This window comes from Manihot esculenta, chromosome 4 (genome assembly GCF_001659605.2).
Source record: "Manihot esculenta cultivar AM560-2 chromosome 4, M.esculenta_v8, whole genome shotgun sequence".
NCBI lineage: Eukaryota > Viridiplantae > Streptophyta > Magnoliopsida > Malpighiales > Euphorbiaceae > Manihot > Manihot esculenta.
The window spans coordinates 31,273,611-31,414,587 of record NC_035164.2 but is presented as its reverse complement, the minus strand read 5'-3'; the positions used below and the strand labels follow the sequence as shown (position 1 = coordinate 31,414,587).

The 140,977-nt window shown below is 33.9% G+C and overlaps 17 protein-coding genes and 1 non-coding gene across 30 annotated transcripts in view; 10 read left to right on the top strand and 8 right to left on the bottom strand.

The window, feature by feature from the left end:
* Positions 1–883, bottom strand: part of LOC110607819 (receptor-like protein 9b) — a 12,909-nt gene extending 12,026 nt beyond the window's left edge. Inside the window, 1 exon segment of the mRNA XM_043955632.1 lies at positions 505–883. Coding sequence (XP_043811567.1) covers positions 505–883 — 379 coding nt within the window.
* A 9,840-nt stretch (positions 884–10,723) lies between these two features.
* Positions 10,724–14,159, top strand: LOC110607816 (probable LRR receptor-like serine/threonine-protein kinase At3g47570). The gene is made up of 2 exons (XM_043955631.1): positions 10,724–13,373; positions 13,574–14,159. Exons 1-2 carry the CDS (start codon positions 10,724–10,726, stop codon positions 13,975–13,977), a joined length of 3,054 nt encoding a protein of 1,017 aa, XP_043811566.1. The 3' UTR covers positions 13,978–14,159.
* A 2,688-nt stretch (positions 14,160–16,847) lies between these two features.
* Positions 16,848–17,716, bottom strand: LOC122723546 (VQ motif-containing protein 11-like). Its single transcript, XM_043956047.1, has one exon. It carries the CDS (start codon positions 17,622–17,624, stop codon positions 17,013–17,015), a length of 612 nt encoding a protein of 203 aa, XP_043811982.1. The 5' UTR covers positions 17,625–17,716; the 3' UTR covers positions 16,848–17,012.
* Positions 17,717–21,872: 4,156 nt separating this feature from the next.
* Positions 21,873–26,673, bottom strand: LOC110612657 (receptor-like protein 56). The gene is given in 5 exon segments (XM_043956048.1): positions 21,873–24,075; positions 24,645–24,716; positions 25,340–25,495; positions 26,293–26,415; positions 26,418–26,673. Coding segments are annotated over 5 exon segments (2,676 nt in total). The 3' UTR covers positions 21,873–22,006.
* A 5,006-nt stretch (positions 26,674–31,679) lies between these two features.
* LOC110612982 (receptor-like protein 13) lies at positions 31,680–35,611 on the top strand. Of its 2 annotated transcripts, XM_021753867.2 has the most exons (7): positions 31,680–32,051; positions 32,145–32,291; positions 32,441–32,581; positions 32,657–32,731; positions 32,828–32,983; positions 33,094–33,168; positions 33,315–35,611. In XM_021753867.2, the coding sequence occupies exons 1-7, from the start codon at positions 31,976–31,978 to the stop codon at positions 35,507–35,509; spliced, it is 2,865 nt and encodes a 954-aa protein (XP_021609559.2). In that variant the 5' UTR covers positions 31,680–31,975; the 3' UTR covers positions 35,510–35,611. The 2 variants fall into 2 exon arrangements, with proteins under 2 accessions (XP_021609559.2, XP_021609557.2); XM_021753865.2 differs by having other exon boundaries at positions 32,657–32,983.
* A 6,526-nt stretch (positions 35,612–42,137) lies between these two features.
* Positions 42,138–45,993, top strand: LOC110612655 (receptor-like protein 15). 3 transcript variants are annotated; one of them, XM_043956044.1, is made up of 7 exons: positions 42,138–42,425; positions 42,542–42,599; positions 42,703–42,861; positions 43,044–43,118; positions 43,206–43,361; positions 43,480–43,554; positions 43,679–45,993. In XM_043956044.1, exons 1-7 carry the CDS (start codon positions 42,330–42,332, stop codon positions 45,586–45,588), a joined length of 2,529 nt encoding a protein of 842 aa, XP_043811979.1. In that variant the 5' UTR covers positions 42,138–42,329; the 3' UTR covers positions 45,589–45,993. The 3 variants fall into 3 exon arrangements, with proteins under 3 accessions (XP_043811979.1, XP_043811980.1, XP_043811981.1); XM_043956045.1 differs by having other exon boundaries at positions 42,140–42,599; positions 42,703–42,731; positions 42,833–42,861; positions 43,679–45,992; XM_043956046.1 differs by lacking the exon at positions 42,138–42,425 and having other exon boundaries at positions 42,532–42,599; positions 42,703–42,731; positions 43,679–45,992.
* A 5,658-nt stretch (positions 45,994–51,651) lies between these two features.
* Positions 51,652–57,961, top strand: LOC110613840 (pyrophosphate-energized vacuolar membrane proton pump). The gene is made up of 8 exons (XM_021755189.2): positions 51,652–52,013; positions 54,084–54,658; positions 54,745–55,124; positions 55,864–55,950; positions 56,052–56,382; positions 56,702–57,112; positions 57,232–57,291; positions 57,408–57,961. Exons 1-8 carry the CDS (start codon positions 51,767–51,769, stop codon positions 57,612–57,614), a joined length of 2,298 nt encoding a protein of 765 aa, XP_021610881.1. The 5' UTR covers positions 51,652–51,766; the 3' UTR covers positions 57,615–57,961.
* A 7,153-nt stretch (positions 57,962–65,114) lies between these two features.
* On the top strand, positions 65,115–68,330 carry LOC110613841 (arogenate dehydrogenase 2, chloroplastic). The gene has a single exon (XM_021755190.2). The coding sequence runs from the start codon at positions 65,284–65,286 to the stop codon at positions 66,397–66,399; it is 1,116 nt and encodes a 371-aa protein (XP_021610882.1). The 5' UTR covers positions 65,115–65,283; the 3' UTR covers positions 66,400–68,330.
* A 144-nt stretch (positions 68,331–68,474) lies between these two features.
* LOC110613787 (protein SRG1) lies at positions 68,475–70,492 on the bottom strand. Of its 2 annotated transcripts, none has more exons than XM_021755093.2 (4): positions 70,021–70,474; positions 69,664–69,911; positions 69,004–69,328; positions 68,475–68,854 (listed from the first exon to the last, which is right to left on the bottom strand). In XM_021755093.2, exons 1-4 carry the CDS (start codon positions 70,267–70,269, stop codon positions 68,618–68,620), a joined length of 1,059 nt encoding a protein of 352 aa, XP_021610785.1. In that variant the 5' UTR covers positions 70,270–70,474; the 3' UTR covers positions 68,475–68,617. The 2 variants fall into 2 exon arrangements, with proteins under 2 accessions (XP_021610785.1, XP_021610786.1); XM_021755094.2 differs by having other exon boundaries at positions 68,715–68,854; positions 68,938–69,328; positions 70,021–70,492.
* Positions 70,493–72,916: 2,424 nt separating this feature from the next.
* LOC110614155 (calcineurin subunit B) lies at positions 72,917–76,951 on the top strand. The gene is made up of 7 exons (XM_021755647.2): positions 72,917–73,200; positions 73,640–73,726; positions 74,026–74,150; positions 74,248–74,344; positions 75,204–75,313; positions 75,767–75,841; positions 76,630–76,951. The coding sequence occupies exons 2-7, from the start codon at positions 73,657–73,659 to the stop codon at positions 76,678–76,680; spliced, it is 528 nt and encodes a 175-aa protein (XP_021611339.1). The 5' UTR covers positions 72,917–73,200; positions 73,640–73,656; the 3' UTR covers positions 76,681–76,951.
* Positions 76,952–77,102: 151 nt separating this feature from the next.
* On the top strand, positions 77,103–78,307 carry LOC110614153. Of its 2 annotated transcripts, XM_021755646.2 has the most exons (3): positions 77,103–77,525; positions 77,683–77,912; positions 78,045–78,307. In XM_021755646.2, exons 1-3 carry the CDS (start codon positions 77,489–77,491, stop codon positions 78,195–78,197), a joined length of 420 nt encoding a protein of 139 aa, XP_021611338.1. In that variant the 5' UTR covers positions 77,103–77,488; the 3' UTR covers positions 78,198–78,307. The 2 variants fall into 2 exon arrangements, with proteins under 2 accessions (XP_021611338.1, XP_021611337.1); XM_021755645.2 differs by having other exon boundaries at positions 77,683–78,307.
* A 24,602-nt stretch (positions 78,308–102,909) lies between these two features.
* On the bottom strand, positions 102,910–104,321 carry LOC110612503 (probable 2-oxoglutarate-dependent dioxygenase AOP1). Its single transcript, XM_021753265.2, has 3 exons — positions 103,827–104,321; positions 103,299–103,620; positions 102,910–103,226 (listed from the first exon to the last, which is right to left on the bottom strand). Exons 1-3 carry the CDS (start codon positions 104,198–104,200, stop codon positions 102,999–103,001), a joined length of 924 nt encoding a protein of 307 aa, XP_021608957.1. The 5' UTR covers positions 104,201–104,321; the 3' UTR covers positions 102,910–102,998.
* Positions 104,322–106,798: 2,477 nt separating this feature from the next.
* On the bottom strand, positions 106,799–110,411 carry LOC110613587 (DEAD-box ATP-dependent RNA helicase 35). Of its 2 annotated transcripts, none has more exons than XM_021754799.2 (3): positions 110,170–110,411; positions 109,124–110,052; positions 106,799–107,808 (listed from the first exon to the last, which is right to left on the bottom strand). In XM_021754799.2, the coding sequence occupies exons 2-3, from the start codon at positions 110,038–110,040 to the stop codon at positions 106,944–106,946; spliced, it is 1,782 nt and encodes a 593-aa protein (XP_021610491.1). In that variant the 5' UTR covers positions 110,041–110,052; positions 110,170–110,411; the 3' UTR covers positions 106,799–106,943. The 2 variants fall into 2 exon arrangements, with proteins under 2 accessions (XP_021610491.1, XP_021610492.1); XM_021754800.2 differs by having other exon boundaries at positions 110,175–110,399.
* Positions 110,412–110,968: 557 nt separating this feature from the next.
* On the top strand, positions 110,969–112,139 carry LOC110613132 (triphosphate tunnel metalloenzyme 3). Its single transcript, XM_021754097.2, has one exon. The coding sequence runs from the start codon at positions 111,433–111,435 to the stop codon at positions 112,042–112,044; it is 612 nt and encodes a 203-aa protein (XP_021609789.1). The 5' UTR covers positions 110,969–111,432; the 3' UTR covers positions 112,045–112,139.
* Positions 112,140–112,882: 743 nt separating this feature from the next.
* On the top strand, positions 112,883–112,954 carry TRNAP-UGG. Its single transcript has one exon. It is a non-coding gene; the product is annotated as a tRNA-Pro (tRNA).
* Positions 112,955–114,397: 1,443 nt separating this feature from the next.
* LOC110613458 (prostatic spermine-binding protein) lies at positions 114,398–118,268 on the bottom strand. 2 transcript variants are annotated; one of them, XM_043956010.1, is made up of 3 exons: positions 117,649–118,268; positions 115,089–115,147; positions 114,398–114,994 (listed from the first exon to the last, which is right to left on the bottom strand). In XM_043956010.1, the coding sequence occupies exons 2-3, from the start codon at positions 115,145–115,147 to the stop codon at positions 114,679–114,681; spliced, it is 375 nt and encodes a 124-aa protein (XP_043811945.1). In that variant the 5' UTR covers positions 117,649–118,268; the 3' UTR covers positions 114,398–114,678. The 2 variants fall into 2 exon arrangements, with proteins under 2 accessions (XP_043811945.1, XP_021610293.1); XM_021754601.2 differs by lacking the exon at positions 117,649–118,268 and adding an exon at positions 116,619–117,007.
* Positions 118,269–118,288: 20 nt separating this feature from the next.
* On the bottom strand, positions 118,289–123,360 carry LOC110613457 (COBW domain-containing protein 1). The gene is made up of 10 exons (XM_021754600.2): positions 122,853–123,360; positions 122,484–122,549; positions 122,090–122,270; positions 121,702–121,898; positions 120,920–120,970; positions 120,732–120,823; positions 120,277–120,386; positions 119,673–119,767; positions 119,364–119,468; positions 118,289–118,559 (listed from the first exon to the last, which is right to left on the bottom strand). Exons 1-10 carry the CDS (start codon positions 123,183–123,185, stop codon positions 118,422–118,424), a joined length of 1,368 nt encoding a protein of 455 aa, XP_021610292.1. The 5' UTR covers positions 123,186–123,360; the 3' UTR covers positions 118,289–118,421.
* Positions 123,361–126,470: 3,110 nt separating this feature from the next.
* On the top strand, positions 126,471–140,173 carry LOC110614185 (F-box/LRR-repeat protein 14). 6 transcript variants are annotated; one of them, XM_021755681.2, is made up of 16 exons: positions 126,476–126,664; positions 128,219–128,469; positions 128,556–128,684; positions 128,780–128,987; positions 132,080–132,226; positions 132,678–132,752; positions 132,952–133,023; positions 133,368–133,439; positions 133,800–133,871; positions 133,987–134,058; positions 134,756–134,827; positions 135,465–135,536; positions 136,339–136,482; positions 137,479–137,550; positions 138,486–138,632; positions 139,543–140,173. In XM_021755681.2, the coding sequence occupies exons 2-16, from the start codon at positions 128,275–128,277 to the stop codon at positions 139,725–139,727; spliced, it is 1,734 nt and encodes a 577-aa protein (XP_021611373.1). In that variant the 5' UTR covers positions 126,476–126,664; positions 128,219–128,274; the 3' UTR covers positions 139,728–140,173. The 6 variants fall into 6 exon arrangements, with proteins under 6 accessions (XP_043811773.1, XP_021611376.1, XP_043811772.1 ...); XM_021755680.2 differs by having other exon boundaries at positions 128,170–128,469; XM_021755679.2 differs by having other exon boundaries at positions 126,477–126,664; positions 128,173–128,469.
* Positions 140,174–140,977: the final 804 nt, after the last annotated feature.

The window sequence follows — 140,977 nt, the reverse complement described above, 5'->3', positions numbered from 1 at the left end:
CGAGTTCGAAATGAGTAAAACTCGAATTCGGCTCGAGTTCGAAAAAATTTTAACGAATCAAGCTTGAGCTCTTCAAAGCTCGGCTCGGCTCGGTTCGTTTACACCCTTACCTATTTAGTTGCTACAGCAGTTGTTATTATTTTTTATTTAAAGCAGTGTATTATAGCTCATTGTATTATCTGAGCTACATTCAATAATATATTATTCACTTCATAATTTCTTGTAGAATGCCAACAAATGATAAGATACTATTGTTGAAGGAATTGTCACTCAGATCTAAGATCTGTAACTTCTTCAAGCGTAATGCTGCTCTTTCGGAACCTGCATAAACATGTATTTTTTAAAATCGAAATATTAATATATGATAAATTTTCATAATGAACTAAATAGTAATTTTTTAAAAATAATAATAATAATAACAGATTATATTAGGTTAAGTGGAATTATAAAAACAAAAACAAAAATTAAAGATAAATTAAAATAATAAAGATAGCGTGTAAGTACCTGCTTTGTCAATCCAACCATTAAACCAATTATTAGAAAAATCAAGACTGAGCAGTTCTTCAAAAGGATAAAACATGGAGAGATTTAAACTGCAAGTAATTCCAAGAGATGAATGCTTTGCGACCCAATAGAGAGAGAGATCAACGACACGACGAGATATGGAGCTGCACGTGACTCTCTCCCAATCACAACAGTCACTGGTTCCATCTTCAACCCATGAATCAAGATTGTCATCAACCTCACAGTTTGATTTCATGAAAGCCTTAAACTCCAGCAAACCTATCCTCTCTTTTTCCAGGCAAGCTCTGGATCCATTCATTTGCAGGAAAATTATAACGAGAAATGCCCATAATGAAAACTTCAAATAGAGCCTTTTCATTTGAAAATCAAGTCACTTAATTATTGCTGAGTTACAGATCATTAAATTTCTCAGCTCCTTCTTGTGTACAAACGCCCAGAATGGACAAAAACAAAAGCTTAGTTGAGAAGCTGGCCGGCCGGTTTGATCAGCATAATGGTCTTTATTAACTTTTTTGATTGCCTAATTAGAATATATCATAAATTAAGCAGTCGGCTAGTTTCGACATCGTCAGTTTATGATAGTGTTTACGATAAATTACACTTTCGACCTTGAAATATTATATTTTCAAAAAAAAAAACTTTATTTTAATGATTTATTTTTAAAATTAAAATTCGACTAAATTGAGTTGATTGACACTGATAATTTTTGAATTAAATCATATGAAATATTAAATTATTTTTAATTACTTTCAACATTTTAAAACAATTTACTTTAAATTTAAAGTATTTAATTGTTATATATATTAAAATAATTTACAAAATTTACTTTGCATGAGGGTCTTCTTAGAGTTGCTGTGAAGGTGAGAAAATGAAGTTTTTATAGTGTGTAGATATTAAACCTAGAGTTTAGAGTCAAAATAAGAGGAAAATCAGATTTTGATATCTCTCATGGCTAGGTCTTGTATAAGGGTCTTCTTCACGGAGGAGTCACCCCTTTTGATATGTTGATGGAAAAGGGTATGAAGTTGATGGGATGTCTTTTTCTCAAGCTTCTCAACATCCTTTTATCATGTTCTTTTTTAGAGTCATCACTGTTATTTTATGTCAATCTTTATTGGCGACCAAATTATGCAATCATCATATGGAAGAATTTTGTATGATATTTTATTTTAAGTGATGCACTCTTTTGTTTCATTAATGGTGATTAATCTTACTTTTCTCTTGAGATGATGATATTTGTACAATAATTATAAAATTATTATTTTAATATTATTAAGATAATAATATAAATTATTATAGATAAAATTTATTTTTTTATTATATATAATAATATATTTTAATAAAAAAATTATTTTATATTAAATACGAAAATTAACGCACTATAAAAAAATTTTTAAATTATCAATAGATTTTAATCCGTTAATAAATTTTTAAAAAATTTGTTAATAATTTTTAATATAAAAAATTATAGGTAAAAATTTATTAATAAATTTTTAAAGTTCGTTAAGAATTTATAAATATAAAAAATAATTGATATTAAATTTTATTAACGAATTTAAAATTTATTAATAAATTTATTGATAAATCACTAACAAATTAAATTTTATTATTAAATTAATAAATAAAAAAATATTAAATTCATCAAGATGCCATTCATTACTAAATTTGTTGATAAATTTAAAATAAATTTAGCCTAAAATTTTACATTTTCTTTTTAAAAATTCATATTTTTTGATTATTAACGATTTTAATTAATAATTTTTATAGAAAAAGATCACTCTTCTGTTTTCAAAATTTAAGTAACGGATTCCGAATCCCTTATTAAATCTGTTAATAATTTAATTTTTATAAATATAATACCACCTTATTTTCTTTAATCATTCACTCATTTTATTATTTTTATTTTTTTAATTTTTTTCTCTTTCTTTTATTTTCTTTCCTTATCATAATTTTCTTTCATTTCATTTGTCACGTAATTTTTTCTATTATTTTCTTTTCATCTCTTATCTTTTTTTCTCTCTTCTTTTATTTTTTTATTTTTTTCCATAATTTTCTTTTTACTTTTTCCATTTTTCCCATTAATTTTTTCCTTTTCTCTCCTTTTCTTCCATTTCCTCCATAATTTTCATTCATATTATTTTCTCTTATATTCTATCATTTTCTTTCTATATATCTACATTTTCTTTTATTATTTCTCTTCCTTTATTTTCTTCTCTAATCATTTTTCTTTTTCTCATTTCTCTAACACCTTTTTACTCTACTCTCATTCTTTCTTCTCATTTATAATTTTTATTTTTCTATTATTTTCTTTCTTTTTCTCTTTTTTCTTTCTTTTTTATTATTTTCTCTGCATTTCTCTTATTTGCACTTCTATATATTTCTAAATGATTAAATGAAGGAGATGGCTCCGGTGTATAGAGAAGATCTCACCGTTTAAAAAGTAACCATATAAACGATGGAGACTTGCCACATGGTATTATTTTCACTCAATTTCTGCAGAAGTCTTTGCTAATGATTTTCGGGTCATCTTGTGGCTGTTCAAGGATATTTTCATGCATTATGTTAGATATCAAGAAAAATCAATTCTGATTTCAAAAGATTGGCCTTTTCTGATGAAAAACCTCTGCATAATTTCCTTCGGATTGAGCAGATATTCAGTGACGATATTAATGCTAGCGAGGATATTGATGTGATTTAGGACGATATTGACCGTAACTAGGGCAATCTATTTGAAAAGGAATGTCAAAGCATTGTGGATTCTTCCTTCAAACCTTCAACGCAGCAAAAGAATTTCATTTCCTTGATCTGGTAAGTGATAAGGCACTATCGTAAAGACCTATTCTTTAGGCATAGCTATTCCGTTTATATTTCTATAAACTGTATCTCTTTGTATCTGATTGTATCTCCTTTAGTTTAGGGATTTAGTTTCACTTACCTGTATAAATTCAGTCTCTGTTTACAGTAATATATTCATTGAAATTTCCTTTATACCTTGGGTCCTTTTTGGTATCAGAGCCCTATATTTTTTTTTTTTCTCGACTCTTTTCTGCTTTTCCCAATGGCTTCTTCTTCTACAATTCCTTCTTCCATCCCTTCGATCCACAATCATGTCACTGTCAAATTAACTTCGACCAATTACTTACTCTGGAAAACACAGATTCTTCCCCTTCTTCATAGTCAGCAGCTCGTTCATCACATTGATGGGTCTGCTGTTGCTCCACCTAAGGAGATCAATGATGCTCCTAATCCTGCTTATTCTACTTGGTTTTTTAAAGACCAGACTGTTCTTGGTTGGATTCTAAGTTCCTTATCCGAATCTGTTCTTTCTCAGGTTGTTGGTGTTGCTACGGCTCATGATGCCTAGTCTCGATTAAAAATCCAGTATGCTTCTGGCTCAAAAGCTCAAATTCGCACACTTAAGTCCTCCCTCTATGTCCTTTCTAAAGGTACGGACTCCATTCCAGTCTATATGAGTCGTGCCAAACAGATTTATGATCAGTTACTTTCTCTTGATGCTGCGATTTCTGAGGATGATCTTGTCGATCATATTCTTCGTGGGTTAGGACCTGATTACCGTCCATTTACCCGTAATATTGAGGCACGTTTGGCATCCGTTTCATATGATGACTTATTGGGTTTATTGCTTTCTGAAGAATTGCAATTGCAATCGGCTGAACCAATTGTGCCTGCACTTGCTCACCTCAATACTTCTGGTTATCGTGGTGGCCCTTCTCGTGGTCGAGGGCGTGGTGGACGTGGTAGTTACTCCAGTTCTGTTGGTCGAGTTTCTGGCTCTAACACAAATTCTACATCATCTCCAGTTTGTTATAACTGTGGCGGCCAAGGTCATTTGGCTAATGTGTGTCCAAGTCCAAGGTATAATAGACATAATCCCAGACCTGTCAGTCATCACACATCTTCTCCAACTGCTACCCCTCAACCCTGGATTGTGGATAGTGGAGCGACCCATCACCTGACATCTGAACTGGATAATCTTGCTCTTCATTCTGAATATTCTGGCACTGACGAAGTTACTCTCACAAATGGTAAAACTCTTCCAATCTCTCATACTGGTTCTGCCTCTTTATCTCTTGATTCTAATCGTTTTTCACTCCGTAATATTTTACATGTTCCTAATGCTAATTCTAATCTAATTTCTGTTCGTCAGTTTGCTCTTTCTAATGGTGTTTCACTCGAATTTTTTCCTCATTGTTTTGTTATTAAGGACCTTCAGTCGAAACAGATACTTCACAGGGGGCATGTTAAAGATGGACTCTATGTGTTGGCTTCTGCGTCTATATCTCCTTCTTGCAATTTAGTTTCTTTGTCTACTTGGCATGCTAGGCTTGGTCATGCCTGCTCTAAAACTGTTTCCAGAGTTTTGTCATCCAATAATTTGTCTTGTTTCAATAAAATAAATAAATCATTGTGTGAAACCTGTTGTGTTAGCAAAACACATAAATTGCCATTTCTTGATTCCACATTTGTTGCAAAAAAACCATTGGAACTTGTTTGTTCGGACTTATGGGGTCCTGCACCCATTGCTACTTTAGATGGCTGCCGTTATTATGTTCTTTTTTATGACCATTATACCAAATACTCTTGGATTTATTTTTTGCGGCACAAATCAGATGTTCGTTCTTGTTTTGATCAATTCCGCAAAATAGTTGAAAATTACTTTAATACTTCTATTAAAATGTTCCAATCTGATTGGGGAGGGGAGTTCCAAGCACTAAAACCTTACCTTGCTCAACATGGAATAATTCAACGAAGCTCTTGTCCCCATACACCTGAACAAAATGGGTGTGCCGAGAGAAAACACAGACACATCACTGAAACTGGTCGAGCCAATTTGTTTCATGCTTCTGTTCCCTCTAAATATTGGGATCATGCTTTTGCTACTGCCGTTTACACCATTAACCGCTTACCTACTCCCAATCTTAATCACATGTCTCCTTATCAAAAAATATTTGGTCGGCAGCCTGATTATAATTTTCTCAAAATTTTTGGTTGTTCTTGCTTTCCCTGGCTTAAACCATACACTTCTAATAAATTAGAACCTCGATCTACAAAATGTGTTTTCCTTGGTTACAGTCTTCTGCATAAAGGATATAAATGTCTTTCTTTATCTACTCATAAACTTTTTTATTCCCGTCATGTTTTGTTTGATGAACAGGATTTTCCGTTCAAGCAAAGTGATGGTAGCTCCTCAGTCCTCGGTTCTCCACCAGAATTTCCTTTATTTGCTCCTCTTCAACAACGTGTTCCACCTTCTACCTTATCTCCACAACCCGTTCCACCACCTGCACCTCCTTCACCTCTGCCACCTCTTCTACCTTCTCCTTCTACTCAAATTGACCGGTCGTCACCACTAGCAGCTGCTCCCATGCCACCACAATCTCCTACATCTGCTGCTCCAATACCCTTACTGCCTCCACCTGTTCCGCTTGCTGTTTTGGCTTCCCAACCATCAAACAATAACAGTTCTCATCCCATGATCACTCGGTCGAAAACTGGCAGTTTAAAACCTCGATTATATCAGACTGTTACTTCTTCAAGTGCACCCTCATCTTATTCCGAAGCAGCAAAACATTCCGTATGGAGGGAGGCTATGTCTGCTGAAATTGATGCTTTATTATCAAATGGCACTTGGGACTTAGTTCCTCGCTTTAAAGCCACCAATATAATAGGGTGCAAATGGGTCTTCCGCATTAAAACCAAGGTTGATGGTTCGGTTGACCGTTATAAGGCACGCCTGGTAGCGAAGGGCTTTCATCAACGTCCCGGCCTTGATTTTGTTGAGACGTTTAGTCCAGTAATTAAGCCTGCCACTGTTCGTTTGGTCTTATCTATTGCACTTCATAATCACTGGGATATTCGTCAACTTGATGTTTCCAACGCCTTTCTTCATGGTGTGCTTGACGAACCTGTTTTCATGGAACAACCGCAGGGGTTTGTTGATTCAACCAAATCTGACTATGTCTGTGCCTTAAAGAAGTCCTTATATGGCCTCAAACAAGCCCCTCGTGCTTGGTATTTTTGTCTCTCTAAGGCTTTGCAGGATATTGGATTCTGTGGTTCAAAGGCAGATTCTTCTTTGTTTGTGTATTCTCATCACACTGATCTTGCTTTTTGCTTGGTTTACGTTGATGATTTGATACTAACAGGTTCTAGTTCATCCCTCCTTCAACGTTTAATCCAAGCACTTGGGTCCAAAGTTGCCCTCAAAGACCTTGGTGTTCTTCACTATTTTTTGGGCGTCGAAGTCACTTTTACAGATGCGGGCCTTCATCTCTCTCAATCAAAATATATACAAGAGCTTCTGCGCAGAGCCAATATGCATGATGCGACTTCTGTTCCTACGCCTGCCACACCGCAACTGTCCCTAACTCAACATTGTGGCAATACTTTTGAGGATCCTAAACTGTATCGACAAGTTATGGGCATGTTGCAGTATCTTGCTTTAACACGGCCCGATATTACAATGGTTGTTAATAGGATGTCCCAGTTTATGCACTCACCGTCGGTTTCTCAGTGGCAAGGTGTAAAACGCATTCTGCGATATTTGTGTGGCACAATTTCTCATGGTTTACTGCTTCGGCCATCATCCAATACTCATTTAGTGGCTTATAGCGATGCTGATTGGGGAGGTGATCAAATTGATCGCAAGAGTACAAGTGCTTATGTCGTTTTTCATGGCAACAATTTGATTTCTTGGTGTTCAAAAAAACAAAATACTGTTGCTCGTTCCAGCACTGATTCTGAGTATCGTGCCCTTGCTACTACTGCCTCTGAGTTGTATTGGCTGAAAGGTCTTCTCACTGAGTTAAAGCAGCATATATCCGTCACTCCTAAAATTTGGTGTGATAATATTTCCGCAACATATTTGGCAGCAAATCCCGTTTTTCACTCCAAATCCAAACATCTTGAGCTTGATTTTCATTTTGTCCGCGATCTTGTTCGCAAAAAGCTTCTCCAGGTATCTTATATTGCTACTACTGATCAGATTGCGGATTTGCTTACGAAACCTTTGTCTAAAACTCGGTTTCTTGAGCTGAAATTCAAACTAAAGGTGGTTCCCTCCATTAGTTTGCGGGGAGGTGATAAGGCACTATCGTAAAGACCTATTCTTTAGGCATAGCTATTCCGTTTATATTTCTATAAACTGTATCTCTTTGTATCTGATTGTATCTCCTTTAGTTTAGGGATTTAGTTTCACTTACCTGTATAAATTCAGTCTCTGTTTACAGTAATATATTCATTGAAATTTCCTTTATACCTTGGGTCCTTTTGTAAGCACTCTTCTGAGACTAGAGACTGATTATCTATTGGATTGTTTGCCAATAGAGCATTTCTTCTTTTTACTATCTGCGAAATATTTTTTGATGATTTTAATTTTTTATTCTGTTTATTCTGGTGTGGATAGCAAACGAGCGTGTTCATTGTGTGTGTGTGTTTTTTTAAGGCTTATCCGGGCTCTGGGTGACAGATATGCTAACCAGATTGCGCTACACTTTATCTTACCCACTCACTAGCTCTTCATCATCGCTGCGCCCTTAGTACTAACGAATGGGAGTGATGGCATAGAGTTTGTGCTGTTAAAGTAGTCGCGTATCCTATGATTACGATTCTACCATATATGTCTTTTTCATCCCGTGGAAAATCGATAGGCCTTCAATGAAAAAGGAATGAAAGACTTATAGTAGGTATGCGGAAGCTAAGTTATCGTAGGAGAGACGCAAAAAGTAGGGATTAGTTGGAACATCTCTAGCCCCAAAGTCTACTAAGGGTAGCAAACCGGAGAAGAAGCCCTCTGGAAGTCAATTATTCAGATAGCAGGGTTTTCGGAGTATATCAATCGACAATACCAACTGAGGCTTCCAAGTCCACTTGATGAGCTTGTGAAAGGATGAATGAGACCAAGGATAAAAACATAGGGATAAGAGACATAGGGTTAAAGAGAGAGCCAAAAAAGCCAGCTATGCTTCCGAGAGTAATCACTAAATCGATCTCATATGGAGTATCTTGAAAACTTTCGAGTTGAAATATAGCTTTCAAATTAAGTTTCGAATTAGTGGATGCCACTAAAAGGAGTGGTGATGCCATACGCAAAAAGAAAGAGACTCGTAGAATGGCAGAGATAAATGGAGATGTAATTTTAATTATAAAATTAATTTAAAATAAAATTAATAAGTCTATAGTTATTTTTTAAAAAATTTATTAAATACTGTTAAGCATAATAGTACGGGGAAGAAGTCCTCTGGAGGACTTCTCTTATTAGTCTTTGCAAATTGATGAAGTTGCAGTGAACTTATTAGTCTTTGCAAATAAGGAAACACGTTTTTCTTTCGGTGTGATAGTTTTAAATTCTGGAGGCCTTTTCTTCCAGTATTTAAGGGATGTTTACTTTAGACCTTAAAAAAAAAAAAACAAAGTAAATATATTTATGTTCATTGATTACCACCATCACCCAACAGAAATTTCAATCAAATTTCTGCTTTTAATGCACATGTGGTCTTTAGAGGAGACTCTGACGTTTATATGTAGAAAATTTTTGGAAAATTAATCAATTCTTCTTTAAAAAATGAGACGTAAAATTATTCTCTTTTGGGAAATTTTAAAAGGTAACAAGATTTGTATTTCTAAAAAATATGTTTTACTCTTCGAAACATCATTAATATTTCATATATTAAATGAGAAAAATTGATAAGAAAACCAAAATTTATTTTTATTATTATTTTTATTTTTATTTTTATTTATTTTTCTGAATTTTTCAAAAATTATAAAGTAAAATGTTTAAAAATTGACCAAATATTCAAAAGTCTTGGTATTAAATGATAAGACTGTACAGGCACAGAGAAAATTAATGCATATGTCGTCTTCAAAGGAGATTGACATTAACAACTTTATATTTAGAAAATTCTTGGAAGTGAGTTATACGTTAGAGTCTTTTTTTATTGAAAAATTAATCAGTTCATCTTTAAAAATGCGACGTAAAATCCTTTAAAAAAAAGTTTTACTCTTCAAAACATCAATTTCATATATTAAATGAGAAAAATTATAAAAAACGTGAATTTGTTATTATTATTATTATTTAAATTTTTTATTTCTCAGGACCACCGGACTTCATCGTCTCTGGCAAGACCGGACTCAAAAACATAGCGCTGACTCAAAATTCATGAAGCCTTTTTCGGTTTATCGGTCCAGCATTTTAAGTCTTGATCCAAACGCGCGGAGGCAAGCTGGGTCATCCGTGAGCCCAGATCCTATGAGAACAAACTCAGTCCAGTGATGTGACATGATGAAGGATAGCAGTCATTTCGCAGTCCTGCCCGTACGTACAGACTTGCATGACAAAGACAGGTAGTACTATAATAGAAAAGCCGTTAGACGTCACTAGCAAACAAAAGTAAATCAATAAAAGGAATGGGACACCTTCCTCTCCGGCTAAACTCACACACTGTGATGAAACTTATTTTTTGGATCTTAAAACATTAATTTTTATTTATTTTATAGAAATTTTTAGTGATATTATAATTTTAATAATATATTTTATATAGTTGTAATATTATATTACTAAAATTATAAGATTTTATTTAAAGAATTTAAATTTAAATTTTGTAAATTATTAAATAATATATAATAAAAAATTATGAATAAATAAAAATTTAAATAAAATAATTATATGAAAGTTATTATAAACATAATAAAAATTTATCTTATAATAAAATTATAAATTCTATATATATTATTAAAAAATATAAATTCCATTGACGAGAAAGGTATTTATGTTGTGCTTTTTTACTAATTATTTTTTTATTTTTATTTTAATTTGTAGTCTAAAATAAGATATTATGATTTGTTATCTATTAATTAATGATTTCAAGTGATTAAAAATCTATATAGAATAAAAAATATTTTGATCTTCTTATAACCGAAATAAACTCGTATAAAAAATATTATTATTTAAAATAGTTTTATATTGTTTTATATAATAATATTATAAAAAAATTTAAATGCTCTCGCAAATGACTAATTTGAAATAAACCATTTCAAAATATTACAAAATTTTAAAAACTTTGAAAAAAAAAAGAAATTAAAAAAACAATCTTTTATGATTTGGATGTGATGGCAGATTATCAGCTGTGAATATAAATACGGGGAGCAGTAGTGAATGAGAGCATCACATTTTTCCAAAATGGAGCTGGCTAACTTAGCAAAGTGGTTATTGTTGGGTCTTTTCATTCTGTGTGTTCAAATCCATGGAAATGAGACTGATAAACTTGCTTTGCTCAAGTTCAAAGAAGCAATAAGTGCTGGTGATCCAAATCAACTCTTGGATTCATGGAATGACTCTCTCCCATTTTGCAATTGGTTTGGAATCACATGCAGTCGCCGTCATCAGAGAGTCAAATCCTTGGATTTGGAAGGGCAGAATTTATTTGGAACAATCTCACCTTATATTGGCAACCTGAGTTTTCTTCGAGTCATCAACCTCCAAAACAACAGTTTCCATGGTGAAATTCCACAAGAAGTTGGCAGCTTGTTTCGCCTGGAAGAATTGTTTCTCAACAACAATACTTTAGCAGGCGAAATTCCAATCAACTTAACTCGATGTTCCAAGCTCATGTTTCTTGATTTGGGTTGGAATTATCATGTATCAGGAAAAATCCCAGCTGAACTTGGTTCTTTAACTAAGCTTCAGACTCTTAATCTTTTTGCAAACAACCTGACAGGAGAAATCCCAGCTTCCTTGGGCAACCTTTCATCGCTCACTTTCTTTTGTGTATCGTGTAACAGATTGTTGGGAAATATTCCTGACGATTTGGGCAAATTAACAAGCTTAACAGTTCTTTATGTTGGAGCAAATCAACTATCTGGCACAATTCCTCTGCCCCTCTTCAATATCTCCTCCATCAGAAAGTTTTCTGTCATACAAAATCAACTCCATGGGAATCTGCCAGAAAACTTAGGCATCACTCTCCCAAATCTCATATTTTTCTCAGTTGGGAACAATAATTTCTCTGGGACAATTCCAAATTCTCTATTCAATGCTTCTCATCTGGAAATAGTTAATCTTGGTTGGAGTAACTTTGTTGGACAAGTTCCAATGAATTTAGGAAATCTTAAAAACCTCTGGCGGCTAAGACTTCATGGAAATGCTCTGGGAAGTAATTCAACCAATGACTTAGCTTTTCTAGACTCTTTGACAAACTGTACCAAGATGAAAATCTTGGATTTGGGTAGAAACAATTTTGGAGGTGTTTTACCAAATTCTGTAGCAAATTTGTCAACCGAATTTGATCTGTTCTATATTGGGGAGAATCAAATCACAGGCACCATTCCTGCAGGGTTAGAGAATCTCATCAAGTTAACTGGAATAGCCCTGCATAATAATCTTCTTTCAGGCGTCTTCCCCAATTACTTTGGGAAGTTTCAGAAACTACAATCGTTGAGTTTAGGTGGAAATAGGTTGTCCGGAGAGATTCCATCCTCCATCGGAAACCTTACACATTTGCTTGAACTCTACTTACCAGACAACAATTTTCAGGGAAGCATTCCTTCAAGCATTGGAAATTGCCAAAATTTGTATTTCTTAGACATTTCACAGAACCATCTGAATGGAGTTATACCCCCTGAGATTTTACTTGTTCGTTCCTTCACAAGATTACTGAGTTTATCTCAAAACTCTTTAACTGGAGTCCTGCCTTTTGAAGTAGGGAAGCTATCAAATATAGGAGCACTAGATTTCTCAGAAAACAATCTTTCAGGCCAAATTCCTGCAACAATTGGAGATTGCTTGAGCTTGGAATTCCTTTATCTGCAAGGGAATTCATTTCAAGGGACCATCCCTCCATCTTTAGCTTCCCTGAGAGGCCTTCAATATTTAGATCTTTCACGAAACAAGTTGACAGGGCGAATTCCGAAAGATCTACAGGACATTCCATATTTACTTTTCCTGAATCTTTCTTTCAATGATCTTGAGGGTGAAGTACCAACTGGAGGAGTTTTCAGAAATGCAAGTGCTGTATCATTAATTGGTAATGATAAGCTTTGCGGCGGTGTCTCAGAACTCAATCTACCAAAATGCCCGAACAAGAGAGGAGGGTTGTTTTTTCATAAGCTGGAAATTATACTAACTGTAATGCCTGTGTGTATCTTATTGACATTAGCCTTTCTTTTTGTTTATTGGAAAAGAAATCCAAAGCAGAAGTCATCTTCTTCATCCTCAATGATGAAGCAATTTCTGAAGGTATCTTATGGAGATATTTGTCGTGCAACGAATGGATTCTCTCCGGAAAATTTGATCGGATCTGGCAGCTTCGGCTCTGTGTATAAAGGATTTCTAGATCAAGTTGAAAGACCAGTAGCGGTTAAAGTTCTCAAGCTTGAACATAAGGGTGCTTCCAAGAGCTTTATTTCTGAATGCATTGTGTTGAGGAATATCAGACACCGAAATCTTGTGAAGATGTTGACATGTTGCTCAAGCATGGATTACAAACTTAATGATTTCAAAGCTCTAATCCTTGAATTCATGGGAAATGGGAGCTTGGAGAAGTGGTTGCATCCTGAAATAGAAGGCAAAAATCAATCATGGAATTTAAACTTGCTTCAGAGATTAAATGTTGCCGTCGATGTGGCCTCGGCCTTGCAATATCTTCATGAGCAATGTGAAAATCCAATTATTCATTGTGACCTGAAACCCAGCAATGTTCTTTTCGACGACGACATGGTTGCTCATGTATCTGATTTTGGTCTTGCAAGACTCGTTTCAACAAGCAAATCTTCATCTCAAAGCTTGTCTACCACAACTGGAATAAAAGGAACAATCGGTTATGCTCCTCCAGGTACTAACCTGATCCGACTTCTTTCTTTTTGTAGTATCCATCCCACGTCAGTGGAATAAAAAAAATGTAAAGAAAGTGGATTCAAAAGTTATTTGCATTAATTTGAGCCGGGCAATTGATATCAAAGCCACTATGGTTAGAATTTTTTTGCCGGAATGTCTTTTAACAGATTAATAAAATGATGATTCTATGAATTGCAGAATATGGAATGGGTTGTCCAGCATCTAGAGAGGGGGATGTGTATAGCTTTGGAATCCTTGTATTAGAGATGTTCTCAGGAAGAAGACCAACTGATGAAATATTCAAAGATGGCTTAAATCTTCATAGCTTTGTCAAGACAGCATTGCCAGAAAGCCTTATGCAGATTGTTGACCCTAACCTCATCACAGCAGAAACACAAGAAACAAATTCTGGAAGAACAGCAACAGAAGAAGAAAGAGAATTGTCTAACCTGAGCAAGATGAGTGCAAAAGCGCGAAGTTGTGTAGTTTCAGTGCTTGAAATTGGCATTGGCTGTTCAGCAGAATCACCCAAAGGACGAATGAGTATGGAGGATGTTAGCAGACAACTTCATTTGATCAGAAAAACTTTTCTTGGAATCTAATTCCACAATGATACAACAGGTGAACAATTTTTCCTTGTTATCTAGATCCATGAAAACATTTCGTTTTGATAGTTCAAGGACTTTTCATGGCTGATTCTGTCTCTTTCCTTTTGGGTTTTCAGTGCATCCTTGTACTCTTTCATTTGTTAAATCTTTTATTCCAAATAAAGAATTAGTGTTGATCATCATGCAAGTTTTATGAATGTATAGCCAAAGAGCTTTATAACTTAGTTTCTATGAATGTATAGCCAAAATCAAGATCAGCATGGAGAGTTCGGTTGCCCTTTTATTCTTGTCATAAAAATATAATATTTTTGTATTTAAATATAAAAAATAAATTTAAAATTAAAGAATAATAATAATATGAAAAATAATTATTAGAAATGACGACAGGAATTCAAGACGAGAAAAGAAAGGCAGCCATTGATCCAATCCAAGTACGTGATGTAACCGAAATAGGATGAGAACAAATTGTGATCCTAAAATTATATGCCTTAAAATTATTAACTAAATTAAATGATAATTTAATAAATAATATATAAAAGTAAAATTTTTATGAGTAATTTTTTTAAAAATTATTATTTTTTAAATAAAAATTAAAAATTTAAAAATTTACTAAGATATATTCACCATCCAATTAAATTTATTAGTGCAATTATTATTAAATTATTATTTTATTTTTTATTAATTAATTATTTTATATATTATAGTTTCTAGAATATGATTCAAATTTCACACTTGCCTTGTAAATTAAAAAAAAAAATCTAAAGAAATAACTATGACATTTATTAATTTTTAATTTATTTATCTCCAATAAAAAAATTTAAATAATAAAAAAATATTTATAATGTAAAATCGTTCTTGTAAGAAGCTAAAATTCTAAAATATATATATTGATAATTTAATTAATAATTTATTAAATTTATTTTCGTATACACTCGAGTCGTTGCTTATTATTATATGCTCTTCCAATAATAATAAACAAGGACGAATCCTAGCCGTTGCTGCGTTAGAAAAAGACCCGCTTGCTTCCTGCATCTTACTGTCCTCATTAAAATCAAAGGGTACCACTGTTTGACAGTCCACCACTTACTTTGATTTCCCGTGTAAAACAGAACCGATATAATTTGTAAAGCAAAATTAAAAAAAAAAGTCTTTCTAATGTAAATAATTTTTTTTAAAGCAAAACTATTTATTATATTAATAAAATTTTATAAAAAAAATATCATCACAAATGAACAGAAATAATTAAACCTAATAAATTTTTTAACCACTAAAAATTTTTATTTTTATTAAAAATAAAATGAATTGGATTGTACGTGAAAAACCTCTCCACCATATAAAAATTATGAGTGACGGTTGAAATATCTCTAAATATTTTAATAGGAATAACAGTATCTTTTTTTTCATCGATAATCAATTGTCATGAAAAAAAAATAAATTTAAATAAAAAGAAAAGTTGAAAGTATCAAGTTATAAAAAAATTATAAAAAGAAATTTAGGTCGAAAGTATATTGCATCGGGTATGTAAATAAATTTTTAAAATATTTTTTCTCATGTATAAATATTTATAGTTGTTTATTGTTAATTTAATAATAATTCTAATTTTGGAGATGCTTTTATCATCCTCTATTCATTTTTATTTAATTTAAATATATTTTTATTAAATTTTAATATATTAAATAGAAATGAAATATAAATTCAAAGATTTTTTTTTTTAAAAAACGAAACAACAAGAACTATTGCGAATGAACTACAATTAGTTCATTTCACTGATGTAAAATAAAATAGAATTAAATCTAGTTAATTTTTTTATATTTTTTGATCGGAGTTAAATAAATTTAATTAATTTTTTTAAATGAGTCTCTAAATTTTATCTTTAAAGCTAAATAAGTTTAAATTTAGTAAAATATTATTTTTAATAATAAATTATTATTTAATAAAAAGAAAATCTATTTTTATAATTTTAAAATTATTTGCTATTTTCATGTATTTTTTAATTTTTATATTAATTAAAATATTAAATTTTTTTATATAAAAATTATAAAAATAATATTTTATTAATATTATATTGCATCATCTTTTATTTACCTTATATAAAATTAAAACATTGATTTAAAAAATAAATAAATTACACTTCAATCTTTATATTTTAATATAAATAACAGATTAATCTCTATATTTCTAAAATTAAACACTTAAATCCCTATATAATCAATATGTTTAAATTGAATATCATTCCATCCATAATTTCATTATTTAACACAGGCATGAATACTCTCATGAATACTTAAAATCCTTTTTAATGTAGGTGAAGAATCTTATATTATATAAACTATACTTTAATCTCTAAATTTTAATGTAATTAATAAATTAATTTTTATATTTTTAAAATTAAATTTTCAAATCTCGATATTTAATCAATTTAAAATTATAATTTTTCATCTGGTTAAATTTGTAAGTATTTTTAAAGTTTTTAAAATTATAAATATTGAAATATTTGTACGAATGGAAATTAAAAAATAAAAAATATTAAAAATTAATTAAATGAGATATATATAAAAATTAATGGAAATTTAAGTGCTATTTTAAATTAAAAAAAGTAAAATATTTAAATTATAATATACGAAGATAAATTAATCATAGCGAAATATAAATATACATTTTAAAAAATATAAAAATTAATTTATTAATTATATTAAAATTTAAGATTTTCAGTTTATTTATTTTAAAAAGATGATAAATATATTTTATTTTTTTAATAGTAAAAATAGATAAAAAAAAAATTTAATTTAAATGAAAGAGAGATTGAAGTATTCAGGAATTAATCTATTAAAAGTTTAATTGAATTTACTTTCAGAATAAAATTACGAAAAAAAATCTATTATTAATTTTTGAAGCACCTCATTAATTAACATTTCCATCAAAATTAAGGGATCGTTTTACAAATAATAATATTAAATAATTAACTAGCGTCCTAGATTAATTAGTAGTAGAGTCCTAATTTCTTTTTTCTCGAATAGTAGAGTCCTAATTCAAGAACAAGAGTTACGATCATCATCTTGATCCCCGTTGTCGTCTCTAGGAGAACGCAAAGGGAACAGAGGCAACAACTCCGGAGGCTCAGCTCCTCTGGGAGTGCTCAAAGGGCTCGGATGCAGATAAAATCCTTTTTCAGCAATGGCTCTCTCTTCCTCCTCTCTGGGACTACTCCCACGGGAACAAAACTCCTCGCAGGGTGACCTAGGGCTCGTGCGCGCACCAAAGAAGTCCAAAGTCGAAACCGGCGACACCATGAAACCCGCTCGCTGTCTGAACTGCAAGAGATCATGAGGATGCTCGAAGCCGCTGTTAATAGTGGAGCTGCTGTTAAGGTTGATTTGTAAGTTCTTGGCGTTCTGTCTCCTTTCATGAAGCTTGACTGCAGGTCTTTTAGGGCCTGGAATTGCAGATGGTCGACTTGGGTGGTCGGTGAGAGGGAGCTTTTGGGTTGATAGGTCATCGGGCGCTCCGGTGAGTTTTTGAACAATGGTGCGGAAGGTGGATGGGTCGGCTAGTACGAAGGTGGTGTTCGGCGACGACGGGTCAGATCCATAGGAGGGTGAACTGTGGCGCATGGCGGCGGTGTTATTTGAAGTGGAAGCCATGAGAGAGATAATGGGTTGATACTTTGGTCTGGAAGAAATAAAAGAGAGACTTTTTTGGCTATTTGTAGAGTTTCTTCGTTAAACGGTGTCTCATGTTTATTTTAAGATTAATAATAATTCTTGCGGCAAAATCCAAGATTTTTCTGTTATAATATTTTGAGTACAAGGAATGGTTGGTGGTCCCACCTTGACATAAAATTAATTAATACTAATTAAGAATATGCTTAATTAATGAATTGTTCTTAATTATTCTTCAACTCATTAAAAGAAAGGCTAAATCCAAAAGGGTTTTCTCATATGACAACCAAGAAATTCATGTCTTTCAAAGTCCAAATCTCCCACTAATCAAGTGGTAGTAAAAAACAGATAGAAGTTGACTGATGGTGGCAGTGCAGTAATAATGGCCAGAACCAAGCCATCAAAAGCTTGAAAAACTAAAAAGAAATAAATTATTTTTGTAGAGTAGAGATCAAATTTGAAATTGAAGAGTACTGAAGTGATGACATAAATGGAGAATGAGCTGGCATTGAATAATGAGTCATGCGAGGTCAGCGGGAGAGGGTGGCATTGAAACAATAAACGAGGGAGACTGCAGCTGCAAGCAGCCACCAGCAGCAGGACTCCCCTGCAGCTGGTGGTCAGACATTTCAAGGAGTTGTGCGTGTGCGTGTTTCTCTCCTTCTCGATCTCCACCTCAATGGTAATTTTCTTTTTCCCTTTTCTTGCTCTGGCTTTTTTTTCTTCTTCTACTTTTGCGTGAAGAATTGCAGTTTGACATTAGGGAAAGCAAAAGACTTTCCTGAGGACAGGCGTTGTTTCAGGTGCTTTTGGCTGTGCTATTGTTCGTAGTTTGTTTGCTTTACTCATTTATTTTCTTTCTTTGATTGCTTTATTAGGACTCTTCAGTCTTCGTTCCTATTCTCTCTTTCCTCTTCAATGTTGCGCTTGCATCACATAATCTTACTTAATCGATCCTATTAATCATGTAAATCTTTAATAATTAATGTATTCTTCATGTCTCCAACTCCAAGCCTTTCAATCAAACTACCAATTCCTAACCCAAGTTTTTTTTATTTTTTTTTATTTTTTATTAATCTTAATTTATTTAAATAAGAAATTCTGCAATTTTAGAAATAATGAAATTGAGTGGATTCAATTCTCTAACGATAACTTGTCTTGTAGAATATTTGATTGATTCACGAAAGAGCGCGTTTTCTATCAGTTTGAATATTATCCATTATAATACTCAAATTTTCTTTTTTTAGGTGAGATTTATGCGATCGAGTATTACAATTTATTAAAATTTTACGATAAAATTTAATTATATAATAGTATCTCATTATATATTTTGAGCGAATATTATTTCATATATAACAATTCTCCACACTCATAAAATATTTGCATAAATTTCAATTTAAAGCTAAAAATCTAAACGCAAGCTAAAAATATTCACCAAATTAAAACCGTGATTCTCCTATATTTACATGCCATAAATGTCCTAGCATTTTTTAAATATTTATAAATTATTATTTATTTAAATAAATTTATTATGAGTGAATTAAAATAATATGAGTCAAAATAATAGAAATAGTTTAGTAATTATCTTTCTATTATTTACAAGTATAAAATTGTTTTATTTATCATTGATATAAAATAATATTTGAATATTATATAAAATAAAATTAGATAAGAAAAATAATATAATTTGAATATTTTCCCCTACCCTTTGTCGTCTGTATGGTTATATATACTTTTTGTTTCTCAGCATCTCTAATGCTTTCCCCGAAAGCAAATGCAAAAGTTCACGCAACAAGAAAAAACAAAAGGAAATTAATAATAATCATTTTGAAATTAGCAAAATTAGCAATTTAATATCTAAAGATTTTGTTTTTTCAAAATAATGCTTAAATAATTTTTTGTCCCTATGTTGTATATATATATATATATATATTAAATAGAATCCACTCTAATAATTAATATGAATAGTTTTTATTTATATTTAGTATAAATATTATTACTTTGTACCATAAATTCATATAAATTTGATATAAAAAATTATTTTTTATATATGTGTATTTATTTTTCAAAGGTGTATACATTTTTAGATAGCGGTTATTATTTGATAAATTTAATTTGAATCGAATAAATATATTTATTTTTTTAAAGATATATGTACTTTTAAATACCGGTACTTATTTAATAGTTTTAATTTGAATTGAATAAATTAAAAATTAAAATTTTAATATTTATAAAAATCAAATTGAATTAAATTAATTTAATTTGATTCAGTTCAGTTTGATAAATGAAATTTTTAATATACTTTTTTTTAATTTTATTTTTAATATTTTAAAATTTAATTAAAAAATTTCAATTTTAATTATAATCTAATATTTTTATATCATAAAAAAATAATATATTTTTATCACTAATATTTATTTTTTTTAAATTGTTTAAAAATAATTAAAATTTTTAAAATTAAAAATTTAAATAAATAATAATAAAAATTATGGACTAAAATTTTAAATTAATTCAGTTGATTAATTTTTTAATTTAAATTAAATACTGATATATTTAAAATTTTAATTATTTTTTTAATCAGTTGAGTTATTATAAACCCATTTTATTATAAAAACAGAATTTAAAGTTAACTCGTGGGTTATAAGTGGATCATATTAAAATTTGCCTTTTTTTTTATTAAATGTACGCTCAATAAATGCCAGAATCTTTCTAAAATAAAATTGAAAATTGGCATGGGAGATTATAATATCCTAAGAATAATAATTTCCATCTTTCCATTATTTATTAAAAATAATAATATCTTAAGAATATTAATTCTACTTCTTTACTGCCCCATCTGATATTGCTACCCACCACTATTAAAATTTAATAAATTTTATTTTTATAAAAATATAGTTTTTTTGAATGAAATCTGAATATTAATAATATATAATAAATACTAAATTTTTTAACTTTTTTAATATTTATTTTGTCATCTAATAAAAAAACCTCTTATAAATTTCATCTCTCTTCTTTTCTCACTCTTTATCTTTTGTTATTCTTTATTTTGTCAACCTTTCAGTTAGGATAAATGATTACCCACTATCCAAGTTGGCAAACATTTTTTACAAGTTGTTTAACGTCCGTCTCCACATCATCAATAATATGTTTGCAGCTTACTGTTTTTTTTCGCTACTTAAAAATTTCTATAAATTTTATTTGAAAATAAGTTTAATTAAATTTTTATATTTTTTATCAATTAAACCTCTAAACTTTTACTAAGGGATTAAATAAATACGGATCTAACGTAATATTATTTTTTAATAATAAAAAATTAATTTTTAATAATAAAATTAATTTTTGTAATTTTAAAACTTTTTACTAATTTTATGTAATTTTTTTAATTTTTAAGTTAATTAAAATATTGATATTTTCAATTATAAAAAATAATATTTTTATTATAAAAATAATATTATATTAAAAAAATACTATATTAGATCAAAAGTAATTATAACCAAATCTATAACTAAAAATATTATATTAGACTAAGTGATAGCATTGTACATTCAAACACACTTTGACATTTCAAAAAATTTATCAGTTAATATTTCCGTTATTTTGCCAGCAGTTATTTTACTATTTAATTTTAAATAAATTTTATTATTTCCTAACTAATATATTTAAAATTTTATTTTTTTTACTTACAACTCACTCATTAATATTTTCAATTTTAAAAATATATATGCAAACATTTTTTAAATGTTTATCACCATATTAAACTTATGGGTACACATTCAGCTGTATTTGACATCTTAAAAGATTTACTAATTAATTGTTTTGTTAATTTTATCATTAATTATTTTACTATTTAATTTTAAATAATTTTTATTATTTTATAACTAATATATTTAAAAAAATATTTTTCAATTTTAAAAAAATATATGCAAATATTTTTTTAAATGTTTATCACCATATTAAACTTATGGATACACGTTCAAATATATTTTACCATTTAAAAGATTTATTAATTAATTTTTTTTTAATTTTATCATTAATTATTTTACTATTTAATTTTAAATAAATTTTATTATTTCGTAACTAATATATTTAAAAAAATATTTTTCTTATTCACAACTCTAACTATAATATCAAATAAATCAGATGAACTATTTTATTAGATGGATATATATTTAATTTCTAGCAAGAAAAGAAAAAAGAAAAAAAAATTCACTTAAAATTAAAATCATTGACTCACCTGTTTATGGCATTCAAAACATAATGGAAAATTGATTTATCACAAGAGTTGGTGATAAAGAAAGGCCAATGCCTAATGCTGAGAAAATTTTGGCCCTTATAGCATAGTGTAATCCTCCACAAGCATCAGCCTACAAGCATAGACGATCAGTTCCAAAAAGCTGAATGGAAATATAATAAATACAAACATCAACCCAATAAAACCATAACATGCGCCATTCTCTGTTGATTCTGAGGGTTACCATCAACACGAATATGATTGTGACATATGATGCATTGAAACTCCAGTTAAACCACGCCATGTCAACACCACCTTCTTCTTCTTCTTCTTCCTTATCATTTGATGGCGGCGTTGGTGGAACTTCAGCAGCATCACAGCCCCTGTTAACTATTGGTCCACAAAGACCAGGGTTACCTCTGTAACTGCTTTCATCGAAGGTCCCAAATTGGCCTTCATCAGGGATTCTACCTGACAAATTGTTGTATGAAACATTAAAAGTTTCCAAAAAACTCAGGGCAACTAGTTGGCTGGGGATTTCACCGCTCAACTTGTTGAAGCTAAGATCCAAGCTTTCCAAGCTCTCTAAATTTGAAAAACTGATTGGAATATACCCTGATAGGTGATTTTGAGACAAGTTCAACGATAGAATTTCATGGAGGTCTCCAAATTCTGAAGGGATACTCCCATTTAACTCGTTGCATGATAAATCAATACCTGCCAGTAAGTTGACGATGTCACCCTTGTAGGGATTGTATTTATACTTCATTGCAAATTCCACTTCTACTTCTTTTGAAGAAGACATATGAAACAACTCTTCCACCTCAAATTCAAGAGTGCCATCGTATAGAGAATAATAAGAGGTAAAAGGCAAGAAGTCCCCCAAGCTTTTAGGTGTGTACTCAAAATTATTATGTTCTCTCACATTCCCAAATGAGATATTATTAAAGCATGAAGGTATGGAACCAGAAAGCAAGTTACGTGAAAGATCCAATATGCTCACATTTCTCAATTCACAGAGCTGCTCAGGAAGATGACCTCCTAATGGATTCCCTCCCAATGAAAGCACACGCAATTCTGAAAGCTGATCGATCCAAGTTGGAATGTTCCCAGTAAACTTGTTATCCCTCAGGTCAAGTGCCACTAAGCTAGGACTTGTGGAAAGCACGTACGGGATGGAGCCACTTAGACTATTCTTTTGTAGAAATAGAAATTGCAGCCATGGAGAATTGAAACAAGAAGGCAGAGACCCATGCAACCTATTTTCTGACAGGTCTAAAATTCTAAGACTTACCATATTACATAGCTGTAGTGGAATTGTATCTGATAGTTTGTTATTTGACATGTCCAAAACAAATAGTTCGGCTCTGATGCTCGACGACTCTCCTCCTATGGCATTGAAGTTGTTGTTTGATAGATACAAATAATACAAATCGGTACCATTCCCAAGTATACTTCCAGGCAACACTCCTGAGAAATTATTATAGGACAAATCCATGTAACGTAGTTGTCTTATCTCACCAACTGAAGATGGAACGTTTCCATGAAAACTATTCCTTGACATGTTTATATAGCATAGATTTGAGAGAACCAAACCAAATTCCTTAGGGAGTTGACCTGTGATGTTGTTGCTTGAAATTTCTAACTTAACCAAATCTCGATGATTGAAATTTGGCAGCTGAAATGATCCTGCGAATGAGTTGTTCATCAAATTCATAACTTGTAACTTTGAGTTATTCTGCAAGATCCAACTGGGGAATGCTCCAGTCAGCTTATTATGAGAGAGATCAATGAAGTTCATGTCATGCTGATAGAGAAGAAAACTAGGAACTGTTCTAGTTTGGACATTTAAGTGGCAGTTTGACAAGTGAAACAGCTTCAGTTGAAACGTAGGAAACCATGTAGGATTCTGTGTGTCCACTTCAAGCTTACTACTTCCTGAAGAAAGTTCAAATATCTCAAGCTTGGAGTGGTTAGCCAAAGCACTAAATGAGAATAAGCCTTCAAAGTTATTTCCAGAGAGAACTAAACACTCGAGGGACGTAAGTTTAGAAAGGATGGATTCCATGTTGCCAGTGAACTGATTTGATGAGAGATCAAGATACTGGAGGTTGCTTATGTTTCCAAGACATTGAGGAAGTGGGCCTGAGAATTTATTATTTTTGAGATCCAACTCAGTGAGTCTTTTCAATCCACATAATCCTACAATAAGAAAAATGCCTATGAAAATGTTGGAATCACCTTTTCAACATTAATAACCAAGAGGCTTTTTAGTACATTGTTTTATGGGTAGGGTTATACGAAATTACCTTCTGACCCTTCCAAGGAATATCCAACGTTTCCAAGTGTTTCATATTAGCTAATTCTGAGCCATGTGATTGTGCAAAAAGTATAGATTAGAGATCAAATCAATTAAAACGGTGTCGTTCAGAATGGATTAATGTCATAACTGTGCTAGGAGGCAATTGACCAACCATTCCATTGCAGTTAAGAATCAATGTCTTAAGTGATACAAAATTGCTTAGGGCTGACATGGCACTGCCGTTCAAGACATTATAGCTAAGATCTAAAAATTTTAGCCTTTTCAAACTTGATAACCTTTCAAAACCTGCATTTAAATAGCTAATCACTTTACAGTTGATGATTTTTTGACATTTCCATCAATTGGCATAAGCAAAAGAAAGGCTAAGGCCACCTTGATTTAGTTTGCCTGAAAGACAGGAGATCTAGGTAATGAAATTGAAAAGACATGAGATGTGAAGTGAAATTACCTTCCATTGAGAGGCTCTCCAATTCATTGTAACTTAAGTCCAAGGTTTCCAAGTTTTTTAGATCAGCTAATTCTAACACATGTAATGCCTCTAATCAATAAATCATCATATCGCGAATATAAGATACATAATAATAATAATAATAATAATAATAATTTCACTCATAAAAAAATATTATTATTATAGTTGTAAAATTAGTCCTTCAAATTTTAATTTTTATAACAATTAAGTTCCTTTAATTCTTAATTTAAATATTTATAACAATTTAGTCCACTTAATTGGATTGAAATTTTCAATTAACGATTGACTAACAATAAATTTTAAAAAGTGATTATTTTATTAACAAAATAAATTAAATTCAAGAACCGAATTGTTTATTATTAAAAAAATAAGGATTAAAATGTAAATTTTGTTAAACTTTAGGCACTATGCTATAACTTAGCCTATAATTTGAAATCCTAAAAATTCTTCGCATACACTTCTCTTGTTTCAATTCATTCAAAAAGCTCCCACTGTTTGCCTAAAAGAAAGTTCATATTGGATTATCAAATGTTAAAATCCAGTTAGTGTGTGCACCGGAATTGATTCAATTTTCTTTTAATAAAAATAAATTAAATGTAGTATGCATAGTGAACAAATTTTAGAGTATAAAATAAAAACAGATGATGTAGAAAGATGGCGATGTAAGAAACTACCCATGAATGAGAGCCGACCATCCATGTTGTTGCCTCTGAGAATCAAAATCTTGAGTGATACAAGACAACTCAAAGATGATAAACTACTTGTATTAAAGGCGTTTTCACCAAGATCTACAACTTTTAGTTTTTTCAGACTTGATAATCTATCAAAACCTGCATATCATATAGAATATTTTAATAATCACGAGCTATAAAATAAAATAAATAAATAAAATTTCAAGTTTTTTATGTTGAAAACTCATTTAGATTGATGCAGATTCTGGTGGATTGATATGCAAGAAGAGAGAGAGAGCAGGTTTACCTTCCACTGAGAGGCCAGTGATTTCATTACTACTTATCTCCAAAGTTTCCAAGTTTTCCAAATAAGCCAAGTCTGAACCATGTAATTTCGTAAACAAAGAAAAAAAAATTCAGATATCATATTCTATTATTGGGTCATAAATTATGTAGTAAAAGTTATTTCATAAATGAAATAAATATATAATTTATGAATTAATATTAGGTCATTAAGCATTATTACAGTGCCAAGAAACATACCCTTGACAGGGAACAGACCAACCAGGTCGTTGCCACTAAGATTTAAAGTCTTAATTGATGTAAGAATGCCAACAAATGATAAGATACTATTGTTGAAGGAATTGTCACTCAGATCTAAAATCTCTAACTTCTTCAAGCGTAATGCTGCTCTTTCGGAACCTGCATAAACATGTAATTTTGCGTTTGTTATTATTCAAGATATTTTAATATATTTTTTAAAATCAAAATATTAACTAATTGATAAATTTTCTATGAATTAAATAGTAATTTTTTAATAATAATAATAACAAAACTTATATAAAGTATATAAAAATAATAATAATAATAACAAATTATATTAGGTTAAGTGGAATTATAAAAAGAAAAACAAAAATTAAAGATAAATTATAATAATAAAGATAGCGAGTAAGTACCTGCTTTGTCAATCCAACCATTAAACCAATTATTAGAAAAATCAAGACTGAGCAGTTCTTCAAAAGGATAAAACATGGAGAGATTTAAACTGCAAGTAATTCCAAGAGATGAATGCTTTGCTACCCAATAGAGAGAGAGAGATCAACGACACGACGAGAGGTGGAGCTGCACGTGACTCTATCCCAATCACAACAGTCACTGGTTCCATCTTCAACCCATGAATCAAGATTGTCATCAACCTCACAGTTTGATTTCATGAAAGCCTTAAACTCCAGCAAACCTATCCTCTCTTTTTCCAGGCAAGCTCTGGATCCATTCATTTGCAGGAAAATTATAACGAGAAATGCCCATAATGAAAACTTAAAATAGAGCTTTTTCATTTGAAAATCAAGTCACTTAATTATTGCTGAGTTACAGATCATTAAATTTCTCAGCTCCTTCTTGTATACAAACGTCCAGAACGGACAAAAACAAAAGCTTAGTTGAGAAGCTGGCCGGCCGGTTTGATCAGCATAATGGTCTTTATTAACTTTTTAGATAGCCTAATCAGAATATATCATAAATTAAGCAGTCGGCCAGTTTCAACATCGTTAGTATACGATAGTGTTTACGATAAATTACATTTTCGTGTTTGAAATATTATATTTTTCAAAAAAAAAACTTTATTTTAATGATTTATTTTTAAAATTAAAATTCAACTAAATTGAGTTGATTGACACTGATAATTTTTAAATTAAATCATATGAAATATTAAATTATTTTTAATTACTTTCGACATTTTAAAACAATTTAGATTAAAATAATTTACAAAATTTAAATTGCATGAGGAGTCTTCCTAGAGTTGCTGTGAAGGTGAGAAAATGAAGTTTTGTATAGTGTTTAGATATTTAATCTTGAGTCTAGAGTTAAAATAAAAGAAAATTCAGGTTTTTGGTTTGTGTCACGGTTAGGTCTTGAATGAGGGTCTTCTTCACGGCCTGGCTATGAAAATCACTATTTATCTGGATAAAAAAAAACATGTCTTACGGCTAGATTACGAACTCATGATTAGGCCACAAGATATTTTGTTTTTTCTTATTCTTCATATTTTTCTTTATTTTATAATTTGAATGTAAAATTTAATTTTTTTTAAGATCTCTAAATATTTTATATAACTTTCAACTTCAATATAAATGTACTAAATGATCTCTTTTATAAATTTAAAAATAAAAAAATAACAATTAGGAATTTTAGAAACATATGCTTATTGAAGATTGAAAGCATATTGGAATACTCCATCAATTAATCTTGTTGTTTGCATCTTCAAAATTAAAAAAGTTGAGTTTGTTACGAAACATATGAAATACAATTTTCAAGGTCAGGCAGAAAAGGGATAATGCACCCTTATATGGATTATATACACTTTTTTTTATTAAATAATTAAATAATTAGGATATGTATTGAATTTCTACAAAAGAAATAATATTATGCCGTTTATATGAATTATAAACATTATTCCCTTTTGAACTAAAGAAACTATCTAAATTTCATATCTAAAACTTATCTCGTAATTGTTTGAAAGGATCGATTCCAGAAATTTTATCAAACCTTACTTAATTATAGAGTTTCGACCTCTTTTCCAATAAATTAAGTGAATAGATTCTTTCACAATTAATAGTTTTAAACTTTCTAAAAAATATATTTTATTGCTTATAACAACCTATTAAACAAGATTCCGGATATGAAGAGATATTATTAGTACATTTAATATTACCAACTATGAAGAAAATCCATTTATTTATGAACCTCTGCTAGAGAAAATTTGCAGCAGTGATAATGAGTCACCCCAACCATCAGCAAGCTTGGCAGCTTAAGCTGATGAAATATGGTATGAAGTTGATGAGGTTGTCTTTTTCTCAAGCTTCTCAAAATCCTTTTATTATGTTCTTTTTTGGAGTCATCATTGTTTTCTATGTCAATTTTTATTGCCGCTAAAAATTGTGCAGATCCTATCAAAGAATTTTGTATGACATTTTATTTTAATTAATGTACTCTTTTGTATATTAATGGTGATTAAACCTTATTTCTCCCTTTTCCTTCTAACACTCACACCCACTGCTATATTTTAAGAATTAAATAATGGTATTTTAACGAAAGTTATAAAATTTAATCAATAACAATTTAAAGTATTATAAAAAGAATATCTATTTTTTTTTCATTATATATAATAATATATTTTAATAAAAAATTTATTTTATATTTAATATTTTAAATTTAATAATAAAATTAAATAACGTTTTTTAAATTATTACTATTGATTTATGATTAAATTAAAATATATAATATAATAATTTATATCCACCGCTTTGAATTTGTTTTTGCGGCTGTGAATGTTACCATTAAAATAAAATTTTATTTATGAACTTAGATATTAATTGCAGTAAATAAAAACAGGTTTGATAATTTTGGAGGGGATTCTAGAATTTAAGAAAATAAATGTTAATTATTGTGTAGGAGATTTTAATTTTAAATTTTAACAATATTTTTGTATGGAGAATTAAGAACTTGGATCATGTATGAGTTAATTTAATTTCATGGTAATTGATACATAGAAATAACTTTTTATTCTTTCTAATAACTTATTTAAATTGTATAATAAAATTATATTTTATATAGCATAATAATAATTTATCATAAATTTAAAAAATAAATAAATAAAATCTTATAAATATTATTTAAAATTGCCATAAATATATATAGACTCAATTTAGATAAATATTATTATGATATGTCTGGCTCCCATTGCCCTTACTCCATTATCAGTTGAATATTTAAATTTTTAAAATCATAACAATTTAATATTTAAAAATTTAGAGCGGATAAATTAAGTTTGCATATCAAAATTAAATAGTTATGTATTTATAAAAATTAAATTATATATTTGGCTAAATTAATAAGATCGTAATCTGATTTAAAAATTCAAGAATTTTAAAAAAAAAATTTCCTGTAGGAGTTTATGATAAAATAATAATAATTTTTTAATTTATATGAAAAGGTGAAATAGATAAAATTTATGAAATTAAGGAATAATATTTTTGTGGGCATTTGTCCGAATCAGCTTAGAAAATTTATATTGGAAACTAAATGACGGCTTATGATGACTTATAAAAAATAGTTTATATTTTATTTTTTAAATAATTTAATTTTTATATTTAGTGAAAAATAAGAGAATATTAAAAAATGCATTATTCTGACAATAATTAAAATATTTTCTAATTAAAAAGTAAAAGTAAAATATTCTTATATTCTTCCACTACTTAAAAATGAATTATGAAAAAGTATATTTGGGGATCACTCCCTTTCTTTAGAATTTTTCAGAAAATTGATGGAAAATTGTTGGTTACGTTTTGTTTAAAATAAAAAATTTTATAAAAATCTAATTCAATTTATTTTTTATAAAAAATTTTATTTCAAATAGAAGTATTATTTTTTATCTTAGAAAATTTTTATTTTTAAAAAATAAAAAAATTTATTTAATATTTTATTATAAAATTAATTATGCCAAATAAAAAATTAAAAAATAACAGTAAAAATTAAACTTTATTGAATATAAGTGATAATGGGTAGTTGATTTTAACTAATACATCTTTAAGCGTTTGGTAAATTATGCATACATGACTCAATTTATTATATTATTAATAAAATAAATATTAATTTATTATATAATATATATAATAATTAAAAAATTAAATATAATTTTTTTAATACATATACATAATTTTTGTAATATAACAATGAGTATTATAAATATAAAAAAAATATTACAATTGTTCAAATTATTATTTATAGTATTTTTAATTCATTTATTATATTTTATAATTTTAAATAATTTATTGATAAAATTTTAATTTATAAAATTACAATTAATAAATTTTTAAAAGTAATACGATTAAAATAAAAAATAAAAGTCAAACAACTATCAGTGAATAAAAAAAATAAATTTAATTATAGAGTTGATTTAAAATACAGTTGATCTATCAATTATCTTTAAAAAATCTACCAAACACGTCCTTAGCGTAAGCGTATTTTGATGGAGAAATTATACAAATTAAAGGATGGTTTCATGAAATAAAAGGATAAATAAATAACTCTGGTTTAAATAATAATTAATCGTAAATTAAATGACTGCTTATGCTCACTTATAAAAAATCGTTTTACATATATTTTTTAAATAACTTAATTTTTCATTTTTAATAAAAAAAGAGAATATTAAAAATTCATTATATTCTGATAATAATTAAAATATTTTCTAATTAAAAAATAAATTAAATTTGACAATATATATTTCAAATATGTAAAACATAAATGATTACAAAATATATTTAAAAATTTAATATATATATATATATATATATATATTAAAAACTGTTGAGTGTTAGCCGTTAGTGCCACGTATCATGAAAACTTAACTAATAACGGATGAAATTGCGGTGGTCTTATTAGTCTTTGCAAATTGCAAGAAAACACATTTTTCTTTCGATGTGATAGTTTTAAATTCTGGAGGACTTTTCTTCCGCTATTTAAGGGATGTTTACTTTGGACTTTTAAAAAAAAAGTAAATATATTATGTTCATTGATTACCACCATCACCCAATAGAAATTTTCAATCAAATTTCTGCTTTTAACTTCGTGGAATTTTTTTTATTTTTTTTAAAAAAAACCCAAATCGCTAGTTTATCGTCAAATTAAAAAGTCACTAATATTAATTGAGAAGTTGTATTTATTCATCAGACAGTCAAGATTGATAAGCACGTACAAAATTAATGTATATGCGGTCTTTAGAGGAGACTCTGACGTTAACAAGTTTACATGTAGAAAATTTTTGGAAAATTAATCAATTCTTCTTTGAAAATGAGACGTAAAATTATTTTCTTTTGGGAGATTTTTAAAAGGTAGCAAGATTTATATTCCTAAAAAAATGTTTTACTCTTCCAAACATCAATATTTCATATATTAAATGAGAAAAATTGATAAGAAAACTAAAATTTGTTTTTATTATTTAAATTTATTTTTCTGAATTTTTTAAAAATTAAAAAGTAAAATGTTTAAAAATTGAAATATTCAAAAGTCTTGGTATTAAATGATAAGATTGTATAGGCACATAGAAAATTAATGCATTTGTCGTCTTCAAAGGAGACTGACATTAACAACTTTATATGTAGAAAATTCTTGGAAGTGTGTTACACGTTAGTGCCTTTGAAAATATTACAAAATTTAAAAAACTTTGAAAAAAAAAAAAGAAATTAAAAACAATCTTTTATCATTTGGATGTGATGGTAGATTATCAGCTGTGAATATAAATACGGGGAGTAGTAGTGAATGAGAGCATCATATTTTTCCAAAATGGAGCTGGCTAACTTAGCAAAGTGGTTATTGTTGGGTCTTTTCATTCTGTGTGTTCAAATCCATGGAAACAATGGTTGCTTTGAAGTAGAGAGATTGGGTCTCTTAGATTTGAAGGCATCTATTGGATCAGATGGGTTTGACGCTGATCATCCTTTTTCTTCATGGGTTGATGATTCGCTCAGTGATTGTTGTAAATGGGAGCGTGTCACATGCAATTTCACCACTGGTCACGTGGTTGATCTCTCCTTCAACAATTTAAGACAATACGAGGAAAATATTTGGTTTCTAAATCTTTCCATGTTTGAGTCATTTAAGGAGTTAAGAAGTCTTAATTTATCCTATAGTGGAATGGGTGGTTTGATTAATGAGAAAGGTATATATGCTATGGTCTTCTACCTATTTTTTTTTTTTCGTTAATGGATGTACCTGAATTTCATGTAACTAATAACACAAGCCGTATGTACAGGTTCTGATGGATTGAAGAAGCTAGAAATCTTAGATCTTAGTCATAATTATTTAAATAATAGCATCTTACTATCAATGACTACTCTTCCATCGCTTACGACTTTAATTCTTAACGGAAACAATATGAGAGGTTCCTTCCCTAGCAAAGGTATGTTTATCCACATTCATTCACCAATTCTATTAATTATTTGAGCTGTATTTCATCCTAGAATTCAAGTTTTGTACTATTGCATGATGCATAACTAGGCAACTTTGAAATATGTATTGTAATAACATAAAAGCTGTATGGTGCAACAGGTTTTGAAAGATTAGAGGTGTTGGACTTAGGTTATAGTAGCTTCAGTAGTAGTAACTTATCAACATTGGGCACTACTCTTTCATCTCTTAAGCAATTGATTCTTAGTGGGAATTATATGGAAGGTTCCTTCCCTATACAAGGTAGGTATGTTTGATTCTGGGAATATTGGTTTTCTTTCATGGATTTCTTTTTATTGTTTTCTTCTCTTGGTTCAGAATTTAGTAAGCTCAAGAACTTGGAAGTCTTGGATGTGAGTTGGAATTCCTTCAACAATACCATACCAATTCAAGGTAAACTTCATATCACATTCCTACTTCAATGTTGGAATGGGATAATAGCCTATATTTACATGTATATACACTCAGCTAAAATTCAAAGCTCCACAGATTCTATAAAATTCTTCAAGTTTAGCAAATTGAAGTACTTGGATATGTCCCAGAATAACTTCAACGCTGATATATTGAGCTTCTCAAGCAAATTTTCTTCGGTTGAAATTCTAGACTTGTCATCTAATAATTTGGAAGGGCCACTTCCAGACCAAGGTATGCCATCTCCATCTCTTTTTCCACTTTATTAATACAGTACTAGAGATTTTTTTTATTTATCTTTTTGGTATTCAACTCATTTTTCTTATTCGTATTCTCTAACGCAGACTTATTTCAACTTAAAAATTTAACGGTTCTCAGTTTTAATGGGAACAGATTGAATGGAAGTCTGCCAATACGTGGTAAATAAATATAATTTAATTTTTCTAGTATATTAAGAGATACGGAAATAAAAATTAATATCTTAATATAGTATTTTGATATTTTGTATTTCTAATTTCTTGTAGGTATTGTTAATTTATAACATCAATAATTTTTACTCCTCCAGGTTTGTGCAGCTTGACAAAACTTCAAGAGTTAGATCTCAGCCATAATGATTTTGGAGGCAGTCTTCTTCCATGCCTACAAAATTTTACATCTCTGAGATTTTTAGATCTGTCCGGGAACCAATTCACAGGGCACATTCCTTCATCTTGGTTAGCCAGCCTCCACTCTCTGAAATTTATTGATCTCAGCTTCAATCTTTTTGAGGGCCAATTTTCATTCAATGCATTTGCTGACAATTCCAACCTTGATGTGGTTAAATTCGCAAGTGATAACAACCAATTTGAGGTTGTGAGTAAATACCCTGGTTGGATTCCATCATTCCAGTTGAAAGTTCTTGTCTTGCAAAATTGTGCCCTTGACAGTATTCCTGAGTTTCTCTTTCACCAGTTCAAATTGAAAGCCATCGACTTCGCTAACAACAAAATAAAAGGAAGTTTTCCCATGTGGTTGCTTGAGAACAATACAGAACTGGACATTCTGACTCTTAGGAATAACAGTTTCAAGGGTCAAATACACATGCCAACCTACACTAACTTCAATATTACCGAGTTTGATGTTTCAGACAATCAATTTGTTGGGCAGCTTCAAGATATTGGTGGACAGATATTTCCCAACATGAAGTTTCTCAATTTGTCCAAAAATGGCTTTCAAGGTGATTTTCGTTTCTCACCTGGCTACAACTGCAAATTGATAAGTTTGGATTTGTCTTTTAACAACTTCTCTGGAGATGTACCAGAACCACTGATTTCAAGTTGCACCTCTTTGGAAGTTCTAAGGTTATCGAGTAATAACTTTCATGGTCAAATATTCACCGCTCGATTTAAACTTACTTCATTAAATATTTTGCAATTGAATGATAATCAATTCGAGGGAACTCTATCAAGTTTAGTCTTTCAGATTCCTACATTGTACATGTTAGATCTTAGCAACAACAGCTTTCATGGTGAGATTCCACTCTGGACGAATCACATGGTACAAGCGTCTTATGTAGACCTTTCTCAAAATCACTTTAAAGGTCAGATTTCATGTGAAATTTTGTTAGCTGGAAGTCACGTAGACCTTTCTCACAACTATCTTTCTGGATCATTACCTTCTTGCTTTAACGTACAACATATATTGTATCTAGGAGGTCCTCTACATGTGAATTTGCAAGGTAATAGATTGACTGGAGCAATACCAGAAGCTTTTCTCAATTCTTCATATTTGTTGACATTAAACTTGAGAGATAACGAGTTATCCGGTAGCCTTCCCAATAAATTTGTTACATTTCCAAATTTACGGGTTCTTTTATTAGGAGGAAATCATTTAAATGGCTCCATTCCAAGTGGTTTGTGCCAACTGAATAAAATCAGCTTATTGGATCTTTCAAGGAATTATTTTTCTGGGTCCATACCCCACTGTTTGTATAATCTCTCCTTTGGAAACAATAATTGGCCTAATGATCAGTTCAGCTTGCCAACTGGGCTTTGGACCGAAACAGACAATGTTTATAGTGAAAGTCTCCTACACATGGAGGAGTACTCCATCGGTTATGATATTCGCACCTTCAAGGTTGAAGAAGTTGAGTTTGTCACAAAACATATGAAGTATGCCTTTAAGGGTGACATTCTCAACTATTTGTTTGGACTAGATTTGTCAGATAACAATCTTGAAGGTCAGATTCCATACCAGCTAGGAAAGCTATCTCAACTTCGTGCCTTAAACTTATCCCACAATTGCTTGACAGGATCCATTCCAGCATCTTTGTCAAACCTTACTCAATTAGAAAGCTTCGACCTCTCTCATAACAAATTAAGCGGACAGATTCCTTCACAATTGATAGCTTTACACTTTCTAGCAGTATTTTCTGTTGCCTACAATAATTTATCAGGCAAGATTCCAGATATGAAGGGGCAGTTTAGCACATTTGACAACACCAGCTACGAAGGGAATCCATTTCTTTGTGGAGCTCTGCTAGAGAAAAATTGCAGCAGTGACAATGAGCCATCAGCAAGTTTGGGACATAAAGCTGATGGAAAATGGTATGAAGTTGATGAGGTAGTCTTTTTTTCAAGCTTCTGTGGATCATTTATCATGTTCTTTTTGGGAGTCATCATTGTTCTCTATGTCAATCCTTACTGGCGACAAAAATTATGCTATCCTATGGAAGAATTCATGTTTTCATGTTATTACTTTTTGTATGATATATTATTTTAATCGATGTACTCTTCTAGTCTTTTGTATCATCAATGGTGATTAGATTTATCGCTCTCTCTTCTTCTAAGGCTGACAACCTTACATTGCCATTTATCTAAGTTTTGTTTACATATTGCAATTAGAAGAACAAAACATGTTTGATAATATTAGAGGAAATTCTGGATTATTTAAATTGTAATTGATATAGAGAAATAACTTTTTTTTTCCCTTCTGATAATGTATTTAAATTATTTAAGATAGTTGTATCTTGTGTAGTGCATTAATAATCTTGATATATGCTGCCAGAAATAAAATAATATTTATAAAATTTTATAGTTTAAAGAAAAATTAAATTATTTTACAGAAAATTATTATTATTTTTAAAAAGAGAAATTTATTTTTTATATTTTAAAAATATTATTAACATATCTATATATAAATTTATTAATATATTTTATTTTTAAATTAAAATTAAATAATAAAAAATAAATTATTTCTATAAAAAATATTTTTAAATTTATTTCTAGCCATTAAATCAAGTCAGCTTAACGTGTTTTAGGATTGTTCGCTCACTTAAGAACTTAAGTTATTTTAAAAAAATCAATTCAAAATTGTTCGCTCACTTAAGAACTTACTTTCAAGTGATTTAATTTTTTTTCAAATTAACTATTTAGTTGCTTATTTATTAGTTAGTTTTTTTATTTTAAAAAAAATATTAAAATATTTTTAATATTTTAAAAATTTTATTAATTAATTTTAACTATTAAATATTATAAAAAAATCTAAATATTTTTAACAAAAAAATTCATTAATAAATTTTTTAAAAATATAAGAAATCATTAATAAATTTTTTAAAATTATAAAAATTAAATAATAAAATATTTAATGGTTAAAATTAATGAATAAATTAATTAATAGATTTTTTTTTTAAAACAAAACGAACATTTTAATGTATAATTTGGCTGTAATTATTTCGATAATAAACTTTATGTGGGCCTATGTATTGGATAATGATTCTTCAATACCAACTTTAATTTGGTTGAAACTAATTTGCTTTGCTCACTGCTGATTATGTTTTCCTTTTCTTGTGCTAATTATTATTATTATTTTTTCTAAAAATATATTCTTATGACTAATCATGACAAATTATATTATTTTCTGTAGATAGATTATTCAATTATATACTTTTTTTATAAATGCAAAATATAAATATGTGATATATTTTATTTATAAATTTAATGAAAAGAAAGACTTTTACATTCTGACCAGTCAATAAGTTTTGGCGAAGGAATTTCTTCCAAGTGTGATCTAAAACAGCTCTCCTGGTTGGAAAAATGACTGGTTAGTAGTTGAGTAATTATAAATTTAATAAAATAATTATTTTATTAATAAAATTAAATTAAATTCAAAGACTAATTTATGTACTAATAAAAAAGTAGGGATTAAATTATGAGTGTTGTTAAATTTCATATACTATAATGTAAATTACCCTAAAAAATATATAACTAAGGATATGATGATGGACAACTAGTTATGAATATAAGTAAGGATGGAGTAGGAGTGATCAATGTAAGAGCATCATAGTTTGAAATGGAGTTGGCTAATATAGCAAAGTGGTTAGTGTTGGTGCTTTTGATGCTGTTGCTGCAAATCCATAGAAACAATGGTTGCTTTGAAGAGGAGAGATTGAGTCTCTTAGATTTCAAGGGTTTTGTTGGATCAGATGGGTCTGATGCAGACCATCTTCTTCCTTCATGGGTTGATGATTCACTCAGTAATTATTGTAAATGGGAGCGTATTACATGTAATTCCACCACAGGTCACGTGACTCATCTTTTCCTCAATAATTCAAGACAATATGATATAAACAATGATGCAATTTATGATGATGAAAATATTTGGTTTCTGAAGTTCTCCATGTTTCCAACCATTTAAGGAGTTGAGAAGTCTTAGTTTATCCTACAATAAAATCGGTGGTTAGCCAGCCTCCAATCTCTCAAGTATATTGATCTCAGCTATAATCTTTTTGAGGGCCAATTCTCATTCAACGTATTTGCTAACAATTCCAACCTTGAAGTGGTTAAATTCGCAAGTGACAACAACAAATTTGAGGTTGTGAGTAAATACTCTGGTTGGATTCCATCATTCCAATTGAAGGCCTGAATTTCTGGACAATATGCCTGAATTTCTGGACAATATGTCTAACAACAAAATATATTGACCGGTTATATATCTGGTAGTTAATTCTAACTAAACGACACATGATATTTTATTGAGAATTTGATGTGGATTTAATAATATTTGATGTAGCAGTGGTAATGTATATTAATTTATTGGCTGATTTGATAAAAATTATATTTTAAATTAATAATTTAAAATAAAAAAATATTATATATTTTATATAATATTATAGTTTTATATTATATATATTTTTTTATATTTTATATTTTTATTAAATTTGAAGATGTGGATAAAAATGAAAATGGAAAGTAAATAATGGGATTAATAAAAAAAATTTTGAGCATAGTGTAATCTTCCACAAGCTGAATGGAAATATAATAAATACAAACATCAACCCAATAAAACCATAACATGCGCCATTCTCTGTTGATTCTGAGGGTTACCGTCAACACGAATACGATTGTGACGTATGATGCACTGAAACTCCAGTTAAACCACGCCATGTCAACACCACCTTCTTCTTCTTCTTCCTTATCATTTGATGGCGGCGTTGGTGGAACTTCAGCAGCATCGCAGCTCCTGTTAACTATTGGTCCACAAAGACCAGGGTTATCTCTGTAACTGCTTTCATCGAAGGTCCCAAATTGGCCTTCATCAGGGATTCTACCTGACAAATTGTTGTATGAAACATTAAAAGTTTCCAAAAAACTCAGGGCAACTAGTTGGCTGGGGATTTCACCGCTCAACTTGTTGAAGCTAAGATCCAAGCTCTCTAAATGTGAAAAACTGATTGGAAATTTTTTTAAATAAAAGTATTATTTTTTGTCTTACAAATTTTTTATTTTTAAAAAATAAACTATATATAATTTTGTTAAAATTTATTTAATTTTTTATTATAAAATTAATTCTGCCAAATAAAAAATTAAAAAATAACAGTAAAAACTAAACTTAATATTAATTTAATTATTAAATATAACTGATAACAGTTAGTTAAATGTGATGGGTAGCTGATAACAGATTTTAACTAATATATTTGTAAGCGTTTGGTAAATTATGCATAAATGACTAAATTTATTAATTTATTATATAACATATATAATAATTAAAAATTAAATATATTTTTTTATACATATACATAATTTTTATAATATAACAATGAAAAAATATTATCTTAGTATTTTTAATTTATTTATTATATTTTATAATTTTAAATAATTTATTAATAAAATTTTAATTTATAAAATTATAATTAATAAAATTTTAAAGATAATAGGATCGAAATAAAAAATAAAAGCCAAACAGTTATCAATGGATAAAAAATAGCTTTAATTATAGAACTGATTTCTATCCATTATTTTTAAAAAATTTACCAAACACGTCCTAAATAAAAGGATGATTTCATGAAATAAAATGATAAATAAATAACTCTGATTTAAATAATAATTAATCGTAAATTAAATGACAGTTTATGCTCACTTATAAAAAATCGCTTTACTTTTATTTTTTAAATAACTTAATTTTTCATTTTTAATGACAATAATTAAAATAAAAAATAAATTAAATTTGACAATATGTATTTCAAATACGTAAAACATAAATGATTACAAAATATATTTAAAAACTCGTTTTGCTTTTAGATTTTTTAATATAAATTATTCATTTATTTATTATTAATTTTCTATCAATGTAAACAAATGTTTTTAAATAATTATTTTAATTTTAATTTTAATTTTAATTATGGAAACTTATAATATGATTTTACTTATATTTTTTAGGAAAACTTTTATTATAAAGAAAATACTAAAAATGATTTTCCAAATTCTAATTAAATTTTGATAAAATTATCCATATATATATATATATATTAAAAACTGTTGAGTGTTAGCCGTTAGTGCCACGTATCATGAAAACTTAACTAATAACGGATGAAGTTGCAGTGGACTTCTTAGTCTTTGCAAATTGCAAGAAAACACGTTTTTCTTTCGATGTGATAGTTTTAAATTCTGGATGACTTTTCTTCCCCGTATTTAAGGGATGTTTACTTTGAACCTTAAAAAAACATACAAAGTTAAATTTTTTAAAATATCTTCCAAAATTAATTTTTTTAACTCTCAAATATAAATTAGTCAAACATATTTTTTAAATTATATTAATATTTAAAATAAATTTTAAAAAAATTAATAATATATAAATTAATTTAAAATTTAATTATCTAATTTATTTTGATTAAATAATTAAAAAAATATATAATTTATTTACAGTCATAAATTTAATTTTTATTTCTCATCTCCTAAATAAAAATATTTTGTTAATAAAATATATAATTATTAAAAAATCTATATATTTAATTTTATTTTAAAATTTTAAATTATTAATTTTATTCTAAAATTTATTAATATAATAATTTTATTAATTTTTAACTGTTTAAATAACCGTAAAATATAATTGAATTAATTTATATAATTATATATTTATAGAATCCATATCTCTTCGATTATTATTTCGCGAATTAATTGATGATCAAAGTAATCATGATTTATTTGTGATAACCATTGACTAAGTCTTCTAAAGTAAATTTATCTTTTTAATGCTTTTCTACTAATAAATAAACAATATATTAATTCAAATTAACTTATGCCTGCTTTTTATGCCGATAATTTTTTATTTTAATAATATAATTTAAAAAAATATATATATATTTTTTAAAATTTTTTTATTTAATAATCATGTTATAAAATTTTAAAACATTAATTAATTCTGGTTAATTTTCAATTTATATTAAATATTCATTCATTGATTACCACCATCACCCAATAGAAATTTCAATCAAATTTCTGCTCGAAACATCAATATTTCATATATTAAATGAGAAAAAAAAATATAAGAAAACTAAAATTTGTTTTTCATTATCATTATTTAAATTTCTTATTTCTATTTATTTTTCTGAATTTTTCAAAAATTAAAAAGTAAAATATTTAAAAATTGATCAAATATTCAAAAGTCTTGGTATTAAATGATAAGATTGCACAGGCACATAGAGAATTAATGCGTATGTCGTCTTCAAAGGAGACTGACATTAACAACTTTATATGTAGAAAATTCTTGGAAGTGTGTTATACGTTAGTGTCTTTTTTAATTGGAAAATTAATCAGTTCATCTTTAAAAATGAGACGTAAAATCGCTCTCTTCTTGGAAAAATTTAAAACGTAGAAAGACTTTGCAATTTTTTTAAAAATAAAAGTTTTACTCTTCAAAACATCAATTTCATATATTAAATGAGAAAAATTGATAAGAAACGAGAATTTGTTATTATTATTATTATTTAAATTTTTTATTCCTATTTATTTTTTAGAAATTTTTTAATGATATTATGATTTTATTATATAATTTTAATAATATGTTTTATATTTTATATCCTATATGGTTGTAATATTATATTACTAAAATTATAAGATTTTATTTCAAAGAATTTAAATTTAAATTTTATAAATTATTAAATAATATATAATAAAAAATCACGAATAAATAAAAATATAAACAAAATAATTATTTGAGAATTACAATAAGCTTAATAAAAATTTATTTTATAATAAAATTATAAATTTCATATATATTACTAAAAAAAATATAAATTCTATTGACGAGAAAGGTATTTATGTTGTGATTTTTTACTAATATTTTTTTTTTAATTTTAATTTATAGTGTAAAATAAAATATTATAATTTATTTTCCATCTATTAATGATTTTAAGTTAAAAACTTATATATAAAAGAGAAAATATTTTAATTTTTTTATAAGTGAAATAAATTTATATAAAAAAATTAATTAATAAATTTTTTAAAATATTAAAAATATTTTAATAAATTATTTAAAATATTAATGAGTTTTCTTTAATTTTTTTATAGCGATGTGTCTGAAATTTAGCTGCAATTATTTCAATAATAAACTTTATGTGGGCCTATGTATTGGATAATGATTCTTCAATGCCAACTTAATTTGGTTGAAACTAATTTTGCTTTGCTCACTGCTGATTATGTTTTCCTTTTCTTGTGCTAATTATTATTATTATTTTTTAAAAAAAATATCTTCTTATGAATAATCATGACAAATTATATTATCTTCTGTAGATGGATTATTCAATCATATACTTTTTTTTTATAAATGCAAAATATAAATATGTGATATATTTTATTTATAAATTTAATGAAAAGAAAGACTTTGACCTTCTCACCAGTCAATAAGTTTAGGCGTAGGAATTTCTTCCACGTGTGATATAAAACAACTCTCCTGGTTGGAAAACTGACTGGTTAGTAGTTGAGTAATTGTAAATTTAATAAAATAATTATTTTATTAATAAAATTAAATTAAATTCAAAAACTAAATTATATACTAATAAAAAAGTAGGGATTAAATTATGAATTTTGTTAAATTTCGTATACTATAATGTAAATTACCCAATGGACAACTAGTTATGAATATAATAAGGATGGAATAGGAGTGATCAACGAGAGAGCATCATAGTTTGAAATGGAGTTTGCTAATTTAGCAAAGCGGTTGGTGTTGGTTCTTTTGATGCTATGGCTGCAAATCCATAGAAACAGTGGTTGCTTTGAAGAGGAGAGATTGGGTCTCTTAGATTTCTAGGGTTTTGTTGGATCAGATGGGTCTGATGCAGACCATCTTCTTCCTTCATGGTTTGATGATTCACTCAGTGATTGTTGTAGATGGGAGCGTGTTACATGTAATTCCACTACAGGTCACGTGACTCATCTTTTCCTCAATAATTCAAGACAATATGATATACACAGTGATGCAATTTATGATGATGAAAATATTTGGTTTCTAAAGTTTTCCATGTTTCAACCATTTAAGGAGCTGAGAAGTCTAAATTTATCCTACAATAAAATCGGTGGTTTCATTGACGAGGAAGGTAAAATAGCCAAACTCCTCCTCTCTTTCTGTTTGTTTCTTTCTTCTTCATCATCTTTATTAAAGTCTAGTAACTTTGAGCTACGTGCTATAATTTTGTGCAGGTTTTGAAAGATTATCAGGATTGAAGAAGGTAGAAGTCTTAGACCTTCGATATAATCATTTAAATAACAGCATCTTATTATCATTGAGTCCTTTTACGTCGCTGAAAATGCTGATTCTTCAACAAAATAGCATATACGAAAGTCCCTTTCCCATCCAAGGTACGCTTGATTCTTGAAACTTTATTTTTTAGCATACTCATTTGATTCATTAAATTCTCGTATTGAATTGGTTTGTGATAGAAGAAATATCGGCTATCACTCCATCCGTAATTTAGCTCTAAGATTCCCATTATTTCGATTTTATTTTTATTTGTTGTTTTTCTGCTTTGTTGCTGGTTCAGAATTAAGTAAGCTGAAGAACTTGGAATACTTGGATGTAAGTGAAAATTACATCAAAAGTCCCTTACCAATTCAAGGTAATTAAACTTCATATATATCACAATGAATTGCGATCAATTTGTTTGAAATTTGTATTGTAATTCAAGTTTAACTTCATATCACAGATTTCAAAAATATCTCCAAGCTTAGCAAATTGAAGTACATGGATTTGTCCTGGAATGCCTTCAATACTGATTTATTCAGCTTTTCAAACATATTTTCTTCGGTTGAAATTCTAGACTTGTATGGTAACAGTTTGCGAGGGCCACTGTTATACCGAGGTATGCCATCTTCCTGGTCTTCAACTTTCAATCTCTCTTTTCAATTTTTCTCTTCTTCCATTTTCTTATTATACTATTGTAAAAACTCACCAATTTCTCTTGTGAGTGCTCAATGCAGATATAGTTAGACTGAAAAATTTAACGATGCTCAATCTCGGCAGGAGCGGATTAAATGGAACTCAGCCAATTCAAAGTATGAAATTATACATTTAAATTTCTTTTAAAAATTAGTTTTAGTTGTTTTTTTGTTGATTTGCTCATTAATTTTACATATTTAAATTGCTTTTAGATAACATCAATCATCGTTACTCCGACAGGTTTGTGCAGCTTGACGAGACTTCAAGAGTTAGATCTCAGCTATAACTTTTTTGGAGACAATCTTCTTCCATGCTTCCAAAATTTGACATCTCTGAGATTCTTAGATTTATCCTATAACCAATTCACAGGGCAGATTCCTTCATCTTGGTTAGCCAGCCTCCAATCTCTCAAGTATATTGATCTCAGCTATAATCTTTTTGAGGGCCAATTCTCATTCAATGTATTTGCTAACAATTCCAACATTGAAGTGGTTAAATTCGCAAGCGACAACAACAAATTTGAGGTTGTGAGTAAATACCCTGGTTGGATTCCATCGTTCCAGTTGAAGGTTCTGGTCCTGCAAAATTGTCTGGACAATATGCCTGAATTTCTGTTTCACCAGTTCAAATTGAAACTGATAGACTTGTCTAACAACAAAATAAATGGGAGCTTTCCCACATGGTTGCTCCAGAACAATGCAGAATTGGATCGACTGATTCTCAAGAATAACAGTTTCAAGGGTCAAATTCATCTGCCAACTTACAGCAGCTTCAATACTACTATGTTGGATGTTTCAGACAATCAATTTTTTGGACAACTTCAAGATATTGGACAGATCTTTCCCAATATGAAGTTTCTTGATTTATCCAGAAATGGTTTTCAAGGTGATTTCCTTTTCTCAACTGGCACTGACTGCAAACTGCAAATTTTGGATTTATCGTCTAACAACTTCTCCGGACATGTACCAGAAAAATTGATTTCGGGTTGCACCTCTTTGCAAATTCTAAGGTTATCGAATAACAACTTCCATGGTCAAATATTCACCAGTCGATTTAACCTTACTGAATTAGCGATTTTGCAGTTGAATGATAATCAGTTCGACGGAAGTCTGTCAAGTTTAGTTATTAAGATTCTTTTCCTGAGGGAATTAGATCTTAGCAACAACTACTTTCATGGTGAGATTCCACGCTGGGTGACTAACATTACATATTTTTATCTGATGGACCTTTCTCAAAATTATTTTGAAGGTCAGCTTTCATGTGAAATTTTTTCGGTTGCATACGTTGACATTTCTCACAACTCCCTTTCTGGAGCATTACCCTCTTGCTTCAACGTACGACATTCATGGGATTCACGAGGCCCACAGCATATGAATCTGCAAGGTAATAGATTGAATGGATCACTACCAGAAGCTTTTCTCAATTCTTCAAATATGTTGACGTTAAACTTGAGAGAGAACGAATTATCTGGTAGCCTTCCCAATAAATTTGGTGCATTTCCAAATCTACGGGTTCTTTTATTAGGTGGAAATCGTTTAAATGGCCACATTCCAAGTGGTTTGTGCCAACTGAACAACGTCAGCTTATTGGATCTTTCAAGAAATTATTTTTCTGGGTCCATACCCCACTGTTTATATAATCTCTCCTTTGGAAGGAAAGAGCTTTATGGTCAGTTTGACGTATCCTATTCTCTAGATTACACAGGAGATGAAGTCTACCGTGAAAGTGTCATAGGCCTGGAAAAGTATTCGAGCAGTTACTATATTTTTACCTCCAAGGTTGAAGAAGTTGAGTTTGTCACGAAACATATGAATTATGCCTTTAAGGGTGACATTCTCAACTACTTGTTTGGATTAGATTTGTCAGACAACAATCTTGAAGGTCAGATTCCAGACCAGTTAGGGAAGTTATCTCAACTTCGTGCCTTAAACTTATCCCACAATTACTTGACAGGATCCATTCCAGCATCTTTGTCAAACCTTACCCAATTAGAGAGTTTCGACCTCTCTCATAATAACTTAAGCGGACAGATCCCTTCACAATTGATAGCTTTACACTTTCTGGCAGTGTTTTCTGTTGCTTACAACAATTTATCCGGCAAGATTCCAGATATGAAGGGGCAGTTTAGCACATTTGATAATACCAGCTAAAGGGGAATCCATTTCTTTGTGGAGCTCTGCTAGACAAAAACTGCAGCAGTGATATTGAGTCGCCCCAATCACCAACAAGTTTGGCACATAAAACTGATGGACAATGGTACGAAATTGATAAAAAAGTCTTTTTTCCAAGCTTTTCAGCATCTTTTATCATATTTTTTTTGGGAGTCATTGCTATTCTGAGTGTCAATTCTTATTGGCAACAGAAATTATCACACCATACTGAAAAGTTTTTGTTTTGGTGTTTTTACTTTTTGTATGATATTTTCTTTTAAGTGATGTACTCTTTTATATCATTGACGGTGTTTGATTCAGAAACTATGTAGGATTCAGAAGCTAATTAGAGCATAATTCAGAAGCTCTAAAGGCTTTTTCTCCAAAACTTTTCCGCTCATCTTTTCCTAATACTTGGTTTGGTATGCTTATTTAAAAAGAGCAATTCTTATAAAACAATAAAAAATTTCAACTTTTCTTAAAAATATTTTTTTAAAATTAAAAATAATTAAATTGTTTCGTTTCAAATAAAAAATTTATTAAAAAATATCAATTGAATTAAATTACTTTTTTGTCCTATAGTTTTTTTTATTATTCCAAAATTATTGTCCAATTTTTTTTAGATTATACTAATATTTAAATCGACTATTATAACTCTATTTATTTTATTTTATTTTCAAGAAAATTCTGTAAATATTTTTTAATATTTATAAAAAAAATAAAGATTATGAGACAGAAAAATTATTAAGATATGATAATTTATTTTTTACTATAAAAATAATTAATAACCTTAATTTAAAAAGAAATTTATGATAATTTATTTAAAATACTTTTTAAACGGTCATTTTTTTATATATTAATATTAAACAATTTAAAAAGTACATATAAAAATTAAAAATTAATGTTACTTTAAAATTTTTAAACTAATAGATAATATAAAAAAATAAAATTTTAAAATAATAATTATTATAATACGAAAATAGTATATTAATGAAAATACATAGGTGAGTAGTCATTCTCTCATCTAAAGTAAATAAACAAAAGAGAAATATATAGATTTTTTTTTATATATATGAACTATAACTACTAGATTAAAATTATGTCAATTTTGATAAATATCTTAGTGAATAAGTCCACACACCCATCTATTCACAATAAATATAGGATTTCAAAAAATCAAATCATGGATCAGACGCTCAAAAAATCTACACTAAAATTCATACTACAAGTAAACCGACTCATCCCTTAATATCAAATTTTCTTTTATCAGAGTTGAAATGTACTTATAAATAATAACTAGTATAGCTAGACCGACTCATTCTTTAATATCAAATTTTCTTTTATCAGAATTTTATTTTAAAGTAAAATTATTGATTGTATTAATAAAATTTCATCAAATAAAGACGGATATCATTCCAAACAGAGAGACGATCATACCTAATAGATTCTCTAACCAAAGTATGAGCAACTAGAACGACATGACGACGAATCCGTCTAATAAAAATATCAATTTTAGAGTCTAACAAAGATTTATAATCATTCAAAATTAAATCCAGTTCAGAAATATCTAAATATGGAGACTGAAAAATTTGAATCACCTGCAAACAGTCCATAAGAATACAGCTATCAAAAGACAAAAATTTTATCGCAAAGAGCAAACAGTGATGGAGAGCTAAATCTTCAACAATTACCGGCGTACCATTACCTTCCGAAAAACCAGAAACACCATATTGAAATATACTCTCAGAGTTTTCTACAACAAAACCGTAACCAATAAAATCTTGAACTTGAAATAAAGCCCCATCAACTTGACAAAGCCAACTGAAATTGTCCAACCTTAAAGATGACGCACGAATTTAGGGAGGAATGGCTTCAGGATCACGAGCAGGGTTGGAGGAATAAAACAAGTTCCTGCCCTGATATAAAGTAGCAGTGGTATTTCTATGCAAAGCACCAGCACGTTGAGCAGCTTCCCAATCTGAGATATGATGCATGACGTCTTTCACAAGGTGAGCTGCTAAATTTTACACCTGGTTCCATAATAATGAGTTCCTTGCTGACCATAATCTCTATGCACAGACAATTACAAAGGTTTTTCGAACCTTATCTTGAGATTTCAAAATCTGTAGTAAAAATTAAAAAAATTATCATTAGGCTGAAAATCTCCCACTCCCCCTAACCTTCAAACTTCCTTGGTCACAGGACAATGCAATAAAATATGATTGACACTTTCATCTTCATGGCGTCAAGGACATTTAGCATCCATATCCACACCCTTTTGCCTTAAGTTATCCTTTGTAGGCAATGTATTTCTACAAGCTTTCCAACAGAAATCCTTCACTTTTGGAGGGACCGAAACATTTCACAAACTAATCCACAACTCACCCCCACATTAAAAGATGACCTTCTTAGCAAGTCCATACACACAAAGTATGCGGACTTCACCGTAGACACACCTCTTTTATCAAAGTGCCACAAGAAGGAATCTTCCTTATTGGTAATACTAATGGGAATACTAATAATAACCCTGATATCTCTTGAAGAAAAAAGTTCCATTAAATGAGCAATATTCCAAACCCTCCCATTACCTTCAAAAAGATCAAAAACAGGCAAATGTGGTTCAATAAAATCGGGGCCATCATCCACAAAAAAGGTATCTTCCTTAGAAATTCAGGGAGCTGAAGCTACTAAAATCTTTTCTCCATTATCCACCCTCCACCTTGTACCCCTTCGAATCAACTCCCTTGATGCCATTACACTTTTTCAAACAAAGCTAGCACCATTACTTACATTAGCGGAAAATAAATCACCATTTGGGAAGTACTTTGTTTTAAACACTCTATAACAAAGGGTATTAGGATTTGTTAAGAACCTCCACAGTTGTTTGCTAAGTAAAGACAAATTAAAACTCCTAAAGTCCCGAAATCACATACCCCCCTACTTCTTTCTACTACACATCTTCTCCCATGCTAGCCCTTTAACATCCCTCGACCCTTCTCTTTTACCCCCCACCAAAAGCCATTGACCATTCTATGCAATTCATTCAAAACAATAATGAGAATCAAAAAAATATTCATGCAATATGCAGGTATAGCCTGCAACACAGATTTTATGAGAACCTCCCTGCCTGCTCTAGATAGGAATCTGTTGCTCCATAAATTAATCTTCTTCCACATTCTTTCTTTCAAAAAATCAAAAATTGCTTTTTTATTCCTCCCAATAAGAGAAGGTAACCCCAGATAGGCACTGTGACTTAATGGTGAATGAACATATCCAGGATATTACTGATATTATACCTTACAGAGGAGACCACATTGGGACTGAAGAAAATGCCAGATTTATTGAAGTTCATCACTTGTCCAGAAGCAGCCGCATAGGTATTGAGAATAAATTTAATACTATCTATTTCCTCCAGTCTAGCATTAAAAAATAGAAGAGAATCATCTGCAACAAATAAATGTGAGATATTTGGTCATCTACCACCTGCCCTACAGCCCTGCAACCAGCCCCTAGATTCAGCATCTTTAAGTAGTAACGATAAGCCTTCCGCACACACCAAATAGAGATACGGAGAAATAGGATCCTCCTGTCGAAAACCTCTACCAAGCACAATAAAACCAATCCAATCACCATTAAAATTGATATTGTAAAAGATTTCTGAAAAACACATAGTCAACCACCTAATCCATTGAGTAGAAAAATCAAATTGTTCCAGCATGCCTTTTAGAAACTCACACTCTACCATATCATAAGCCTTAGAAATATCAATTTTAAGTGCACAATTACCATCATTCCTACCCTTATTAATTTTCATATTGTGTATCATTTCAAACGAAACATAACATTATCGATAATCAACCGATGAGTGATAAAGACAGACTGATTCTCAGAGATAATCATAGGAAGGACCCTTTTAATTCTGTTTGCCAAAACTTTAGCCACAATCTTATATAACACATTACATAACGCAATTGGACGAAAATCTTTAACAGTTTCAGGGCTATCCACTTTAGAGATCAAAACAATCAATGTTTCAATAAGAGAAGAAGGAAAAGCACCTTGTTGAACCATAGGCGACAACCATCAGAAACATTATTGCCAATCAAGTGCCAAAATCTCTGGTAAATTACAGGATTTAACCCATCTGGCCCAGGTGCCTTGTCTGGATGCATCTGAAAAATAGCAGCTCTAAATTCCTCATTCGAGAAAGGAGCACAAAAATCAGCATTATCGGGATCACTAATCAAATGCGGCACCAACTCAAAAACCCATTCACAATCTACAAAACCGCCATAAAAAATAGACTGGAAATAATGCAGAACATAATTTTTAATTTCCTGTTCATCCTCAATCCAGGTACCTGACGACTTCTTTAATTTAGTAATACAATTCATTTTTCGTCTACCATTAATTTGTACATGAAAAAATTTTATATTTCGATCCCATTTTTAAACCAAAAGCACTTTGCGCACTGTTTAAACCTAGTTTCTTTCTGCTCAAGGAGACGATTCCAATCTTCCTTTAAAGAAGTGTGAGAAACAGTATTGAACCCATTATCCAATAATCTCTGTATAGTTTCTTCTTTTGCCAAAAATCTTTATTTTTACTCCAATCCCAATTTCAAAAAATATATATATATAATAACCTTCCCTATATATACTAAATTAAACTTTGAACTTTGAAAATATATTTAAAAAAAAACCATGAGAGCAGTCTCTGGCCATAACATTAATCACTGCTCTTATTATATATCTCATGTTAAAAAAATAAATAAATAAAAAGCAACAGCTAATCAAATACATTATTGATTTTTTAACATAATTATTTAATTATAATAATATAATATTTAAAGTTACAGAAAGTTTAAAATTTTCAAATTAATAATTCAATATTTTATAATTTCAAAAACACTGATTAAGATATCTCTAATAGTAAATAGAAATAAAAAAATTACATTTTTAATTAACAATAAGTGAGTGAATAGAATTGGAATTTTAATTCTTATTTATTGTAATTAAAATTAAAATTTCATTTATATCCTAAAATGATTTTCAGTCCTAACCAATCAAAATTAGCGGTGGATAGGGACCACCAGCATTGTGAGCTCACCTCAATCCTTAAAATGTATTTTCTATTTTAATCTATTTTTAAATAAAAAATATTCTATGAAATGGGCGGATTTCATTTTAAATTTGAATAAAAAAAGTAAAAAATATTCTATTTTTTTAAATAAAAAATATTCTCCTGGAATAGTGGAGTGCAGAAATATAGGGGAAATAAACAGAAAAAAAAGGAAATAAAAACTAATTAAAAAATAAAAATAATAAAATAATAAATATAATATTATCCTATCAGGCGCTGCACGCCACTGAATACACGCTACGTCATGAATCACTCACAAGCCGTTCAAACAAAACCCTACAACAAATCAACAATATCCTATCTATTTTCCCCTGTTTCCAAGTACATAGTATCCGGTGGTCTCCGCTTTCTCTACAACGTAGTAAAACTTCCAACGTTGTTGTCATTACTGTGATCCTCTTTTCAACGGTCCAGATTCTTTTGATATACATCATCTACAATGATGATACGAACACATAATAGTATCCTCCCCGCTGTGGGAAAACAACATGGATGAAACTATCGAGTAAAAATGGAAGGGATTCCGACATTGATGCGTCCAAAATACGCGCTAAAGTTATCCTATCATATCTGTTCCATCATGAAACTCCACCGTATCTTACGCTACACCTAGATCGGTGACCGTTCATCATACATAAAAAATTTCTTGTGTAACGTGATGGAAAAGAATGTAACGGTCACTATCGTGGATGTAAAACATTTTCTCCACTTTATTCCAGCTTATCCAACCCTACAAATAATCTTGCGACATTAGTCTCATAGATCACCATTGATCATCTCCTGTCCAAGGATCGTCAGATTTGGGAATAACTGACGGCCCACATGCAACTAGATAAAATAGACCGAATCGTGGAGTATCATTCCTCACTTTCCCCAAATGCCATGCGGTTCCGGTATAAATAAATCATTAGAACCGCACCGAGAGGCTTCGTTCTCTTTCATACTTCGTACTTCACTCTTCTCAGGCTTTGTCTAACTAGAATTAGTTTGCGGCGGCCTGATACCGGAGAATTGTGGTAGGGTCCAGAAGAGGAGGATGGGATCGGCGGTGCTATCGGAATTGGGGACGGAGATATTGGTGCCGGTGTGTGCGGTTGTTGGCATAGTCTTCTCATTAGTTCAGTGGTACTTGGTGTCGCGCGTGAAGCTCACAGCGGAGCGCCACGCGCCGGGCAGTGCTAACAAGAATGGCTACAATGATTACCTGATTGAAGAAGAGGAAGGTCTTAATGACCACAGCGTTGTGGCCAAGTGCGCTGAAATACAGAGTGCAATATCTGAAGGTATAAACAAGCTTAGATCTTTGAGTTCTGGTTTTAGATCTGGTTGTTTATGTTTTTCATTTCTGTGTTCAAATTGGCTCTCTTTGTGTTTACATTAATAAGTTTGAGCTTTTCTCTATTCATTGTATGGAATTCTTTTGATGTGCTACTGTTATCAGGTGGAAGCTGGAGTGATGAGAAGTTGAACTTAAATGGTTTTAGTTTGGGCTTAAAATTGAATTTTGTCTGTTCTTTGGTGACCAGGAAGAGACTAACTTTCAAACGCTCGATTTTCCATTTTCCTTTCTGTTATTATGTATTATTAAGATGGAATTTAGCTTTAGAATCCGTTCGATTGTTGACAAGAAGGTAAATGGAAGGAAATTGGAAACTTTTTGCTTTTCAAAGCAGAAAGTGATTTTTCTTTTCAGATTTCAATGCCTAGAAATTTATGGTCCGAACTTGTCTGTTGCTTTCTGTTGCATTTTTATGAATTACGTTTTGTACCATGAAGAAATCTGATAAAGCTCCTTCTTTTCTGCTTTGATATTACTATCTCCCTTTCATTGATCATTTTAGGTTTTGCACTCAAGCGCAAGAACCTTTCTGGATGCTTGTATTTGCTCTGTTTAGATCTACCTTTGCGTGTTTTGTGAAAATAATAATAAAAAAACTGTTTTTTCTTTGTTATTTTGGTCTATCTTGGATTGTTTTAGAAATTAGAATGAAAACTATAATTATAATGGGCTATAACACAGCTCTATGAGGTGTGGTTAATATTAATTGGCACTTTATTTATTTATTTATTATTATTGTTATTATTGTTTTTTGTCTTATGTGTACAAGGATATGTGGCTTTTGGGTGTCAATGTCACTGGTGTATGCACACCACGTGTGCTGCACGTGGATGTTGTCCGCTCGATGAAGAATCTTTTTCATATCTACGAAGAATGGAAATATGATAATAGTCCTCGTGTTCTTTTTTTTTTTCTTTTTGGTTTGTTTTGAGGTGGGTGGGTAAACCATTCGTTTACTTTTGGGAATAGTGTTATCTGATTTATTTATATACTTATTTGCTTCAGGCCTTGTCGTATAGTCATAACTAGAGTTATTATTTTGTCTTGCTCAATTTGTCTTACTGGCAGTTTTGGTATAATAGTAGTGTGATATTGGTTCTACAGTTTGCAAACGAGGACTAATAGTTAAGATGTAATGCATAGATTATCTGAAGCCATCTTTGGCATCCAAAAAAGTTACTGCTGTCTAATAATATAAGGAGAAATAAATGATGTGTACGATAAGCATTTGTATTATTTTTCTCCAATACTCTATGGGGCAACATGTACACATCTTATAACATTACACAGGACACGATAATACACACATATAACCACACACACACTTTTGATTTGAGAGGGAGAGAGGTTGACGCCATATTTAGATACGTAAAATTAGAAAAAAGAAAGCTGGGGTAACTGGTTGTACCTTATCTTTAAGGTGACTTGTAATTACTTTATGAATGGGTATAGCTTGCTAATAGTGATTTTGGTGCATCAAGTATGCCCCAAATGGATGATAGGTTTGTAGATAAGAATAAAGTACCTCGCTTCTTGAGTATCATAATACTGTGCTGCATTTATGGTGTTTCTGTGGCTTCAAATCTTGCAATATGTTGAATTACTGGTCATGGGGAAAACTATGGGTGCAGAAATATTTAGTGTGGCAACTTTGAGTAAGGAGCAGTGTAATAAGACATGCTCAAGTACATATATTTTCAACTACTTACTGCCACCATCCATTTTATTGTTACATATTTCTTATTTTCCCCCCAATTTACTCCTGCATATAATCAACGCTGTCATCCTGTATTGCAGCCCTATTATATTCTACTTCTGCTCTTCTTGTTCTCTTCCTCTCCCCCTTCCCCCCTTTTACTGCATGACGTTGTTTTGTGCCAATTGCTGCTATTGTTTTTTTTTTTAAGTTATTCTTCCATCTTTAATTCTCAAATAATCTTTGCTGTGTCTCTTTTGCTAATTGATTAGTTTTCTGTACATGGATATTAAATACATGGATATATGGATGCAACAGGTGCCACTTCTTTTCTGTTCACTGAATATCAGTATGTTGGGGTGTTCATGGTGGCTTTTGCAATTCTCATCTTCCTTTTCCTGGGTTCTGTTGAGGGCTTTAGCACAAAGAGCCAACCATGTACTTATGATAAAGAGAAGATGTGCAAGCCGGCACTTGCTACTGCAATATTCAGCACAGTCTCATTTATGCTTGGTGCTTTCACCTCTGTTGTCTCTGGTTTCCTAGGGATGAAAATTGCTACCTATGCCAATGCAAGAACAACTCTGGAAGCTAGAAAGGGTGTTGGCAAGGCTTTTATTACTGCATTCAGGTCTGGTGCAGTAATGGGTTTTCTCCTTGCTGCAAATGGTCTGTTGGTTCTCTACATTGCTATAAATCTCTTCAAGCTGTACTATGGAGAAGATTGGGAAGGGCTCTTTGAATCTATTACTGGTTATGGTCTTGGGGGTTCTTCCATGGCTCTCTTTGGAAGGGTTGGTGGTGGTATTTATACCAAAGCTGCTGATGTTGGTGCTGATCTTGTAGGAAAGGTTGAAAGAAACATTCCAGAAGATGATCCTAGAAACCCAGCTGTAAGCATCCCGCCGCTCCTATTCAATGTAATTCTTTGAGACTTGTTTTGGGTTTCACTAACCGTATTTAATTGTTACCCTTGTAGGTCATTGCTGACAATGTTGGTGACAATGTTGGAGATATTGCTGGTATGGGGTCTGATCTTTTTGGCTCATATGCTGAGTCATCTTGTGCTGCCCTTGTTGTTGCCTCCATCTCCTCGTTTGGAATCAACCATGAATTCACTTCCATGTTATATCCTTTGCTCATTAGTTCTGTTGGTATCCTTGTTTGTTTGATTACAACTCTCTTTGCCACTGATTTCTTTGAAATCAAGGCTGTAAAGGAAATTGAACCGGCATTAAAGAAGCAGCTCATTATCTCCACTATTCTTATGACTGTTGGGATTGCTATTGTAACCTGGATTGGCTTGCCTTCGTCTTTCACAATTTATAATTTTGGAACTCAGAAGGTTGTTAAGAACTGGTAAGTTTTACGTCTCTTTTTTCCAAGTACATATTGTTATGGATAAAGCTTTTGTTACATGGAATTTGATACGAGTGTATAGTCTTGGGTTTTTATTTAGGGTTAGACTCTGCTATCATTTGAAACTTTTGTACCTTTGATTTTGGGATGTTGGCTATTGTGGTAAAAAACTGGTTCAGCTAGTTGACGAATGCACACTGACACACAGGCAGACATTTTGCTGTTATTTTGGGGCTTATAGCAGTTAAATAATTTTTATAAGTGATCAAAATGTTCTGTCCTTCAGGTTGGCCTGTCATTCCTTTTGCTTATATATCACTTCAGTGAATGCGGTAGCAGATTGGTTATAGAAGTTTCTCTTTCTTTACTTGACTTGCATCGTGGAGGAGGCTCACAAATGATTTTGCATATGCCACACTTGCAATGAAAATTTTCTTTAAACACTACCAGAAGTAATCTGTCTTGAGTTTGTGCTTGGTCTGACTTCTGGTTATATCTAATGGTGTGTTTTATTTATGGTTTTATTATATAATGGTCATCAATACTGTAGTGTTGGCCAGACAAAGGACTTCAACTGCAATGCATCTCAATGTGCCCCTAATGAATTGTAATTTTTTTAGTATCCATTAATTTTGTATCCTATGTGATGAGTTATAATTCTATGTTGATATAGTATGTGATTTGAGTTTGTAGTTCTGTATTGGTATGATATAATTAATACCGTGATTCTCATTTCCAGGCAGTTGTTCTTGTGTGTGGCTGTTGGTCTCTGGGCTGGACTTATTATTGGATTTGTAACCGAGTACTACACCAGCAATGCATACAGGTGCCAAATATTTTGCCGTTTGAATAGATATCTTATTTACATTCAGACAGACATTTTATTGTTATTTTTTTCTAATGCCACGCTTGTATTTTTGTCTGCAGCCCTGTGCAAGATGTTGCCGACTCTTGCAGGACTGGAGCTGCCACTAATGTCATCTTTGGCCTTGCCTTGGGATACAAATCTGTCATCATTCCAATTTTTGCCATTGCTATTGGTATTTTTGTTAGTTTTAGTTTTGCAGCCATGTATGGCATTGCTGTGGCTGCTCTTGGAATGTTGAGCACTATTGCCACTGGATTAGCAATTGATGCTTATGGTCCCATCAGTGACAATGCTGGAGGCATTGCTGAGATGGCTGGTATGAGTCACCGCATCCGTGAACGAACTGATGCACTTGATGCAGCTGGCAATACTACTGCTGCTATTGGGAAGGTATAAAGATATTGCTGTTTTAGATTAGCATTATTGTTATTTTATGATTTTGTGAATATTCTTTAAGTGACTGTGCAAACCCTGCACGGACAGCTACAAGCCTGCTTTTGAACTTCATAACCAGTGCAAAGAGACATGATATTGTTGACGTAAGGGCACTTGTGGATAAAGAATCTCAGTGTTTTGTATTGATCATAAGATGGTCTAAAATGATTTATTGTTTTGGTGCCTGTTTTTTAGAGTTTTAATGTGCTCTTTCCTACCTTTTGTCGAGCTCAGAATTGCTTCAACTTCATTTCATTTTGCATTTGTTTTCTAGGGATTTGCCATTGGATCTGCTGCACTAGTATCTTTGGCTCTGTTTGGTGCTTTTGTGAGCCGTGCATCTATTTCAACTGTTGATGTCTTGACACCAAAGGTCTTCATTGGTCTGATTGTGGGTGCTATGCTTCCTTACTGGTTCTCTGCCATGACCATGAAAAGTGTGGGAAGTGCAGCTTTGAAGATGGTTGAGGAGGTTCGCAGGCAGTTCAACACCATTCCTGGTATCATGGAGGGTCATGCCAAGCCTGATTATGCTACTTGTGTCAAGATATCTACTGATGCATCCATCAAGGAGATGATTCCACCAGGTGCTCTTGTCATGCTTACACCCCTCATTGTTGGAACCTTCTTTGGCGTTGAGACTCTTTCTGGTGTTTTGGCTGGCTCTCTTGTTTCTGGTGTTCAGGTAATGAAACTTTCATGCGTTACCTCAACTGGATTAAAAAAAAAAAAAAAGACACTGGATGAAAAAATCATTGTATCTTGTTTGATCTGATGTTGCCTTATGGTACTTGGTTTTATCAGATAGCAATTTCTGCATCTAACACTGGTGGTGCATGGGATAATGCCAAGAAGTATATTGAGGTATACCTAATTGACTGCATTTCCTGTTGTTTATGATCACCGTAATGCAGATATGATTTTGTTTTTGGGGAGATGCATATATGAATTTGTGAAGTAATATTTATGGTTATTCTCAGGCTGGTGCGTCAGAGCATGCAAGGACGCTAGGCCCAAAAGGGTCAGAGCCACACAAAGCTGCAGTGATTGGTGATACAATTGGTGACCCACTGAAGGACACATCAGGCCCATCACTCAACATTCTCATCAAGCTTATGGCTGTGGAATCTCTCGTCTTTGCTCCCTTCTTTGCCACTCATGGTGGCCTGCTTTTCAAGATATTCTGAAATGAGAGGATAATGACGAAGACGTAGGGAAGGAGAGCTGTTGTTTAACTTGATTTCTTTTTGTAGAATGCTTATCCACACTCCTGCTTCTGCATTTATCTTTTGTCCCATTTAATGGGATTTTAAAGCTAGTTTAGTGAAAATACTATATCTTGATGTGCTGATGACAATTAAAGATGGTGGCGAGAAAAAAAGATCATTGGTTGCAAACTTACAAATGGTCGAGTCAACGTGCAAGGAATTTTGAGAATTTGATACGTTACTCTCTAGTTGTTTTGGAACAATTTGGGTTTAAAATTTTGTATGTCAGCCTTTTCCTCTAGAGGAGGGATGGCATTTTGGACTCTTGATTGATTGTGTTTGTGGTGGTTTTAAAACTCCTGATCACCTCATTTTTCCGAGGGGGGGATTTTCATATATTATGGCAATTTGAAAAACTCTCATTCATTTGATTTGAGTTTATTATTGGGATTTGGAAGAAAAAAAAAAGAGAAGAATTTATTATGAAGATCAGTTTCCTTTTCAATTAATTATAGTTATTTTTTAAAAAAAATTTTGCAAAGTCTAAATTAATTTATTAGGATTATAGCTGAAGATTTTATATGTATAAAAAAAATATCCTTTGAATCACAATACTAATACAAGAGTCACTAAAGAAGTCTGAGCTTTTTAATAATCCAATCCAGATTAAAAAAGTCCTAAGTCCATTTCAAATTAAAGTTCTACTCGGATTTTGACTCGATTACAGAATTTAAATTTTATTAGGATAAGCATATTGACAAGCTATTTAAAGTGAAAGTGACAATCTTTAGGTATGTAATTTATTTAATTTTTTCTCTAAATTGGTTTTGAATCTTTTATTGATTTGAGCGTATGTGATTTTGTCCACCAAATCATTCAATATCTCTTGTTATTTTGCAAATCCATCATCCGAAGAAAAAGTCGCCATCATCTGAAGAAAAAGTCGACACAGCATCATTAGTATCATATGTGGGAAGCAAAAAGTTTTTCATAGGAACACAAATTTCATGATTGTTTGCTTCGGTTTTTTCTTTCTTTAGTTGATTCTTAATCTTTGTACCCCTAATCCTGACAATAGACAACAACAGTATTACCAAAGCAGTCAATAAGAGAAATCTTGCTAGTATGGATTTATGTCCCGGAGACGAGTCATTAACATAGAAACAACTTTTAAAGACATTGAAGATGTTGACAGAACTTCTGAAAAAACAAAGATAGGGATGTCATCCCACAAAGATTCCATGGCATCCGTATTGAGGAAAATAAAAATGATCCATGGAGAGGATAGCGGAGAGTTAGGAAATTGTCGGAACGAAGTCTAAAACCCAAGAAGACGGGCATCTAGACACAAGATTGATGGATGTGGTAAGAAGATTTCCAAAGGAGCAGTTGGAAAACGACTTCAGAATTGGAGATGTTTGTAACAGCCCGGCCCTCTCACCGGCACTGTTACCGTTCACGGCCCAGGGCTATCCCTCGCCTGGCCTCTTGCCACCTCGGGCTTTCCACTGGCGTCGTGAACAGCTCTTAACATCCATTCACCCTCACGGGTTCCTGGCAGGATTTGTCCCCTTGGGTTCTCGCATTGCATCCTTCCCCAAGTGGATTTGGCCCAAATTTCCCTTTTGGAAATTAGGTCGCCTCCCCCATTACTCGAACCCTTGACCTCCCACTTTAAGGGAATAGTCTGGTGAGAGTGAGTACCAATTGTTCCAACCAGACTATTCCCTTAAAGTGGGAGGTCAAGGGTTCGAGTAGTGGGGGAGGCGACCTAATTTCCAAAAGGGAAATTTGGGCCAAATCCACTTGGGGAAGGATGCGATGCGAGAACCCAAGGGGACAAATCCTGCCAGGAACCCGTGAGGGTGAATGGATGTTAAGAGCTGTTCACGACGCCAGTGGAAAGTCCGAGGTGGCAAGAGGCCAGGCGAGGGATAGCCCTGGGCCGTGAACGGTAACAGTGCCGGTGAAAGGGCCGGGCTGTTACAATGTTTCTCCTCTCTCTGTTGAGATTTTAGCATAATCTTTTCGAGACAAATTGAAGCTACCCTCTTTGGATAAGTATGATGAGAAGACTAACCCACATAGCCATCTGGTAAACTTCCGTACAACCATAGTTTTGCAAGATGTCAATGACATAGTTCTTTGTAGGGTATTTCCATCTACTCTCATTGGACTAGCTCACTCAAAAGTGGTACCAACACCTCCTAGCTAATTCTATTTATAATTTCAAGGAACTAGCTTACACTTTTAAACAATAATTCATCACATGTATTCCCCCAAAAAGTTATCATCTAACCTTCAAAAGATAAGACAGGGAGAGGAGGAGTCCCTTGGAAGCTATGTAGATAAATTCAATGTCGAGGCCATCTAGGTAGACAACCTGAACAATGAAATAGCTTGTGAAGCCATCAAAAAGGGATACCGTAACACAAGATTTATGGAGTCTTTGATCAAGAATCTAGTAAGAGACTATCAGCTGATGGAAAGGACCCGAAAATACATACGTTTAGATGATGAGAAGTAAGCCTAGAAAGCAGAAAAGAGAGAGAAGAAGTTCGAGGATAGAAGAGGGACATTTGGAGGGGTACATAGCGATAGGGGAAGAAAAAGGTTTCGAAGTTATATCCCTTCAACTGAAAGTAGGTCTCACGTCCTCATGTGAATTCAAAATAATGGTAAGCATATCAAGTACCCTCGGAGAATGAATCCTAATACTTCAAATGGAAGAGACAAAAGTAAGTTATGTCGATTCCATGACGGTTACGGCCACATAACGGATGAATGCCAAAACATAAAGGATGAAATCAAAAAGCTGGTAAAGAAGGAAGTTTTGAATAAGTTCACCAATTAAAGCAAAGATGGCAGGGCAAGTTATGAAAGTAGAAGAGTCAGGACAGCTCCCAGAGAAAAAGACAGAACCGAGGAAGATGACCTTGAAACCCTGGAGACAATTAATATGATTGATGGTCCTGAGTTATAAAGAGATGAACATAAGAGGGAAAGACAAAAAGAGACAAACGTTATGATAGTAGAGGCATTATCCTGACATCCAATAAACTTCATGTCAGAAGCAAATAATAAAGTCTCATCTCCTCACTCTGACCCCTTAGTGATCTCAACCAGGATAAATAGGTTCGTAGTAAATCAAATTTTGATTGATATAGGGAGTTCCATGAACCTGATAACGTTAGAAGTATTCAACAAGCTGGGTTTAAACAAGAAGAAGGACCCGTCATGGTTTTCCTACCCTTTGGTGGGATTGGGAGATAAGTCAGTGCCAATATTGAGAATTACAAACCTAACCATATTTCTTGGAGACAAGCAGTTTAAAAGGGAGATCTATTCAGAGTTTGCAGTAGTTGACATTCCTATATCTTACAACATGATACTAGGATAACCCATCCTGAACATCTATGAAGTAATCATTCATGTGGAGTATTTGTGCCTGAAAATTCCTGCCATTAGAGGTATAGCAGTCGCAAGAGCGAACTAGAAATCGACCCAAGAATATTACAAGTAGTCCATTAAAGTGATTTGCCAAACTTCTCTATCCATAGATCTTCTAGAGAAATCTGAGTAGACTTTTTTCCCAGAACCAGTAGACGAGGTGACTATGGAGGAGTTAGAAGAACGTAAACTAGTCAGGTTAGACGCTACGTTGGAAGGGAAGAATCGTGCCAAAGTCCTAGAAGTTATAAAGAGCCGTATATCAACTTTTACTTGGAAACCAGAAGATGTAATAGGGATAGATCCCATAATCATTACACACAAGCTTAATGTAGACCCATCTGCCAAGCCAGTAAAGCAAAAGAAACAAATTTTGCCCTTCAAAGGAAAAGAACAATCGCTGAAGAGGTGCAAAAACTGAAAGAAGCTGGCCTGATCTAAGAAGTTGGCCTGATCCAAGAAGTCCAATACCCAACCTGGGTAGTAAACATAGTATTGGTAAAAAAAAAAGCAAACGAGAAATGGAGGATGTGCGTCGACTTCACAGATTTAAACAGGGCATGCCTAAAGGACCACTACTCTCTTCCCTCCATTGATAGACTAATCGATGTAACTATTGGACATGCTATTTGTTTCCTAGTTGATGCAATTTTAGGATATCATCAAATCATGAGGGAAGGGTTAGATGCCGAAAAGACAACCTTTATTACTGATGAAGGAGTCTTCTGTTATAAAGTCATGCCTTTCGGTCTCAAGAATATAGGAGCCACGTACTAGCGTCTGTTGAACGAATTATTCAAAGAGCATATAGGGAAAATAGTGGAAGTATACATCGATAACATGATCATCAAAAGTAGGGAGGTGGAGGATCATGCATGAGATATCATGGTAGCATTTGGCATCCCAGATCGGGCGAGAATGAAGCTCAATTATGAGAAGTGCACTTTTTGAGTCAAAGCTGAAAAGTTTCTGGATTTTATGGTGTCTGAAAGAGGAATTGAAACTAACCCAAAGAATATCAAAGCCATCCTCGACATGCAACCTCCAAAAATAATTAAGGAAGCACAGAGGTTGAGTGGGAGAATAATAATACTGGTAGATTCATGTCTTGCTCCACAAGAATATGTCTTCCTTTCTATCAAGCCTTGAAAGCCAGGAAGCAATTTCGATGGGGAGAATACTACCAAAAGTTTTCAAGGAACTAAAACTTTCCTTTTCTCACCAATAGTTCTTGATACACCTAGAGAAGGAGAAAAACTGTTCTTATACCTTTCAATAACATAAAAAAATCATAAGCTCAGTTTTGGTATGAGAACAAAAGGGGAACAACTTCTAGTATACTATACCAGCTAGGTATTAAAAGAAGTTGAAAATCGAAAAGCTGAGATCGAAAATCGAAAATCAATGTCCAAAAATTGAAAATTGAAAACCATCGACTAAAAACCAAAAGCCGAAAATTGAAAACCGTTGGCCGAAAACTAGAAGCCGAAAATCGAAAACATCAGCCAAAAACTATCTGACAAAAACTAAAGCACAAAAATCGTCAGCCGAAAAATTGAGGCTGAAGACCGAAAACTATCGTTGAAAGACAAAAAACTATCGCCAGAGGCCGAAAACTATCATTGAAAACTGAAAATTATCACCGAAGGCCAAAAACTATCGTCGGAGACCGAAAACTATCACCGGAGGTCGAAAACCATTGCCGCAAACTGAAACTGTCACTAGAGGCTTAAAAATCAGAAATTTTCAAGTAAAATAAACTAGAAAGATTGAAAAGTATCCAATAAAAACCACAAGAAAAACTTAGAAATAAATTTAAGAAAAATACCTTAACAAAGAAACACGAAGAACACAAAGAACAAATTCTTAAAACTGGTGACTGAGAGAAAAATACAAGTGCTAGAGAGGAAGGAGATTTGAAGGACGGGATGGGGCAAATGAGCCCCACACACCCCTTCATATGGAGAATAAACAAAGGGAGCAGGGGAATGACCCCTCATTTGTATCCTTCAAAAGCAACACAATAACACAATAAAATAAAATAAAAAAAAGAAGAAGAAGAAAGATTTTCTGAACTTAAAGATTCATAGACTAATGAGAGACTAATGATACTAATACAATAATTACTAAAGACTCAAAAGTATGGGCTCCTCTGCGACCCAGTCCAAGCTAAAAAATGCTTTCAAAACCCATTTTAGACTAAAGTCCTACTAGATATAATTTAGTAACGGATTATCACATCATTTACTAAATTTCATTATAAATCCGTTACTAAATCAGTAACGGATCGTTAATCGGTTATTATTGCATTAGCAACGAGGTTCATAGTAACGGATGTAAATTCATTACTAATCTGTTACTAAACTGGTTAGTAATGTATTTTTCATTGATTAGTAACGGAAAAATCCATTATTGATCCGGAAAAATATTGTAGTGTAATAATTAAATTAATATAACGTAAAATTATAATTAATTTTTTTATTAAAAAAATATATTTTTGAATGTAAATTTAATATTAAAAATAAATATATTTTATATTTATTATATATAAATAAATATATTATACCCAATAAATAAAGAGATTTATAACTTAGTTTTTGCATATTGCTCTTGTCTTCTTTTTCTTTTTGGGTTGGAGATTAAATTGCGTATTGCTATGTTTTAGCTGTCAGTTCATGTGCTTTGAAAAATTTACTAAAAGGTCTCCATCTTTTTCTATTTTTTTACAATTTGATCCTTTTCATCCATTGTAATATTTTTTGAGTGCGTGTATGTTCAATGCACGTGTGGTTAAAACAAGACAAGGCGTACCCTACTTTTAACTTTTGTAATATTTTTCAAATATGTGTATGTTTCCTTATCAATCTATTCTATAATTATTTATTTTCTTTCTTCCTTCATTTTCAGGAGACTTGACTTTTGCGTTGTGTTTCAATGGTAGAAAAAAATAAAAAATAAAAAATAATATATATATATATGGATAACTTTTTGGTAGAATTTGATCACCGAGCAGAATAAACTCTGATCCATAAAATTTATGATAAATATCTAGACCGACTAGTATATTAATTAAAAATTTTTTAATTATAATTATAATAAATAAATTTAAAAAACCATACCTAAAAAAACACATTAAATTAGAAGATCATGATTGAAACTGGCCAATGTAAAATAAGATATATTTTTCTACTTCTTTAATAATTGAAAAAAAATATATTAATAAGCTGTAACCCATAAAATTATACTTTTTTCCTTCTATCATTTTTATTTATTTTTATTTTTTTAATTATTTTAAAATTATTATTTATTTTTTATATTATAATAATATATAAATTGATTATTATAATTTTATTTTATTTTATTTTTAAAAATTTCTCATATTATCTCTTAATATTTAATTAAATTTAATATATTTAAAATTAATATAATTAAAAAATTATATTTTTTAATATATAAAAAAAATAAAAATAGACAAAAATTATAAAATAAAATAACATATCCCCTCATCATTACTTTAGAAAGCAAGTGAATTACTATCAATAGCATCTTTTATCCAAATTAAATATTTAATTTTTATTTTTAAAAAATTAATTAATTTTTTAATATTTTTTTAAAATAAAAATATTTAATCTTTTAAAAAAGTGAGTTAATTTATTTTAATTTTAATCAAATAAAGTAGATAATAGTTTAAATTACAATAAGTAAATACTATAAATGATTAATATTATAAAAATTAGATATTTTTTTCTGTTTTATAATTTTTTTAAAATTATTGTCTATTTTATTTTTTATACTATAATAATATATAAATTAATTATTATAAGTCTCTTTAATTTTATTTTATTTTTAATTTTTAAATATTTATCTATTTTATTTTTTTATATTATAATAATACATAAGTAAAATTAAAAACTAATAGAGATTAATAAATGATTATTTACAAGTAATTCTAAAAAAATAATTCATCTTTTTTAATTTTTGATTTTTTTTGAGTAACTTATTAGTAAGTCCTTTATTTTTATAAAATTAACTAGTTCATCCGATATATTCGGCGTCTCTTCCTCCATTGCTCTGTACACTCCTCTCCGGCTCTCCACCGCAAACGCAGTCAAATTCTGAACTCTCCCTCAACTGTGCATACTGCATACTCCTTCTCTGTTTCTCCTTCGACTTCCCACAATCTCCGGCGAAATCAACAATGCTTCCATTCTCTTCCACAAAGCCCTCAACTTCCTTCTTCCATTTCCCTCCATTTCTTCCCTCTTTCTTCCATTCCGTTTCCCTTCCTCTCCTTCTCAATCCCCCAAAATCCTCCCATCTCCGTTTCCTTCCTCTTCCTCTCCGCATCCGCTCCATCGACGCTGCTCAGCCTTACGACTACGAGTCCCAGCTCCTATCCCAGCACCTCAAGTCCCAATCTCTCAAGATCGCCATAATTGGGTTTGGCAATTTTGCACAGTTCCTCGCCAAAACCCTCTCTCGTCAAGGCCATACCCTTCTGGCCTACTCCCGCACCAACCACGGCGGTGCTGCTAAAGAGCTTGGCGTCACATTCTACACCAACCCACATGACCTCTGCGAGAGCCATCCTGAAGTTTTGATTTTATGCACTTCTATACTCTCTTCAGAAAAGGTGCTCAAGTCTTTCCCATTTCAGAGATTGAAAAGGAGTACCCTTTTTGTTGATGTGTTATCTGTGAAAGAATTTGCTAAGAATATTTTGTTGAAGTATTTGCCACTTGAGTTTGATATTCTGTGCACCCATCCAATGTTTGGGCCTGAAAGTGGGAAAAATTCGTGGGTTGGTTTGCCTTTTGTGTATGATAAAGTTAGAATTGGGAATGAAGAGGAAAGGATAAATAGGTGTGACAAATTTCTTGATATTTTTGCCAAAGAAGGATGTAGGATGGTAGAAATGAGCTGTGCTGAGCATGATAGGTACGCGGCAGGGTCACAGTTTGTGACTCACACCATGGGGAGGGTGTTGGAGAAGTTTGGTTTGGAGTCCTCACCAATTAATACCAAAGGTTATGAGACTTTGTTGGATTTGGTGGAGAATACTGCTGGTGATAGTTTTGAGTTGTATTATGGGTTGTTCATGTATAATCAGAATGCTATGGAGCAGTTGGAGAGACTGGATATGGCATTTGAGGCTATTAAAAAGGAGTTATTTGGGAAGTTGCATCAAGTTTATAGGAGGCAGTTGTTTGGGACTGTTGAGGGATCAGAGGAGCGGCCTAAGATACAGAAGTTGCTTCATAATGGTGCTCCTTTGGAACCTTCTAAAGATACAATGGAACAAGAAAGATCTTGAACATAAAAGAAATTCCTCTATGGTACTATTAAAATTTTATTTATTTGTTGATGAAATAGTTTAGGAATTTATTGATTAAATTATCTACTTGTTTTTATGGTTCAGCTAGTTGTAGTAGCTCAAATTTTGAGTGAAAAGCGAATGCAATTATTGGAGAGAACTTAAGCTACAATTGGTAGCATGTAATAAATGAATGGAATATTTTATTATGTCACATTCCATTACGTCATAACAAATGTAGAGTTAGTTCATTCATGAGTTCTACCTTGTAAAAGTTTTTTTCTTTTTTATAAGCTTGAGAATTTTGGATATGCTTTCAGTGAATTGAGTATTATATATCCCAAGTGCATAAAAATGTAGTTTCTATAAGCTAATTATGCATACCAAATGCTATTAAAAAGCTTCAACACTAAAATTATCTTCTGGGGATTGCCTCATTGTGTTCACTATTGCTGTTGTACTAGTTTTGCAATTGGGTTGGATTCATTACTCATTAGTTAGGTTTAAGATGGATTCATTGAGTGTAAATGCTTCCTTAAGATCTTAGTAGCATGCTTCTAAATACTAACTAATTTGATCCACACTACTATTGTTGCTAACTGATCCAGCAGTACAATAGAATTTTGCCTTTACCTAATGAATGAAGGATTTAGACATTTAGTGCTATCTAATCTGCCGTTTCTTTAAAATTTTACTTTTAAACATTAGATTCTGGTTCAAATCCTTGTGACTCTAATAATGCTAATTTTTAAGTCCTTTTGCATAGTTTCATGTTTAAACTCTTGGATTCAAAAACCTTATTCCAGTATTTTGTTTCATTTGTAACTTTGGCCGGATAGAACACTTATTCCATCATTATGGCATGAGAATGCATATTTTTGACAAACCTAACGAACTCTTGGATAGAACACTTATTCCATCATTATGGTAGGTTTTCTATCTACTAGAAAATTGTCGAGTAGTGAGGTAGTATTTCGCGTGAAACATGTGCTTGGGGCATTGGTCGAAGTTGTTAGTTCTTTGGTTTCCTGAACAGTTTGAATAGTTATGCTGGGAATATTGATAGTAGTAACCTCGAACCTGCCTGAGTTATTAGGAGAGAGAAATTAAATGGTGGGATGACAGTGTGATAGCAGAAGGCTCATAAAAATTGAATATCTGATCTCATTTTAGACTTTCTCTACTCGTTTATGCTGTTGATGGTTCTCAAATTACATTTGGAGATTTTAATTATGGAAATACTCTTAAGCTCTGTTTTCTAGCTATTGCAATTCTTTTCTTGATAGCAGGTCACATGTATAGGACTAACTTGTTTTTCTTATTTATTCAATTTCAACTTTCAAGTGTTGTTATAGTTCCTATGAGCGGAGGATTTTGGGACAGCACTTCTTTGATATCTTGAATTAGTTTATGTCGTTCGGAACCTTGTAACTTCCATTTTGTTGTGCCCTTTTCCAGTAACCTTATGGTTAGACCTAGGGCTGAATATTTGGTCAATTTCTTTTGTTTGGTAAAAATAAATCGGGTATATATGGAAGTGTTTTGAAAATAAAATCTGAACTGAACCGAGTCAACTAAAATTCATTGGTTTGGTTGGTAATTCGTTTAAAATCAAGTAATGCTAAATCTTAGAACATAGTTACATCAGAGTCTTTCTGGCCAAGGAAAAATGATTGTTAAGGGGCAGAAATGATAATGCATCACTCCTTTTTATTCAAGCCTTTTGCATTTTATCCTAAGACATGTAGTACATTCATTCTTCTTGGATTAACATGGATCCCATTAAATGACATGGAGATCTGAAAATGCATTCATTGAACTTCAAGCTGGTCTTGGCTTGTTTACTGCATTTACAGATGGGCTTTCACAACCGTTTCAAGCTGATTGGGCTTCATGCTGATACACTATCTTCTGTTTGGTAGTAGGTTTAGCACTTGTTTAGTTGTGGCTGTTGCCAGCTGGTGGACATAGCTACCTTTTAAGTTCGCCATTTTCCTTTAGTTGCTTTTGGTGGCATTGATGTGAAAAATGTTATTGGGTGCATGAAAATGGCGGGGAACTAAATGGAGTTATCGTTCTTTTCAAGCTGATAATAATCATATATCCATTGAGAACCAGAGAGATAAGTGCAACTGCAAACAGCACACGAGGATAACATAGTGCATCTCAAACTTTTGCTAGAAGAAGTGCTTTCTTTTCTTGCCGGTACAGTACAGCTCTAAACTTTTGCTACATGGAGTGCTCTCTTCCCCTGCTGGTAGTATTCCCAGTGTACATCAGCATAATCTTTCACCTTCTTGAATATTCTTGGTCTTTCTACATTGATTAATCCTTCTTCTGGTCCAATCTCCTTGTTAGGTTCAGGTGTGTAGAAAACAGCTACAGAAATCCTCTCCCTCTCTGAGTTAGTCAGAACTCTGTGCATTGGGCTCTTGAACAATCCATTAGTCATTATCTGTCAATCATGTAGGAAACCAATTATACGACTTAGATATGCCTCATCCTGTATTTAATTTTTTCACAATGAAAACTACATACTAATATTTAAACCATTGTGGGTCAGGATTAGGTGGCAATCTGAAATGTTGGGCACTGTGACCCTACCTCCATTTGATCCCCCATTAGGATTAGGAGGGCATCTGAAATGGTGGGCACTGTGACCCAGTTCTTGTCTTCTAATACTTGCAGACCTTCAACATCATCCTGCAAGATAATGGTGTACCCTGATCCATCTGCATGAGCTTTTAAGCCAAGAACAAGATCTGGTCTTTGACAACATGAGTAGTAGTTAAACCTTGCTTGTAGAGGTGCTTGTGTGCCGAACTGATCCAGGAAACTATTTTCCTCCAAATTCAATGACTTTGCCATGGCTTTTGAGACAACCTCTGTAAACATTTTCATCTTTATAGTGTATTCTTCTAGGATTTCTCTGCGTAATTGTGAATAAACCACATGCATATTAAAAATGAGCAAAGTGATATTTGAATATATGAAATCTTATCATAGACATTCAGAAATTTAAAAAGAAGGAGAATGAAGCTCAAACTGAAACCAGTTACACCTCTTTGAATTCGATGATGCTGAGTTATATAGAAGGTGTTGAGAATTTTAAGTGATATGCAACATATCAGATGTCAGAAATAATCCCTCTAAAGAGTGATCAAATTCATGTGTGACAAGTATTCAGGTCATACTTCAACCGTTTCTAAGGCTTTTTAAGTATATTTTCCAACAGTCAATATACAAAGGGACAGGGTGAAACACCTGAAAGATCTTGGATTTTGTGGCCAGAATTTGGGCTTCCTTCGTTCTTCTGGGTACACATCAAGAAACAGGCGATCAGACCAGTCAAGTGACTGACCTTCTGCAGGGACAGGGTCTGCTCCATACCCTTCAAACTCTTCAACTCCTTTAGCATGCTTTTTCTTCTCTTCCATAGGCTGTTCGAAGAACTCCCTTGCCACTTGTCGAATCTTATCTAGAAATGATTTTGGAATTCCATGACCTATTGCCTGAATCCCGGAAATTCATTAGAATTCTCAAAGAAAAAGAAAAAACAAAAGAAAAAAAATGAGAACTTCTTTGGCATGTAACACATGTAAATGGCTCAAACCAAAAAACCTGAAAGCAACCCCATGAGCAAAGAGCTGATCTAAGTTTCTGCAGTTCTTCTTGTGCGGTTGAAGATTCCAAAGGAGAGAGGATGCTGAAGTCTATAATAGGAGGCTGAGATGGCGGAACAAAAACATCTGTGTCTGTGCAATCATCTCTACATATATAAGGTGGCTGTGGTTCTTCACAATTGAGGACCATCTCTTGGACACGTTTTGATAGCAAAACTTCAGCAGGAAGAATGGAAACTCCGGCCATCTTTGAGGATGAAGAACAGGTAATTTCTCACTATGAGGAAAGTTATTTGCTTATTCAAGCTTGCTTGATATAAGTATATGATAGCCAAAATGTCCAACTAAAGGGTACTCCCTCGGCCCATAATTTTTGTCTTTTTTTTTTTTTATCTCAAAATTATTGTGCACTTTCTTTTCTTTTTGGAGTCTTCTGCTAATACCCAAATAAAATTTACCAGCGGCGTAGGACTCTTGGAAAGCAGGATTAAGAAGCTGGTTGTTTATCCGCATCTCATCTTCATTAACTTATCTCTTTTAGGATAAGAACTATTTTCATTCTCTTATCTGTTCTGTTAGGATAAGAACTATTTTTTCATGATCTTATCACTTCTTTTAGGATCAGAATTATCTTTATTTGTTTATTTCATTTTATCTAGTAGGAAAATAATTTGTTTTAGAACTGTGTCACTGCTTGTAAAAATATCTTATTTATAGAGATGGATTCAAGGAATAAAACAACCAATTAACCACAAACAACCTGAGATTAAGACTCTCTCTGGAGGTATTGGGAGCTCCCTCCAACGAGCACTATTGCATTCACCATAGGTTCAGCACATGAAGACAGAAACAGAGGCAAGGGAGACTTCCCTGTGCATAGACCCATGACACTGTTTACTGCTTCCGGAATCGAGTATAGAACCTGAAACAGTAACCCGTAGGTAATTGTTGGGCGCAACCAATGTACTTAAAATAATGCTTCTTTTTACTCATATATATGTATGGATCAACTAAAATTTCAGAAGATTAATTTTATATTTGTGCCAGTGAAGATGCACCACTGCAATTATGTAATGATCTCATAGAATTTGATAGTGAATTCCATAAGAGCGATTAGCCTTTGATTCAATTAAGAAGGTTACGGTTTGTGAAAGTTGATGAACAAAGGTTTATATTGCTGGTGGCAATAGCAAATAGTTGTTCTGTGCTTTGAATTCTGAACACAAGATATTGTCTTCTAACTTTAAGAAATCCCACTTATTCACATTATAGTCTCATATAAATCTGTAGATTTCATTATAGCACCAAGGAATTCCCTTGTTTGATAATCTCTCTGTGAACTTGGCAGCTAGATGCTTGAAGATAGCTAATCTGGCTTTTGTCTGGGCTCCAATAGGTGGGGTAATTCTTTTTCCAGTAACAGAGACTAAAATGGCAGATACCCAGATATTTTGGTGGTGCAGCCAGTGAGGGAAGGTGGAAGTGGAAATCACAGTGTGATTGACCAAGACCATATATATAAAATTGATAAATATGAGTAGACTTTGTTGTCATTTAGCATTATTTGATTGATGGGGATATTGCAATAAGAGTTTGAAGTAAAATGATAGAGCTGCCCATTGGACCATTGGGTTGTCTGTGCTCATATGTCTTTATCAATTTTAATCTGTGAGAGTTGGCAATTGGCTCCATCCTCCTTCCTCTGCTTTGATGGAATAATGAACTTAATTGGGAGAGTGAGAGCACTATTAGGAGCTTTGTCAACATCCTTGGTTAAATCACCGTGTCTTTATAAGCTAAATGCGTGCATTATTTATTAACTAGTATAGTATCTACATTGTTATTAAAATTTAATATATTTATTGTTATCTTTAATTTAGAACAACATATAATAATAAAAAAAAACGGAAGAATTAATATATTAGTGATGTTAGGGGTGTCTGTCTTTGTGTATAAACTGGCGAAAGATAATTTTTCAATTTGACCAAGTTATTATATTGTCTTCATTTATTTTTAAATTTTTGATGATATATTTTATTTAATATATGTTTTAATAATTTTAATAATAAATAATTATTATCAAATATATAACTATTCCTACATAAAAAGAAATTCCATTCATAATAATAAGTTTAAGGTTGAAAGTGAGCTCAAAGTACAACTCTAACATATGAGCTCTAAATAAAACTATATAACAAGGAAAAAGGCAAGGTTGATCCATAACCACAAACCCAACAAAGGACAAGGCCATTGTCTCGCCTAACCTTTTGAAGAGCACCACTGGTTCATTGTTGACCATAGTAACCACAAACCCAACAAAGGACCATTGGTTCCTTGTCGACCATAATAGAGCCCATTCTTCTTCACTTAATCTCTAGCAAGCCCCATAGTAACTCCACCGCTACAAGTTTAAGGTAAAAAAATCATAATCAAAGAAACACAAAGGCCTAAAAAAACACACACTATAGCTGATGAAGAAAGAGCATAAGAGTAGGGAGAAAACAATGCATGTCCACAGTAGAGCCAAACTTTATCGTGCACAAACTTAAGATACAATTTTAAATTTTTAAAATAAATATAATTAGAAAGTTAGTTAAAAAATTATTTTTTTAATATGTGTGAAAAAATAAAGAGGATGAAAATTATAAAATTTAGGTATTATTTATTATTTTAGTATTTTTATAATTTATAATAAAAAATTATTAAATTAATTTTAATTAATATATTCTAAACAGTACTTCTCTTTGGCAATAAATAAATAAATAACTGTAATGTGAAACACATACACTTTTAAGCCCGAAGTCGAGGGAATCTGGAAGCCCATCAAACAAAAAGTAGGCACAATTCAAATGAAGCCAAATCGAAAGGTTAAGAAAAGCTGTGCATGAAACTTCATAGTGCTGCGGCGTACAGGATAATGATAATGATGATGAATTTCGAGGATCGACATTAACTTCATCGTCCTAGTCGAAAGGAAAACGAATGACCACTTTTCTTTTGTTGCTTTCGGATTCCGATCGTAACAAAGTAATTTTCTTCTTCTTATATTTAACAACAATCATCATATCCTCTCTCCACTCATCTCTCGATCACCTCTAGAGTCTCTTGTTTCTCCTCCTGATTTCTATTATCTCTTGAGCTTTCTGTTTGGTTCGCGAGAGAAGTATTCAAAGGGAAGGTAAAGTTGATACCTTTTGGATTCTTCTGATTTATGCTTGAATGTAGAAGTAATGAAAATTTCTCTGCTTTCAAGCTGAGCTTGCTAGTAGTAGCTGTATTGAAGCAATTGAATGGGGATTTTAGTTGAGCTGAATTTAACAATTCTGCAATTATATATAATTGAAGTAATTTTTAGCTTCTTTACAATTCTGCTGTTTTTAGGGAATTAAACGAAGGTTAGCTATGCTCTTATTGTTATTATTACTGTTTGAAGTGAAAATTGAGCTGCTTCTTCTATTTCGAATCAATTATAAACATTAGCTATCTGTTCAAATTTGCTGTATCTATTCAATTTTTTTTTGCGGAAAGCTTTCTGTATTTCATGTTTTCTTTGATGGGTGTCTTTGGGCAAATCATTGACGGCTTCTACTTTTTTTTTTTTTAATTCAAATTTGTAGTGTTGTGTCGAAGTTCAATGGGGAATACCTCGTCTATGCTTACTCAATATGACATAGAAGAGGTTCAACGACACTGTCATAATCTATGTAAGTTGTCCTTTTCCTCTTCCCTTTGTGGAGAGTTTCTATCGTAATTTTTTTTTAGAAGTACATATTTTTTCAATAAATACCGTCAGCTGAGTTGATAAGCTCTGATGTTAGCTTTCACTCACACTGGAAACCCTACTTTTTAGATCTCAGAACATCAAGCTCTAATCTAATGGTGAAAAGAATAAAGTAAACTAAAAATAAAGTAATCATAGAAGACATGTTCTATGTTATTGCCTTTGTTTCTTGCTATCTTGTTTTGAGTTTGTAATTCCATGGTTTTGTGGTTTCAAACTCAGTCTCCCAGCAAGAGATAGTGTCCTTGTATAAAAGATTTTGCCAGCTTGATCGCAATGCAAAAGGATTTATCTCAGCTGATGAGTTCTTGTCAGTGCCCGAGTTTGCAATGAATCCACTCTCCCAGGTGGTTTTTTTGGGTTGAGAACCTGAATTTTATATCCACATTATGAATGATTCAAGTTTATGATAAATTGAGAGCATGAATTTGTGGCTTAATGCAGAGGCTACTTAAAATGGTGGATGGTTTGAACTTTAAGGACTTTGTGGCATTCTTATCTGCATTTAGTGCTAAAGCAAGCTTGGAACAAAAAGTAGGACGTAAGTATTGGTGACCTTGACAACATGGAATTTACAAGTGCTTGTTCCTACTAATTTTTTCAAATACTTTGATTCTATATGTCATGAGGGTTGCAGAAAATACATGGAGACATCTTATGGGCTCTGCTTGGAACATTACCAATGCTGAAATTTGTCACTACACATGTTTAATTGTTCCTTTAGGTTCAAATGTGTTTTGATGAAATAGAGGTTTCACGTGGCATTTGAATTTGCTCAAATTTTTCAATCTCATCATGATGAATCCTGAACTGAAAGAATTTTTTACTTAAATAGAGGTACAGGACAGAAAGAGAAACTAAAATAAGCAGGGAAAAAGGAATATATGTTACAGTCACAAGATTGGTGAGAATGGTAATGATTATACTATGAGTAGTTTAAAAATCCATGTGATTTTGAATTTTTTTAAGTTTGTGAACCACATGCAATGAATCTGATAATGCAATCTTTTAGCATATAGGTTGTGGATGAACGTTTGATGGTTTGTTGAATATTCATAGCATTCCAGGAGAAAATTATCACTTTAGCGGATAAAAGAAAAGGCTGAATGAGTGAATTTGAACAATATGCCTAGAAAATGGTAATGAAAAAAAAGAACAATGTGCTGTCAATGATTGAAAATCTGCTTACCTAGTACATTGAATTGATGGATATATAGCATGTCTTTAACTTCTACATCCTGTGTTGCTCTTTTATGGTGAATAATTATGCAGCTAAACTACCAAAGCTGGCATAAAGTCTTGTATATCTTACGTTATATATCTGCTAAGTGAGAATATCTACAATATGGTATGTGGAATGTAGAAGTTCAAATGACATGATTCCTATTTCTTTTCCTCAGTTATTTTCAAGGTATACGACACTGATGGTAATGGGAAAGTATCTTTCAATGACATATTAGAAGTCCTGCAAGATTTGTCTGGTTCTTTCATGTCTGATGAGCAAAGAGAGGTATCACCAAAAACTTCTTCTTGCATTATGCAATCTTCTATTACAACCAGTATAAAGTGGTTGAGAGAAAATAAGATATAAATTTTAAGCTTGAGCACATTCCATGAAAGTTAATACTTGATGAGATTCATTTATGAAAGAATGTTTACTACCATATTATTTGCAAGAGAATTTTCACATGAATAATAAAAATTAATTGTCAGAAGGGATGAACTATTATCCTTGCAAAGCGTTGATTCATATCTGTCCACACAGTAATAATCTCATGCATTGGTGTTCTTTTAAGGTCACCTACCAGAAATTTAGCCTCTGCGTCTACTTTCCACGATACCTTAATATTCCTCAGTTTGTTGTTTTTTATTACAATGATTATTATTGAAGCATTGCCACACTGGATTGTTGCTGAAATTTATTTTGATAAGATTTGACTGGAGATGTGTTATTGTATTGCAGAAAGCGCTTTGCCAAGTTTTGAAGGAGGCAGGTTACACCAGGGAATCTTACTTGATGCTGAATGACTTCATTAAGGTGCTTTGCATCGTTTTTATATTTTCTTCATCAACTTAATTTTTTTCAACACAACCTTACTTTGGTTGCAAATTATTATCATAAACTGTGGTAAAAGAAAGACTTGAACAGAGACAGCATTACATCTACATTAGCATTTTTTTCTTAAATCAGTCAACTATTGGCTTTAACTGATTGCAAAGTGAAGTGATGGAGAACAAATGAGAACCCCCAATAAAGAAATGGAAAGGCACGTTACTGTTGTCTGGTTTTATTTGCTCAAGGATCATGGGATAATTCGGGAAAAATGGAGTTTGCTGGGCGTAATCTTGTTTAACATTACAAGAGATTAAGAAATTCTATTTTCGTATTAGAGATTTGCAGTTTCTTACATCTGCGAGGCAATTGAAATCTATTAGCAGCAGTTTGTTGGATTACTAGCCACCAAGTACATACATAGAGTTCTATATAAAGCGAAAATAGCATATAAAAGGCCCAGACCTTTTACATATCAGCCTTCTGATGCGACCAATTACTTACGTTATTTGTTTAAGAGTTAACGTGCCGGCTGTCTTTTGTGCATTCTCAAAATTACTGACTAGGATTTTTTCTTTAGGTCTTCCTTTTCCTTAAAATATTGCATCTTCTATTTTCTGTTGTTTAAGCTTTGTGCCGGTTTTGAGGGATTATTAAAATTCAGATGAATGAAAGCTTAATGGCTTTGCTACATGCTTCTACCTTTTTCCTTCTGTTCAGATTTTTGAATATAATTATTGATATGTTTGTGATTATTGCTTTTCATGTGGCAGATTTTTGGACATTCTGGCCTAAAAATGGAGGTTGAAGTTCCAGTTGACTGAAGCTAACCAGACAGCCTTTCATACCTGCAACTTGAGATAAGCGCTTCGAGAAAGAAAGTCCTTCTATTGTGCCTATTATCGAACCCTTCAAAGTCAAATTGAAAGAACATACACCTGTATTATTGTCTTTATATATAACCTCAAATTGAAAAGAAAAGGAAAAAGGAAAAAGAAGAAGCAATTTGTGTATTAGTATAAACGTTCTGCTTATCTGTATATTGTTCATTCTGAAATTTTTAGTCTTTCAGATGTATGATTTAGCTGTTCACAAGCTCCTCCTTTATTCTCCAATTTATCTCTAAACACCTGCATTTATTGATATGTGTGAGTTTGTGCAATTACTGGGGAGATTAGAATGTTGGGTGAATGCACATCAGTGATTTTTCAGATGTCTCTCTCACTTCTTCCATGCTAGAAAGCAGAGATACGAGGAAGGGAAGGATTTATTGGTAAATGACAATGATTCATGAATCCAATGCTCATTTTGTACTTGCAACTACCAGTTGCTTAAAGGCGAAGCATATAGCTGAGTTGGCCCCAAAATTTGGAAGAAGCCGAAGTATAGTTACTGATAATAACAATACAGTTCTTAAATTGCTAATCTGTTTTAACTGCAATCACCTACCAGCATCAATCGGATGTTATATTCTTAGAGTCAAGACGTTCTCTTAGCAACTGCCTGGCAATTTCCCATGAAAAGCTCGTCTTAATCTTTCTGTGTGACAAGATCTTATAAGTTGGATATTGCTCTGGACGCCAAGTCATTCCTTAGTCTCCTTAACACTGAGCAAAGGGAAAATCTCCAAACATGTTCTCTCTATCCTTCAGCACTGCAGTTGTGTCAGGTAAGCAACCATATTTACTGAAAAAATCATGTTCTCTGACCAAACTGTTGGCTTCACCAATGCCCTGGTGAATCAATCTTAGAAATAGTAACTGTTCCATGAAGATGCTATGGTTAGTCTTTTGATATTCTATAAAGTTCATTGCCTTTCCTGATAGGTAATATGGAACGGCCACGTTCTAGCAGACTTGGTGCTGAAATTTTGTATGCCTTGCAAAAACTTAAGGAGATTCTGCAGCAGAAGAATATGCAATTTGCGTTGTTTGAGTTGGATGTGCACTCCTCAAAAAACAATCTTTCTGCTGCTAAGAATTTGAAGAGTAATGCAGGTAGCAGCAAGCTTGGAGCGGATGATGCAGTTGAAGAAAAGGAAGAAGGCATGCATAAGGTACTAAACAGTAAAAAACTGTTAGCACAGTCAAGGTCATCTAGTTCGAATCGAGTAGAAAAGATGTCGCTAGAGAATTCTTCTAGAGGTAAGGTTTATCTTAATTCTGACGAAGGCAAACAAGTTGTGCAGGGTAGTGAAATCGAACAACTAAGCAAGCGATTGAAGTTTCTTGAAGAAGAAAGCAAGATAATGAGGCAAGAGTTTTTGGAACAAGTGGAAGAAAAGGAAAAATTGGTGAAAGAGATATACAAGCAGTTCCAAACTATATACCGTTGCCTTTAACTTGAAAATCCAGTGTATGGAGAGAGATTTTCATGAATCTTTAATTGCCAACCCTTGTCAGGTACTTGTACTTTTTTTCCTTAATATTAAGCAATTCTTGAATGTTTCTATCACCTTCTAGCTGGTAGGCTCATAGCTCTAATAAGGATAGAATTCAAAATATTTGAGTGTTGGAAATGACTCGGTACTAATAAATTAAAACTTATTAACAGTGGATTATCTCATAAAAATTATAGTTTAATTCTTTCAAATTAAAAAGAAATAGATTAATTTCTGATATATATTTCCATACTATTTAAACGAAATTATTATAAAAATTAAAATATATTATAAATTAAACTATTTAAAAAAATAAATCTGACACTCTCAGAGATTTAATTGAAAGATTTCAAGTTGTAGTTTTTCTCCCGATCTTTATTTTAAAAAATAAATAAATAAATAAATGTGATAAATTAATTCATATATCATTAAAAAAATAATTGAATTATTATTTGCATAAATCTAACACCATTGATGTTGATGAGTTATCAAAACATACATTATAAGTCATGATGACCGCTGGATTCCTTCATCCCGGTCCAGGGCCTCGTCCACAATCTAAAGCCCACAAAGTAAAGGCCCACGTACTTGGCACCCAAAGTAGGTCCGGCTCATCCAACTTCCAAGGTCGGGCTCGACCAAGCCTCCTCACCCAGATTGACTCAGTCCGCACAAAACAGGCCCTCTCCTCTCTGGCTCAATTCTCGGCCCGACCCAGTATCCAGAATGACACTCACCAGACAGCCTGGCAGATCCGTTCGAACGTACGCGCAGGGAGAATCAGAGGCCGTTACGCATGGGGCAGGCGCCTGATACCCTCGTACGCCCGAATCTGTATGGCAGAGACGCGTGGCCCAATCCTGGAGAGACCTTTACACGTCACCAGCAAGCAAGACGAAATGGATAAAAGGGGAGTCCCCTCCTCAGAATGTTTAAGCTTTATGATTCAATACAAAAACCCTTGTAAAACCCTATTCTATTGGATCTCAGATCATCAATTGGCGCCGTCTGTGGGAAACGACGGAGATCTTTTCATCACCGGAGTTTTCACTCTTAAGGAAACCCACTGAGATCCACGATGGCTAATCACCAAGAAAGTAACCTTAACGTCCCAAATGACCTAAGCTCTGGCCAAGAGGGGCAACAATTCTCCTTTTCTAGTCCTACGGCATTAAACAACCAAACACCTGTTCCTCTTAATCCCTCGCCAAGTTTGGCAGGGAATACTCCCGCTGTCACCTTGTCTAACCAAGATCTTCATAACATGGCTTTCCAGTTACAGAACACAGCCCACTGGTTGGGGCAGATCATACAACAGAGAGGCTTCAACACCCCAGCAAATACACTCCCAGTTGTAGAAGAACCTCAGACCAATGACCCCCGACCCGCACCTGACCGTCTTCAAACCAGCAGCCGCGACACTGAAGAAAGAGGAAGAAGAGCCGGCGAAGAGGAAGGACCGGAGGCCCGAATCCATGGGAGGAGGGCGAGGGAGATGATAGAAAATGAGGAGGTGGATAACTATTCCGCCGAAATAACCGGGTGGACGGGAACTGAAGCAGAGGAGGAGGAGTACCACCTGGAGAAAAAACTCAGCCCAGAAGACGAGAAGGTGGACCAAAAGTTGAAGAAACTGAGAGAACAGCTCCTCGCTGAGTTAGGTAAGAAAGACCAAAGCCAAACCTCTTTGCCTACTTCTTCCCCTTTCTCCAAGTGGGTGCAGCAAGAGACTATCCCTAAGAAGTTTATGATGCCATCAATGGCGGCTTATGATGGAACTGGTAACCCGAGGGAGCACGTCATGAACTATAAGACCTTCATGGAGTTGCAAACTCTATCTGATGCCTTAATGTGTAAAGTATTCCCAACGACGCTCTCGGGACCAGCGCGGGCGTGGTTCAACAGCCTTGAGGCCGGAAGTATCAGGAGTTTCGGAGACCTAGCCATTCGCTTCATCAGTCGATTCATAGCCGGAGTGCCAGCGGAGAGGAAGACGAGCTACTTGGAGACAGTAAGGCAGAGAGAGGGTGAATCACTCAGAGAGTATGTCGCTCATTTCAATACGGAGGCCTTGCAGATTCCCGATCTTGATGAAGGAAGGGCGGTAGAGGCAATGCAGAAGGGAACGACCTCTGCCGAGTTCTTCGGTTCCTTGAGCAGGAAGCCTCCCACATCCCTGGCCGAGCTGATGCAGAGAGCGGAGAAGTATATAAGGCAGGATGACGCCTTAGTAACAGGCCGATTTGCCAAAAGGATGGCAGGAAAAGAAAAAGCCTCAGAGGAAAGGAGGCCGGAGAAACACGAAAAGAAATACGGCAGGAGGCCCGAGCCGTACAAGCAGGCCTGGGAGCGAAGGGATCAAAGGCCTCCCCCTCCACGGGCCCTTGAGCCAAGGTTGCCTCCCCTTTGGGTCCCTGAAAAGCCGACTCCATTAAATGCGTCCAGAGCCGAGGTGCTCATGGCTGTCCAGGATAAGGATTTTCTCCAGTGGCCCAAACCTATGAAGTCGGAAGCAGATCATCGGAATCCTGAAAAATACTGTCAATATCATCGGACGCATGGCCACGATACCAACAACTGCTTCCAGTTGATAGTAGAGATCGAGAGGTTGATAAAGAGGGGGCACCTAAAGAATTTTGTAAAGAAATCAGAGGGACAAAGGCCTCAATCCAGCCCGGCGGTTCAGGCGTCGAGGAGAACAGGAGCAGGACCGATGAACGATGGATCCAGTGGGACCATCAACATGATTGTTGGAGGAACGGGAGGACGGATGGGCCGCCGAGGGAAGAAGAGAAATCGGGAAGGAGAGACCAGCAACACCGAGGTCATGCAGATCGTTGACATCGTTGACCACTCTCCCATGACAATCACCTTCTCTTCAGAAGATGCTCAGGGTATTCAGATGCCCCATGATGACGCGCTCGTCATTGAAGCCGTCATTCACAATTATCGGGTAAAGAAGGTCTTAGTGGATGATGGGAGCAAAGTCAACTTGATACCATACCGGGTTTTTCAGCAGATGGGAATTCCGGAAGAACAGTTGGTCCGAGACCAAGCACCAATCAAGGGGATCGGAGGAGTACCGGTGGTCGTAGAAGGGAAGGTGAAGCTGGCTCTCACCTTGGGTGAAGCACCCAGAACTCGTACTCACCACGAGGTATTTTTAGTGGTCAAACTTCCGTTAAGCTATAATGTGATCTTGGGGAGGCCTGCGCTGTTCAATTTCGAAGCCGTCACCAGTATCAGGTATTTGGCGCTCAAATTTCCAACAGAAGAAGGGGTGGGAATAGTCCGGGGCAGCCAGGAAGAGGCAAGAGCAGTATATTTGGCCACAGTAGCAGAACCAAGCTCCATTGGAGAGGCTCTTGACTCGGAAGTCCTAGAGGTTCGGGATGAGAAGACGGAGGCCAGGACAGAACCAGTGGGGGAGCTGGAGACCTTCCCTTTATCAGAAGCAGAGGTAGAAAAGGTCTTTAGTCTCAACGCCGGCCTCACTAAAGAACAAAAAGCTGAAGTCATGGCCCTGATCCGAGGTCATGCGTCTAGTTTCGCCTGGAAGCCCTCCGACATGCCTGGAATTGACCCCACGGTGATGACACACAAGCTGAATGTACTCCCCGAAGCCAAGCCAGTAAAACAGAAGAAGAGAGTGGTAGGAAGAGAGAAGCAGCAGGCCACCAGGGAAGAGGTGCAGAAACTTGAGGAGGCAGGTTTTATTAGGGAGGTTATGTACCCACAGTGGTTGGCAAATCCTGTATTAGTCAAAAAAGCCAATGGCAAATATAGGATGTGCATAGATTTTACTGACCTAAATAAGGCCTGCCCTAAGGATTGTTATCCACTTCCTGACATTAATAAAATGGTCGACTCTACGGCCGGTTTTGATTATATGTCTTCTTTGGATGCTATGTCTGGTTATCATCAAATCCCAATGGAAAGGTCGGATGAGGAAAAGACCTCGTTTATAACTGAAGATGGGACTTATTGCTACAGAGCTATGCCATTCGGATTGAGGAATGCCGGGGCAACGTACCAAAGACTGATGAATAAAATCTTCAAAAATCAAATTGGCAGGAATGTAGAAGTCTATGTAGATGATATGGTGGTCAAAAGCCCAAACTTCCAGCAGCACATGACAGACTTGAGGGAAGTATTCGGGGTATTAAACCAGTACAGAATGAAGTTGAACCCAGCAAAGTGCGCTTTCTTTATTCGAGTAGGAAAATTCCTGGGATTCATGGTAAGCGGAAAAGGCATTGAGCCTAATCCGGAGAAGGTGGAAGCCATATTGAATATGCCAGAGCCAACCTGCGTAAGGGACGTCCAGAGACTAACTGGGAGAGTAGTGGCGCTCAACCGATTCATGTCAAGATCGGCAGAAAAGTGCTTGCCGTTCTTCCAAAAGTTGAGGAAAGTCCCGAACTTCGAGTGGACGGAAGATTGCAAAAAAGCCTTCGCAGAGCTTAAGAAATATCTTAGCTCGCCCCATGTACTCAGCAGCCCTGTAAAAGGAGAGGAACTCCTGATATACTTGGCGGCCTCAGAACAAGCAGTCAGCGCAGTATTAGTAAGGGTGGAAGAGGGGGAGCAGAAACCCGTCTTTTACGTCAGCAAAGTACTCAGAGATACCGAGGTCAGATACTCAAACATTGAAAAAATGGCTTACGCCCTATTGCTAGCAGTTCGGAAATTCAAGGTTTACTTGGAGGGCCACCAAGGAGTTGTGATGACAGACCAACCCTTAAAGAAGATTCTACGCAGGCCGGAAACTTCAGGTCGGATGTTGGCTTGGTCCGTCGAGATCAGCCCTTACTGTCTAGAATATCGACCCAGGACAGCTATAAAATCCCAAGCTTTGGCTGACTTCATAGCAGAGTGCTCATTCAACGAGGTGCAGGGAGGATCATCCTCAGGGACAGCAAGACAGCAATGTGAGGGGGAGCCTCATCCAGAATTTAACTGGAAGCTGTATGTAGACGGAGCATCAAGCACTGAGGGCAATGGTGCCGGAATAATGCTCAAGGGGCCAGAGGAGTTTAAGGTGTGTTACGCCCTACGTCTAGAGTTCAAAGCCTCGAATAATGTAGCAGAATATGAAGCCCTGGTGAATGGAATGTTGGTAGCTTTGGAGGTAGGGGTAACCGACCTCGAGGTGAATAGCGACTCTCAGCTAGTGATCAACCAGGTGACGGGAGTATATCAGGCTAGAGACCCCATCATGCAGAACTACCTTGATAAAGTAAAAACTTTGGAAGCCGAGCTCATGGGTCGAGGAGTAACCATCAGGTTTCAAAGAATACCCCGAGAGGAAAATGAGGAAGCAGATCTGCTCAGCCGATTATCCAAAGAAGAACTGGAACAGCTTCCCGATGAAGTGTACATACAACAGGTCCATACACCTGCTTTTAATAAAACTAACACGATATTGCAGGTAGATCAAAGCCCAACTTGGATGACCCCATACCTGAGATACTTGGAAAAGGGCGAGCTCCCCGAAGATAAAGATGAACCCAGAAAGATAGCAACTCATGCCGCTAACTACCAAGCAATAAGGGGGACCTTATACAGAAAAGGAAAATCCAGTCCATGGCTCCGATGTGTGAGCCTGGAAGAGGCTACAAAGGTAATGGAAGAGATACATAAAGGCCTGTGTGGAGCCCACGAGGGAGCAGGAACATTGGCCAACAAAGTATTCAGGCAAGGATACTATTGGCCCACTGTTAAAAAAGAAGCAGAAGAGTTTGTCCGGAAGTGCGACGTATGTCAGAGATTTGCTAATGCCATCAGAACCCCTGCCACTCCTCAAGCAAGCATATCCAGTCCATGGCCTTTCTCACAATGGGGAATCGATATCCTGGGACCGTTCCCCAAGACCACGGGGCAAAGGAAATTCGTAGTGGTGGCTGTAGAATACTTTTCAAAATGGCCAGAGGCAGAAGCGATAGCCACAATCACAGCTCGCAAGATGATAGATTTCGTGTGGGGGCATATCATCAGTAGATTCGGCATACCTAGAGTGCTTATCTCAGACAATGGCAGACAATTTGACTGCAATACCTTCAGAGCCTTCACGACGAACATGGGCATATGGCACAAATTCTCCTCTGTGGCCCATCCTCAAACCAATGGCCAAACAGAAGTCACTAACAGAGCTATCCTCCAAGGGTTAAAGAAACGGCTAGATGGCGCAAAGGAGAATTGGGCTGAAGAACTCAACAGTATCCTGTGGGCACTCCGAACCACTCCCAGAGCACCCACTAAAGAAACACCCTTTGCACTTGCTTATGGCACGGAGGCCGTAGTCCCAGTCGAGTTGCAGATTCCCACTCACCGAGTCCAATTCGTTAGTGAAGACACTAATGGGGACAAGTTAAGAAGCAACCTAGATGCTCTTGAAGAAGTTAGGGAAGAAGCCCAAATCCGAACTGCTGCTTATCAACAACGGGCAGCACGATATTACAACCAAAAGGTTAGAGAGAGAAGCTTGAAAGTGGGAGACCTGGCCTTAAGAAACCTAGAAGCTACAGGGAAAAGAGCGGCCGCGGGCAAGTTAGCACCGACTTGGGAAGGTCCATTCAGGGTGACAAAAGTGGTCAAGCCAGGGGTATACCGGATCGAAGATATGCAAGGAAACCCTGAGCCCCACGCTTGGAACATCCAGCACTTAAAGAGGTATTTCCCTTAAATATATTTGTAAAGAAAAAACATTGTATTCTGATACACATGAGTGAATAAAATTGTTTATACAATGTGATTATCTTTGTGAATAACACTCCTCCGTGAAAAAGAACGAATATGGCTCAGAGAGACCCCTTGAAAAACAAGACCTCAGTCAGACACAAAACCAGCTGAGATGACGAAGCGATAGTAAGGCCAATGTGCCTGAATATTGTGCAAAACCTCAAGAAGGTACAAAAATAACCAGGATCCCGTAAGATCTCCTGGCGCAAAAAGCAACCGGCGAGGCCCCGAGGTTGTCCCGGAAATACAAAAATAACCAGGATCCCGTAAGATCTCCTAGCGCAAAAGCAACCGGCGGGGCCCCGAGGTCACCCCGGAATAAAAATAACCAGGATCCCGTAAGATCTCCTGGCGCAAAAAGCAACCGGCGGGGCCCCGAGGTCACCCCGGAACAAAAATAACCAGGATCCCGTAAGATCTCCTGGCGCAAAAGCAACCGGCGGGGCCCCGAGGTCACCCCGGAACAAAAATAACCAGGATCCCGTAAGATCTCCTGGCGCAAAAAGCAACCGGCGAGGCCCCGAGGTCGTTCCGGAAATACAAAAATAACCAGGATCCTGTAAGATCTCCTGGCACAAAAGCAACCGGCGAGGCCCCGAGGTCGTCCCGGAAATACAAAAATAACCAGGATCCCGTAAGATCTCCTGGCGCAAAAGCAACCGGCGAGGCCCCGAGGTCGTCCCGGAAATACAAAAATAAACAGGATCCCGTAAGATCTCCTGGCGCAAAAAGCAACCAGCGAGGCCCCGAGGTCGTCCCGAAAATACAAAAATAATCAGGATCCCGTAAGATCTCCTGGCACAAAAGCAACCGGCGAGGCCCCGAGGTCGTCCCGGAAATACAAAAATAACCAGGATCCCGTAAGATCTCCTGGCGCAAAAGCAACCGGGGAGGCCCCGAGGTCGTCCCGAAAATACAAAAATAAACAGGATCCCGTAAGATCTCCTGGCGCAAAAACAACCGGCGGGGCCCCGAGGTCACCCCGGAACAAAGCAGACCAGGATCCCTTAAGATCTCCTGGAACAAAAACAGCCGGCAAGGCCCCGAGGTCGTCCCAGAAACACAAAGAACTCCCGGAAAAACAAAACAAGAACGGTCGGTGAAGGTCCCAAAAAACCTCCCGAAGTAAAAATTTCTCATATCATATGAAAGAACAAAAATCAGATTCTGACCTCCTGAAGTGGTTTGGGGCATAACAGCTAAAAAACGCCGACCTCAAAATGACTGCTAACACTTAAAGCCTGGGTAAGAAGAAAAGGCCGAGCCCCAGTTCGGATAGTCCTGTACCCTAACGCTCGAAGTATAAAGGCCGAACGAAAAGCCGAGCTCCCTCTATAAAAAGGCTCATAAACGAAGAAACCAGCAGGGAGATAAATACTCAAAGCCCAAATCAGTTTGTCTAGAACAAACATCCGAAGTCACAACCTAGAAGAAAGGGCTAAAAACAGAAAAACAAACATGCTAGTCGCCATTAAAAGATATGAGATTTGATCTCTCAGATAACTAGCCAAGAACTGAGCTCACAATTTAAGACTGATTCAGTGGGGGAAAAAAGCTTATGAATAAGAATACGTAGTGTAAATATTACAAGTATGAAAAGCAGAGATAAATATAAAGAACAAGAATAGTTCAAGAAAAAAGGAATCAAAGTTTCATTAAAATAGCTGTTATAGTTTATTTTCGGACGAGGAGGAAGGAAAAATAGTCCTTAAAGGACTCACATCTGTGAGAACATCCTCGCCTACACTATCTTTATTTACAACTACATCTGGAGGGAGCACGGCCTCCTTTGGATCAGGCCTATCAACATTAACAATAGGAGCAATCTCTGACCCTAGGTGGGGGTCCTCCTTCTCAGAACTAGGGTCATCTCCCTCTGACCCAAGAACTTCCTCGTCCTCCCCCTCCGGCTCGGATTCTTCTGAAGAAGACACAGATGGCCGCCGGCCTACGACGCGACAATCTCCTCTGGGCATAGGGAAGTCATCTTCCCCATATAACACCTGCTCACCATCCGAGTCCAATTCGGGCTTACGAAGCTTTTCCAAAGGAATATCAGGAGCGTGTCTAGCTTCCCTTAAACCGCGATTGTAACCGGTTACGTACATACAGAAGGCTTTCTTAAAAATAGCCGACCCCATCTCAGCAGAAGCTTTATATTCATCAAGATGTTCTTCACAAGCCTCAGCTACAAACGGCTTCAATTCAGAAGAATCCTTGTAGTCCTGAAGGTGAACCTCACAAGCCTGCTCGATTTTCCTCTTCAGTTCATCAGACTCCTGGTACTCCGCTATACATTGCTCACGCTCCAGTTGAGCCCTGTCTTCAACATGTTTTACTACCTTGAGCAGGGCTGAACACTTACGTTCCAAGGTCCTGACTTCTTGGTTCAGCTGTTGGTGGCGAAGGTTGAACTCTTCAGCCGACGAAGCCAGGTCCCTGATACGATCAGAGCTTGTACTCAACTCCTGCTCAAGGACCTCCACCCAAGCTAGGGCCCCTTCCTTCTGAGCTTTCACCTCCTCCAGGTGAACCTGCAGTCCTTCAGAATCAGCCTTTAAGGCCTCATATCGACGCTGGATCTCAGTTTTCTGGCTCACAGCCTCATCTCTCTCTCGAAGGGCCCCCGTCATAGAGGACAGCTGCTTTAAAACCTCTGCACAACAAGCCTCCACGGCAGCTGCTCTCTCATCAGACTCCTTGATAACCTTGCGAGTATGAGACAACTCTGCTTCTAAAGACTTGGTGTGCTCTGCTGTCTCGGCCGCCTTCTCCTCAGCCTTTTTAATGACCTCCAGCGCAGAGTGCAACTCTACCTGGAGGGACTGGGTATGCTCCCGAGCCGCTGCAAGGTTACTCCTGGCATCACTAGTTGCAGACAAATTTTCATCCAGACGTGCCTCTTCAATCTGACGGTCTACAGACTCCCGCAAGGAGTAATCACGAGCATCCACCTCCATAAAGAGGCCCGTCACCTAGCACAGAATAACAATCGTCAAGAGAAAGAAATAAAGCAAACTAAAAGAGAAGTGGAAAAGTAATTTACCATCAGAAGCATCTCCCTAATCGTCGATCCGAGCTCCTCCCGAGAGCGAGACCGAAAGGACGCTTGTTCCTTGGTAAAACTGGCTAAGAGACCAGTCAGGGCAAGAAGACGCGAATCAGAGGCCTCGATAATTCCGCCGAACATTCGCTCTCTAAGAAGTTCCGCAACAGCACTGGCCGGAGACTCAGAGGTAATGTCCGACGCGTTCAGAACGTTGTCAGAAGAAGACAACAAAGGCGTAGCAGAAACACCTTTCCCCTTCCCAATGGGAGGAAGAGCTGGAGAAGAACCTGTGGCAGCCCTGGATTTCTTCCGAGCAGGAGATGGGGAAGATGTTCCGGAAGGGGCTGAGCGCTTATCCCCGGTCTTTAGTGGAATGCCTTCAGAATCCTCAGGCCCGGTTCCCATAGAGGCAGGGGCATTTTGGATAGGAACATCTGGGACATGGTCCTCTATGAGGATGATCTCCATCCCTGTCCCAGAGGCCTCCTTCTCTTCAGTAACGGGGGACTTAGATTTTCCCCCTGACACCCCTTCAGGAGAATGAACAAGACCCGACTCCACTTGTTCAACGACTTGGGTCTGCTCCACAATGGCTAGGGAGGTTTCCCTCACACCCTCCGAGGAAGCTGGAGTAGATTTAGACCCTTCAGCGGGCTTAAGAGTTGACCTCGATCCACCGCGGCTAGATGGCCGACATGACTTGGTGCCGCGCGAGCTTGGTTTAGAAGCCCGAGAAGACGCTTTGGCAGGAGGTCGGCTAACCTTTTTGGAGGAAACAGCTTGAACCACCTCCGCAGCAGCCTCAGCCACTGAACGCCCAGCCGAAAAAGCGTCGAAAACCGCGTGCATATTATCCCGAGACAGGACGAAATTCTTGGGGAGCTTGAGTTCATCCATTTTAACCTCAGAAGCTACAAAAAACACGAAATTATAAAGAGTCAGTATACTTTCTAATATCATGAGCAAAGAAGAAACAGAATCGCTAGACAGAACAATATACCCGTGTCCCGGACATCCCTAAGATTGGACACGAACATACACTTCTCGACGTCATACTTCCTTTCAACGGAAGTCAGTCGAAGCAACCCCACCTGCTCAATAAGGCTCAATTGGGGCAGCTCGTTGCAACCCGGATGGACCTCCTCCCAACTTAGATCCACCTCCCACGATCGGGCGGACTCTAATTTCAGCTCTACCACAAGGAAATTCTCTACCCATCCCTTTATGGAATCCTTGTAGCCCGTGAAAAGAGACAACCCACTACGGGGGGAAAAGTAATAAAAATTCTGAACCGCTCTAACCAAACGGAAAAAAGTGACAAACAGACACGCTGTGGGGGTAAAACCCCAACTCAGGCAGATAGACTCAAAACAGGACAGAAATAAAATCGAATTTGGGGATAACATTCGAGGGGATACCCCGAAGTAATCAAAAACCTCAATAAAGAAAGGGGTGAAAGGAAACGGTAGACCAAAATCCCTCTGTTTGAGAAAGAACACTATACAGCGACCCCTTTGGGGATCAATCAAACCAGGAGGAGGAGGATTAGGAAGGACTATCCTTTCGTTTTGAAATGGCGCTCGAATGAGATACAGAGGAGTATCTAAGAGCCTCTGGGAAATGTGCTTAGTTATGTTGGAAGGAGTAATATGCGACCTAGTGTTAACGACATCGGGGAGCTTTGGACCCTCCATAGAAGAGCAAAGAAGCATACTTGAAAGCACAATAAGATGGAAGAAACAGAAGAAGTTGCAGGAAAACAGAGAGCGGAAGAGAGCGAGTTTCTTCAGAAGACGGAGATTCGAAGGGAAAGGCAATAATGAGATGAAACGTTGTTCTAAGCAGTTTTGTCTTGGAGCGGCGCGATCATTAATTGCTCTCGAAGTTTACCCTCAACGGTTAGATAGTAACCGGCGAGAAGGTAAAGGGGCAAGGAGATGACCGCTGGGCTTCTCCACCTCTACAAAGGGCCCGGCCCACGACAATGGCCCATCAGCTGAAGGCCCGCACGTTATTCGCATAAGACAAACAAGTTGTCAAAACCTCAAAACCGAGCTCCAGTCGAATCTCTCCCTCAGGACGACCTGACACACAAAATGCACATCATCACCGCTCAGGCAGTAAAAACTAAGGAAAAAGAGTAAGTCATAGAAAGACCCAAGGAGACAAACAGGGGGAAGCATGATAAAGGTCAGACCAGCCTATCACCTAAGAAGGATCACCATTAAGTAAAGGCCAGGAGCCCAGAACGAAGTGATGAAGACGTCTCGGAATCTTACAAAGTTATGGGTCAGAAGCTCAACCTTTTTGATTAAAAGCAAAGCTCATAGGTCGGTCAGTTCAGCTCGAAAAAAGTAAAATCGAAAGCTAAGGAAACTTAGAGCTCGGATCATTGAACACAGACAGAGCTCACAGGTCGGATAGTCCAGCTCGAAAACAGAAAAGTGAAAGTTATGGATCAGAAGCTCAACCCTTTGGTTAAAAGCAGAGCTCGGAGGTCGGATTAGTCTCGCTTGGACAAAGTAAACCGAAAGCAAGCTCGCAGGTCGATCGGTACAGCTCGGAAAGAGTAAACTAAAAACTCAGACTGGCTAAATGGATTCCAGGACGGATCAGAGAAAATCATGCATAATAAAGAACAGTTCGGATATGAACGAAAAAATGAAAGTTTCATTACAGCACGTTACAAATACCCACATTACAGAACAAAAAGCTATCCTTAGAGGATTTACATGACCAGATACATCGTCTACGTTTACATCACTATCACCTATCACTATCCTAGTCTTCGACACAGAGGAACTCTTGAATACGGGAAACGAGCTCAGTAGGTCGGCCGAACCCTGCGTCGTTATTATAGGGGAACTGAACAAGTTGATTCCCATAAGCATTTCTCACTGTTCCCCTATGGACAAACATTCGGTTGCCCAAATGTGATGCGCGGTACATTCGAACAAGCTCAGATATTATATGCTGTCCGGATGTCGCGCATGAAAAACATAAGTCTTCGAGTTACAGCCTCAAGAATATCGCAGAGCATATATTCGAAGGCATCGCCGAAAGCTTGACTGAGTGCAGCAGATCTCAGCCTTTCATAATACGGGTACTTCACACTAGAGGGGGTAATAAATTGATCATTTTCGCCACTTCCATTTATATCAAAAGCGGACAACATGGACATCGGGGAAATTTCCTTCTTGAAGGAAGATAAAGTCAAAACAGACCTCTCAGCAGCCCATAGCCTCTTTGGAGCCCGAACAACAACCAAAGGGGGAAGCCAGCCAGACGATCTGGGTAAAACAGTTTCAACGACCTGCCGAATGACTCCACCCACCAACCGCCCTGCTAGAAGGACCTCAGAAGCAACATTCAGACTCCCTCGAGGTAATATTAGATTTTCAAGAGTTTTGGACTGATCCATCTTTATCTCAGGTACTGCAAAAAGTTCCAAACAGAGAAGTCAGGATAATTTTTCGTTAAAATAAAGAAAGCAAGGATAAAGCAAATCCCTGGGGCAGCAAAGCAATGAAGCCTCCGGCTCACCTTAATCTGTGTGAAGAAAACGTCAAATACATCCTTTGCGGAAAAAACAAGAGAATCTCGCTGGAAGGAAAGACTCCTTTTCTCCGACAAAGGGCCTAGAAGTGAAGAAGAGTCCACACTGATATATACTCGAAATCTGAAGTCTTAGCGCAAAGTAACTCTAGACTCCAAGACCACAATGTCAGGATCTTTAACAGATATTCATGGAAAAGGAAAAAGAAGCGCGTCCAGGCAATAATGACAAGAAAGTAAAGAAGAGCAGAGTATTTGAGAGGTAAGGAAAGGCCAGAAAGGGAAAGAGGCAGATAGAATTCAAGAAATGAGGAATGACAAAAAGATGAAAGGGAGTTATGAAGGCATCTGTACGCGAACAGACGCGGTCATAATGGTTCTCGATATTCACCCCCTCGGCAGTCAGAGCAATAACTACCGAGAAGGTGAAGGGGCAATTGATGACCGCTGGATTCCTTCATCCCTGTCCAGGGCCTCGTCCACAACCTAAAGCCCACAAAGTAAAGGCCCACGTACTTGGCACCCAAAGCAGGTTCGGCTCATCCAACTTCCAAGGCCGGGCTCGACTAAGCCTCCTCACCCAGATTGACTCAGTCCGCACAAAACAGACCCTCTCCTCTCTGGCCCAATTCTCGGCTCGACCCAGTATCCAGAATGACACTCACCAGACAGTCTGGCAGATCCGTTCGAACGTACGCACAGGGAGAATCAGAGGCCGTTACGCATGGGGCAGGCGCCTGATACCCTCGTACGCCCGAATCTGTATGGCAGAGACGCGTGGCCCAATCCTAGAGAGACCTTTACACGTCACCAGCAAGCAAGACGAAATGGATAAAAGTGGAGTCCCCTCCTCATAATGTTTAAGCGTTATGATTCAATACAAAAACCCTTGTAAAACCCTATTCTATTGGATCTCAGATCATCAAGTCATAATCCATAATTACTGTAAAAGTTGGGCACATTTTTATATTAATCCGTCAACTTCAATTTAATTATATTTTTATTTACACGTCAGTATAGAAATCTGTACCTGTTACCATATTGGGCCAACGTACTCTACATGCACGACACGTAATTTTTTTTTCTTTTTTGTATTTTTTAATATGAATCAGATTAATTAAACAATAATTTAAAAAAAAAAAAAGACAATTAATCAGAAGCACCGTCCAATTGGCTCTTTTCATCTCTTTGGTGGAAACTATAGAGAGAATAGGTTTACAGCAAAACTAACTTGCTTCTCATATTATTCACAAGAGTATTTATAGGATACATGTACACGTGAATACCAAGTATAACAAGAATACAATTCTAACTAGGAAATAATAACTCAATCATAATACAACTCTAATACGCTAGCAATTCTAACTAGGAAATAATAACTCAATCATAATACAACTCTAATACGCTAGCAGGCCCCCTCAATTCGAGCAGAATCAGTAGAGAATGATCGAATTGATAATTGTGACATAAGGAACTTGTGCCGAGCTTTAGGTAAAGGTTTGGTCAAAATGTCTACAAGCTGATCCTTTGAACAAATATAACGAACTTGAATCTCTTTCTGTTGAACTTTATCGCGAATGAAATGAAACTCAACCTCAAGATGCTTCGACCGATTATGAAAAACGGGGTTAGCAGAAAGGTAAGTGGCGCCAATATTGTCACACCAAACATTTGGTGTTACTGGAGAAGCAAAACCAATATCACATAACAAGGACTGAACCCAGACAAGTTCTTGAATTGCTAACCCAAGGGCTCTATATTCGGCTTCAGTGGAAGACTTGGCAACGGTTCGTTGTTTTCGAGAGCTCCAAGAAATCAGATTTCGGCCCATGAATATAGCAAAACCAGAAGTTGATTTTCGGTCATAAGTACTACTCGCCCAATCTGCATCACAATAAACGTTGAGCTGGGTAGTAGGAGATTTGGATATAAACAAGCCATATGTGGAAGTGGCTTGTAAATAACGCAAAATTCTTTTAACAAGTGACCAATTTTCCTCGGTAGGATTGTGCATAAATTGAGATGCCCGATGAACAGAATAACATACTTCAGGACGAGTGAGACTTAAATATTGTAGTCCCCCAACAATGGATCGATAGAGAGTAGGATCATCAAAGGATCGACCATCAATAGTAGCTTTATCTTTGACACTAGCTGGGGTAGTCAAACCTTTACAATCTTTCATTTTAGCTTTGACAAGCAAGTCTTGAATATATTTTCGCTGAGTGAGTAAAAGACCAGCCGGCTGCCATGATGCCTCCATACCCAAGAAATAATCCAAAGTACCCAAATCTTTAATGGAAAAAGCAGCTTGAAGGACAGTAACCATATATTGAATGAGAAGTGGATCAGAACCGGTGACAAGTATATCGTCAACATAAACTAGAAGGAAAATAACATGTTCACCTTTCCGAAAAATAAAGAGTGAAGAATCAGCTTTGGAACTTGTAAAACCAAGAAGAGTAAGATTGTGAACCAATTTTGAATACCATTGGCGAGGAGCCTGCCGTAGACCATAAAGAGAGCGCCGTAACCGACAAACATAATTAGACTTTGTTTGATCAATAAAACCTGGAGGCTGCTCCATGAAAACAGGAATATCAAGATCGCCATGGAGGAATGCATTAGAAACATCTAATTGCTTGATTTTCCAATTAAATGAAACGGCAAGAGACAAAATCATACGTATGGTTGTGGGCTTGATGACAGGAGAAAAGGTTTCCTTGAAGTCAATTCCCGGCCTTTGATGGAAACCTTTTGCTACCAAACGTGCTTTGTACTTGTCAATGCTACCATCAGCTTTTTCCTTGAGTCGAAAAACCCATTTACATCCAACAATGTTTTGAGCTTGACTTCTGGGAACTAAATCCCAAGTGTGTGTGTGAAGTAAGGCATTAATTTCATTTACCATAGCCTCGCGCCACTTAGTATCTTTGTTAGCTTGCGTGAAGCAAGTCGGAACAGCTTGAGTTTGGACAAGATTCAGTGTAGGAGACCAAGGCAACCTCGGTTTTAAAGAGCCCGTTTGACGTCGGGTGACCATTTGATGGCGCTGAATCAATTCTTGCGGCGGAGAGGAGACCTGTGCATCATTAGAGGCGAGAATTTCTGCAACACCTGGTGTAGAACTAGTGTCGAAAGGCTGCCGTTCATGTGAGGCAGACGTTGGTGTGACTGGCTCGGCAGTGGGCACAATATCACCTGTTGATCTTGGTGAAGCAGCAGCCAGTTCTTGCGAAAGATTAAAAGGTACCACATCAGATGTGGGTACTTGTGCAGGTTGTGAAGACGGCTTATCACCAAGAATCCCCGAATAGTTGCTATGTTGCGGTATAGGCGGCAATGGAACCGAAGTGGGAGAGACTATTGAAGTCGTAGAGATGGAATTATCACTAGGCTTGCGAAAAGGAAACACCTGTTCATAAAAAAAAACGTGACGTGAGATAAACTTGCGACGAGATTGAATATCCAGACAAATATAACCTTTGTGAAGTTTGCTATATCCAAGAAAGACACATTGAGAAGATTTTGGGGCCAATTTATGAGGTGCATAGGGCTTTAACCAGGGGTAGCAAAGAGAGCCAAAGACTCGCAATTCATCATAGTTAGGCTTCGTACGAAATAAAATCTCAAATGGAGAAAACCGATCATGAATACTGTTAGGCAGCCGATTTATAGTGTGGAGAGCAGCATCAAAGGCATAGTTCCAATATTCATATGGAACCGAAGCATTATGAAGTAATGACCTTCCCAATTCAACTATATGACGATGGCGTCGTTCTGCAATGCCATTTTGTTCCGGTGTATGAGGACAAGAGACTCGTTGAGATATTCCTTGTTCCTGTAAGAAGTTTGTTAGTGTCTGAAATTCACCACCCCAATCTGATTGGAAAGCTTTAATTGGTACCCCGAAATACTTCTCAACCAACTTCTTAAATTGAATAAATATAGGCAAGACATCATATTTATTTTTGAGATAATAAAGCCAAGAATATGTACTAAACTGATCATGGAAGAGAACATAATAGCGATAACCATCTATGGAAGTAACGGGAGAAGGCCCCCAAACATCAGAACAAATTAATTCCAAAGGCTGTGAAACTTGACTATTTGAGACAGAAAAGGGTAGTTTGTGAGACTTGCTCACATTACAAGCATGACAGAAATCAAAAGGTTGCTTGGAATCAAAAGAAATATTATTATGTCTAAGAACTTGATTAACTAAGCGAATGTTCGCATGACCAAATCGTTGATGCCAAAGGGAGACAGTAGCAGGGCACGCCTTGGGTGAGAACGATAGAACGCGCGACATAGGGAAGTGATAAAGCCCGTTTTTACTCCGGCCTTGATAGAGCACCTGCCTCGTGGGGATATCCTTAACAAAATAAACATCAGGGAAAAATTCCATGGAAGTATTATTGTCAGAATTAAAAGCTTGCACAGACAATAAATTAGTCTTGACAGATGGAGAATATAGAACATTACGAATTTTAAACAATCGACCATTAACACAAGAATCAGACTTGCCATGAGATAAAATTGGAAGAGTTTTACCATCAGCTATGGTTAAAGCCATGTTGTCACGAATGGGAGTTGGATCTTGAAGATGTTCCTTGTCGTTAGCCAAGTGATAATTCGCTCCCGAGTCAACAGTCCACTGATGTAACAGCCCGGAAACTGATACCCTGCCGTAACGGCTCCAAACTGCTCGGCGCTAGGATCCAGATCGGCTTAAGGCCGCCGGGACCCGTAGCAAGCCTCTAAACATCCTGAACTCTAGGTATAATCCCGTGCATGATCAAACTTTTTCATAAAACTTAAGCTTTGGTCTCATAAAACCTTTAAACTTGTTTTCCTTACCTCAGCTTGACCTATGCATGAAAACATAGAACCTCATACCAAATGGGTCATCAAGCTTGCTTTAAAACATATCCGCTTTGGGTCAAGGGATTGGAACCCTTTCTTCCCTCACGGGCCATTCAAAACTCATAACATTAAAACATTTTCTCAAGATCATGCATAACAAAAAGGGATTTAACCAACACTAGGCAAAGCACAACTCTATACATCTCATGCTACAACACATGACATATCTATACTTTTCTTACTTGGCTCTATCTCTTTAATAAGCTCATTACCCTTTCTATTCATTCATATCCCTTATATCCATAAGGACCATACAAAAGTCCAATTATCATCATCATGTCCACAACTAAGCTATACAAGCAGACAAGCATTCATAGCATTACATAACATATCATCTCTTTAGCAACTTTCTTACATAACTATCACTATCTCCATAAACATATACATACAAGCATCTCTTATACATAAACAAAACACAGCTAAGCTATGCTATTACAACCAAACATGGCAACCCATGCTTGAACCTCTTCTATCCCATAGCTTACTCTGACTGAACTCTGGCTTGACATACTCTGGCCCTGCAAAACTGGGGTTAAGGGAATGGGGTGAGCTACAAGAGCCCAGTGAGTAGAAACAGAGAAAAACATTTGATTTAGTTCCTCCATTTTTAGGTATATTATTATTCATTTTATTGTTCCACCCTTTTTATGTATTTTATTATAAAGACATTTATCCAATTCTATTATTCTTCTTATTCATGCATTCATGAAATGCGTCATATCACAATTATATCACAACAAACATCTCACCCCCGCTTGAGTTCATGCTAGCAAATCTCTTCCTCTTGCGGGTGATTTTAGAGGGTTCACGTAACGTCCTTCCCCCTCAGGGTTAGACATGACCCCAACGTTCCCTCTGTCAAAACTTGGCCCCGAAGGAGCTCTCATGGGGCTTTCCTACATGTACTCGCCCGATTGACAAAGACTCATTGACAGACTTGCGGGCTATTGAGGTCGCCTTGGTCCACCCATCACATCATATACATAGCACATTATGCAATGCGTCACCTTCGTGAAACTAGTGCAATCATCCTATAACATATAAACATGGTGCATGGGCATGGTGAAGCTAATGCAAACATCCTATTACATAACATGATGTATGAGTATGCTTTAGGCATTAGATTTACTTTTAACGTAAAAGATTAAGTTAGTTCTACTCACCTGAAGCCACTGCTCAACAAACTCTGGGTCAACTAGCACTGAAGCTAGACACCTCTCCTCAGGTCCAATCCTACACAGATGGACTCACATGAGGTACTAAACACATTCTAACAACTCATAAGAAACTCCCCAAAACCCCTCTAAACATCACTGGAACATGCATGGAAAACACCCAAGAAACGGCTGGACAGGGCACTTTCGGCGGCACCTTCGGCGGCCGAAAGTCTCCTCCAGAGACGAAACTCGGGTAGGTTCGGCGGCACCTTCGGCGGCCGAACCCTCTCTCCAGAGACGAAAGTCAGGCACTTTCGGCGGCCGAACGTTACCTTCGGCGGCCGAAAGTCTGCTTTCAAGCCACAACTCAACTTTCGGGGGCAAGGTTAGGCGGCCAAACCATGCATCCAAAGGCACGTTCGGCGGCCGAAACCACCTTCGGCGGCCGAACCTGAGTTCATCAGAACTCAGCCTTTGCACACCAGCCTCCAAAACCTTCCAAAACACCCCAAACCTCACATACTCTCTCCCAAGCATGCATACACACTCCCACAAGCAAAGAGAGCAAAGAAACTAACTTAAACTCCTCAACACATCATCACATAACATACATTGGGCATAAAACCCACAAAAACCCTTAACATGCATATCTACCCATTCCAACATAAAACCTTCATAAAACATCATTAAACTTCATGAAAACACTAGGGAAACCAAGATCTACACTTACCTCTTGAAGATCGAGGGTTGGTGCGATCCCTAACTCGGAGGTGTGGAGAATCCAAGCTCCAAAAGCTCCAAGCTCCCAAAACTCCTTTTAAGCTTTAAATCTTCAAACACAAGGGTAGAAATCATGAAAAACTTGAGAGATGGGTAGAGAAAACATGAAAACGACCAAAGGAAGGCATAAACGCACCTGAGCTCGAGAATGGGGAGAAAACTCACCCATTTCCGATCTGAGGGCCCTTTATAGGTGGCCTGGTCAAAGACCTTCGGCAGCCTAACGTGCCCCCTAAACTCATGCATGTTCGGCGGCCGAACCTCACTTTCGGCGGCCGAACCTTGGCTCGTTTAAACAAGACTTTCGGAGGCCAAAGGCGCTCCCGAAGCCTTTCCATGTTCGGCGGCCGAACTTCACTTTCGGCGGCCGAACCTGGCAAACGCCTCCTTGGTCTTTCTCTTCAAAAACTCAACTCTTTTCTTTTTAAAACCATAAAACACTTAAAAACATTTTAGAAAACCTTTCCTTTACCCTTGCTCTACCCCCCAAAGAGGGTCCGACACCCGAGATTCCACCGGACGGTAGGAATTCCGATGTCTAACCGAGCGGGGTCTTACAACTGAGTAGGACGAGGTTCAGTTGGTGCCTGGACAATATTAGCTTGTGGTGGTTGTTGGTGTTGCTGCCTTGGGGATGGGCACTGCCGAGACATGTGACCGATACCATTACAGTTATAACATGTAACTGTGGATTGATTATAGCTGCGAGTTCCAGAATTGGAATTGCCGTTTTGTCCATTACCACGACCATATGCTGAATTGTGATAACCAGAATTCATGTAACCAGAAATTTGGTTATTGCCACCTCTGCCTCCACGACCTCCACGGCCACCACGTCCGTCGCGTCCACCACGGCTAGAATTGAAACCAGAATTAGAGTAGCTGTATTGTGCCGTAACAGGTGCAGCAGGAGAAATCGACAAGGAATCAGTCTTGAGTTGAGTTTCCTCACTGAGCAAATAAGAATACAACTCATCAAACGAGAGATCATCATGACGAGCTTCCATAGCGCAAACAAAGGGCCGATACTCGGACCCTAAACCAGCCATTACATCACAAACAAGATTAGCTTCCGGTACTGGATTTTGAAAAGCTTCAAGCTGATCAGCAATGGAACGAGCTTTCTGCATGTAAACGTCGATGGAAGCAGTTCCACGAGCAAGAAGTTTTAATTCGCGCCGTAATTGTTGAACTTTCGCCTTAGTACTTTTAGAACAGATTGTAGCAAGCTTATCCCAAGCTTCTCTAGCAGTTGTGCAACGTAATACATGGTGCAGCATAGATTCAGATAAAGAACATTGAATCCAACTTTTGACAATTTGATCTTTTGCGAACCATGGCTTGTAAGCAGGATTAACAGAACCATCGGGTAAAGTTCGTGATGGAGTATCAACAGAACCATCAATATGCTGAGTCAAGTCATATCCATGAAGAAGAGGTAGAAGCTGACCTTCCCATAGGAAGTAATTGGCAGAGGTGAGCTTAATAGAAACAAATTGTGAGATATTTGGTATATGAAGTAACGAACCAGCAGAGGTTTGAACGGGAGCAGATGAGGAAGTAAGACTTGGTGAAGAAGAGGTGGCGCTGGGTTCAGTCATCTTTTGACAGAGGAAGAAAAAGGATAGATAATTGAAGTGTAGCCCTAAGGCTCTGATACCATATAGAGAGAATAGGTTTACAGCAAAACTAACTTGCTTCTCATATTATTCACAAGAGTATTTATAGGATACATGTACACGTGAATACCAAGTATAACAAGAATACAATTCTAACTAGGAAATAATAACTCAATCATAATACAACTCTAATACGCTAGCAATTCTATCTAGGAAATAATAATTCAATCATAATACAACTCTAATAAGCTAGCAGAAACATTTATGTGTCCAAGTTTTATCCATATCCATTTATTTTTTCCAATAAAAATAAAACCCATGTGCAACTATTGTCAATTTTTTAAATAATTACCTAATACTTTTTATTATATCCCGTGAAACTATATTTATTATATTAATTATTATTTTAAAATTTTATTTAATTTAAAAAAATAAAAATATATATATTATTTAATTCTTATAATATAAACAAATTTTAATTAATTTTTTAATTTTAAATAATATATTAAAATATTTTTAAAAATTATTTTATTAATTTTACTGTTAAATATTTTATTATTTAATTTATATAATTTAAAAAATTTATTAATTGATTTTTAAAATTTTTAAAATAATTATTAATTAATTTTTTAAATATTTTATATTTTTTATAATATTTAATAGATAAAATTAATGAAAAATTAATTAATAATTTTTTTCAAATTAAAAGTTAATCATATGTGTGTTTTTATAATAAAAATTAAGTAATGATTTTCTCTTTAAAAAATATTAAAAGAATTACTAAAGCCATTGAACTAACCAGTCAAGTCTTGACAATTTTTATTGCATAAAATATCCTTTTTCAACATTCGACGCAATAGCTAATATCAACGCGAGTTTCACGAGCAAGTAAACTAATGGATACGCTCAACTTTTATTTTATTTGTTTACACTAGCTTTTAACTTAGATTACTGATCATATTTGGATTATATTTTTTTATTATTAAAGTCGCATGACAGAATAGAGCAAGAAAAATAAATTTATTTATTTTTAATCATTAAAGATATTACCTTATTAATACTGAATCAAACTTTATTCATCATCAAAATTTTCATTTTAAAGTTTTCCTTCTTAAAAATTGAAAATGAATTATTCAAAATTAAGCATGCTTGAGTAAAACGATGATTAAGCTCTTGTAAATCTATGACCGTATAAAATAATTATATTTAATAATGGTGTAAATCGATGATTCGATGAATTCTCTATCATCATGGTGAAAACAATTCATTGTGTTTCACACGAAAATAAAAAAAAATCATGATTAAAAAAGAAAACTTCAACTAACAACCCATTGTCCCAACCCATCCCATCACTTTCTTTCTTTCTTTTTCTTTTTTTTTTTTTTTTGAAAATCGGAAATATTTTAAATAAAAGAAAATAAGAAATCAAGACCCAACTAAAATCAAAGCCAACATGCTTATCCATACACCCGAGTCCTAAGGATCTTCACCCCTAGCATTAGCATACACAGCTGACAGAAGAAAGCTGGGAGGAAACCCAAAGTTTGAGTACCACCATAATGAATAGATGCTCTACCGAAAGTGCCAATAATTATATTGGCTTGTCTCTTAATCCAATTTTTTAAACATCGACTCAATAGTATAAATTTTTCAAATTTATTGTAGTTTTATTTAATTTTAAAATTCAATTTAGAGAAATATGTATAATCTTATATGGCAATATAATTTATTAATATTTTTAATTATATATAGATTCTACATGAAACATATACTTGCTTTTCAAAAAACCTTATATTTCATGTGAAATTATATATATACATATAATTTTTTTATAACATATAAAATATGAGGTCCTCTTCACGAGCAAACATGTATTTTAATTCTATTAAATTCAGACAATTACGTAGAATCGATCTTGATAAAAATTAAATAAATCGCGCATGATTTTATTTGATTAGGAAATAAATACAGACTTTTATCGCAATAATAGACTCTAATGGCTCATACTAAAATTATAAATGTATATATTAAAAATCATGTCAATGTGACACGGATGAATGAATAGAGAATAGATTAATCGAATTCACATTTATTTATTAATCGACTGTACACCATTAATAAACCGCTTGATATACCTGCTAAAAAATATTCATATTTAATTTGATGATATATGTCGCAGAGATTATCAGAATGATCAGAATGTACATATTTTTAAACCAACACAAATTTGATATTCTTAATTCCACCAGAGAATTTAATACTTTCGCTCCAAAAATTTTAACCTACTCAAATTCAAACACTCAGTTTCTAATAATTTAAAATTAATACCAAAAATTAAAAAAATAAAATCTGATATCTCTCCGATTTACTTATCATCAGACTGAATTTAGAGTGTAATAATTTTATCTAATAATTTGATTAAGTCATTCACTTCAAATTACTAAGGATGTATTTTGATAACCTCACACAATTAATAAAAAAAAATTAAATAAAATAATCGAAAATTTGAGAAAACGTAAATATTAAATTATTATTTTTAAAATGGAGGTAATCCTCACGCTCTATAAATACTACTATAGTATTATTGGGCACACATTCCACTCCTCCAACTCATTAGAATTAGTCCAAAGTCTTCATTTAATTACCATAATCAGGACATTTACTATTAAATCCTTGAACTTTTATATATTTATTAATTATTCCCATTTTAAAATTACTAAATTAATTTTTATATAAATTGCCTTACCTAAATAATCGAAGTATTTTATCATTTGCTTACGCATCAAATTTAAAATTTAATCAAAAATTAAGAATTAAAATATGAAAAATCCAAATATAAATGTGAGATTACACTATTAATATTCAAATTTATTGCATCATCGAACAATATTTGTTATAAAATTATCACAAGGTAGATGAAATATAATGAGAATTTTCAAATGCCACAGTAATCTTTAATAGGACGCCTGGTTTTGTGGAAGAAATGAAGGAAACCCAGATGATCTAATGGCTTGTACTTGAGAGGATGTTCTTCATCAACCAACTCTTCAGGTACCTTTAATATTCCATTGTTGAAGGTGAATAGCCCCATTGAAAATCTGTCTACCTTCCCATTCATTATCACTTGGTGCTTCGGAGATTTTATTCTCTCATTACTCCATACCTAATTTAAACATCAATCAATAAAATATTTTCCTTAAAGATATAAATATTGAGTAGATATATAGCAACTCACCATTAAGGCATCACCAGCCATGACAACAAAGGATGAAGCAGAAAACTCGACATTAATTCTCTGGCCATCCATGGTATCCACCTCTAAGCCATTAACTTGATTCTGATGAAGTATGGTGGTGAAACTAATGTCTGTGTGGATTCCTAACCCAGAATTACTCTCGTTCTCTTTGGGTGATCTAGTTTTCAACAGTCGAAGAACATAACATGTAGCCTCAACATATGGCTCATGGTGTTTCTCTACACCATAGCTTTCAAATATCATTCTCGTCACCATTTGATCCAGCTCTGTCACTAGCTTCCCGTATGCATGAAGATATTCACTAACCAAAAGGGAAGACAAAGTTTAGCATAACCCAATTTTCGCTACAAAAAGCTTAATTTTGTGAAACTTATAATAAAATCATTATATATAAACAAACTTTAAGAGCAGTCTCGTCTTAACTATAAAACTGCGAGATTTTCATCGAGAGGTCTCGTATTTGAATCTTAATAAGAAACAAATTAGTATTGGATAAGAGCATCTTACCAAAAACGATCATTTCCATTAGGCCACATGAGAGTCGTGAACTTCTGAGCTGCCTCAAGAGTTTCAACATCTTCAATGCCCAGGCTTTCATGGAGTGGAATCCTGGGATCATTTCCCAGATAGCTAATCAAGGGCCTTTGGCATTTATTTTGCATTTTGACTTGAGTAGGGAGATCAAACAACTCCTTTAAGACATCAAACACTCCACTGCGAAGCTCTGGAGACAATTTCTTATACTCTACTACAAAACAACCATATTCTTCCAGTGCTTGCCTGACATAGCCACAGGCTTCGACCCAACAGCTTGAACCAGGCTTCATAGTTTCCTTGCTCAAGTCAATAACGGGAAGCTTTGGTGCTGCTTCAGAAACCATGGTTCTGAGATTGTTTCTCTGATCTGTTGTACACCGACTTAAAATGTTTGTAGGCTATTGAAGAGTAACGGGTATATTTTTTTTTTCTTCCCAATTCGTTTCTTCTTATAGGAAATGGTATGGTGCTTTTGAGTCCCTACAAGGCAAATACTAGATTAAGGAGTCCATGGGCGACTTGGTCGTCGTTTTTTATATATATATATATATATATATTTTATAAGGAGAAAATTTATTAAAATAGGAACTACTTAAACAATACTTGTTTAATCTAGGGTGACCAGTATTCGGTTCAAATCGAAAAAATTGATCGAATCGAATTGATTTAAAAATTTAGTTTGGTTTTTTATACATTTTAGTTTGGTTCGGTTTTTAATTTCAGAAATTTCAATTATTTCGATTCGGTTCGGTTTTGATAAAAAAAAAACTGAAAAAAAAAACTGAACCGAACCGATTAGTGATAATAATATGTTTTTTCAATAATATAGAGAAATTAAATCATATTAAAATTAAAATATTTTAATTAAATTTTAAAATTTTAAAAATAAAGTGTAAAAAATAAAAAAAATTATTAAAAATCGAAACCGATCAAACCGAACCGAACCGAATCAGACCGGTTCGGTTCGATTCGGTTTCTGATCAAAATCGATTCGGTTCGATTTTTATAAACACTAAAATTTCGGTTTTCGGTTTATTCGATTCGATTTAATTTTAAACCGAACCGACCGAATGCACACCCCTAAGATTACAAACTACAAATCCTAAAGATCAAAAGAAAGATTACATCCTAAGCATTGTCATGCTGAGAGAAATCCAAAGAGAAAAACAAAGAAAAACCTATAAACACATCCAAATCATTACAGACAATCTAAGAAAACAAAAATACCTATGAAATCAAGATCCATCTAAATCAGTAAAGACAAGACAACCTAAAAGAATAAAAGAAAAAAATTATGCTACTGACTCAGCAACCACAGAAACAATGAATGAGATTGAATATTAATATCTTTTTTCTCTTAACTAGAAGTTTGAGACTGAATATTAATATCTCTTCTCTCTTAATTAGAAATTTAAATTCAAATTCTGTACGTAGAATACTTTTAAAAATTTAAGATACCAGTTTGCTTTATATTTTTATATATAAATTATTTTTTTATAAATGAACAGTTTTCTATTCCATTAACTTTATTAAAGAGATCACAAAAGGGGGTGTGATTCTCATGGGAGTGAAAGTCAATAAAGAGAGACTCCATCCTTCTATCTAGAAGCTCTCCATGTACGAATTAAAATAAGTATTATTGACTGATTTTTAGTATAAATCTATTATTAGAGATATTTCAACATTCAATTAAATAATATTTGCAGCACTCTAAAGTTTAGCCTGGTGGAAAGTGTATCCTGTAATCTTGAAAGGTCTAAGGTTCGACTCCCCCAACCCTTTATTTCAAAAAAAAAAAAAAAATTAAATAATATTTGCACTAAATATATACTCAAAAATTACTTTTTTTCTATGAATGAACTAACAAATTGACATTAATGTAATTGTTATTACCTGCTAAATATATAAATAAAAAATTAATGAAATTAAGACAGCCTCTTTTTTCATTAATTATTATTATTATTATTATTATTAATTTTTTTTATGTTTATCTAATCTTATTAAGTGGGGAGAAATTTATATATATATATATATATATAGTTTAAAGCTGCATTTGTCTTGAGAAAAAAACAGTACATGAAAGTAATCTGCAAGAAAAATAATTTTTATAAATAACTTATTTTTACATTATTTATTTTTAATCTTCAAAAATAAAAAATGCTCAATATTTTATTAAATTTGATGGAACTTAATTCACCTTAAAAAATAATTTAAAGAGCACGTTCCACAATGCTTAACCGAAACTAAGTTTATATTATTTACATGGAAGAATTCTTCCCCTTCACTTTATTTTGTAACATCAAGTCAGCTGCCAGCTTATACTTGGTGGTGAGCATTGAAAACTTGCTTATGAGCTTGGGCCAAGCTCAATTCAAGGTCATGTCCATCACCCATAAGCCTTCATGAATCAGCCCAATCTGCCTCAAACTACTTACTTTTCTGGGATCCATCATAACTTTCTAACAATACCATCACACACAAGAAAAATTACTATTTAGCAGTATGAAAATTTTATTTGTTAACCGTTTAATTTTAAAATATATATATTAAAAATATTTTTAAAATTTTAAGAAATCTATTTCTACAAATTAGTCATTGTAAAAAATTAAAAAAAATAAAATAAAATATTCTCAATATAAAAATACGAATTAACATATATTTGAATGGTCTGCATTTCGTTTTATCTTACTTGTTTGGTAGTGTATCTTTACATCAGCGAAGTGTTCAGTTGAGGTTATCTGGAACGCGTAAAGAGGGCGCATGATTAAGCATTGCTTTTGTACATGATTACTCGGCAACACATCAGAGCTTTATTGGAAGATAAAAAAAAATTTTTTTAAAAATCATGAAATATAAGTTGGTGTTTATGATGAGACGAAAATAAAGTTTAGGGAGTGGATGAATTATGCATTTGGCCTTCTAAGAATGTTAGCACACCAATGTTCCAACAACACTTATCCTATGTTACATTCATGTATTCCATAAAACTGGATAAAAACATCCCTATTACGTACTTGATAAATAGTGTTACATAGAAAACTCAATACAACCAAGGTAAACTCTTGCATACCTAACCAATTGTAGATATCAGATTTCACCCCTGTACCCTCCAGAACCAAAATAATCCCTTCTTGAGTTAGCAAGTTGCTGGGATCTCTGATGCTCCAACTTGGGACAATCTCGAATGCGGTGACCTAGCCCACCACAGTAAGCACAGCCCTTAACTCCACTTGCATTAGTAATCGTGTCACCATCTTCCATTGGATCATTCAACTCGGCCAAAACTGGAGGGATCCTTTGTTTTGCTTCTTGCAATAGGTGCTTTAAGTCGAGCAATGTTGTCTCACTCTGGTTTTTGTTTATGAATGTTGTAGCAATTCCTGTTTTACCACACCTTCCTGTTCGTCCAATCCTATGGACATAATTTTCAATTTCCGCAGGCATATCATAGTTTATTACATGTTGGATATCTGGAAAATCCAAACCCTTTGAGGCAACATCAGTTGCAACCAAGACATCTTTCTTGCCTGCTTTGAAGGATGAAATTGCGTACTCTCTTTCTTCTTGGTCTTTGCCTCCATGAATAGCTACAGCCTCAACACCCTTAAGGAGGAGATATTCATGAATGTCATCCACATCAGCCTTGTTCTCACAAAATATTAAAACAGGAGGTGGTGTCTTTTGTAAACACTCGAGAAGGTAAACAATCTTTGCCTCCTGCTTGACATACTCAACCTCCTGGATCACATCAAGGTTTGCAGCTCCTGCTCTTCCAACATTAACAGTAACAGGCTTCACTAGAGCACTCCTGGCAAAGTTCTGAATTTTGGTTGGCATGGTGGCAGAGAATAGAAGAGTTTGCCTTTGAGCTTTAAAGTGGTCAAAAACTTCCCTTATGTCATCCTCAAAGCCCAAGTCTACCAATCTATCAGCCTCATCCAATGTCAAATACCTGTAGAAGAAAAAGCAAAGTGTTAAATAACTTTCCATCCCAAATTATTAGTATGCCCGATACAACTAGCAGATAAAACATGGTTCGTTTAAAGAATTAAAAAAAAAATAGGAGAATATCCAAGTATGTCAATTGTTTTGACAATACAATAGAATTATCATGACGACAATACTGAAAAAAAAGAGCTTAGCATTAAAAGAAACATGAGATCTTTTCATGTAATAGGATCAATCAAATAGCTCATGTAACCTTTTGATTCCAAATATCATTTTGCAAGCAAATGAAGAAGCTGGATCTTTAAATAGATAATATACACATAATTTCAGACTATATTCCAGCAAATATATGTCACAACCAGTAATCTATGTAAATAATTGAAAAACTAAAAAAGAATCATGTCCAGTAGGGTGATAGTTCCCCATAGCTCCCTATTTGCAAAGAAGGCAACCATGAACAAACAAATTCATCAATAAATAAACAAAAGAGTGCTATTCAGCACTGTTTACATTTACTTTTTCAACCATATATCATAAACTATATAAGAAAAGGAGACCAGCTAAAACTGATTAGTGTAGAACATTTTTATGACATATAGCAAACAACAATAAGAAATTTCACACACTGACCCGAGCTCACATTTGCATAGGCAGGCATTTGAAATAAAGGGACCTTTGATTGAATATATTCATCGAATGAAAACTAAATTAATTATGTGGACTATAACTTATTTGAATATGCATTTGAAATATCACTAAAAGAAAAGTGTAGTTTCATAACTCAAATACACGATCTAATAATTGGTTTTAGAAGCCTGGATTTAGATAACTCAATTTGAACTAAAAAACTAAAGTCAGTCCTGAAATTTCAGGTTCTACCACCAAATGCAACCACAGGTGAATTTAATGAACAACAACACTGTCTTGTCACACTCAGTCTAAAAGCCACATACTCGATAAAAAGACTCCACAGTCCCCTAGAGAAAACTCAGAGTGATGTTTGATAGAATATTCAAGATGGGGATTGTAGACCAACAATATATACTACTAGCATAACTCGAAAGGAATCAGAAATGCAAACTCATTAGTTCCAGAAAAGGTCTAAAAAAGTTTCATTAAGTGCAAAGAAGAAGCATATAGCAGTAACATAGTTTCATATGAAAAAGGCTATGATGCATTCAATAATGTAGCGACGTTTAAAAGCTAAAAGCGAAAACCTTAACAATCAAATTTCACAACCATAGTACAAAAAGATAACTTTATAATAAAGATTATAATAATTGATAACGATAGTATATGATGGCACTAATAGTACTTACCTGCAGTTATCCAAACTCATTTTCTTCTTTGCTAGCATGTCTTTCAACCTTCCAGGAGTTGCAACAACGATATGCACACCTTTCTTCACAATCTCCAACTGTGACCTCATATCCACTCCACCAATGCAGAGTAACGGCCTCAATTCTGGATACCCAGCCTCTTTCATAGGAATTAAAAACTGTTCCACCACTTCATAAGTTTGTCTAGCAAGCTCTCTCGATGGACAAATGATCAAGCCAAAGGGTCCTTCTCCTGGGGCGATGGGCATCATAATCTCCTCTTGTAAAGCAATCATAATCATGGGAAGCACAAAAACTAGCGTCTTTCCAGAGCCCGTAAAAGCAATCCCAATCATATCCCTTCCAGATAAGATCACTGGAAGCCCCTGCACCTGGATAGGAGTAGGCTGCACAATACCTTTGGCTTTTAACTTCTTCAGAACAGGTTCAGGAAACCTCATGTCTTTAAAATTCTTTATTGGTGGAGGGATGTCTTCCCCATCAACTATAATGTGCCATTGTTTCCTAATCGCATCACACTGCTTTCTGGACATCCTTCTAATCTGAAGCGGGGGCTTCCATCCAGTCAATAAGGGCTCAGTATACGTGATTCCCTTAGCCAATTCACGAACAGACATTAGAGTTTTCCTATCCGATAAATGCTCTATCATCTCTTTCTCCTGTTGCACGATCTGCTCAGTTGGACTGATTTCAGGTTGATCACGCTTAAGCTGGGAAACCTTGACGAGTAGACTCGGTTTGGCTTCAGCAAGTTTGGATTTCTCGAGTTCATCTTCTAAAGCAGACAACTTTCCCTTTCTTTGAAGTATCTTTTGCGCTTCTATTGCTCGGCGCTTCGCCACCGGAACATACTCCACATAGTCATCGTCTTCCTCCATGTTTTGTTCTCCTAACATATAAAAAATTTACTAAAACAAGAAAGAAAAACCCTAATTTAGTATCGAAGTCATATATGGCCGAATCCCTAAAACAGTGCGATAATTGAACAAGTAAGAAAGCAGCATATTAGGGTTGAGAATAGAAACCTTACGGCAGCGGCAACAGATGATTAAACGAGCGGTGTCCAAAAGTAGGCCGGCGGCGGTGAGAAGAGCCGTTTCAGCGACCGGTGAAGAATCCAATTGCCCTCTCGTTGTCGGCTATTAAAAAGGAGTTCCTCAATTTCCAGAGATTTTCTTATTACAAAATTTCGTCAAGGTTCCCTATATTTTATCCTCATCCGATTCATCCCTCCCTTTCCTGCTTTCATAGTATTCCTTTTCCATTTATTTCACGAAATTCATATTTTATATAATATATTTTTAGCTTAATTATATTATTATGGTATTAACTTATTAATTAATTTAAAGAAAATAATTTTTTCTCTATTTATATTTAATCTATTTTTAACTTAATTATATTTTTATCTTGCGTTTAAATTGAAAAAATAGCTTTAAATTCTTTTAAAATATAGATAAAAATAAATAAATAAATAAAGCTAACTAATGAATATTTTTCAAAAAAAAAAAAGCTAACTAATGAATGAAAGACTTAAAAAAAGTTATAAAATGCTTCTATGAATAATCTAAAAGATAATAATTTAATGTTTATAAAAAATTAAATAATTTTGCAACTAATAATGATTTTGTGTTTCTTATTTATATAAATTTATAGATTATAGAATTTCAATTTAAATAATAAATTAATATGATTAATTTAACTTTGAATGATAAATTAATTTAACTAATTAAATTAAATATTTTAAAGAATTTTTTTTTTCTTAACCAATCAATATAAAAGAAATTGTCATCCAATTGCAGCATATATGAAGAAGTACTAGCTGAAAAGAAGTCATTAAAATTTGACAAGCCCATTGAGATCACCTCCTGATGATTGAGAGTATGATTTTTGAGGCTAAAATTTAATTCAAGCTATATCATCTCTTGGCCGTACAGATAAAGCTGCGCTGCCGCTTCTGATACTTCCTGATACTAGCCCACCGCTGCAACCCGATAAAAACACTACCCTCCATCCGGCTTCCACCACCACCGTTTCTGACGCCCTCCTTGAGACCTCAAACATTGGTTAATTCTCTCCGCCGATTATTAAGTGCTAATTCTCTTCTTCGTTCTTTGGAAATGCAAGAAAAAGAACAATAGTTGTGATTTTCAAATCTTCCAGGACAGAACGTTAATTTATTGTTCCATCTCTGTTGAATTCTTTCTGTTACTTATCGTTTTCTTCATTTTCTCAGCAACCAAACAAGAGTCTTTTTTTTTTGACAAAAAAAAAAACAAGTCTTTTTTATCATGGAAGTGGAAGTGAAACTTCGCCTCCCAGATTCAAACGCTCACCAAAAGCTCTCCACCGTACTGTCTCTTTTCCGAGTCAAGACCTTGGCCCAAGAAAACATCTTCTTTGACAGCAAAAACTCCCAACTCACCTCAAACCTCGCTGTTCTCCGCCTCCGCTTCTACAATCTGGATTCACACTGTGTCCTCTCCCTCAAAGCCAAACCCACCATCTCAAACGGCATCAGCCGCGTGGAGGAGCAGGAAGAGCCCCTAGACCCACAAATTGGGCGCATGTGTGTTGCTGAACCATGGCGGCTAGGCTCGTTAGAAAACTCAAATATAATCGGAAGAGTTAGAGACGAATTTGGGGTTAAAGAGAAGGAAGGGTTTGTGTGTTTGGGTGGGTTTAGAAATGTGAGACAAGTGTTTGATTGGAAAGGGTTAAAATTGGAGCTTGATGAGACGATTTATGATTTTGGAACTAGCTATGAAATTGAGTGTGAGAGTAAAGATCCTGAGAAGGACAAGAGATTGATTGAAGGGATGTTGAAGGAGAATGGGATTGAGTTCTCCTACTCAGAAGTTAACAAATTTGCAGTTTTCAGATCAGGGAAGTTGCCAAAGTGAGAGGTTTGTGAAATGATGGTTTTCTGAATTCTGAGTTGTTTGAATTGTTTCTTGCTTTATTAATTGTGCATTGCAATTAGTCTTTAGTTGGTTAATTATTTGCATTCCAACAACTTCTCCAATGAATCCATTTCCGTAGCTCATTTTGAATATTTGTAATGAATTTTTACTGTGGTTGGCCTTTGAATCATACACATTTTTGTGGTTAAACTTGATCCCAAAATGATACTAGGGTTACATGACTATTGATTTCTTTTTAAGAATAATTACTCTTAGTAGCTCTATAATCTAACTAATTAAAATATTTTTATAATTTTAAAATTATATTAAAATGTCTTTATATTTTAATTAAATTATTTAAATTGATAAAAAAGTGAAAAATATATTTTCTAACTAAATTGTTTCTGCAACGAAAACTAAACCCTCCTTTGAAGGAAATGAGAATGTTATTTTTTGAAATTTGAGAAGTTTGTTAACATTTAACACTCTTGCATTTTTTGTACAAGAATATTATTCTCACTCTTATTGTTAATATTTAGCACTATTGATTTTTTATACATGAATATTATTATCACTATTATTGTTAATATTATAATTAAATAATGAGAATATTTTTAAAAAAAATCTGAAAATATTTTTAATATATAATTTTAAGATTTAATTTCGAAATAATTATTCGCAAGTTTATGCATTAATCATTATAAATTATATATAAATAAAAATAACGTTATCATGTTAAAAATGATTATTTCACGTCTAAAATTTAAATGTAAAATAAATATTTTATGTCTATTGCATTTCTGGTAAAATAAAAACCAAAGACGCCGGACATAAACACGGGCGTTTGGTCTAGTGGTATGATTCTCGCTTTGGGTGCGAGAGGTCCCGAGTTCGATTCTCGGAACGCCCCTTTTGTGCCCTTCGTATCTTGGTTTAGAACATTCCAGATTGGGCTTGTTAAAGAGGATGCTCGGAACCTGTTCGACGATAAGTCCAACAGAATCTTATTCAATGGAAGTATGGAACTAAAAGAAAAAAATTGAGAAAAAATTCAAAATTGAGAAAAAATTCAATTTTTTTGTAAAATTATCACCATTTATGTGTCTTGCAGTCCTCATGGGTCTATTAAACCCATGTCAATCTTTGCTCGAGCAAAAGAGAAGCTTACCTTGTGGCGGTCTGTCTTGTTGCAGAGTCACTGGATGATGGTCGGCAACTGACTAATTTTCTTTGGTTCTTTCTTCTCAGGTTGATATGAGCAGTCTCATTTTATGTGATTATGACCCTATAATGAATTAGTTTGCCGCTTCACTTAAAATTATCACTATGACATGTATTTTTGACGTTATCATCCTTTGTTACAAAGGAAAAATAGTTGTTCACCAACTCTTTTCAAAAAAAGAAAAAAAAAAAAGATAAAATCCAATTTCATATGTTTTGAACTCATGATTGACGGAATTCACTTAAAAATTTTCCTTTTTATTATAATCATTAATCATAATTTTCATAAAAAACTACTATAATCAATATATATTGATTGAAGAATCCAAAATCTAGAAAACTAATGGAATTTAAAATTATGGATGTTAATTCTATAGATTTTCATATTTGGTCTAAGAAAATTAAATCTGTAGATTTGGAGGTAATACTGTATAATAAAAGAATTCCCAAATGATCTCACCAAGTCTATATTCAGTTGAATATTATGGGCCTATTAAATTTTCAATAATTTTTTCTCCCAAAAATTATCTTGCACAAGGAAAGAAAGGGTGCTTATGAAAAGGATAAGGTGAAATTATTAAAAGAATTTCCTAAACTTTTAAAAAAGTTTTAAATTCTATCTGGAAATTATCAATTAAGCTCAATTATACTTTTTTTTTAAATAATAAAAAAAATAAAGATACCAATTAGTCTTTATTTGAAGATTTTACAATATACTCTAATTTCAATTTTCCATTTTTTTTAGAAAATCACTATAAAGAAACTATTTGCAATGTCTTTGAATATTTCATGTCATTGAATGGCAAACCACTATAAATCTGAAAACTACATAAATTCAGTTAATTAAAAAAGAAACTGCATAATTGTTTTTTTTTAGGGTTCACTTTTTTAAGGGTATATATTTGCATAGTTACTTAAATCTTATTGGATAGCCATTCCACAAGACAATCCAACATAATATCTCAGGTATTGTAAAATTCCTCCAATTAGTTCGTCAGCTACTATTTGCAACAAAATAACTATTCCTAGTTGAAAATTGACAGTCACATATCATAAACTTATAGATACTAATGTTTAATGAACAAGGAAATCAATTCCTGTATGTCAGAGTTGACAAACCTCAACACCACCATAGCCAAGATACAAGAAATCTCCATTAAAATGAAATGTTATAACTTACCAAGTAGACATTTGCATCCTTCTAATCCCAATGTTGCCTTCTCCACAGTAATATCCTTAAATGAATTAAAATGAGACCGAGTAGAAATGTTCTAGCTAAATAAGATATCAAGAAGGTTAACATATCAAGAAGACACATAGAAAATTATGGTTTTGAACCTTTTGACTCTGTCAATGAGATTCCTCCAATCCAATCTAGCTTAAAGAATAAGAAAGGGAGAAATAATGTTTGACTCATTTCTTCCTTTTAGAAGGCGGCTGGGTTTCTTCCCCCTCCTCATCATCTTCGTCATCGTCATCATCATCATCTTCGTCATCATCGTCACCTTCCTCGTCATCATCGTTGCCGTCGTCATCGTCATCACTCTCTCCATCACCACTAGCCTCAGCATCAGAATCATCTTCTTCATCATCAGTCCCTTCCTCCCCATTTGAATCGTCATCATCATCACCATCTCCATCGCCATCATCACTATCATCCTCAGTTTCACCAGCATCCTTGCATTCAGCTGAAGGCTCTTCTGATCTATTTAGTTCAGAAAAAGGAAATCTGCAAGGCATTTCCATTCGCAGATCACTTTTTATCCCTTAGTAATGAAGATGTAATGCCCATTTAAAAACAAAAGACACAAATTTCTATCTACCTCATATCTGTTGCCATCAAATCTTGTACTGCACCGACATCATCTGGTAGGGATCTCATCTTTAAAAAACAAAAAACATAAAATAAGTAATGTCAGACAAATGAAGCACATAAGAGCAGCAAAAGTTATCAGCAAAGATTCTTGGAATTTCCAAGAAAAGCTAAGACCTTCAAAACATAGGGAAAAAAAATCTTAGCTTTTTTTTTAGAAATAAGGGTGTCCCAGTGCATGAGAATCCTACATTGCAGTCTGAGAAAGGTCACTAGCACTTTCCTTGCCATCGCAAGAAGGTTGTTTCCACGATTTGGGCCCATGACCCTCAAGTCATAAAGGAGCTATGGTAATCGCACCACAACTCACTCTTATTTCATAGCCAAACTTAAGGTAATAAAAATAAGATATAAAAGATAACAAACACATGGCAGGCCAAAGAAACACTAAAAGATGACTGATAATTCACACCACATCGAGCACACTTGTTAGAGAAAGGAAAAGTAAGGAAATATGGTTCACCAGAAAAAGGAAAAGAACAAGGCTCAACTGATATCAAATAGACCTTCTGGCAGCAATAACAGAGATATTTAACAACTAAGAACACATTTGCAAACCCAGCTGGATGCCAAAAGCCACATGAAACAAATTGAAAGTGGAAACCAAACTCATTACATAGGAAAAGAGAATGCAAAAAAAATTGTCATGTAAACGTGATAAGAACAAAAACCTTCTGAATCATTCATTAAAGTCATCAAAGCTCCCACGTTTGTCAACAGTCTGATTTTCATAAAACTAAGGAATACTTTACACCAATAGAAGTCATGTCAAATTCCTTGGTTTCAGAAAACACCACATGAGGTTAAGCAAATAAAATCAATTCCTCAGAACTTGTTCCAAACAAAATGATAAACAAAAGCGGGTCAAAAGGAAACTAGAATACAATATTGGGTTTAATCTTCTCACGTCCAAAATCGAGAGAAATACAAGGGGAAAGGTATTCATATCATCCTGTTCCCTACAATGTATTCACAACTGAATAGTTCAGAGTAAAGACATGCCCAACCAACGGTGATCAAACAGATTAAGATGAAACAGAAATCAGTCAAGAAGGCTAATTATAAGCAAAACAGTATTAAATCAAAACAGCTTATTCAATCCAACAAACCAACGTAGAAAAATTCAAAAACAGAGATCATGGATCTCCTGACAAGTCTAGCAACATGGGACGGAAAAGGCATCATTACAGAAGGTAGGAACACAAAAGAAGTACTGGTCAGCTCCACAAAGATAACATCATAATCTTTATAATCCTGTATATTGAATTATATCAATTAGCACAAACATCTTCTTAATCACAAAATCATTCTGCATAAAGCAAAAGAGATCCGTATACAAAATACCCTTTTCCAAAGAGAACTACTCATCAAAGAAAAAAATCCTCAAAAATAAAAATAAGCCCAAAGCAACTCCTAATATTGCAACAAAAGATGCATTAAACACATATTAGGGACTAGCATTTAGGAGAGAGCAATGTACCACAAAGAGGAGACAAAGCAGAGACTTTTGAGCAAGCAGAGCAGTCTCCACCACCAGAGATTGTACCATGGAGCAAAGAATCCTCTCCAAATTCGAAGTGTTACACCTGAGTGAAAGACTATCCATATGCATTGGTCTGAATATGGATTTTGGCGAAATCACCCAGAAGACAGAGACACTGAGAAGTAGGGAGAGAGAGAGAGAGAGAGTGTGTGTGCCCTTTTAAGTGATAAGAGGGTTTTGCTGGGATATAAAAGCGGGACAAGGAGCAGGTAAAATTATTAGGGTTTTGACTCTTTTGAGTTTTTGTTAGTCCAGTGGCCCATCACTGTTACCACATCAGCATGTGGCTCCACAATGACCAATCTCCTACTCTGGAATATTCTCATCCTTTGTTGTAATTTAGGTGGTGGGATCCACTCGCTTACATGTAATGCCACATCAGCATTTGTGTTCTTAGACTGTCAGATAATGTCTAATGTGGCTGCATCCTATGTGTTTGGATGGGTCTGAAATGAAGAATGGACGTTTGAGATGTTGCCATGTCAATGTGTGGACCCATCAGATTATGATCCTACTTATTGTTTATGTATTAGTATTAATAAACAAAAATCACAAATTTAATACCTGAATTTCAGTGTCGTGGATGGTCTTATTGCATTTAGGATGGCAATGAGATTTTGCCGCATTGTTCAATTGGGAATCCTTGAAAAGGAATAGAAGTGGAAATGTAGAATGCTCTGCCACGCACATTAATGAAGTCAAGTATTCATGTAATATCTAACTACTATGGTTTAATTTTTACCTTTTAACCTTTAATACACTCGATACAGATTCTCGTGCCTAACTTGTACCAAACCCATCTCACAAATTACTGGCATGATTCATTTTATAAAAAAAAAAAGTAAATTTTTTGTAAAATTATATATAATTAAAATTTAAAAATTAATCAATTGAATTGAATTTATGAAAGTGAAATTTGTTTCATATTTCTTCCAGGAAGAAAGTAGAGCACCAGAACGGTTTATACCAAAAAGTTAGAATCCTTCTGTATCTTTTGATGTCCAACCTGTTCCTCGGCACAGATCAAAGGTCTGGCGTACAGCTACCGTACATTAAATCTTGGAGATGGTGGGTATATCAATGACTAAATCTTGAGGACGCAGGATGGACATGGAGAGCAACATTCTGCGATCCCAAGATTTATGTTCAAGTCACTGGACATCTGGAAATCAGCTGGAAGAAAGGTTGGGATGAAGTATACAGCCGAAAGGACATCAGATTTAACATATCAAGGAGTGTAGAATCCGCCCCACGTACGAAAAGTTAAACGGAGATGCCCCACAATAGTTAAGAGCAGCAGGAGCAGCAGCTCTCAACCAACCATGAACGATGTAGATATGACAGCACTTGGACCAGCTTCATCTTTTCTGCCATCATACATGACGGGGATTAACATTAGCGCGTCTATGATTTACTCAGTCAAGGAAAGAATGACTCCACAACTGAGACCGACGAGAAAATGGAACAACACTGCACCTAGTTTTTTTTGAACATAACAAGAGAAATGCATCTTGTGTTTCTGCTCTTTTTCATGCAAACCAAGAGAAATTTGAACATAACAAGACCTCACTTGAGCAAATTTACTAAATATAAGCAACTCAATCGACTACTAGTAACTCATCTTTATATTCTTAATATTGAGAGTATATCGTTCCTTGTAAAAACCATTTGCATATCCATGATCATTTTAATCCGTGTCATTTGTCAGACCCTCTATAGAATGAAGACTTGTGTAAGTAATCAAAGCAAACAGGCTTTGAAGCCTTTTTCTATTTCCTGTGTGTCCAAATTCTTCCCTATGAAGACGATCTTGTTTATTCTAGGTTCGTCTGGGCCCCATAGCCGATCTGGTGAGCCTTGGAATATGTCATGAACACCCTGTTACACAAAACAACAGAGTAAGTGGAACTAGTATAACCTGAATATAAAACATGATGCTACATTGTTTATTTTCACAATAAATAAATAACATAACAGAATAACAGCTTCTGTTAACAAAATCAACACCAATTTTAGTTACCATCTTTTCTCTTTTTTTTTTTAAAAAAAAATCCTTCATGAGAAGAAGCATATGTGGTTGCCGAATTAAATGGATCACTTCACATAAAATTTACAATACAAATAAATGGAATCCACAGCATAAGAGCTCTTTCTCAAAACAAAGTATTTCATTCATGTGTCATGCCCCTCAACATTTGGAATCCTAAAATTTTGAGATACCATATATCTGCATGTCAATATTATATCCAAAAACTAGTCATCAGGTGAAACTAGCAGGCCAAAGGTATCACAGTAAATTGGGCTAAAAGTTAAAATAAAATGATAGCTTGTAGTTAACACAAGAAGTTATAAGGGGAATGTTGTTATCTTCATGAAAATTTGTGATCCAAGGTAAGATCTGATATTTTCAAAGACTTCAGTGGCCATGACCTTACAATTACAAAACATAAGCCCCACCCTTGGCCGTCAAACTCAAGTGACTACAAGGAGAAAGCACAAGGCTTCTACATAACATGCATTTGGATAGAAGCACAACAAAAGGGAGAAATTTCATTGCTTTCAAGATTGAAAAGAATTAAAGAAGTACTTTGACAAATCCTTTTAACAATCAATTTAAGTAATGAGGTTGAAAAATTAGTCATTACCAGGGAACACTAGTCAATATAGGCACTTCTAGCTTACCTGAAACACAAATCTCTCATCCATGCCTTCAACAGATAAAAGACCTTTCATCCGGTATATGTCCTCACTACGTTCCAGCAACAAAGTACCAAGCCACATGTTAGCCTGAAACAAAGGGCAACAGCCATCATTCCAATATTGTCAGTTTTTCACTTCCAAAGGAACAAATAAATTTAAAATGACCAAGTCATGCACACAAGACAACCACAGAAAAACTAGATATTCTCCTGGCAATTGTATAAACATATAGAGTTCATTAAAAATCATATTTGTACCATGAAATGCTAACACAACACATGTAAAACCAACCTTCTCTAAATCTAAGTTCCCTTCACAAACTATGCTGACAGAAGAAACACCAGGATCATGAACGTGATCATGGGAATGATGACCATCATGATGTTCTGCATATCGACACCCACAAGAACTATAATTAGTTCATAAAAAAATACAAAATCAGAAAGTAACGAGATAATTCAAAAATTTTCCCAAATAAGCAAGCACGCAAAATCACTACAATGTATATTGTGGACAAGCTGACGTATCCCAATAACAAATCATAGGCAGATGTGTGCATCTATTTGGAATTCTCCAGACCAAAGAATATTGGTTCCTCATGAGTTGATGCTTTAAACAAAAAAGGACAGTGCAAGTTCTGCTGTTAGAGCTTTATCCACAAAACAATAAACTTATAGAGGGAGGGAGGGAGGAAAGTGCTAGATTAGAGAATAAATATAACCAGCGATTACTATAGATTACAAAGCATATTGCAGGGTGGCAGAAACAGAACATCCTGGATATCATGTTATCTAACTGGATGTGTTCTCCATCCATTAGAAAATGGCAGTTAATAGTTATCAGAGTTTTAGTGAATGGACCACTATGCATAGCTGCTAAGCATTAAGAAAATTACCATGATGGTGATCATGTTCATGGTGGTGATGGTGGTGGTCGTGTTCATGGTCATGGTCATGACTGTCATGATCTTCCTTTCCACCATCTGCATCGACAGCACTCTCAATCCTGAGAAGACATAAGCACTATTAAACTCTCCATTCAGTGCAGTCTAAGAGGCAAGCACACGATGCTAATATGACATTAAACATCTACTTTATCAAAACAATAAAAATATGAGAAAAGGAAAAAAAAAAAAAGCAGAATGCAATTTCAGGTCAACAATAAGAGCATTAAGGGACAATGCTATGTTTGCAAGGGAGATTAACAAAGCCTCAAGAATAGCACGAGTCATGAGAAGCATAATGATGCCACTTCCAGGGGGGAAGGAAAACCATAGAAAATATAGAAAGAAAATTGACATGTCATCTTCAAAAGGAAAATTTTATTGCAGAAACAACAAAATAAAATAACCTCTCCAAATCAAAGCCTCCAATGCCAAGGACATAATCCAGGTCAACTTTTCCAAACTGTGTCCGCTTCAAATTGGCCATGCCGTTGATGTTCTGCATTAAAGAATACATGTCGACTTCAAATGCGAACACAACAATATACCAATAAAGGAAGGAATGCAGCTTAATGAAAAATTTGAGAGCACCCACCCTTATCCGCTGCACCAAAGAAGAAACTTCTTTCTCACCAACAAGATCAGTCTAGTAAAGAAAATATACAATTATATCAGAGTCAGACAGAAACAGATAAGCACATTCAATGACTGAAATAGAAAACCACCATAGATCCAAGAAGATTTCAAACGACAAGAAGAGCAGTGCTTATAAGATGTAATAAGGAATAGCAGTACGCATTACATTTATGTGGCATTCGCTTAATTTCATTTTTTCAAGAGCATGAAAGATGTATTATGGCTCATATCAGTTAGAAGGAAATTAACTGTTTGCTAAGGCCCCCGCAAAGGGGAGGAACTCCTTGATGGGATAAATGCCCCCTATAGTGTTGATTGGATGAGGCATTTTGTATTATAGGGATGGTTGCTTGTAATCCAAAGTATACTGGGAATCCCATTAATGATTAAGTCAACACAAATAGGACTGTCATATTCTCATTCACATTAATGAAAAAAGCAGGCGACTGTATTTTCTAACATGCATATGTGTGTTTTCAAGCGAATTTTCAGTTAACAAACAAACTTACTAGCATATGGACTTTAAAGAGATGGGATCAACATTGCACATTGCCATCCTAGCTGTGCTAATAGCATCAATCACTCAACCAAAAAAATAATAATAACATACACATTTTCACAAGCCCAGTGTGTTTAAAAGAGTGAAATATACTAATGGTAAAGATTATGCAAATTTTATGTCTCAAGTCTAACTAGTTCCATTGAAAACCAGGAATGCAAAAATAGTAAATTTCTAGTTACTTTATTCACTACGATCCGATCAGCATAAGCAATTTGCTCCACAGCCTCATTGACAACTCCCTTGGGCTTAACCTCATCCAGATGGAAAGCAGCATGTTTAGCATCAACCAAAGTGACAACTCCATCCAACTTGACATCATTAAAAATCGTATCCTCAGCATAAAAAGTCTGAATGATTGGTGCTGGATTTGCAAGACCTGCAAAGTTGCACACGAAATTTGTATTAAACAAGCATTACTAACAAATCATCAAATTCAGTGAATTAAAGCAATGCATACATATACACACAGAGACCAATGACCTGCAGATTACACGGCACAAAGATTAATATTTCAGGCTCCACTATACATAACTACTTTGCGAGTGTACAATTTGACTGATCTCTAACCTGTAGTCTCTATTACAATATGGTCGAATTTCCCTTTCTTCTTAGCAACTAGTTCTGAGATCATCCTCACAAGATCACCTCTCACTGTGCAGCACAAACAGCCATTATTCAGCATAATAATGTCCTCGGCTCCAGTAGTTTTTGCAGCAACTAGAGAACCATCTATGTCAACTTCACCATACTGCAATTAAACATTAGCACAGAAATCAATTGTCTGCACATAATAAACTTCAATGTATGCGATAAGCTGAATGAAAAATCATTATGTACTTGAAAAACACAATATTTGTCCAAACATACCAGTGCTATTATAAAAGAAATCCTTTAACACCATAATAATACAAGAAAGAAACTACTCTAACTAATGAAAAACAGTGAAAATGCAACTCCATACCTCATTCTCAATAACTGCTATGCGCTTCCCGTGGTCTGCGGTCAATATATGGTTAAGTAATGTTGTCTGCTCATCACCACAAACAAGCATATCAATCCACTAACTACCCAAACACCAAATCCCAATCCAACGCTAAAAGTTGGAAAGCTTTATCACAAGCCACTAGGATTGAGCATGACCAAATACAAAGCTGAGGCCTTTTCACTTGCAATTCTAAGTAGCACGTCTACTAATTTGAGGTTGTGACAGAAATGAGTTATACAAAAGGCTTTCGAAAAACTACCTTACAAATCCCACATTTCTTTATGCAGATAAAATTTGCGAAATGTCTAATATCGAAATTGGATTATTTATAGAAAGATTATATACCTTCCCAGACCCCAAAAACCCGGTAATAATAGTAGCCGGAATCCGATTATCAGGTGGAATCTTAGTGGTCAAATCGGAATCCTCACTCTGGGGAGCAGCGGTGGTGGAGGAGGCGGCAGAGACGGTGAACCTGCGACGGAAATTGGAAGTGGGTTTGGAGAAACCGAGAGCGACAATCCGAGAGTGAAACGAGCGAGTGGATTTGAGGGATAAGGATTGGTGGTCCTTTAAGAAAAGAGGAAGTACTGCTGTGCGGATTCTGGAAAGAGGGGTTTGATTGCGAGAAGTGAAGGAGAGGAAAGTCGAGGCTACGTCCAGTGATATTGAAGCCATAGGCGTGTGGAGATTAGCTGCGTTTGTGGATTGAGGTAGAGGCCAAGAGGCTGGGGTTTCTGAGGGTTTTAGATATTTTTAGAACGTTTGGACGATGAGTACAAGCGATGAGATAAGACGGTCCGGTGTTCAAATGGAAAATTTAAGCAAGATGGTTATGGAAATTGTTGAACACTCCAACCTAATCGAGATATAGCAAATGAGTAAAATATCTAATAATTTAATAAATTTAATATTAATTTTAGTTTTCATATAATTATGAACGCCTTAATAGTGGTAAAATTTAGTAGGTATGTTTAAATTTATAAGGTTAAATTTTTATATGATGAGTGTATCTTTGAATAAATCCCTACGTTAATAGTTGGTATCTTCCTCTTTATGTACTCTCTGGTTTTTTTTTTGCTTGGCAATAGTCGAGGCGGCGCAATATGTTTGCTTCTCATTTTCCTATATTGGGATTTTAGTTCGTGGTTTGATTGAATCTGGTTTTCAAATTCACTAGTATTGGACTAATTTTTCTTTGTTTCTATTTTGTGTAGCAGTATTAATTTGGTATACCACTCTAAAAGCATTTAATAATTTTTAAAATAATTATTAATTTTAAAAAAATATAATATAATCTCCATATTTATCTCCCTATGTTTTTAGAATTCAATACTTTAATATTTAAAATGTAATTATATCAAAATTGAAAGTTTATTTTTCAAAATTAAAAATCTCTTCTAAAAACTGAACTACATTTTTAAAATTCAATCTTTAAACTCTAAAATTTAATTTTATCTAAGTTAAAATTACTCTCTAAAAAATCAAAATAACAATTGAAATTTCAATTTCAATCTGGATAAATAAATAAAAATTTTAATATATTCAAAATTCAAACTCAATAAATTTAACAAAAATCAATAAATTCCGTGGGCTTTTGAGATAATCTCTAAGAAGGTACCAACAAGAGTAGCAGCTCCATATCCAACACAAAACGACGTCAAACATTTGCTCAATATTAACTCCATTATTAGCTAATTCCAACTCTCCAAATACATACCAAAACCCTTCCATGAATGTCAAGAACCACAATTGAAAAAAATACATATCAATAAGCAATTGAATCAAAGGCAATGTGTGGAAAATTAAGCGAAGCACATGTGATTGACCTGAAGGAAAAGAGAAATTTTCACAAAAAATGAAGAAAAGATGAAGAGGAGAAGCCATGTTTAAAAGGAGATTGAGATTGAGATATATTGACGCCATTGTTGGTTCTTGGAGGTACGGTGGAAAAGAACGATGAAGAAGAAGCAAGAGATGAAAATTAAGAGATACAGGGTGGGATTGGGTTCCCAAACAGAGGTCTCGATGACCACAGCCATTTTTATGGAGAAGTGTCCAGATCTGGAAATTTAGGAGTTTACATGCATTTCACGTCGACCGAGCTCCTCCATTTCCTTATTACTACAAAATAAATATTTAAGATATAAATTTTGTGGTTTTGGGTGATTGGTTAGATATGAATGATGAACAAGATGTGGAAAGAATATGAAAGAAATTTAGGGATTTAAGCTTATATTGCATATAGTTACTGTTTTTCTATTTTAATTTTTTAAAAATTTTATTATAATATTGAATAATATGAATCATAAATTTTTAAAATATATATTAAAAATTTTAGACAGATTATATATTATACTTTATTTTTTATTTAAATGTGATATATTATAACTCTCAATAATTTAAATAGAGTTAACATTTTATTAGTTTTAATTTTTTAATAATTTTGAGATAAATAAATTTAAAGAAAAAAAGATTTTTTAGTTTTTTTTTTAAAAGTATTAATGTTACATTACATATTAAAATCATTATTTTATTTTATATTTTTTATAATAAACATAAGGCTTTTTAATTTTAGTTGAATTATAATGAAAGAAAACTATTTAAATGAATTCAAGTAAACAAATAAAAAAATTTATACAAACTATATAAATAAGTTAAATAATAAATTAAATTTAGTTTTTATTGTACTAATATAAAAATATTATACACATTGTTTAAATAATCTCTTTATTCCCCTCATGAATATAAATCATAGACTATAAAAGGTTAAAAAAATAAAAATAAAAAATACACTGATTTTCATTATTATTTTTTGAAATATTATATTGAAAAAACATAAATTTGCAATTGTTAGTTAATTTTTGAAATAAGTTGATAAAATATATTTTTATGGAAGTTATTTTTAATAAATTTCATATTCTTTTAATTATTTTTATAACATTTTATTTTGAATTGTACATAAACATTAAAATTTTAAATTTTAGATTTATAAAATTTTTTAAATTAATTTAAATAACAAAAGTTATAATTATTAAATAAATTTAAAAAATTAAAGTTATTTTTTATAATCTCATTTTCCCTTTTTTTTCCCTCACTTTTATATATAGAGAAATAGATAATATAGCTGATACAACGAATATAATTGATTTAATAATTTCAAATTATTTATACAAAATATTGAAATTGCTGTAAATAAAAAAATTAATGTGTAACTAGTTATAATATTAAGATTTTTTTTATAAAATATAGGAATTAATTATAATTAAAACATAAAATTTAGATTAAGAAATTTTTTCGTTATTAAAAAAATTTGGGATTTACAATTAAAAAAAATCAACTAAAGATAACTATTATTAAATTTTAAATCTATAATTAAATTTATAATTTATTACAATTACTAGTAACTTAATTAAATATTTAATTTCATATCATAATTAATAAGAATGTGGAAAGAAAAGCTTATTAAATTAAAAATATATATTTTTCTTTTCCATTTATCTCAAACTATAGCTAATTTTTTTAAATAATAGTTTTTTATTAGCATTCTAATATATTTATATTTAATATAAATTAAAAACTAAAATTTATTAATTTTTAAGTATAATTTAATTATGGTTGGAGAGTATTTTTAAAATAAAATCTTTTTATATTTTTTTCAGCATAAATTAAATTATAGAAAAAAATTGGAATTAAATTACATCATAAAGTTTCCACGCGTATACGTATGTTTTTAGAAGAGAACTCTAGTCTTGCTTGTATTAGATAACCAATGGCCCCATATTTGATATGGATAAAGCAAAGGAAAGGGTAGAGTTCCAGAAAGGGAATAGAAAAGTTCTATAAAATCCAAACTCCAATGGGACCCACAACGGCCCACATCTCTATGCTTATCTGCGGCTTGCACCTAACGGAGATCCTACTATATCCTTTCTCACTGACTCTATTCCACGCGTCAATTATCTAGTGGTCTGGACACTGGTTCGGTCACTGCCACGTTCCCGTTTCTATTCTTTTACTCCGGCTTACACTAGGGTCCCGTCTTTCCTCCACTCGTCCACAGTCATCTCTCTCTCCCCCGCTCCTCTGTGTGTGTTAACTATCGATGATTAAGAGAATTTCTTAGAGAATGGGTTCCGGTTATCGATCATGATCAGGTATTGATGGAGATTGGAGAATCGGGTTTGATTTTTCTTTCTTTTCTGCCCCCTCCCGGGTTTTATGGTGGTCTGGTTTCGAGTCTGTTTGTTTCCTTGGAAAATGATTTGCGTGAAAATGATTTATAGAGATATTTCTGAGGAATTAAATTTCACCTTTTGAGCTTTAGTCCTTGTCGTGATGTGTATATGTGTGTGTAGCTTTACGAAAAAAAAAAAGGATTATATTCTCTCTTTTGTGTTTTATTTTCCTCCTGGTCTAGTATTTCTTTTTAATATCAAACATCTCTTGTTGAAGGATTCTTTCGAAATAATTGTTGTCTTCTGTTCTGGTATAAAGTTAGTTTTTTTCCCCTTCATTTCCTTTTAGTCTCCTGTTTATCTTCCCTTATTTTGTTTTTCAGTGATTTTGTTTTTTGTTGTTTGGTTTCTGGGAAAAATTGTCATAAGGTTATTGGTTAAAATTTATTGCTTTTTGAGGAGGTGAAATTGTTTAACTGCGCCTTAACTGTTAATCTATATCAGTATGGTCGACTGTTTTTTGAGTTTGTGAATTAGTTTTTCTTTTGGTATGAAAAATATCAAATTATTTATTTCATTCACCTTTAATTTTCTGGAACCCGTGTATATTAGTGTTCCATAAAATAGCGAAAACATTACTGTTTTCCAGTTATAATATTTCCCTTTTCTGGAGTTCTTATGTGATTATGTCCACACGCTACAAGTCTGTAGCGCATTTATTTAAGCTACAATGTGCAAAACTTGTTAGTCATAGTTATCATTCACCGGTCATGTCAAACTTGTGAAATGACATTAGTTTCTTATTAGAGAAAGTTGGTTTGGTAGCCATTTTTGTTTCTCCTTAATTTGGTGAATTATTATGCCTTAAATTGGTTGGGCATTTTCGTGTTGTTTTTAGTTAAATGTCTGTGGTACTAGCTTTGTTGGTGTTTCAGAGCTTTTGCTAGACCTTATTGGCTTAAATAGGCAACTGTAGCTTATTTATTCATATGGTGCAGCTATTGTAAATGTGACCTTATTGAGAATGAGTTTAGCTATAGTTAAATTAAATATTTGCATCTAGATTCATGCACTTAGTACACGTACTTTAATGATTTTGCACACACAATATTTTATGTAATAATTGTTAAACTTGTCCTTATATGAGGTCAATATTATATTAGATGCATCCTTAACCATATGTTATAACTTTATTTCCTGCAACAACATCACTTTTGTTTGCACTTCTAGCTAACAATAGTATGAATGCCATAATTAGAAAGCCTTTTGGCTTGGGCATTTATTAAACATTTTGTTAATTGTGATTTTCTGGGGAAGAAAACTTATATTCTGTTTTTAAGATTTCCATCAAGAATTATTTTCTAGAATTCCTAGTTGAAAGAAATGGCCCTTTTGTAACAAGGAATTATTAAAAATTATTTTTAGGAGTCCTATACTTGATACTTGGGCTGAATACTTATTTCGTAATGCTGTTTTTTTTTTAGCAGGTTGAAGTAGAGTTTAAAGTTCTACTTTTTGTATTTGAGTGATTAGGGTAGTGCTCAACTGCAGTTTTTATGACGTATAATTGATCACAAGATATTTCCTCGATGGGGGGAGCTTGTTCTAGGAAGAGAGTTCAATTGGACAATGAAGATAATTTCCCTAGTGGGAGTTCTAGAAGATACAGCAAAAGTGCAAGCTCAAAGTGGTTGGCAACTTCATTTTCTAGACCTGCTTGTGAACAGCGAGGGAATCAGAGATGTCCATCCCTCCTGGAATTATGTATCCAAAACATACGTGAGGTATATTTTGTTTTATGCTTTATCAAGTCAACGTGTCCAAATTGTTTTCCAGGAAGACTGATTACTTGTGCTTTTTACTTGAACAGGACATAGATAGATACAGTACCTTTTCTATGCTTCCAAGGGACATTAGTCAGCAGATCTTCAATGAATTAGTATATTCTCAACGCTTGACTGATATTTCTTTTGAATCCTTTCGAGATTGTGCTCTCCAGGTAATTCCTAGCAAGTTATTTGGCAAATAATTGGAAGATCATCATCATTTACTGGTTAATTGTCACAATTGCTAACCTGCTTGTGGGTTTGACAGGATCTTCACTTGGGAGAGTGCCCTGGGGTTAATGATAGTTGGATGGATGTTATCTCTTCACAAGGGATATCCTTGCTTTCTGTGGATCTTTCTGGTTCAGATGTCACTGATTCTGGACTGATTGATCTAGAGGACTGCACAAACCTTCAATCCTTAAATTTTAATTATTGTGACCAGATTTCAGACCTTGGACTTGATCAGATCAGTGGTAATCCTTTTTTGTTCTTAGTCCTAGTCATACAGATCTAAGCACAGTGATACCTTTATGAACTTTTAGAACATGGTGTATGACAAAAGTAGGAATACAGTGATATAAAGTAATAAGGTAATGAACTGATAGAGGAAAGTAACAGAAATTAGAATAAAGGGGAATTCTTTATCTTGTTCACATGCTGAATTAGTTACATTTCTTTTAGCCATTTGATTTTAAGCTTTAGTGAAAGTCAACTCTAACTACTTAACAACCATAGTTATTAAAGGTGCACTCAGTGCCTCAAAAGCTTGACAGGCAGGCAATCTTGGGAGGGTGCCCTCAGAGTTGCCCGAGCTGCACCAGATACCTACAAGTTTATATTTAGGTCATTTTGTGTCTTCAACCCAAGTGGCAGCGGCAGCTAATGAGAAAAGAAGAAGTAGTAGAACATGTCTATCTCTGCTCTTTGGCTGCTTCTGCTCTGGAATTCTAACTGTGGTTTATGTGGCTGTGTTGTGTAGTAATAGTGAATAGTATTAAAATGGGCTTAATGGTATTGGGCTCAAATCTAGTATGGAGTTTTACTATTATTAAGCTGGATTTAATTCTAATTAAGAATTTTTTTAATTATCTATTGCATTACTTGTTTTTCTTTATAAATTCTATTTTGAATATCTTTATGTTAGATATATAGTTATTCTTAATGAAGTTATAAAATTCAATTTAATTTTTTTTAAAACAAGGTACTATTAAATTAAATATATGGTAAAAAATTAAAATTATGGACTAGTGCTATAGGAATTAAATTTATCAATTGATATCTTATTTGATTAAAAATGAAATTCATATGATGCATTTCATAATTTTTACTCTCGTATGTAATTTAGTTGACAATAATAGTGGTGCAATAAAATGAAAATAAGTAATAAAATAAATAGGACATTCATATACTTTTATGTGTAACTTATATTATATTCTTAAATTTATAGTACTTATATAATTTATCTTTATGAAATTTTTTGTTTTTGTGCCTCGCTTCACTTAGGTGCGCGTGTGCACGGTGCTCCTAGGTTCCAAGATGGCTTGGCACTTTTGTGCACCTTTAGTCTTTAATAACTATGTTAATGGCGCTAAGATTTCTCTTTTTGTATTTTTTATTATATATTATAATCATCGGGACATGTCATATTTTTTTTTTGGTGCTTGTTCCAGTTTATTTGTCTTCTTATTTTTTTTGGTCTAATGCTCCCAACCCACTTCAAAATAATTTTAAATTGTGTTGCTTACTTCTCATCTGACTTCTTTTAGATCTTTATTTGCTGAGAAGGGGTGGTTTATGCATGCTTGAGTAGAATGCTTTATTCTATTACTCTAGGAAAATTATACTTCTTAGCCATGTGAATTGTTGGCAATCCATTTCATTTAAATTTTATCAAGTTTAAGCATCAAGGTATGACATGAGGAGAGGTCTAAAAGGATTGGTTGTTTGGTTTGATGAGTTTTTTCCCATATTATGCGTTATTTTTCAACAGCTAATGCAGGTTTGGAGTCTAAACATGCTAAATGTAGATAAAGGATATGTAGTGCTAACTCGTACAGTTTAAGGTTGAGTTTAGTTGAGGTCCTATTCTTAATGTGGTTTTGTAATGCGTTTGTGCCCCAACTGTCATTATATCAGTTAATAGATGCTATATTAACTCAATTTCTTTTTATTGATTATTTAGCTATTGTTTCTATTTTATCCTGTTTGTCGGGAAAGAACTTGAAAGACATTCATATCAAGACTACATTCATATATGTGAATTGAATAGCACAAATTGAGTTACATGAAATTTCTTAAAGAAAATGGCTTGGTCTTTCAAGCCAATCAACAAATGATAAAAGGAGCACAGTAGTCTATAAATGAGGTGTTAGTATCATCTTATATATCAGGCCTTAGTGCATTATTAATTGTTGGACTAGTATTCTGTCATGTTCACTGTCAAGATCATTGTGATGATCATTGAAAATAATGATTTAAAAAAGTTATTTATCAGTCAAGTATATTATATCAAATGAAAACAGAATCGCCGAAAGTCAAATATAATCAGCATTTTTTGTCAGCCGTTAAAATTTTCTGTAAATATGTCCAACATTATATTTGTATTCTGGAAGCAAAGTTACTGTAATTTTGTTCCATTTTGGTTTCTTATTCATGACTGGTTCTCTTGATCATAATGCAGTGCATTATTGCATCTCTTTTAATCTTCTTGTTGTGTTATACAGTTTTATTATAAATTATCTACTCCTTTATTATAGACAATGATGATCATTGTGCATGTTCTGAACTCCTATTTGAATTTAATCAAATAACTAAACAATAAAAAAGGAGAACAAGTTAAATTAAAATCCAGACTATCTTGCCATAATATGCCATGATTTGACAATTATAATTAGAGAAGTAAATTCCAAAAAAAAAAAAAAGAAAGAAAGAATAGGGAGAGGAAAAAGATTGGTAGGTGGAAGGAAAATAGTTAAGAAAATGTACAAAAGGTTTTATATTTTTCACATTAAAGGTGAAGTAAAATCTTAAATTATAGGGTCTAACATCTCTCTCAAAAAAAAAAAGAACTAAATCATGTGACTAGATTCAACTCACACGATTCACTATTAATTCTGCGATTCAGTCACGATTCAGGCATGTTTATGATTCACCCCATATATTTGAATCATTAAAATCATATAATTCAAATCAAGCATCACATTATTCTAACAATAGTGACACTATAAACTGACAACCATAATCAGTACTGTTATTTAGAGCCTGGTTCTTTTTGCCTACTTCAGCCAATAAGCTCCAAAGCTTAATATGAGAGGTATGGGTGCTCTCTCATGAAGTTGGAAGTTAGGCGTCTAGGATTTTTATGTTTCCTTTCTTTATTTTAAATGAAAATTGAGCATTACCGATTTACCATCTTCTCCTATGAATTTGCTACTTACACCTCTAAAGAGGAGATTGTAGGTACAATATCTAGATCTTTTTTACCTTTCATTTTTCTCAAAATTATGGGATTGAGTATGTTGCAATAATTGGGATTATTTTTTGTGTTATTGTGAAAAATCTACAGGCTTCTCAAACTTGACAAGTTTGAGTTTTAGAAGAAACAATTCAATTACAGAACAAGGTATGAGTGCTTTAGGTAGCTTAGTTAACTTGGTGAAACTGGATTTGGAGAGGTGTCCTGGCATTGGCGGTGGACTTGTTCATCTCAAAGGTATTTTTTACCTCAATGGCAACTTGTTTAGACTACAGTCTAAAATTTTTTATTTATAAAAGAAATGCCTGTCTTTTCAGTGTTATTTTACCATAGTTTTTGTTGAATACACAAAATTCTGCATATTTATGCCATATTCTGGGAGTCATACATTTCTTATTTGCTCATGTATTATGTTCCTAGTAACCTTGAAAGCTACTTAGGAATTTAATCTTTGAAATTCTTCAAAGATCTGTTTGTGCATCTGTAGACATAGCGACATCTACAAGTATTGATATAGAGTCATTACCAATAGCTCTGCTTGTATGTCTACATGATTTGGAGGTTTTAATTGAAGAATGAAGGATGCTGAAGCTTTACTTGGAGCTTTCCAAGCTGCAATGTTACCTAATGAGGAATGTGTTAATATTTCAATTTCTATTTGATCTTTATGGCATTTGTCATTCCACAGGGTTGACAAAGCTGGAGTCTCTTAACATCAAATGGTGTAACTGCATAACAGATGCAGATATGAAGCATCTTTCTGGTAATATGCCTCTCTCTCTCTCTCAACATGCCCCTTCCCTACCTTACAAGTTTGGATTTGAGAATAAAATGAATAGGAATTTGAAAGATTCTATTATCATCAATATAGTTTCACTTGAAAACTGCAATGTTAGTGTTAATTTTATCAATTATCTTTCTATTTTCCAGATAGGAAAATTGCTCATTAAATTCTGTTTCAGGGTTGACAAACTTGAAAGAACTACAAATTTCCTGCAGCAAGGTTACAGATGTGGGTATTTCTTATTTGAAAGGTATTTAATTCACTTTTACTTTATATTAATATTAAAAACAATAAATTATGCCATATTCTCGGAATATGCGGATGGTCCATGCTATGCTTAGTAAATGGTACTTGGCATATGCAGGAAGAGGCTTAGAATTGGGTAATGTTAAGCGTTCGCTATGCAGAGTAGGGGAGCCATGTCCATATTTGTTATGTGATAACTTTTTCTTGTATTGTTAAGATCTATCCAATTATTACTCGTTCATTCTCTTACACTCTATGACCATTTTATATAGCATATTGTCCTTTAATTGTTTGGCTCAGTAACTTATAAAAATGTGAAAAAGGTTAATTTGTAGTTGTGTGGTCCAGGTTTATGTAAGCTTAATCTATTAAACTTGGAAGGCTGCCCAGTCACAGCTGCGTGCTTGGAGACTCTCTCAGGTTTGCTTTTTATTTGTCTGCCTAACTTTTCTATTGATCATTACAACCTTCTCTTTTTTGTCACCGATATAGTGGGTTGTAGATGTTGCCTCTCCCTGAGCAAATTATGAGAATGCGCCTTTGATGATCACCTAATTCACATCTTTTCTTTGAAATTCACTATTGGTTCTTGCTTGGTAGGCTTGATTTCCTATAATTATGAATATGGATAGTCTGTGGGCAACGAAATATGATGAATGTGTTTGTGGACTTGGTTCTAGGAAATTTGCAAAGTCTACCTTATTTTGTAAACTAAATCTATTTATTCTTTTGCTATAGGTTGGGTACAAACTGACCTTTCATTGCCTGTTTTTTCCCCAGCTCTTTCTTCTCTGTTGTATTTGAATCTTAACAGATGCCATCTTTCTGATGATGGATGTGAGGGGTTTTCCAGTAAGTGCAGCTTTTTTTTTTTAATTTGTATCTTGCAGGGTATTAAAAACACGTAAGATGCATGCCAAAATGTTAGATGTGATCCTACTCTTCTGATTTGTCTTGTCTTTCACAGAGCTTGGAAAACTAAAGGTGCTAAACTTGGGCTTCAATGACATCACAGATGCATGTTTAGTGCACCTGAAAGGTAGTCTCTCTCTCATTCTCGCCAAGACTTGTAAATGATAATTTAATCCATGTTTCTGTTTCTGTTTCTGTTTCTGTGATTGTAGATAAGACCTCTATTTGTTAATTAATAGTTTCTTTAATGCTTTTTTTCTCAACCAATGTAGATGAGATTCCAGATGTTAATTAATATTATGGTGTAAAAAGATGAAAGTATAGATTTACAAAGAGAACTGAAAGATTTTCCTTGGTGGAAGTATAGAATTCCTTTTTCCTCCTTTGTTTTGTAAACACTAAAAAACTACTCCTCCCTTAAAAGCTCTGAAATTTCTCCTTTCCTATACTTTACTGAACTATGGTTTGAACTGCATACAAAGTTGCTGCTAACTACACCACTTGTCGTCTGCCCTGAATACATGCTAGTCAAACATCAATAGGCTTTGCAAATTGGTTCATTATTTGATTGCATTTAGTTGACTGTTGGCCAAATGGTTTTGAAATTGATTCAATTGTTTCAAATTGGAAATCTATCAGCAGAATGTCTTGTTAGCTACACTTAGTGTGTTGACTATCTTGAAAATTTCTGGAATTATTACATTTCACGTCTACAATTTGGAAAAAGAAACCAGTTTGTGCTTTACAATGGGTTAATAAACTGTAAACGCTTATTCTAGATGATCTTCTCCAGGAAATTAGTCCCTGTGCACTATTTTGAGCAGGTTTGACAAATTTGGAGAGCTTGAACTTGGATTCTTGCAGGATTGATGATGAGGGTCTGGCTAATATAACAGGTCAATAAATTGTTTGCCTCCTTTTTGTTAAAAGAAAAGGTTCCTATTATTAAAAGGTTATCTAGAAGCATGCTTGTATGTGATAATTAATTATCAGGGCAAGCTTTTGTTTCAATGCAATACAGACGTCGTAAATATTGCTGATTCATTTTTATGCGCATTTTCATCTTTGTTGAAATTGATATTCAGTCTTATGTCGTTTATAAAGTCTCAATGAGCGAAAGTAATCAAGAAATGTTCTTGAATCCATGTTATCATGCTTTAAGCACTCCTTCTGTTGCAGAATGTAGCAGAGATTATGGAGTTCAGTTGACTTACAAATTCTAAAAGGAGCAATAGAAAACAGTGAACGTATAATTGCTGCAAGACTCAACGGTCTTATTACATTTTTCTATTGAAATGAAGCCAGTATTTTTCTAACAGATGCCTTGTTTCATGCGGCAAGAAATTGGTCAAGGCATTTTTTCATATAGCCTTGTTAATGCATTGCCAATGCTTTTGTGATCAATCTAACATTTAATACATTTTCCCATACCCTTGTAGTTTATGTTGTATGATCTGCACTTTTCATGCCTTTTCTGTCTCTTTTTTCCTTCTATCAGAAGTGCTGATTTTACAAATATTCTTTGGTTTTCAGGCCTTCAATGTTTGAAATGCTTAGTGTTGTCAGATACAGAAGTTGGGAGCAGCGGGCTTCGCCACCTATCTGGTTAGAAATTAAATCCTATCTGTGTTGGACATGTCATCTTCTTAATTTGGATGCAGCCTTTGACAGATTTCTCAAGTGAAATGTGTTTGGATTAAGGGTCCTTTCCCCCATAGTTTCAGAAATCTCATGGAGTAGTATTTTTAAGTGCTTTCGAAGAAGTGATTATATATGATCTCCAAATGTTGTTTCATAAAGCCTAGGCCTATGAGGCATAGGCATTGGAAAATAATTTATTTAAAGATATTGATACTAAATTTGTCTTTACAATCGCGCTTGGTTGAAGGATCACCTCAAAATATAAACTCTGTCTAACTTAGAATTGATTTTTTTCTTCTTTTAGTTTATTTTCAGCCTTCTTATGCAACTGGTTTTTTCCCATAAAGAACATCAGGTTCTTTTGATCTCTACCTCAATGAAACAATAACTAGAATGACCGTATTATTATTATTGTTATTATTATTTGAACTGACTGGAAAGGCTACTTGAAATAAAGAGTTGATGGTTGCCTGCCAGTGTGCATTTTATATGCGAAAATTAGTCTGGCAGACTGTTGAAGGGAAATGAGTGCATGTCTTTCCAGTGAGCTTTATGTCCACATGAATGTGTATGTACCAATCATGGATGGGAAATTTCAGTCTCATCCAATGGCTGGTGTGCACACGTGGAGATAAGCAAGCAGTTCCTACATAATTGTCTCATCTCAGTTTCGGTTATGATCTTGTGGCTTATACAACTTAAATCAACAAGCTTTTCTTGGTTTATATACACTGTATAATATAATCCAATGGCTTCTTCATTCTAGGTTTGACCAATTTGGAGAGTATAAATCTGTCATTCACTATGATTACTGATGGTGGTCTAAGAAAATTGTCCGGATTGTCTTCTCTTAAATCACTTAATCTTGATGCTCGCCAAATTACTGACAATGGAATTGCAGCCCTATCATGTAAGTGTGAATGGTGCTTATCATCTGTTTCTTACTGTAGTTGATTCCTGAAGATCTCTTCTACGATGTTACTTCAATTAAATTGAGCTTATCTTTTAGTTCCCTCCAAAAAAAAGTTGAGCTTTACCTTTGGAATGTTTAAGATATATGATCTTCTAGCTCAACATGTTATCATGTTCAGGACCTCAGGTGGCCTCTTACATTACTTCTCCAATTTTATGGGGCATATTTCATCTGTTATTTGAAACCCTGCTTACCTTGGTTCAGGAAAAAAAAAAAGAGGTATTGTTTCTTGGGAGCTGGAGAGCGTTGACCTTAGTAACTGCAGAAGAGACTATTAGAATATTTGTATAACTTCCATATCAATATCAACTCTATTTTTGTTAGATTCACCCTTTCTGTTATATCATTGACTTGTCTGGGAAATGGCAATTAATGCATGAGACAAGATCTAGACCTCCCTTTATGGTGCTTTTTTATTTCATGTTGCAAATGATTTGTTAATGCTGCCTGCTTAGAGAGTGTCCTGTATGATGGATTTTTAGGCTTTTCACTTGGCCTGCAAGTTTTTTAAAAGCCAAGCCTACTGGAAATGTTGCTTTCCAATTGGGTACAAAAAATCTTGTTCAGCTGTTAGACTTGTAGTGTTCTCCTCTACAGTATGGGCATATCTGTTTCTGTTTATGAATTCGTTTTCAGTGCCTCTTGAATCTCTCTGAATTGCTTTCGCTGTTGGATTGAGGGCTATTAGATCTCACTATACTTTATAATAGTTGTGTTTGAAGTGAACTGTTTATTGTGAGCGACAAAAGGGGATTATTTGGATTAAATAAGAAGACTTGCTTATTTGGCTAAGAACAATGGAAGTAGACCAATTTGATGAGAATGTATGTAATGGAAGTTCCAGTAAAATTATTGTTGGATGATTCTTTCTTAGTCTTGGACAAATATGCATCTAGATGTGTTCAACTTAATGTCATGCCTTTCTATTCACAGGTTTGACAGGCTTGACCCATCTGGACCTCTTTGGAGCTCGTATTACAGATACTGGAACAAACTATTTGCGAAGTACGCCATTCTACATTTCTAACTTTTCTGTCAAAGGGAAAATGCTTTTTGTGATGCTGAGTGCATTCTTGCACTGCCATTGACTGTAGAGCTGAAAAGTTTGTTTGGAAGAATTATTGGTCATTTCTTCATGTCCGATTATGGCGTCATAATTGTATCACAAAAATTCGAATGCTTAAATTTAATATATAAATAATTTTTATACAAAATATGCTTAAAAATAATATAAGATTTGATATATTATTTTATTAATATAAATATAACATTAACCTATATAAAAAAAAAAAGAAAATAAACCATATGACGTAGTTTTTGAATGAAATAGAAATAAAATAAAATAGATTATTTTTACAGCAAAAGAATCAATAAAATTAAGATAAAAATTTAAAAAAATATAACCTAAAATCAAATTATAATATTTGAAGCTAGCTATAAGCTTAAATAAATAGAAAGCAAATAAATAAAATTTAATTTTAAGCTAGCTGTAAATTTTTGAAAGAAAATTACATAATCATAATTTATTTTGAATTTTTAATAAAAATTTTTAAAGAAAAATAAGTTAAATTGAAATTTAAAAATTTTTGTTATGCAAATTAAAATTGTGGGGAGTGAAATTTTTGTTATACAAAAATGAATTTAAGCATGCTACTTGTCAATATCTTCATAGTCTATTTTAAACTCCAACTTTATATATAGATAGATAGAAAGTCGTATATTACTAAAATCACTTGAAGATGGTAGGAAAGCATTTTGACCTAGTTATTTTCTTCACTAATATTTTATATAGCTAAAAATGCTATTGATAATAGGCCTTGTTGATACTCGTTAAATAACTTCATAAAAGTTGAAATATTTTTAGTTGAACCTTGGATCCTTTCTGGAAGAACTGCCTTCTTTTTGCCTTCTCATTCTGTTTTCAATTGCTGCTGCTTTAGATTTCAAAAGTCTGCAGTCTTTGGAAATATGTGGTGGTGGATTAACTGATGCTGGCATAAGGAACATCAAAGACCTTTCATCCCTGCTTCTGCTTAACTTGTCCCAGAACTGCAATCTAACAGATAAATCACTGGAATTGATTTCTGGTAAGCTCTGAAGCTCTTTGCTTTATATGAATTACCTCACTTCATTTGCTTCTTTTGGGTGGTAGATCAATACCTTTTTCTCTTTTCTTGTGGCGTATTAAACTGTATGTATGGTTGATTATGATTTTATAAACCTCCATTGCTTCAACATTCCATTTTGCCATGCTGTACCTGGTTGACAAGACATGAAATAGGACAAAACGTGGAGTATGCGTTTGACACATATTCATGCAGTCGGGCAAAATCTCTAAAGATGAAAAGCATAATTAATAGAGCTCTTCTTTTTTCTCTCAAGATGAAGAGCTTGGGTAACAAAGAATTATTTTTCTTCTTAGATAGAAAATAGTTACTTGGTTGTATTTTGGATTTGATGATCTATTTAGACCATAATTATTATTATATAATTTTATAGTTTAGTTCTATTTTATTTTATGTAACATGGAGTATCCAAGTACTCACGTTCAAACTTAAATCCATATCTCTATAATCTATTTAGAAAGTTGACAAGTCAGACTATGTACTAATATCTTACACTACCCGTGTCTGAATAACATTGATATAAACACAGAAGTCTTATTTTTTATTAAAATGCTGAAACATGAAATTTATTCTGGTTTATATCCCACATGTTTTCTATTGTAACTTGTATTTGAGTGTGCTATCTATCAACGATAACGGAGCATTTTTTTTTCCAACAACCCTAGTGTTCGGCCACTGAACTGGCTAAGCAAGTTTTTTTGGCTTAGATAATTATATTTCAAGTGTTCTTACAGAGTAAAAGGTGACCCTATCCTGTTAAGTGTTTGTTGTGGACTGGTTTATACCACTGATTTTCATATTGTTTATTGGATTACTGATGTTCTTCAAAAATTTGATTCATTGCAACTCGCATCTATTCGTGTACATGCAGGGTTGACAGGATTGGTCTCTTTAAACGTATCAAATTCGCGAATAACCCGTGCAGGGTTGCAGCATTTGAAGCCACTGAAAACTTTGAAGTCATTGACGTTGGAGTCGTGCAAGGTGACAGCTAATGATATTAAGAAGCTTCAATCGACCGACCTCCCTCAACTGGTGAGCTACCGGCCCGAGTAGTTGAGAAGGCAAAATGGAAAATTCTGTAAATAGGTTCCGTGGGAAGGATGAATATGCTGATGTTCTAAATAAAAACATCAAAGGTACAGAGACAGATGAACCAAATAAGAAGAGGAGGTTGAGATGCTTGCAGTAGGTGTGAAGCTTTCTTTCATATTGTTTGGTATGAAAGAAACTGTAGATATGCTTCCTTGGCAGGTCTTTTGGGCAATGGCTAATTAGGATTTTAAAAATGCGGAATTATGTGTAGTCTTGGATGAAGTTGTGCTTATCTGCAGAGGTTTTTGAACCAATTCCCTTCGAAGTTTAATATTTGAAACTGCTCTTATGTTGATCCTCTCTGTGATAATGTGATTACAAAGTGGTATGTGATGTGAATCTTCGCTCATTCTTTTGATGTTGAATAAAATCCCTGGAGAGAGATGCATTATACATGCAATTTTTCATTGAATGTGTATGTCGAAATAAGATTAATTCTCTAACCTAGGGAAGAAAAAAAAAACAGAATTTAATGACAATTTTTTCAAATGAAAATTAATTTAATATTGTCAATAAAAGTTAAATTTTATATCATGAATTTTATTTTTACAGACTCTATGCTTGGGCTTTGAGCTACTTGTTCTTCTGTTGTAGCCCATTTAATCAATATCAATTTTATCTGACAAAAATGTAAAGATTTATGTCAAAATTATTATTATTATTAAAAAGAAACTTAATATTGGCAAATTATACTCTGCTGTCATTTGTATACCCGATTCACCAAATAAAACCCTTATAATAATTATTTCTCTCAATTATGGCTTACCATATAAACACTTTGAAAAACAGGACATATTTCTGATAAGGTTCGACCAGAATTTCTCATAACTAGCCCAATCAGCTTGAGAAAGAATTCAAGCCCAACAATGGTCGCTATGGGAAACCAGATCAATGCAGACCAATTCCAGTCATGGACGACAAGTTTGTTGATAAATAAACCCATATGTATAAAGAAAGGACTGCTGCAAAGAGATGCGGATGCAGGTGCAATGAAACAGGGACAAATTCATCAGTCAGCAAGTGTCCATGAGCAGGTTGAGTTCAAATCGGATTCAGATGAGTAGAGGAGGAAGTGATGGTGAAGCTAGAAAAGGAGAGTTGGGAATGATGCTCAGTTTGGGTTAATCAATAAATAAATAATTTCATTTATTCAAAGTTATATTTATCTTTTTATCCTAAACTAATGCTAAATTTAACTTGATAGTCTCTAA

What these genes read in the sequence shown, in the direction of transcription:
- LOC110607816 (XM_043955631.1), top strand. Translation starts at nt 10,724, where the DNA reads ATGGAGCTGGCTAACTTAGCAAAGTGGTTATTGTTGGGTCTTTTCATT. An exon ending in AATCGGTTATGCTCCTCCAG is followed by an intron (nt 13,374 to 13,573) that starts GTACTAACCTGA and finishes TATGAATTGCAG; the next exon opens with AATATGGAATGGGTTGTCCA.
- LOC122723546 (XM_043956047.1), bottom strand. Translation starts at nt 17,624, where the DNA reads ATGGCTTCCACTTCAAATAACACCGCCGCCATGCGCCACAGTTCACCC.
- LOC110612982 (XM_021753865.2), top strand. Translation starts at nt 31,976, where the DNA reads ATGTTTGAGTCATTTAAGGAGTTAAGAAGTCTTAATTTATCCTATAGT. An exon ending in AGGTTCCTTCCCTATACAAG is followed by an intron (nt 32,582 to 32,656) that starts GTAGGTATGTTT and finishes CTCTTGGTTCAG; the next exon opens with AATTTAGTAAGCTCAAGAAC. An exon ending in AGGGCCACTTCCAGACCAAG is followed by an intron (nt 32,984 to 33,093) that starts GTATGCCATCTC and finishes TCTCTAACGCAG; the next exon opens with ACTTATTTCAACTTAAAAAT.
- LOC110612655 (XM_043956044.1), top strand. Translation starts at nt 42,330, where the DNA reads ATGGGTCTGATGCAGACCATCTTCTTCCTTCATGGTTTGATGATTCAC. An exon ending in TGGTTTCATTGACGAGGAAG is followed by an intron (nt 42,600 to 42,702) that starts GTAAAATAGCCA and finishes AATTTTGTGCAG; the next exon opens with GTTTTGAAAGATTATCAGGA. An exon ending in AAGTCCCTTACCAATTCAAG is followed by an intron (nt 43,119 to 43,205) that starts GTAATTAAACTT and finishes TTCATATCACAG; the next exon opens with ATTTCAAAAATATCTCCAAG.
- LOC110613840 (XM_021755189.2), top strand. Translation starts at nt 51,767, where the DNA reads ATGGGATCGGCGGTGCTATCGGAATTGGGGACGGAGATATTGGTGCCG. An exon ending in ATGATCCTAGAAACCCAGCT is followed by an intron (nt 54,659 to 54,744) that starts GTAAGCATCCCG and finishes TTACCCTTGTAG; the next exon opens with GTCATTGCTGACAATGTTGG. An exon ending in CAGAAGGTTGTTAAGAACTG is followed by an intron (nt 55,125 to 55,863) that starts GTAAGTTTTACG and finishes TCTCATTTCCAG; the next exon opens with GCAGTTGTTCTTGTGTGTGG.
- LOC110613841 (XM_021755190.2), top strand. Translation starts at nt 65,284, where the DNA reads ATGCTTCCATTCTCTTCCACAAAGCCCTCAACTTCCTTCTTCCATTTC.
- LOC110613787 (XM_021755093.2), bottom strand. Translation starts at nt 70,269, where the DNA reads ATGGCCGGAGTTTCCATTCTTCCTGCTGAAGTTTTGCTATCAAAACGT. An exon ending in GCTCATGGGGTTGCTTTCAG is followed by an intron (nt 69,912 to 70,020) that starts GTTTTTTGGTTT and finishes TCCGGGATTCAG; the next exon opens with GCAATAGGTCATGGAATTCC. An exon ending in CAAAATCCAAGATCTTTCAG is followed by an intron (nt 69,329 to 69,663) that starts GTGTTTCACCCT and finishes ACAATTACGCAG; the next exon opens with AGAAATCCTAGAAGAATACA.
- LOC110614155 (XM_021755647.2), top strand. Translation starts at nt 73,657, where the DNA reads ATGGGGAATACCTCGTCTATGCTTACTCAATATGACATAGAAGAGGTT. An exon ending in CTTGGAACAAAAAGTAGGAC is followed by an intron (nt 74,345 to 75,203) that starts GTAAGTATTGGT and finishes TCTTTTCCTCAG; the next exon opens with TTATTTTCAAGGTATACGAC. An exon ending in TGCTGAATGACTTCATTAAG is followed by an intron (nt 75,842 to 76,629) that starts GTGCTTTGCATC and finishes TTCATGTGGCAG; the next exon opens with ATTTTTGGACATTCTGGCCT.
- LOC110614153 (XM_021755645.2), top strand. Translation starts at nt 77,489, where the DNA reads ATGTTCTCTCTATCCTTCAGCACTGCAGTTGTGTCAG. An exon ending in CAGCACTGCAGTTGTGTCAG is followed by an intron (nt 77,526 to 77,682) that starts GTAAGCAACCAT and finishes CTTTCCTGATAG; the next exon opens with GTAATATGGAACGGCCACGT.
- LOC110612503 (XM_021753265.2), bottom strand. Translation starts at nt 104,200, where the DNA reads ATGGTTTCTGAAGCAGCACCAAAGCTTCCCGTTATTGACTTGAGCAAG. An exon ending in AATGGAAATGATCGTTTTTG is followed by an intron (nt 103,621 to 103,826) that starts GTAAGATGCTCT and finishes CCTTTTGGTTAG; the next exon opens with TGAATATCTTCATGCATACG. An exon ending in TGGCTGGTGATGCCTTAATG is followed by an intron (nt 103,227 to 103,298) that starts GTGAGTTGCTAT and finishes TGTTTAAATTAG; the next exon opens with GTATGGAGTAATGAGAGAAT.
- LOC110613587 (XM_021754799.2), bottom strand. Translation starts at nt 110,040, where the DNA reads ATGTTAGGAGAACAAAACATGGAGGAAGACGATGACTATGTGGAGTAT. An exon ending in ATGAGTTTGGATAACTGCAG is followed by an intron (nt 107,809 to 109,123) that starts GTAAGTACTATT and finishes TTTCTTCTACAG; the next exon opens with GTATTTGACATTGGATGAGG.
- LOC110613132 (XM_021754097.2), top strand. Translation starts at nt 111,433, where the DNA reads ATGGAAGTGGAAGTGAAACTTCGCCTCCCAGATTCAAACGCTCACCAA.
- LOC110613458 (XM_021754601.2), bottom strand. Translation starts at nt 116,750, where the DNA reads ATGCATATGGATAGTCTTTCACTCAGGTGTAACACTTCGAATTTGGAG. An exon ending in TGCTTTGTCTCCTCTTTGTG is followed by an intron (nt 115,148 to 116,618) that starts GTACATTGCTCT and finishes TGTTTTTTAAAG; the next exon opens with ATGAGATCCCTACCAGATGA. An exon ending in TTGATGGCAACAGATATGAG is followed by an intron (nt 114,995 to 115,088) that starts GTAGATAGAAAT and finishes AATGCCTTGCAG; the next exon opens with ATTTCCTTTTTCTGAACTAA.
- LOC110613457 (XM_021754600.2), bottom strand. Translation starts at nt 123,185, where the DNA reads ATGGCTTCAATATCACTGGACGTAGCCTCGACTTTCCTCTCCTTCACT. An exon ending in TGAACATGATCACCATCATG is followed by an intron (nt 119,768 to 120,276) that starts GTAATTTTCTTA and finishes GTCGATATGCAG; the next exon opens with AACATCATGATGGTCATCAT. An exon ending in ATGAGAGATTTGTGTTTCAG is followed by an intron (nt 118,560 to 119,363) that starts GTAAGCTAGAAG and finishes TTTGTGTAACAG; the next exon opens with GGTGTTCATGACATATTCCA.
- LOC110614185 (XM_021755681.2), top strand. Translation starts at nt 128,275, where the DNA reads ATGGGGGGAGCTTGTTCTAGGAAGAGAGTTCAATTGGACAATGAAGAT. An exon ending in GTATCCAAAACATACGTGAG is followed by an intron (nt 128,470 to 128,555) that starts GTATATTTTGTT and finishes TTACTTGAACAG; the next exon opens with GACATAGATAGATACAGTAC. An exon ending in TGGACTTGATCAGATCAGTG is followed by an intron (nt 128,988 to 132,079) that starts GTAATCCTTTTT and finishes AAAAATCTACAG; the next exon opens with GCTTCTCAAACTTGACAAGT.